Source organism: Pyrus communis, chromosome 3 (genome assembly GCF_963583255.1).
Source record: "Pyrus communis chromosome 3, drPyrComm1.1, whole genome shotgun sequence".
Taxonomy (NCBI): domain Eukaryota; kingdom Viridiplantae; phylum Streptophyta; class Magnoliopsida; order Rosales; family Rosaceae; genus Pyrus; species Pyrus communis.
Genome location: NC_084805.1, coordinates 11,172,326 through 11,316,132, shown reverse-complemented (window position 1 = coordinate 11,316,132; position 143,807 = coordinate 11,172,326). Strand labels below are relative to the sequence as shown.

General features: G+C 40.2%; 10 protein-coding genes and 2 pseudogenes across 10 annotated transcripts in view; 9 read left to right on the top strand and 3 right to left on the bottom strand.

Annotated features, from left to right (window-relative positions):
* Positions 1-15,941: 15,941 nt before the first annotated feature.
* LOC137729899 (cinnamyl alcohol dehydrogenase 1) lies at positions 15,942-17,931 on the top strand. The gene is made up of 5 exons (XM_068468950.1): positions 15,942-16,065; positions 16,260-16,373; positions 16,487-16,714; positions 16,993-17,432; positions 17,631-17,931. The coding sequence occupies exons 1-5, from the start codon at positions 15,977-15,979 to the stop codon at positions 17,828-17,830; spliced, it is 1,071 nt and encodes a 356-aa protein (XP_068325051.1). The 5' UTR covers positions 15,942-15,976; the 3' UTR covers positions 17,831-17,931.
* A 22,487-nt stretch (positions 17,932-40,418) lies between these two features.
* On the top strand, positions 40,419-44,438 carry LOC137729471 (probable cinnamyl alcohol dehydrogenase 1). Its single transcript, XM_068468432.1, has 5 exons — positions 40,419-40,562; positions 40,772-40,885; positions 41,079-41,306; positions 42,733-43,172; positions 43,564-44,438. Exons 1-5 carry the CDS (start codon positions 40,474-40,476, stop codon positions 43,758-43,760), a joined length of 1,068 nt encoding a protein of 355 aa, XP_068324533.1. The 5' UTR covers positions 40,419-40,473; the 3' UTR covers positions 43,761-44,438.
* A 70-nt stretch (positions 44,439-44,508) lies between these two features.
* Positions 44,509-65,365, top strand: LOC137728162 (probable cinnamyl alcohol dehydrogenase 1; annotated as a pseudogene).
* Positions 65,366-65,442: 77 nt separating this feature from the next.
* On the bottom strand, positions 65,443-70,209 carry LOC137728700 (uncharacterized). Its single transcript, XM_068467439.1, has 10 exons — positions 69,898-70,209; positions 68,588-68,655; positions 68,446-68,471; positions 68,154-68,244; positions 67,851-67,946; positions 67,157-67,225; positions 66,841-66,899; positions 66,633-66,755; positions 66,020-66,091; positions 65,443-65,939 (listed from the first exon to the last, which is right to left on the bottom strand). Exons 1-10 carry the CDS (start codon positions 69,985-69,987, stop codon positions 65,869-65,871), a joined length of 765 nt encoding a protein of 254 aa, XP_068323540.1. The 5' UTR covers positions 69,988-70,209; the 3' UTR covers positions 65,443-65,868.
* Positions 70,210-74,047: 3,838 nt separating this feature from the next.
* LOC137730110 (uncharacterized) lies at positions 74,048-78,444 on the top strand (annotated as a pseudogene).
* On the top strand, positions 75,329-76,671 carry LOC137727446 (uncharacterized). The gene is made up of 2 exons (XM_068466306.1): positions 75,329-75,883; positions 76,451-76,671. Exons 1-2 carry the CDS (start codon positions 75,400-75,402, stop codon positions 76,669-76,671), a joined length of 705 nt encoding a protein of 234 aa, XP_068322407.1. The 5' UTR covers positions 75,329-75,399.
* A 1,682-nt stretch (positions 78,445-80,126) lies between the features above and the next one.
* LOC137729385 (reticulon-like protein B11) lies at positions 80,127-84,346 on the top strand. Its single transcript, XM_068468331.1, has 6 exons — positions 80,127-80,300; positions 80,600-80,780; positions 81,081-81,222; positions 81,342-81,411; positions 81,515-81,684; positions 83,994-84,346. The coding sequence occupies exons 1-5, from the start codon at positions 80,240-80,242 to the stop codon at positions 81,682-81,684; spliced, it is 624 nt and encodes a 207-aa protein (XP_068324432.1). The 5' UTR covers positions 80,127-80,239; the 3' UTR covers positions 83,994-84,346.
* A 499-nt stretch (positions 84,347-84,845) lies between these two features.
* On the bottom strand, positions 84,846-86,966 carry LOC137729624 (protein TIC 21, chloroplastic-like). The gene is made up of 4 exons (XM_068468603.1): positions 86,622-86,966; positions 86,151-86,408; positions 85,373-85,573; positions 84,846-85,138 (listed from the first exon to the last, which is right to left on the bottom strand). The coding sequence occupies exons 1-4, from the start codon at positions 86,901-86,903 to the stop codon at positions 85,025-85,027; spliced, it is 855 nt and encodes a 284-aa protein (XP_068324704.1). The 5' UTR covers positions 86,904-86,966; the 3' UTR covers positions 84,846-85,024.
* Positions 86,967-98,945: 11,979 nt separating this feature from the next.
* Positions 98,946-102,810, top strand: LOC137729616 (receptor protein kinase-like protein At4g34220). The gene is made up of 3 exons (XM_068468595.1): positions 98,946-100,395; positions 101,138-101,596; positions 101,994-102,810. Exons 1-3 carry the CDS (start codon positions 99,225-99,227, stop codon positions 102,674-102,676), a joined length of 2,313 nt encoding a protein of 770 aa, XP_068324696.1. The 5' UTR covers positions 98,946-99,224; the 3' UTR covers positions 102,677-102,810.
* Positions 102,811-120,528: 17,718 nt separating this feature from the next.
* On the top strand, positions 120,529-122,466 carry LOC137729617 (probable carbohydrate esterase At4g34215). Its single transcript, XM_068468596.1, has 2 exons — positions 120,529-121,147; positions 121,850-122,466. Exons 1-2 carry the CDS (start codon positions 120,605-120,607, stop codon positions 122,072-122,074), a joined length of 768 nt encoding a protein of 255 aa, XP_068324697.1. The 5' UTR covers positions 120,529-120,604; the 3' UTR covers positions 122,075-122,466.
* Positions 122,467-136,473: 14,007 nt separating this feature from the next.
* LOC137727939 (D-3-phosphoglycerate dehydrogenase 1, chloroplastic-like) lies at positions 136,474-139,298 on the top strand. The gene is made up of 5 exons (XM_068466805.1): positions 136,474-137,185; positions 137,279-137,655; positions 137,749-137,859; positions 137,948-138,043; positions 138,306-139,298. The coding sequence occupies exons 1-5, from the start codon at positions 136,645-136,647 to the stop codon at positions 138,975-138,977; spliced, it is 1,797 nt and encodes a 598-aa protein (XP_068322906.1). The 5' UTR covers positions 136,474-136,644; the 3' UTR covers positions 138,978-139,298.
* LOC137727941 (sodium/proton antiporter 1-like) overlaps positions 139,135-143,807 on the bottom strand; it is a 4,997-nt gene continuing 324 nt past the window's right edge. The window contains exons 1-10 of the mRNA XM_068466806.1: positions 143,635-143,807; positions 142,998-143,174; positions 142,728-142,856; positions 142,457-142,633; positions 142,029-142,135; positions 141,119-141,239; positions 140,516-140,577; positions 140,107-140,409; positions 139,604-139,898; positions 139,135-139,498 (exon numbers count right to left, since the gene is read on the bottom strand). The exon at positions 143,635-143,807 is cut by the window's right edge and continues 324 nt beyond it. Of these exons, the coding sequence (XP_068322907.1) occupies positions 139,379-139,498; positions 139,604-139,898; positions 140,107-140,409; positions 140,516-140,577; positions 141,119-141,239; positions 142,029-142,135; positions 142,457-142,633; positions 142,728-142,856; positions 142,998-143,174; positions 143,635-143,807 (1,664 nt within the window). The 3' untranslated portion in view covers positions 139,135-139,378. The remainder of the gene's footprint in view (positions 139,499-139,603; positions 139,899-140,106; positions 140,410-140,515; positions 140,578-141,118; positions 141,240-142,028; positions 142,136-142,456; positions 142,634-142,727; positions 142,857-142,997; positions 143,175-143,634) is intronic.

Sequence of the window (143,807 nt, the reverse complement as noted above, 5' to 3'; positions counted from 1 at the left end):
TTCCCATTGATTTTCACCCTAATCACCCAAACAATCCATCTCAGCCGCACCTAATATTCACCCTAGCACTCTCTTTTCTGAGTCACTTCTCATTCTATCATTCATCAGCCGTAGCCACCATTTTCTCCTATATTCTCCCATAAGCCGCACCTTATTCTCTATTCTCCCATTCATTCTTTTCAGCCTTCACACACAAAACCTAGCAGCCGCAAGAATCCATCCCATTCACTCTAAGCCGCAGCCACCATACCCAAAAATCCATCCAACCCGTGCATTCCCCCTCCATTCCAGCCACTTCCCACCATTGCCGCAGCCACCACATCAATTCCAGCCACCTTCCACACCTCCATACACCTTCCACCACCCTTGCCGCACCACCAAACTTCCCTAAATCCATCCCCAACCCAAAATAACATCCAAAACACCCTTAGACCATCTATGCCGTAGCAAGGAGAAGAAGAAAGAGGAGCTTGGACGCGCAGAAATTCAAGTGGATTCGTTGTGCGTTCTAGGTGTAATCAATCTTTTGTTCGTTATGTTTAAATTCAATTTTATTTCTTTTTCTGTGAACATGAAACACTTAGAAACACTTGGGAAATAAATTGAATCAAAACATAACGAACAAAAGATTTATTACACCTAGAACGCACAACGAATCCACTTGAATTTCTGCGCGTCCAAGCTCCTCTTTCTTCTTCTCCTTGTTGCGGCAGAGATGGTCTAAGGGTGTTTTGGATGTTATTTTGGGTTGGGGATGGATTTAGGGAAGTTTGGTGGTGCGGCAAGGGTGGTGGAAGGTGTATGGAGGTGTGGAAGGTGGTTGGAATTGATGTGGTGGCTGCGGCAATGGTGTGAAGTGGCTGGAATGGAGGGGGAATGCACGGGTTGGATGGAGTTTTGGGTATGGTGGCTGCGGCTTAGAGTGAATGGGATGGATTCTTGCGGCTGCTAGGTTTTGTGTGTGAAGGCTGAAAAGAATGAATGGGAGAATAGAGAATAAGGTGCGGCTTATGGGAGAATATAGGAGAAAATGGTGGCTACGGCTGATGAATGATAGAATGAGAAGTGACTCAGAAAAGAGAGTGTTAGGGTGAATATTAGGTGCGGCTGAGATGGATTGTTTGGCTGATTAGGGTGAAAATCAATGGGAACTTGCGGCTGAGATAGATTTATAGTGAATAATATGTTTTGTGGTGGCTGAATGAATACTAAGAATGAATGAGAGAGAGCTAGGGTTAGAATAGGTGAGACGGCTCAGATTAGAACTAGGGTTAAGGTGGCTGAATGATTAAAATGAATAAAAGGTGCGGCTAAGTGGTGGACAACCTAGGGTTTCAGAAATTCAAACCCTAGTTTATTTTTATTAACTAAAATTAAGTTAAAGGCTGCTAGAATTAGGGAATTAAATCAGAAATTAAAGGGGATGGCTGCAAGGTGCGGCTAGGGTTAGGTTAGGAGAGGGAATTAGGGTTTAAGTGAATGGCATTGGACCTAAATAGCCCCCCCTTGCACGGCAAGGGAAGGAAAGAAAGGGATTGGGCACAGGCAAAGGGTTTTAAGGGCCCTAAGGCCTTCGTTTTGTGTCCTAAAATGCCTACAAGGCCTTCAAAGTGGCTAGAAAATACGGACATTTAAGATTAGGAAAGGTTACCAAAACGGGAAACTTAGGGTTAACTTTCCTACTTCAAGTAGGAATCCTTGTTTGAGTAGGAATCCTTGTTTTCGTAGGAATTCATCGTTTCTTCAAGTCTTCAACTCATTCATTCCTTTTTTGCTCCAAAAAGCTCTAATTTGCATCTTCTTGCACACTTTGGCCTTATAATCTGAAAATACATAAAAGTGGCCTTAAACACTAAAATAACTAAGTAAACACAACATAAATGCACGAGAACAAGCTAATTAAGTCGCATGAATATGCTCCTATCAAATTCCCCCACACTTAACTTTTGCTAGTCCTCGAGCAAAACAAAACAACTAAAGTAAACAAGACGAAACAAAACAAACAAAACATAACCTAAACCTTCCAACGTTTGCCTCAGGGATTTCCAATGAAACATGACATGTCAAAGATCATTACTCACATAGTTTTTAGTCTTCCTTCCCCTCGAGCACATACTTAATCATAGTCACCATTCACTAGTTCGCATTTTAATCAATTAAAACACATTTTGAACGTAGTAACATGCCTTAAAGAATTCCCTCAATTCCTCACTAGTTATGCACTCAATTTTCACTCAGATTTTCTGACTACACACCCTACAGTAGTTATATGTGAGAAGATTGATGTAAACATGAAAAACTAGTACTCACATACATTATAACAAAGAACGCAATTTCTGGAGTAATTAAACGTGTTTAGATCTGATCTCATGAATGGAATACTACTACTTAAATGCGAGAACCAGTGACACCATATGCTCATACCAAATTCAAACTCCACAATTGAAATGCACAACACTCAAGATAGAAGTCAAGGGTTGTAACGAGGCTTGGGGTATTGGCTAACAAGGAAAGATAGGAGTAAACAAAAGTTCTTTAAGCAATAGTAGCAAAGTAATGAAATTAAGACTTAGAATTCACTTAGAATGCAGAAATCAACTTTTAGACACATAGGTAGGATTCAAGCAACTCTTAGGGCCTAATTCATTGTTTTGGGCCCTTACTTCAACCAACCATACTTTGGAACTCTTTTTCACCTCTTTTCTTTTTTTTTTTCTTTTCTTTTCTCTTTTTTTTTTCTTTTTTTTTCTTTCCGTGCCTATGGCACATAACTCACATCAATAATCCTTCCCCCACACTTATTTTCTGCAACACATTAATCAAAAGGAATTCATTCATACTTACTATGCTTCAAGAACAAGGGTACAGATGCTCCTAATCTAGGCTAGGTGAGGATGATATGGGTTAACAAAGAACATGGGCTAACACGGCTCAATGGGGTTAAACTTAAACACGAAATGAGTGAAGGGCACACGGCTATTTGGTTTTTATGGTGGTCACTACACAACTTTCATCTTGAATATGTGTTATGCAATTCAATAACATGCTTTGAATGAAATGGGCATGAGTTCTAGCATTTGGAACTAAGTGATGAAACGCCTTCTAAGTAGTAACCAAGCAAAGAATAATGAGATCATGCAACGACTTTAGAAAACAATAATGCACAGATTTTAACTCTCCAAATAACGTTTAGGCACAAGTCTCACAGGGATGTAGCGTTAGTTTGAGTTCATTCCTTCAAGCATGTTACAAAAACTTATTTTATCCTTTGTGATTACATGTGAATTCGTAAACTATAACTACAAACAAGCATAAACCAAAGAGTATATCAAACGTCCATCCATGTTTGTAACTTTCTTTAACCATCATGCAATTAAAAACCAAATCCTCATCATTGTGTTGGAAGGTACCCTACGACACAAACAAACACACAAAAACAACTCTTTTTGGGTTTTTTGAAAACAATTTTTCAAATTTTTAGGGGATTTTTAAGTTGACATGTGTGGAGAAGAACCCTCTAGCTAGCATTCCATCCATATTTTCATCACATTCATCTTTACTATCTGTTTTAAATTAGAATATGTGCATTTTAGTTAATTTCGTCAAAAACTCAATCCCCCTTTACATTAGTGTCTAATTTAGTTAGAAAGTGTCTTCGTTTGTGTTTCTAAGTGTTTTGATTCAATTTATTTCCCAAATTCGTCCAAAGTAGTCAAAGTGCTTAAAACTGCCCAGAAAGTGTTTTTAAGGCAGTTTTGAGTGTTTTGGGGCTGTTTTGAGTCTTTTGATTTGTTTTAGTGTTTTATTGTTTAGTTTTGCATTCTTTGAGTCTAGTTTAGTGTTTTAACCTTTGTTTTACGTTTTTGAGTCAGTTTCCAAGTGATTTTGCAATCCCTTCTAATCCCCGGTTAAGAACGATCCCTACTTATTCATATACTACAATTGTCAAAAGAGGGTTTTAATTTGTGTGCTTATTTAGTTCGCATCAAACACTCATTATATGTTTGCATGCAAGCTTACCCTCCATTATCTTCTATTCATAAGCTTGGTAGATGGGTTGTTGTGCCTATCTTATCTTATTGTTTGGACTCAAATTTTACATTAGGCGTATTCAAGGCGCAATTCTTTTATTTTTATTTTTTCCAACTAAAAGCACAGATAGATATTTACTATGAAAGGAACGAACAGTGCGCGTGTCCAAAGATTTCATAATAGGTACTTTACACATGCAGTTGTGGACCGAACAACCCTCTTTCACACTGAATAAAGTTAACTCGGTCGGTTTGTACATAAGAAAATTACTTGCTGATGGCATTTTGGTAGTTTTGGGAGGATAAAAATTCTAGTTGCAATGTAAATTCTTATCTTCCACCAGCATTTAGATCAACGATTGGGAATATAAAGGATTAATTTGAGAGGTAAGCTTAAACCGGAAGAAAGGCCTATTTTCTAAAAGGCAGAAGATAAAGACACTTGACTCACAATTCAAAAAGATTAAAGATCTGCAGCCTACCTTTTCCAAATTCCTTTTTGTAATTCGACACCTTTGCAATTGCATTTATATTTAAAGCTCTGCTACATTGCCTATACTATCAATTTTTGTATTAAAACTTCATTTCAAAGCACTTCAGTTACTAGCAAGAACTTGCCCGACTATCAATAAGACTTGTCCGAATAAGTTTAAAGTTTACACGATTGCTTATATTTCTCATTTCTTTCAGGTTATTACTTTGTTGTTGAATATTTGATAAGTGTTAACGTCATTCCTTTATGTCTTTTCGTTTTTTTTAAGTTTGGCATACATTCTGTGGTTGTGTTTATATGAGATTTGCAAATTGAGTTGAACCAAAATCCAATCAATTTGTGGTCATCACTTGGCATACACAAAGAAATACTTGGTGTCCTTTACTTAACAAGGCATACAAAAGAACTTAACATAGATTTTAACTCTTCTACGGCACAGTCTCATAATTAAGCTCAATTTACTTGGTGTCCAATATCAAATAGCTCATTTAAAAGAGTCTGATGCCTACTTAAGGCTTCCAAAGGCATTTTTAAACTAACAAAGAGTACCAATGCTCACAAGGAAAATTGTGGTGCTAACATTTATTGCCCGTTGCACTTACGGTCAATTTGGGATTGTTGTGTTTTTTAGCTGTGCTTGAAGAATAATCATCTATAAAATAATGTAATTGGGCGTTTGATAAACTGTATTTTTAAAAGTGTTTGAGGAGGAAAAACGGTGTAAAAGCGTTTAGCAAATTTCAACGTAAAAGTGATACAATTGTATGTAATGACAAATATAGACATAGGGTGGTGGCAATGACAACAGTGTCGAGGGTAGTAGCGGTGATGACAATAACAATGGTGTGGGTATGGTGGTGGTGCCAATAATAGGGTGTGCTTATTGGGGTGTAAAGGTAGCAGTGATGGCAGGGGTAGTGGTGACGATTGCGCATTGTTGGCGGTGGCAATTGTGTCATGTCGATGGTTGCAGTCGTATGTGGTAGCGACAACAATGGTGGCGGTGGCAATGACAGTAGCAATGGCGATGGTGATGGTGATGGAAGCAACAATTGTAAGGGTATGATGGTGGTGCCAATAGTGGAGTGTGGTGGTTGGGGTGCAGAGGTTATAATGATGGTAGAGGCAATGGCAGCAGCATTGATGGTTGTGGTGGTAGTGATGGCGGCAATAGTGATTGCAATTATGACGACAATAACAACGACGATGGTGGTGGTAATGGTAGTTGTGATTGTAGTGCTAGTGGTGGCGGCTGTGATTGTGGTTTTGGTGGTGGTAGTGTGGTGGCAACAATTGTGATGTAATGGCAGTGGTGATATAAGGTTAGTCATTATAGTGGTATGTGGTTACTTTCTTCTCTATGGGTAAAATGTACATACAAGGATAAATAATGTTGTTTTTAAAAATTAATGAGAGTATAACATGAATTAAAAATATTTATTAAAAGCTTAACTCTGCTTTTTATAAAAGCAACTTACAGACTATTTTCAAAAGTTGTTGTTTGGAGGCTATTGTTTTAAAAATAAGCATACTATTTTATTTTTACCAAACACTATTTATTACTTAACTTCAAAGTGAAGCAGTTTTTGGTGTTCACAACGTCATTTGCAATTTTGCAAATATGGCAAGTTTTATAAATCTAGGAAAATTGGATTATTCTTCTAAATTGACAAGTGATTGGTTGCGCATGGCCTCAGATTGAAACCCTATTCTTCACGAATTGTCAAAATCAAGTGGGAAATTAAACTGAAAGAATCTTGGAAGCAAAACCAATAGACAGAAGACATGATGTACTTTCCTGTAACTTAAAATTAAAAGATGGTGGCACTAATTATCGCAAAGCCTATCTGATTGATTGAACTTTTTGTACAATCATATATTCTGCTCTACAAAGACGAATATTTAGTTTAATAGTAATTAATTAGGTGTCAAACTCACTTGTTAGGTGACTTGAATCCGAATTATGCCACTTATAATATAGAAAAGTATCATTAATTTACAATATCATGTTTGCACGATATAACATTCAGGAGGCTTGGCATCACTAAAATATGAACTCAGTCTTCTTCTCTAAGGAGGAAGCTATAAGTAATGCAATTATGAATGTCATGGAGAGTTCAATCTTGGCTTAGAATGAATGTTGGTGGCATTGCTTAATACATGCAGAAGAGAATGCTTTGAATGTGTTAATTGTATTCTTCTCATTCTGAGGTATATATAATCATGTACAATCCTACTACAATAAGGAAAGAATAATTACAATCAATTCACAACCTAAACTAGGAAACCCAATATTATAGGAATCCCAGAATTAACTAGAAATATCACACAAGTCAACATTCCCAATCAAATTGGTGCATGTATGTCACACATACCCAACTTCTCCAAGATGCTTGAGAACTTATCACTCGAACCAGCCTTTGTGAGTATATCAACCACTTGATCCTCGGTCCTAATCGGGGGCAATTCAATTTTTTTTCTCCAATTTCTCTTTAATGAAGAATTTCCACATGCTTTGTCCTATCATGTTGTATCGGATTATAAGCGATATCCCTAGCATCTTTGTTGTCACAAAATAACTTCATCAACAAACTATGGTTGACCCTCAAATCTCGTAATAGAAACTTAAGCCATAAGAGTTAACAAATGCCAAGGGCCATACCTATATATTCCGCTTATGCACTTGAACGAGCTTCTACATTCTGCTTTTTACTTCTCCATGTTACTAGATTACCACCAACAAAAGTGAAATATCCTGACGTTGAGCGTCAATCATCTACCGAACCCACCCAATCGGCATCGGTATACCCTTCGATTCTGAAATGCTCATTTTTCTTAAACAGAATTCCTTTACCTGGACTTCCCTTCAAGTAACACACTATGATCATCACCGTACTCATATGTTGTTCTCCCAGATTATGCATACACTAACTGACTACACTCTAGGCATGAGCAAAATGAGGTCTTGTGTGTGCCAAATACATCAATCTCCCAACTAACCTTTGATATCTTCCTTTGTCTACCGGCACTTGATTCTTGTCGAGGCTTAAATTCGTTCCTTTAGCCAACGGAGTTACTACAGGTTTACAGGCTGACATCCTGGTCTCCTTTAACAAATCAATGATATACTTTCTTTGGGACAAGAATATCCCAGACTTACCTCTTGATACCTCAATCCCAAGAAAGTATTTCAGAGATCCAAGATCTTCCCTTTCGAACTTCGTAGACAAATACTTCTTTAGAGCCGATTGTTCCACTGTGTCATTCCCGATAATCACTATGTCATCCACATATACAATGAGTGTTGTAATCTTTTTATTCTTTCGTTTCAAGAACAAGGTGTGATCCCAATTGCTCTGGCTATACTTGAAGGCCTTCATTGATTTAGTGAACCTGCCGAACCATCCCCTTGGTGATTGCTTTAATCCATATAATGACTTCTTTAGCTTACATACCTTACTCTTGCTTAAGTCTATTCTAGCACATCCCAGTGGAAGCTCCATATAAATTTCTTCAGTTAAATCTCCATGTAGGAATGCATTTTTGACATCGAACTGTTGAAGTGGCCAGTCTAGGTTCGCTACCATGGACAAAAGAACTCGGACAGTATTGATCTTGGCTACTGACACAAAGGTGTATGTGTAATATATGCCATACTTCTTAGTGTAACCCTTTGTTACTAGTCTTGCTTTAAATCGATCAACCATTCCATCTGCTTTGTATTTCATTGTATAAACCCATTTACATCCCATAGGTTTCTTGCCCATTGGCAAGTCCGATAGTTCCCAGGTAGCATTCTTCTTCAGCAACCTTAGTTCCTCATTTATTACTTCTTTCCATCTAGGATCAGCTAAGGTTTCCTGCACACTGTTAGGAATATATATAGTAGACAATTGATTCACAAACGACTTATTTGATTCAAACAGGGGACATGTGGACACATAGTTGTTTAATGGGTACCTCACTCTTGAGTTATGGGTTAGTTCGCTCACTGAATACTTAGTTTTACAATTAGGGTTTGCCTCATAAGTGGGTTTAGGAATACCTTGATTAATTATTTCCGTAAGACTATGGAGCAGTGGTCTATCTGACATACAAGACGATCGGTTATGAGAATCACTGAGAGACGAATCAGCATGTATTGTTTCTTCTACAACCCGTGTTCCACCTGCAAATGGGCCGAGAGGGCCATGTCTCATACTATCTTGGACTCTGCTTTGAACTTGGCTGTCATGCAGTTAACACAAGTTCGGTGGTAGGCTACTACGCTGTGGCTTACTGCTCGGTGGCTGGCTGATGCACTATAGCTTGCTGTAAGGTGGCAGGCTGCTGTGGAGTGGTATGTCGTTCAGTGGTGGGTGGATGCACAATAACTTGCTACTCGATTCCATAGTCAAACATACAAACTTCATCGCCTTGAAACTCCCCCTGAAGTGAGGACCCAGAGGAACCAAAATACATCTCTGTTTCATGAAAAATGACATCGGTAGTAACAAACATTTTCTAGCGGGAGGGTAATAGCACTGGTAGCCCTTCTGAGTGGTAGCATACCCCATAAACACACATCGAAGAGCTCGAGGTTCAAGTTTGTTTTGCCGTTGTAAATGATGCATGTGGATAAAAGCCACGCAACCGAGAACTCAAGGGGAAAGGTTAGGGACTGGCAAGCAGTTGAGTAGAGACATAAGTGTCTAAAATGGTGTCTGAAACTCAAGGGTACGAGAGGGAAGCCAATTAATAAGGTAAGAAGCAGATGTAAGGGCCTCACCCCAATAATACAAGGGGAGACGTGCCTCAATAAGAAAAGCATGAACCATTTCTAACAAGTGTCGATTCTTCCATTCAGCCACCCTATTCTGCTGAGGAGTATACAGACATGTGGTCTGATGAACAATACCATGAGCATCAAAGAAAGAACGGAGTTCAGTATTAACATACTCGTCTCCATTATCACTTCAAACCACCTAAATGTTTATATTGTATTATATCGAAACCATTTTGTAAAATTTTTGAAAGCCATACTCACATCGCTTTTTAGTTTAGCAAAGTAACCCAAGTCATTCTCGTACAATCATCAATAAATGTGACAAACCAATAAGTTCTACCAAGAGAGGCAATTTTGGAAAGGCCCTAAACATCCGAGTGCACAATCATAAAAGGAACGAAACTCTTATATAAACTTAGAGGAAAATAAGTTTGATGGCCCTTAGCCATTTCACACACATCATACTTAAACTAAGAAACATCGTTTTTCACAAACAAACTAGGAAATAACTTAAGCAAATAACCAAACGAAGCATGGTCAAGACGACGGTGCCACATCCACACATCGCACCCTTTATTATTCTCGGCTGGAGTCCCATTCACTGACAGTGCTCAAGTAAGCAATCCCGAGCTACTGGAGTTTAACTCGAGGTATTACAGCTGCCCTCATCTAATACCATAACCAATCGTCTTCCACGTCCAGATGTCCTTAAATAAACAAAAATAAGGCCAAAACACCACCAAACAATGTAAGGCAAGGGTTATTTGGGCAACTGATAATAAATTATAATTCGATGAGGGAACCACAAGAACAGTATCAAGTTTCATGGTATCAAAAAGAGAAACCGTACCTTTCCCAAGAATTGGGGCGGCATCACCATTAGCCATATTAACCTCTATGTGAGTAAAGTTTTTTAGTGAGGAAACCTGTCTAGAATCACAAGTCATATGTTCAGTAGCTCCAGAATCAATTATCCATGTATTATTCATAACAGAAGTAGAGACATTAAGTGTCTTACCATCGGTACCTGTCGTGACAATCAGAGCTGATGCTTTGCTTGCTACATCCTCTTAATCATCCTTGGTTTCTGCAATAGAAGCTCGAGGTTTGTTGAAGCGAGGGTCACGTGTATTATCCCAATTCTCGGGATACTTAATTAGCTTGAAGCACCGGCTTTTGGAATGTCCCGTCATACCACAATGGGGACATTTACCCTGAGGACGATCATGACTGGGTTAGCCGGTTCTTGACTATCCACTTTTATTCTCGGATCCACCTTAGTTGGTACGGTTGGAGGGGTCGCTGGCCTTGGCTGCCATTGCAGCTGGCTTTGATCTTTGGCCCTCCATCTTCATAGCTTCCTTGCGATCTGCTTCACGACGAACATACGTATAAACAACCTGAAGTCCAAATGGTGGGTATTTACGCAGTATTTCTCCACAAACCTAATCAAACCCATCATCAAGCCCACCAAGAAACAAATACAACCTTTGTCACTCGGTTGTCTTCTGGAAAATCAAAACATCTTTTTCACATGCCATGGCCACTTTGTTAAAGTGGTCTAATTCCTGGAAAATCTCTATTAATTCTCCAAAGTAACAAGCCAAATGCCACCCATTTTGTCTAAGACGTGAAGCTTTCTAATCTAATGAATAAATTCTAGCCTCATCATTCTCATCAAAATAAGCAGTCTTAAAAGCATCCCAAATCTGTTTAGAAGTTGCCAATCGAATATAACCTTTCATGATCTCCGGCTTCATTGCCGACAAGAGCCAACTCTTAATTCTCTGATCTTCAGATAACCAATCATCATATTTGGGATCATCCTTTCCAAATGCCTTAATGGACCCACAAAGATATCTCATCTTCTTTATTCCAGTAATATGAATTTGAATAAGAGGAGCCCATAAATCATAGTTCTTGTCATCCAAAAACATCCCAATGTTGAAGCTTGAGTTATCCAGCTGAATCATGATCGGAGCAGCACCAGAAACTATTTGGTTGTTCTCGACAAACATCCTTCATGAAGAACACGAAACCTATGCAGCGGAAAAGGTACTTGGGGCAGCAACAACGCATGTTGCTCACCGGAATTCGGGGCAAAAGATTGAGACACAGCAACAACTTCACGTGGCTCGCTGTTCGTCAGAGGCACCACGATTGTGACATCTCACATAACCGAGGGGAGTGATCCTTATATGTATATTCCCATCCCTACCTAGCACGAGGCCTTTTGGGAGCTCAGTGGCTTCGAGTTCCATGAGAACTCCGAAGTTAAGCGAGTAGCGCACGAGAGCACTCCTAGGATGGGTGACCCATTGGGAAGTTCTCGTGAGTTCCCAAAAACAAAACCGTAAGGGCGTGGTTGGGGCCCAAAGCGGACAATATCGTGCTACGGTGGTGAAGCGGGCCTAGGAAGTGGTCCTCCCCGGGTCGGGATGTGACAATTTGGTATCAAAGCCTAACCCTGGCCGCATGTGTGCCGACAAGGAAGTCGGGCCCCTAAAGGGGGTGGATTGTGACATCCCACATTGCCCAGGGGAGTGATCCTTATATGTATATTCGTATCTCTACTTAGCACGAGGCCTTTTGGGAGCTCACTGGCTTCGGGTTTCATGGGAACTCCGAAGTTAAGCGAGAAGGGGGCTAGAGCAATCCCATGATGGGTAACCCACTGGGAAGTTGCTCATGAGTTCCCAAAAACAAAACCATGAGGGAATGGTAAGCCCAAAGCGAACAATATCGTGTTACGATGGTGGAGCGGGCCCGAGATGTGGTGGGGGCGGCGCCGGGATGTACATATATATATATATATATAAATCATGCTCAGAAAAATGCCATGCCAAATGCCTCGAAATAAAATGCAAGTACTCAGGTAATGCCAAACAATGCCATGTAATTTGTCAGCCGGAATCACCTAACGTGACCTGTACGACTGAATCTAGAGCTCAAATCTCCAACTCACTAATCTACACCTGCACACGAGTCGAAACCACCTAAAGTGGTCTATACGACAAGACCGGGTGTAAAATAAGTACGCTCAAGTGCTACGATCACGTGAAGACTGGGCGAATAATCGCGGGTCACCTATTAGTCAGAACCACCTAAAGTGGTATGTACGACAGGATTGTGCACCTAACTTGGATCCAAGATGAGCGTATGGCGCGGGAGGTGAACATCACGTGAAGGACTGTGCCCAACTCTGGGCGGGAGCACTAACACTGGGGGTGCAGGTTATGAGCTCTCTATGCATCTCGAATCACTACTAAACATAAACATAAACCATAACTTACCTGGCACTTACCTGTACGTCCGCATCACCAAACATATATATCTATGCAACAAATAATGCATAATCAAACGACAAACACAAGTATATAGATATATACGGAAAACCAAAAGCCCACTCACACTTTCTGTTTTGCGCCCTTCCAGGTTCTAGTTTTTCTAGCGCTTTTGGTGGCTCCCCCAAGGATTTCCCGGCTTTTCTGACAGATTATCACCAATGTCGGACCACCTTTGGGTGTGTTTATTTAGTGTTGTTTCTCCCGGACTGCACTAGGTCTTCCGTGCTCTGAACTTTGTATTTCACACTTATGCTGTGTATAGCTGGATTTTTATTTATTCGTACTTTATTATTATTTCTTAGCTTCCACACTATGCACATGGTTCCGTCACTTCCACGTGACGGCCAGCATGCCCTGATCTCAGTCGGGGTGTGTCAGTTTGATTGTGACATCCCACGTCGCCCAGGGAAGTGATCCTTATATGTATATTCCCATCCTTACCTAGCACGAGGCCTTTTGGGAGCTCAGTGGCTTCGGGTTCCATGGGAACTCCGAAGTTAAGCGAGTAGCGCACGAGAGCACTCCCAAGATGGGTGACCCATTGGGAAGTTCTCGTGTGAGTTCCCAAAAACAAAACCGTGAGGGTGTGCTGGGGGCTCAAAGCGGACAATATCGTGCTACGGTGGAGTCGGGCCCGGGAAATGGTCCCGCCCGGGTCGGGATGTGACAATTTGGTATCAGAGCCTAACCCTGGTCGCGAGTGTGCCGACGAGAACGTCGGGTCCCTAAGGGGGGTGGATTGTGACATCCCACATCGCCCAGGGGAGTGATCCTTATATGTATATTCTCATCCCTACCTAGCACGAGGCCTTTTGGGAGCTCAGTGGCTTCGGGTTCCATGGGAACTCCGAAGTTAAGCGCGTAACGTATGAGAGCACTCCTAGGATGAGTGACCCATTGGGAAGTTCTCGTGTGAGTTCCCAAAAACAAAACCGTGAGGGTGTGCTGGGGGGCCTAAAATGGACAATATCGTGCTACGGTGGAGTCGGGTCTGGGAAGTGGTCCAGCCCGGGTCGGGATGTGACAACGGTGGTGCTAGGTACGGCACGGCAACAAACCCTATTAGGGTTCAAAACTTTCTTTCCTTTTTTTACGACTTGGCTCTGGTGCCAAGAAGAGAATGCTTTGAATGTGTTAAGTGTATTCTTCTCATTCTGAGGTATATATGATCATGTACAATCCTACTACAATAAGGAAAGAATAATTACAATCAATTTACAACCTAAACTAGGAATCCCAGAATTAACGAGAAATATCACACAAGTCAATACATGCAAGTCGGACGGGGCAGTCATTCCATCAAATAACTTTCTATTTTTTTCCGAATAAGCATAAGCATTGACCGAGAAAAACTCATTATAGGTTATATCAAACAAGCTCAATGAAAACTGGAGATAGTCAAAACCCATCAAGTAGCAAGATAAAACAACCAAAAAAAAAAAAAAAAAAAAAACCTAGTCTATATCCCACAAAGGCAAAACACATATGCCAGTACCACCACATTAGCAACCACAAAGGTAGCGTCCCAAGAAAACCAACTCCATGTTGAATTCGGCGAATGTATGGTAGCTAAAAAAATATCAACCCATAACACAAAACCATCTCCAACCAAATTTCGCCAATAAAACCACCACACTAAGGAGAGTCACCAGTTCTGAACCACTAACAAAGTGCTATAGAGTTAATATCAACTAACAAAATTGTAAGATATTTCACCCTTTTTTCAGTGGTCCAATAATGTAGCTCAATCAAAACTAAAAAGTTCAGCTCCCCTAATAAAAAGGTGTACGATACTCTGAATTTTATAATATTTCAATTTATTTTAATTATTTTTTTGTTTCTAACTAATCATTTTACCGTAAAAAACCCTATAGCATCTGATACTCTTTAGTCTTTAGAGTTTCATAAAAAGTCATCTCGTCTAGTTCACCAACTCCGCCATAATTGGTTCTGGATTGTGACGTACAAATGACGCAACAAATGATTACAAAATATTCTTTCACCAAAAATATAGGTCACAAGCATTTCAACACCGTCCAAATTTAGGAGGGTGTCAATGATCGAGAAATTTTTCTGGGTACCAAGTACACCAATTGAGTTGGTGTTAGCCAAACACCTAATTACCTAGTTTTTTAATTAAGAAAATGTCAACTAGTATACTTTTTTGTCAATCAGAACTCCTAATTTACCCTTAAGTGAAACAAAAATTGAAAAATAATCGCCCTCTCTCACAGCATAACCCACCCTGCGCCGCCAAGAACTCACCCAACCACCGCGCACCTCCATCGAAGCAAATATTTTCATCGGAGAAAACCCATCAAATTCTCTCACTTCCTACTTTTTCCTTTCTCCTCTTCCATTCTTAGCTTTACATGGTACCCAGATTGACAACAACTCCGACCTTTAGATCTAAGTCACCGATCTCCGATCGAAGTGTAAGGGTGTCGTTGGCAATTTCTAAGATCCTTCTCCGGCGTAAGGGAGGATTAGAATTAAAAATAGGAAGAGGAAGGGAAAAAGAGAGACAGGTGAGGGAGAGATGGGTGGGGTGGGGTGGAGGTTGAAGAGCCAGAATGAGAATCTGGGTTCTTTGTTTTATTTAACTTTTTCTGTTTTTTTTATTATTATTTTCTGAAAAGTTGAGTATTAGGGACTAAATAGTAAGATGCAACTCAAGTGCCAACATATGCAATATAAAAAGAAGAAACTCAGGTGTCATGTGCCTATTCGTAAGGAGCACCAGCTATCTCGTGTATCCGGTACCTCGAAAAATTTCTCCCCCCTCCAACTCCATGATACATGAATGCAATCGTGGGACCCACTAGCTCTATTGCTAGTGAGTCTTCCTTTTCCACCTCAGGGTGGGAGGTTCATCGAATGAGATGATATTCTCCAGATTCTCTTTGAAAAGATCTTAGGATCAATTCATGGTAGTCGTTTATCGTACATCATACGTTCAACTTTCGTTAGGTACTATTTGAATTCAATTTTAAATAAAAAATTCAAAGTAATTTCTGACCATAGGATAACTAATAAACGAATAGGATGAATTGATTTTTAGAACCCTGACGAAGAGGATAGGATCCTATACCAGGTTCACCTACTACATACCGGTGATGTGTCAAGCTTCTGAGTTGGCCTTTGTTTTTCCTTGTGTATAAATATATGCTTTATTTGCGTTTCTGATTTCCCAAAGCCAAAACCCACTTACCCAATACTCTCACCAACTCATCCTCTCCCTTCCTCCCACACCACCCACCCCCCCCCCCCCCCCCCCCCTTCTTCTTCTTTTCTCCTCCCTCCCTCTCTCCGTCTCCCCAAAACACATTCAGAAGGAAAAATGGGCAGCCTTGAAGTAGAGAGAAAGACTACAGGATGGGCTGCAAGAGATTCATCTGGAATACTCTCACCCTACACCTACAATATTAGGTAAACCAAAACATTATATCTCAAATCCGCTAAATTTATTCACCAAATAACGCATCTCAATACGCACGTATTAACACGAAAAAACATTGTTCATTTGATAAATAAATTTGCCGAGTGGATCAGTGTTTATATTATATGTAGTTATCCTTTTGTCTACTGATTTTTAATCCTAACACAAAAAATAAAAATTGCAGGAACACAGGGCCAGAGGACGTTTACGTCAAGGTTCTATGCTGTGGAGTTTGCCACTCGGATCTTCACCAGATCAAAAATGACCTTGGCATGTCAAACTATCCCATGGTTCCCGGGTACGATTAATATATAAGATTTTCCATACCTAATCCCACGAATTATTTTCTTAATGTCATTTCCTTATATATGTTTGTAATAATTGTTTACAAAATCTTCGAATATTAACCAGGCATGAGGTGGTTGGTGAGGTGGTGGAGGTGGGATCAGATGTGACAAAGTTCAGAGCAGGAGACGTGGTTGGAGTTGGCCTCCTTGTTGGTTGCTGCAGAAACTGCAGCCCATGCAAAACGGACAACGAGCAGTACTGCAACAAGAAAATCTGGTCTTACAACGACACTTACACCGACGGCAAAACCACCCAAGGCGGCTTTGCCGGTGCCCTGGTCGCTGATCAAAAGTAATGATCACCAAACCCTAAATAACTTTTCTCACATAGAATTCACGAGCACAAAAATTTGTACATTTTCTGGCCAACTCTTAATAATTGCAAGTTTCGGATCATTTGCGAATGCTTTTTTATTCAATAACTTTGATTCATGAGATTTGAATTCAGAACTTACATCTGACAAACTGAAGACTAGCTATCACCATATATATACTGATTTGTTGATTTTAGATTACCTAGTAATTAAACCAGTCCTGTTTTTTACTGATTTGTTGATTTGTTTGGTTAAGGTTTGTGGTGAAGATACCGGAGGGAATGGTGCCGGAACAGGCGGCGCCGCTGCTGTGCGCCGGGGTGACAGTATACAGCCCGCTGAGGCACTTCGGCCTGAATGTGAGTGGGTTAACAGGAGGAATATTAGGGCTTGGAGGTGTGGGACACATGGGGGTGAAGATAGCCAAGGCCATGGGACACCATGTGACTGTGATAAGCTCATCAGATAAGAAAAGAGAGGAGGCTTTGGAACATGTCGGGGCTGATGCTTTCTTGGTCAGCTCAGATGCCACAAAAATGCAGGAGGCTGCGGATTCATTGGATTACATCATTGACACAGTGCCTGTTGGTCACCCACTTGAGCCTTACCTCTCTTTGTTGAAGCTTGATGGGAAATTGATCTTGATGGGTGTTATTAACACCCCATTACAATTTGTCTCCCCAATGGTCATGCTTGGTAAGCCCACTCCACTCACTTCCATCACTATCTAATCTCTCCTTGTGAAGTGGGGAGTGATTTCTGCGTTCTCCTTTTCATCTCTTGTTCGTTGATTCTCCTTTAAGTTGTTCATTTTACTGGATTAGTTAGAAATTATGGCTTCAAAAACTTGGATTGTTGTTTCTGATCATATTGGGTACGTAATTTTGTATGTAGGGAGGAAGAAAATCACCGGGAGCTTTGTGGGAAGCATGAAGGAAACTGAGGAGATGCTTGAATTTTGCAAAGAGAAAGGATTAACATCAATGACTGAAGTGGTTAAGATGGATTACGTCAACACAGCGTTTGAGAGGTTGGAGAAGAACGATGTTAGGTACAGGTTCGTCGTCGATGTGGCCGGCAGCAATCTTATTTAATAAAGAAGAAAGGAGAAAAAAACACAGAATCATGACTTTGTGAGAGTTAGCTGTTTTGTATTATAACAAATAATGAAATACGATATAGTATTTTCATATTATTGGATGTTTGTTTCGTCTTTAAGTTTACTTTTAATCGAGATGTTTTAGTGCATTGTGATTGAGGTGATGGGGCTTATTTTATTTGGTGTGGATGATGACTGTGAAAGGTACCAAACCTAGGCGAGAGAGATGTTATATCTACACACATACACACACACATACACACATACACACACATATATACCAAAACACATGTGGTTGGTCAACTGTTTTGGCTAATCATGATTTCACTAATATGGATGGCCTTGTGAGAATGTGTGTCACCAAATTGAAAAATGATAACGTTTGTAGTTTGTTTACTAATTCGTAATTAGAATGAGAGTTATTGAATTAAGGAGGAATTGAAATGGGGTGAAATCAAAACCAGATTCTCATTGAAACTGTTTACTAACATTTTGAGGAATCAGAGTAGAAATAGTACTAAACCATATAAATATGAATAAAAGTCAATGTGATTAATTACTAAAATGCCCTATTCTAGTAATTAATCTATTTTATAAGTGGTGACATAAATTCTAACACTGTAAATCCTTGGTTGATTTAGTTTACACTTTATTTCTCTTTCCTCATCATTTACTATTAGGGGGTGTAATCAATTTGGATTTCATAGGATTTTACTAAAAAAAAGTTTAAGTGACAGATTTCGATGGATTTTAATACTCTTCAATTTTATATGGATTTTGACAAATTTATATGAATTTCTATTGTAGATTTCAATGGATTTGTGTGGATTTTTTTTATGAATTTCTAAGCATCACCAAACCAATACCAACATGACCAAATCAACATAGAATGAATTTCTTTGAGATATTTAATCGAACCAAATATACAGATACTTCGCGAAATAAATGAAATCTTTTGTCCTGCTTTACAAATGTTTTGATCTAAGAATATTTGGATGTTTAATTATTTTCATGTCTGCTATATATTTGAACATGTATCAAACAAATTCTACTCCATATTCTCTGTCCCAGCTTGTTGCGTTGTGAACTTGGCAAGTAGGGAAGGCAATTAAGCATCACTCAAAAATCTTCAAGTCAAGTGATTTCAGTTCTACATAAATTTTGGCAGGGAATCAAAATAGTTTTTGTGTAAAAAGATGAAAATTACAAAAGAGAGAGAATCGGGAATTATAAAAAATAAAAAAATAAAAAAAATTGGGAATGTCATTGAGGACAAGATTATCTGTCTCACGAGCAATAAGAATATTCATATGAGGTAGGATACTGATGGTCAAACAAGAGTTGTTAGACCTGCTCTCCGTTTTAAAAATCGTAAGAATGCTTATGGTCAAATTGAAGACCCGGCCCTAAACTCTTTGAGGTAAGGACCTTGAAAAGCCCTGAATGTGTACATGGCCAATAAGACAACATTCAAGTGCCTCTTCTTATCTAATTCCATGTCATCATGTTGTTCTTCTGGATTCAGGATTTCCTTCTCCTTCCCTTTATCTTCCATCTTATTCTCATCCTCTACTTCCGGCTTTGCTTCGTATGGATTAACAACCCATTATCTTACGTGGAATCAAGTCGTAACAATCGGACATCCTCCTTGATATACATGGATGACGAGAGTTTTGTGAGATTTTGTAGCAACCAACCCGCTAGGAAGAGAAGCAAGCTAGTGAGGAAGGAAGGGAGTGATAAAATGTGAACATGAGCTGGATTTGAAATCCTATGAGTTGAGGTGGGATTCTTTTTTCTCTTGGCTATATGTATTTATACTCATAAATCCAATAAAATCAACAACTTAATGCAATACTGCCAAATCCTTGATTTTTTTTAAGTACACCTTGATTTATAATCACTCTAAAAATATCCGTTAAAATCTCAATTGACTACCCATGGATTTGATGTACTTTTTAAAATCCTCTTAAATCCTAATTTGACTACAATATGATTCCTCTTTTAAAAACCTAACTAACTATACTCTGATTTTAAATTCTATTAAAATCCTATCAAATTCTATTAAATCCTAATTTGACTAAACCCCACAAGCAAAGGGAAATACACATCCCTGAAGTTCCTCAATTCTCTTTCTCTCTACTTTACCTCACCACTCAAAGAAAATAGGCCACAACATGTCAGCACGCTCTTGTCGCTACGTTAAGAAACTTAAGGTTTTTCTACTACAAACCGGTTCACAAGATTCATCATCGCAATCCATGTTTTTCTAAACACGGTCTTAATTGTCGATAGTTTTTCAGCTTGATTGCATGAAACATTCATCGTTGATCATGAACCCTCATTTTCGATTGCCGAATTATATATTCTACCCAAATTATTGTTCGCAATTATATTATATTACTGCTACTATAATTCTGGTGAATTGATTCTGTGTGAATAAGCTAAAAAAAAAAAAAATAGGAAGAAAAAACCCTAAAAAAAATCCTCTTGTTTTTTTCAGAAACTATACTGGTTGGGATCATGGTGGTTTGGAGTGGCGATTTGGTCAGAATTGATAGTGGTGGTGCGGGTGGTTGGCTCTCATTGGAAAGTGAGAGGTAGAGAGGTGCAAAGGTGAGAAAGGGGTGTTGGAGAGGAAATGAGGATGAAGAGAGCGTGAGGTTGACATCCCATCTTGAATTTAATATTATTTTATTCTCTAACTTTGAGAAATTACCATTTTGCCTCTTATTGGGAAACGTGCATAAATTATCCGATTTAGAACACATGCACCTAGAAATATGTGCAACGAAAATGCCCTTGACAGGTGGAAATCCTTCGTGGACATTCTAGTCCTTATCACTCCTTGTTCCTTTGCACATATTTCTAGGTGGCACGTTTCCTTACAAACACATGAGCACGAACGAGGCATAAATCTGACGATTTATGCACGTTTTCCAATGAGGGGCCAAATGGTAATTTACACTCTTGGGAATTTTTTACTTATTTATCGAGACAGAAGTGAGTTATTGGTATTGTGGGTTAAGGACTGTAATATCGATGATTTATTTGTTGGGTTCGTTACGCAAGTAGGCTAGTCTACGTTAGTATTTTAATAATTAGGCCTCATGCCTAATTAATTATTATTTGGGCATGACCCAATGACACACACACATATATTACCGTAGTACTTGGCGATACGAACGCGTGGGTGCAAGCAGAACCAAAAATAGAGTTACAATGAAGATTTAACGAAATACGGAACATTTAGGGTAATTTGGTAATTTTACGTTGCGCAGGAGATATTTTGGGTTTTCTTTTTGTGGCTTTGTTTTGTGAGCCAGTGGGGCCCACACCCCACTCTTTCCCTCTCTCTCATGTCCCCTCAGTGATTTCCTCACTTTGTCTCAAGCTCTCTAACTCTCTTGGTATCCCTCTGACTTATCTCCTTCTCTTCTCTTTCTGCCCATTTTCTCGACCTCTTTCTCCACACTTCCTTTCTCACTCAAACTCTGCACTGTCTCCCTCTAAAATCTATTTTTCTCTGTGAATCATAGAGAAGCTAAGATGAGCTCCCTCACTTCACACTCTCCCGTCCCTCTTCTTTGTGCATGTAGGCACTAGAGCGGCGGAGCAGCCGTTTCGTCGTTGATCTCAGACCACTCAGATCACCACCATGTTTCACACGTCCTTCCCAGAGCCCAATAACGATCACCAGCACCATGTTTTCGGGAAAATTCGCAATAACTCCACCATGGTGAGCCTCGAGACCCTTCAACCTCAAATCCTCCTTGTTTTGAACTCCTAATAATGTTTTTAACCTTAAAAGTGTGATTGGGTTTGAATTAGTGCAGAAAAAAACCTTGGGCGAGATTTCCTAGAAAACTGGTGAGGAAAACCATGGCCACCAAGCCATTTTTTTTATCATTTTTTCGCCCAACGCCGACCATAACCCGGCCTCACTTTGCTATAGATCTATTCCCTACATTTCTAACTTCATTTAGGTTTTTGAGTCGTTGATTTTGGTTGAGAAATGAGTCGGTTGGAGCTCTAAAAGTTGAACCTGCAACCTAAAATCCGCAGACCTTCGTGAAGATGGCGAGTACGATTGCACTCACGGCGTGTGAGGTGCGCGTGGGAAGCCAAAGCAGCGCATGGTTGCCTGTGCAGCCATCTTGTGGTGATACATGCGGCAGCACATAGAGGGACCCAAGGTCCCTCCTTATGTTTCTCAAAGTGCCAAACCCGAATCCGCCTTCTGTTTTTCAAAATTCGATTGTTTTAAAATAGTTTTTTTTATTAGCCATATTTTGTACGAAAACGCGTAGTTACGTTAATATGTTATATATCCATGTTAATGGTTTCGTTTCTAGGTGAAACACATCGTAAGGATCTTCGATGCTTGCAAGGCAAGTTCGTTCTAACGAACATGACTGTGAGTGGATCTTTACTTTTAAATATTATATATTTATTTAGTTTCCATCCATATATATATATATATATATATATATATATTTTAATAAATATTTAGAATAATGTTTATAAGAATTAGCGTATTGATGGAATTTATGAAATTATTCTAAGTCCTAGGGGATGCACAAGTATGTGTAATATTATGGTACACCTTAATTATATTTACGGTCATGAATAGTATTTTATTGACTAGAATTGTCGAATTACCATTGTATGATCATATTTATGTTAACTGTTCATCGTGTGCTACACCGGTGTTAGTACTCGCCCAGGCCAAAACCAGCCTTCTTATGTATGTTCACATCGCACCAATACGCTCACTTTGGATCTATTGTAGGTGTCAGTCATGTCCTAGATTGTTATAGGCAATTAGAACTCGTGTGTGACGCGCATAGCACCAGTCTTCATGTGATTGTAGTACTATAGCGTAAATCATTATTACACCCAATCATGTTCATGTCAAAATATCTTTGCATGAGCTTGTGTGTCAGCATCTGTCGATGAGCACTGGATATGATATGTTTGTTTATGCAAGATATTATAATTACCGAATGCTATATGTTTTATGTGTGAAATATTGTGATTTATCGTATTTCTGAAATATTACTGATTACGGTAAGTATTTCATACTATATATGTTGTATATATATTTGAAAACTATACTTTTTTTACAGTGAGGGATTATACGTTTTCAAAAAGGTTCTAAAAAACTTTATTTTCAGGCCCACTCACCCTTGTTTTTTGTCCCTCCAGGTGTTAGTGGCAAAGCTCTTATGTTGACGAGGATTTTTGGCAAAAGTTGATATAGGAGATTACTTATGATGGTTTAATTCTTATTCCAATTTTACTGTACTTTACTTATGCCCTAGCATTACGGTTCAATCCCACTCACATGCGCACTATTGTATTTAGTCACTTTTAGGTTTAAATTTATGCACATTTTCCAGATCACTACACATTATTGGCTTCGTCACCTTTCCGGTGTCGCCCAACACAACTCGATTAGAAGTCCAGGTGGACCTTCTAGATAGGGGTGTGTCACCGCATGCGGTCTTAAACCACTCAAATTTTTTTTTCCACGTGAATTTACTATTTTGCCCATCTTTAACCAAGAACAAAACTTTGTCTTTGAATTTTCATAAGTCCGCTTTTTAATATGTTTTCACCCATGCATTTGTGGGTATGAAAACTAATTGAAAAAAAAAATAGAAAACACGAGAAAAACGAATTTAAACTCAATTGTCCATAATTATTCAATACAAGTCTCATCAGAGCATTTTAGTCATTTCACACTTTTAGTAATTAAATATAATTATTTAAGGTACAGGTCATAATAACAGGTGCTAAATATTATTGGACCAAACCAAAAGGTGAGTATTCACTGATGAGTACCAAATATTATCATTTTGCAAATACCTGATAAGTCTGCAATTAAAAAATAATTGAGAGTTTAATCGGATGTCCCCGAAGAAACGAAAAAAATATTTGGAAGTTCTTGATATTATTAAATAGGCAGCATCGAATATAAATGAACTTATGTAGAAAAATTCGAAAAAGTCATATGATTGGAATTCTAAAGTATTAAATGACACATCGGACAGCTCAGTATATATTTTGAATCGAGGAAAGACATCCATGGTTTATGAGTTAATATGAAATGACTATTCTAACTCGCAATCTGTTGTGCAACCTCAGTTTAATTGGCTGGGTCGAAAGTATTTATGGCACGTATGCTTTGTTTTTTTCTTCACCAGTGTTTTTCTCAGATGATTTTTTTTTTTTTTTTTTTTTTTTTTTTTTTTTTTGTGGGGAGGTGTTGAAATTCTCATACGATTTTACACGAATAAGATTTTTTTTCTGAAATCCATTTCCCTTTGTGTGCCCCAGGTTTTTATTGAGCAACTCCAACGTTGGAGCCCTCCCCCCAGGCAATGCACTATTCAATCCACCTAATGAACAGTAACTGCCCTTAATGAACAGTAAATAGCCCTGGCAATTGCATTTGCATCTCCACCGTTACACTTCAATAGCTCTGGCAATAGGCAATAAAATATTAGTATTTTTTTTATTTATAAAATAATACAAAATAATTTTAATTGTAATATCGGATAAGATTTTTAATCGTTCTCGTTGCGCCACGTGTCATTATCCGAAGTATTATTAAATAATACAAAATAATTTTATTTGTAATTTTGGATAAGATTTTTAATCGTTGTCGTTACGCCACTTGTCATAAAATCCGAAAAGACAATTATTGGGGATGGATTTCCAATAAATTTTTTAATCGTACTCGTTATGCCACGTGTCATTATCCGAAAATACAATTATTGGTGATGGATTTCTGATAAGATTATTAACCAATTACGTCACGTCACGTGTCATAATCTGTTCACAATCTTTGAGTCCATCAGATTTTTAACGAATGACGACATGCCACGTATCATAATCTGTTCACAATCTTTGAGGATAGATTTCCATCAAATTTTTAACGAATGACAGCATGCCACGTGGCATTATGTACAACCTAATCCTTTCTGAATCTTCTATATAATCCATCATCCATCCTCACAAATCTCACACCAATTTTCTCAAGATCTCTATCATTATTCATAGTTTCTGCTTCCTTCTTCACAAAAATATGTATCATTATTCATAGATTCTGCTTCTTTCTTACAATGTCTTATTCTTCCTCAAGGATGATGTGGGAATTCGATCAGGAAGAGGAATAATTGTTTAACCAATCAGAAGCAATGTTCAATCAATAGGGGGCAAACAATGAGAGAGAAGAGGATGAGGAGCGTATAAGGAGAGATTACGAAGTAAGAATGGGCAGAACCTCACATTCCCGTCGAGTCATCCAAGCTGCGGCTCAGATCTGCAGGCCCAACCGTTCCGGAAACCTTGATAGAAGCAGGCAACGACGAGGTATGGAACTCTTGGATGATTATTTTGTTCCTAATAGTGCAATCCCTGATACGTATTTTAGACGTCGTTTTAGAATGGAACGACATTTGTTCAACAAAATCATGATTGATGTTTGCAACCATGATTCTTATTTTGTGCAAAAGAAATATGCTTTTGGTGCTATAGGTCTACTGCCTGAGCAAAAAATTACTGTTGCCTTGCAGATGCTTGCATATGGAGCATCTACAGACCAAGTGGATGAGATAACGAGGATGGGGAAATCAACAATTCTTGAGTCCCTGATGAGGTTTTGCGGAGCAATCAAATCTATCTACACCGCTGAGTACCTCCGCAAACCTACACACATGGACTTGGAGCGGCTGTTGAAGAAGGCGGAGATGCGTGCCTTTCCTGGGATGATTGGAAGCATTGATTGTATGCACTGGACGTGGAAAAACTATCCAAGTGCATGGCAAGGCGCTTACGGGGACAGAAAATGAGCAAAAAGTATAATTCTGGAGGCGGTGGCATCTTTTGATACATGGATTTGGCACGCCTTTTTCGGGGTCCCGGGAGCTCAAAATCACATCAACGTCCTTGCCCAATCCCCAGTGTTCAACGATGTCCTGCAAGGAAAGGCACCAAAAGTTACGTATGAGGTCAACGGACGTATGTACGACGGGCCATACTACCTAGCTGACGGCATTTACCCACGATGGTCAACATTTGTCAAAACAGTGCCACGTCCGCGGAGTGCAAAGGAAAAACACTTTGCAAGCTGTCAAGAGGGGTGCAGGAAGGATGTAGAGCGTTGTTTCGGTATCCTCCAAGCTCGCTGGGCGATCATCAGGGGTGCTGCCAGATTTTTTGATGCAGAGTCGCTTCGATCCATCATGATGACGTGCATCATTCTTCACAACATGATTGTGGAAGATGAGTACGATTATTAAGCTGTTGATGAATATGAGCCAGACCCGATGAACAATTCAAGAACACGTATATATTGTGCTCATGACGCCACCGATGAGCCCGTGCAACATGAGCCATTACAAAGGGATGGACGTTACAATGAAAGGCTCATTCAACGATATACTGCATTTCAAATGCCAGACATGCACAATGCCCGACAAATTGACTTGATAGAGCACCAGCGGGCATTGAAACAAGCTGAAGATAATTAAGTTCATTTAGTGTGTTTTTTTGAATTTGGTATATTTATGTTATTTTATTTGGTGTGTTTTATTATTTGGTATGTTTATGTAATTTTTTTTAGTGAGTTTTTAATTATTTCGTATGCTTATGTAATTTTATTTGGTGTGTTTTTGTCATTTCAATAAATATTCTCTTAGTATAAATAACTTACCAAATTAATTTGAATAAATATTCAATAAATTGGAAACAACATAAATAATACAAACAATAAATAATAAATTACAACCCAAAGTGATTGGAAAATTATGGGCTCCGATTATAAAAAGTACTTTATTCATCATCACTTAACCAATTTGTGGTGCTAGGATGATCTTCTCTTGCGGTGCTAGAACCACCTTGTCTTGCTATCGTTTCTCTTGCACGCCTCCTTCGCACCACGTCCGCTTTCTCTGACTTCCAAAAACATTTAGAATTTGGAGACTTCCCTTCTAAAGACATGTTCATAATCTCACAATCTTGTTGAGCCCGTCTTTCTTCTCTAACATGTTCCCTTTCTTGCCTAAGTAGCTCTCTTTCTCTCTCATTAGCATGAAATTCTCTCTCAACAGCTGCTGCTTTTGCTTCCTCTCTAGCCTTATCAGCCTCATCTTTCGCCAATTCCCTCGCCAAAGTCAATTCACCTTGGCGAGTAAGTTCTTCCATGAACTTTGCATAATCATTCTTGGAAGCACTCCCTTTTCTCTTTGAAGCCTTCTTACCCTGAGGCCTAATTGGATAACGGGTCGAACTCGACGCTTGTTCAGGGAGGGGCGTTTCGGGCACTTCTTCTGCATCATCTTCATAAACATCATCGGGTGTAGAGTGTAGAGGGGTGCTGTCACATCCGAACCCGCCGTTACCAAGATATTGTCCGCTTTGGCATTCCCTGGCCCGAAGGCAGGGCTACCGCACGGTTTTGTTCCTGTGGACCGGTACTCAGCCGAAGCCAGCGCCTGCCACCCCTCCGGGTCTGTCCACAAAACGCGTCTTGGTAACCAACAAGGTTGCGAATGGATATATAAGGCCAGGACTCGACCCTCGTGTGGCCGATGTGGGATAGGTTTACCAAGCCTATCCACCCCCCTTAGGGAGCCCGACGTCCCCGTCGGCACACCACCAGCACGAGTCCGGCTCTGATACCAAACTGTCACATCCGAACCCGCCGTTACCAAGATATTGTCCGCTTTGGCATTCCCTGGCCCGAAGGCAGGGCTACCGCACGGTTTTGTTCCTGTGGACCGGTACTCAGCCGAAGCCAGCGCCTGCCACCCCTCCGGGTCTGTCCACAAAACGCGTCTTGGTAACCAACAAGGTTGCGAATGGATATATAAGGCCAGGACTCGACCCTCGTGTGGCCGATGTGGGATAGGTTTACCAAGACGCGTGCTGGTGGTGTGCCGACGGGGACGTCGGGCTCCCTAAGGGGGGTGGATAGGCTTGGTAAACCTATCCCACATCGGCCACACGAGGGTCGAGTCCTGGCCTTATATATCCATTCGCAACCTTGTTGGTTACCAAGACGCGTTTTGTGGACAAACCCGGAGGGGTGGCAGGCGCTGGCTTCGGCTGAGTACCGGTCCACAGGAACAAAACCGTGTGGTAGCCCTGCCTTCGGGCCAGGGAATGCCAAAGCGGACAATATCTTGGTAACGGCGGGTTCGGATGTGACAGTTTGGTATCAGAGCCGGACTCGTGCTGGTGGTGTGCCGACGGGGACGTCGGGCTCCCTAAGGGGGGTGGATAGGCTTGGTAAACCTATCCCACATCGGCCACACGAGGGTCGAGTCCTGGCCTTATATATCCATTCGCAACCTTGTTGGTTACCAAGACGCGTTTTGTGGACAGACCCGGAGGGGTGGCAGGCGCTGGCTTCGGCTGAGTACCGGTCCACAGGAACAAAACCATGCGGTAGCCCTGCCTTCGGGCCAGGGAATGCCAAAGCGGACAATATCTTGGTAACGGCGGGTTCGGATGTGACAGGTGCTGTTCATGTGCACTTCTGGACCGACTGACACAACTCTAAATTTAGGACAATCTTTGACAATATTCCAACATTCCCACCGGTTGAATGATTTATTTTTGCTTTTGGTTTTGGCAGCGTACCAAGCTTGTGCTTGAAGTTCCTACACAATAAAAATAAGTAACAAATAAATAATACAAATAAATAATTATAATGAAAATAAGTAACAAATAAATAATACAAACAACATAATTATAATGTAAGTAGGTAACAAATAAATAATACAAATAATAAATAATAAATAACAAATAAATAATACAAACAATAAATAATAAATTTTGTACGTAACAAATAAATAATACAAACAATAAATAATAAATTATGTAGGTAACAAATAAATAATACAAACAAATAATTATAATGTAAATTTGGGTATCAAATAAATAATATATTGTTACCTGATCCGAGTAATTTTCCCCACTTCGAATATTACTACTAGCTTGTGCCAAGGCGTCTCTCCACGTACTAAACGATTGGCTAAGTAATTTCGAACGACTGGACATCGATTCTTTGGTTCTTTTCCCACCAATTTTCTGAAGAAAATTGATATGAATAAGACTCCACATCTCTCGCAACTGCATCTCATTACCCGTAAGCGAACTATGAGTAACTTCAACCCAGCTAGTACACAACGCCACATCTTCAATAAGCGACCAATTCGTACCTGCACCAGTGGTCATTTTGTTGAAAAAAAATAGATTCAAACTTTGAAACAAAGAAAGGAATGTGATTGAAAGTAGTTGAGAAAATATGAAATTGGTGTGTAAGGTAGATGATAATGAGAAGGTATTTATAGAAAAGTAAAAACAATTTTTTTTACAATTTTTTTCAGATTTTTCAGATTTTTTTTTTATTTTTTTTTATTTTTTACAATTTTTTTTAAATTTTTATTCAATTAATTAATCTCTGCCGTTGGATATAAAAAAATTTGAATTCCAACACTCCAAATTGTGCCACGTGTCACAACGGTAACTTTTCTTAATTTTAAAACTATTTTTTCTTTTATTTTTTTATTTATAAAGCATTTTAATATCCACCGTTGATCTCAGATCGAACGGTGGATATTAAATCTGACTTTTTTATTTTTTTTTACCGTTGAGATCGAACGGTCCAAATTAAGTAACCGTTGAGATCTAACGGACCGTGGGAAGCCAGGTGGCTTCCCAACGGTAACTGACAAACTTTTTTTTTTCTTTTCTGATTTTGTGTCGGCGACGCGCCCCCACGCGCGAGTGGGGTGCACGCGCCTGACAAAAAAAAGAATTAATATTGCCTGACGCCAGGCTGACGTCAGCGCTGACGTCACATGGCCCTCAGGCTCTCGAGCTGGCAATACCCCACGGGCCTGGAGCTCGAGCCTCCACCTTCGGTCGGGCTAGCCCACGCTGGAGCCCTCCCACCGGCCCTCGGGCCCTTGTTTTCTCCACTGTCCCCCGAGCACCAGCCAACGCTGGGCTTGCTCTTACAAATGAATATAACTAAAAAAATATATATAATGCGGTCTTTCTCTTAAAAAAAAAAAATTAGTCGGTATATTTTTACTCAATCATTGTCATGAGTTTAGGTAGGGGTCACTTGTCCCACTTCATCTCCATAACAATCTAGTTTGAAAATTTCTAAAATCGTGTCCGCCCAACGAGGACTTTTTGGCTTCTGGTTGGTGGAACTCTCAAAACTCAAAAGGAAGAAAATTAAGAGCCCGTTTAATATTCTATTTGAGTTCAAGGTTTTTAACTAAAAAATTGTTTCTCAATTCATAACTTAAAAACTTATTTGGTAAGTTTGTTTTGCGAAACTTGAACTTGAAAACAACTTAAAAACTAGCCAAAAATCTCATAACAAAAGTCTATTTTTACTTTTTTTTCTTCTTTGCAACACCTGCATGGCCTTGGCGTCGAGGCCAATGACACCAAACATCAACTGAGAGTAATTGACGGTGATGAGAGATGTTTCTGACAACTAAAATAGATGTTCTGATGACTGTGACATGGACCTTTCCAGCAACTGAGATGTTTTCTTCCCACTATCCTCGACCCACCGTCCTCTCACCCTAATCACCCACAAGCCCCAACCTCACCTCTCCGCCATTACCAAAGCTTAATTTCAACCTCAATTTGCTCAATTTCAATGGCAACATTTAAAATTAGCAACTCACCACCATATATGTGAACAAAACTCATCTGAAGACAACATGATTTCATACCAAACAAGTTTTTGGGTTGTAAAAAAAAAATTGTTCTTGAGAGAAGTTCATCCAGGTTGTTTTTAAGAATTATAAACTTTTTTGAGTTAGATACCTAACAGGTCCTAAAGTTTCACTATAAAATTAATTGACAATATGAAGAGTAATCTAATTTCTTGTAAGTACTTATATAATTTGGTTTTTCACGAATGCTGGACTTAATCCTCACATTCTGACACTTAAGTCTAATCCACTCCATGACCATGATGCTTTCCATGCATTTAAATAAGTCACTGAAGTAGTTATTTGTCAATTCTGCTCAACAACCACGGTTTGAAATTGGGTTAGTTCAAGAAAATCGAATTTCATCGCAAGCATCTAGAATGAGCTTGTAGTGAAAACAGAAAAGATTGTATAATAAGAAAGGTTTAATTGTAGCAATAGTCCTAAATTTTACCTTTAGTTTACTTTTAGTCATTCAACTCTTATATTAGTTTCTTTAATCTTCGAACTAAAGAATGTGTTGTACAATTGGTCATTTCACTAACGATGTCTAATGTTTCGTTAAATTTGGAGCTATATTAGAAATTTCATCCTACATCACTAAATATGAATTTAAAAAATGAAAAATGAAAAAGAAAAAAAAACCCTTAAAAAAAAAGATTTTATTTTGGTTGAAAGGTAAATTAAATATATTACCAACAAAAAAAATGTACATGAGTATAGGCCCAATTACAATTCAAACACAAAGCAAACAAATAAATGGAGCTTAATAGGTGACAAACCATAGCCCAGCACAAACAAAAGACAGAACAAGAAAACCCAGAAACTTGCAGCCCCTGCTGTCGCCGGAAAACCCGAGAGCCACAACACAATCCAGCCTGCAATCCAATCAATCAAAGCCCTAGGGATGAAGAAAACCAGTGCTCCATCTTCCTGCAAACAACACCACAAAAACTACACCCATAAAACCAAGAAACCAATGGGAAAACACGTCCCACCAGCAACAGAGCCATTAAAGGCAGACAAGAGGAAGGTGGTGGTGTGAAGGCCCGAGCCAGAGCTCTAAACACCTTCCTATAAATCTGAGACAAAATGCACTTAAGAAATGTGGTTGCAGATCGTGGAATCGTGAAATGATAGAGCAAATTGTCGGAGGAATCAAAGTGGTAAGAAGGGATGGAGGACAGGAGGAATCGAAGTGGTCGGAGATGAATATAGAGGAATCAAAGTGGTGGGAAACGAAGACGAAGGAATCGAAGTGGAACTGGAGATTGGGGCTAGATCGACCGGTAAAAAAGACAGGAAGAAGGGATGGAGGACAAGAGATGGGGGATGGAAAGTAGGGGAAAGCGCAAGTAGAAGAAAAGGAAAGAAAAGAAGGGGGTTGCCACCGACCCTAGCCACTACCATAGCCTTTTTTTTTTTCTTTTTTTTTCTTTTTTTTCTTTTTTATGTGTAACAAAATTGAATACATAGGAGTTTTTTTTCTCGTTTTTCAATATGTGTAATTTGTTAGTTGTTTAAGTCCAGCCATAGTTCGATCTCTTAAAAGTTTTGAAATCGCACTGCCTAATATTTATAAGTTGCTAAAATCTAACCATTTTCAATTTGTATTTTTATAGTTCAAATTTCATTTTGCTTTAAGTTTTAGATCTTAATTTGTAAATTTTCATTTGTTTTTTAGCTTCTTCTATTGTCTTCGAAGTTTTAAGTTGAAGTTCCTAATATATCCTTGAATTTAATGGAAGAAAGACAGTGTTATAAAAACGATCAATGGTGCAACATATAGTTAAGTTCAAGGACTAAGGAAACTAATTTGAGATGGACCAACATTAAACTAGAGGTAAAGTTAAAGAATCATTTCTATAATTAGGCCTAACAAGAAATTCTAAAGATTCAAGGGTTTAGCATAATTTACAATCAACCCTGCACGATGCGTAAATAGTAAACCAGTAGACCTTGCTAATGATTCTTTAGTTGGTTGAAACACAGTTTTAATTTTGAGATGTGGTTCTATGTAATCAATTACAATCATCATCTCAGTCAAATGATGATTATAATGATTGTATTAAATACATATATTCATATAAATTATAGTTGACCATCAAATAATAATTTTTATAATTGAAATAGATCTATAAAGTTCTGAACTGATATCTTATGGATGACAATGGCTATTACATTAAAATATGAGTGTTGTTATTCCCACCCCAATATGTTATTTTCCTACCTACCTTTTAATGAATTTTTTAATCACAAATTTGTCCATTTGTAAAATGACTAACAAGTTTGGGCATGATAACTCTCACAATCTGTTTAGACGATTTGTCTCCTTTAAACCCTAATGCATCATCCCATCTCCTTTCATTCAGAGAAAGCAACGAGAATGAACTTAGTTTTGGCGTGATAACTCTCACCCTGTAATACCCTGGAAAATTTAAATATATGAATTGGATATTCATAATTATGAATATGTGAAAAGAATTGAGAATTTATATTAATTCATTTGAGTTTAGTTTTTAAATTAAACTAGTTAAGAAGTTTGAAGTTTGGAAATTAATTATCTAAAATCAATAGACTATTCAAGGTCACAATTTATATTTTTGAATAGAGCTCGATCTCACAAACGCGTAGGCACAAACCGTTCATGAAACAGAGTTATGACGAAGAAGTTATTAACGTTTAAAATCAGGGATATTTTGGTAATTTTATTTATATTTAGAAGGCTCCAGAAATCTGGAGCCATGAGTTGTGCCACATCTGCGGCTGTGATTGAAGAGAAAAATAAATGATGGATGGTTGTGATTAAAAGAAAAGAATAGAAATTAGGAAAAAGGGGGAAGCGATTGGGCCCCCCGGGGGGGTTGGGTTTGACCAATGGGGAGAGAGAACCGGGAGGAGAAATGAGAGAAAAGAGAAACGGAGGATCGGGACCCGGGTCTTGGTGATCCGACTTGATCGGCATCCATACCTATTTCCGACGGGTTTTCACCCCTTTTTCCGGTGAATTACATCAAACAACCACTTAGGAACCTCTTCACGACCTTCCCTCTTCCTATTACATCCCAAAAATATAGGGATTTGGACTTTAAATCAGGAGTAACCACACGGTGGGGTGCGGCGGGTGTGGGTTCGAATTGACTAAATCTAAATCAAAATACATCCATCTCCACCACCATTAGACTTCACTTGAGGTCTAGAACAAAGCTCAAACAATGGTAGGGGCGGCGGAGCACCGGAGGTGAGGTTTTGAGGCCACCCATATGGGGTTTTCTGGCGGGTTTGAGGCAAATTGGAGCCTTTCCAGGCCAAATTGGACTTGGCCACAGGTATAAATTTTGCTCTACTCTTTGATATCTTCCTTTCTGTAATTTTTGAGAATTTTTAGAAATAATGGAGTTTTCCGGCGAGCCCAGGCAGCCAACCGCCACCTGTGGCAGCGGTGCACGGCCAAGGAGCCGACATTGTGTTTTTATGCAAATTTTCGTTATTCTAATTATCCTTTTGAGATCTCATTGTTGTGGGTTGAATGTTAATACGATTGTGGTGTATGTTGGATTAAATGAATATATTCGGGTTTGGTTTGAATTTTGGAATTGTGAACTACGAATGGCTTGATCCCTGTTTAGGGTACGTAGGCAGTCTAACAAGACATTAGATGCAACCATAAAATAAGTGAGATTAAATGATAGAGAATTAATATTTAGATGGAATTTTGACCTAAGAGAAGAAAATGGTTCTAAATTGGAAGTGAAATTGTAGGTTTTGGTAAATGAATAATGTTTATGATTTACACTTGGGAGGAAGGAAATTATTTGGAGAATGATGACTAATGTTAGTGAAATTCAATTGTCATTTTAAAGATATGTTTTGATATTTAAGAAAATAAATTGACTATGATCTTAATTTGGGCCTATTACAAAAATAATCCCCTAAAATAAATATTTCGGGATCGGGGCGTGACACACCCTCTGTTAGACAATTTTTTTATATATATATTATTTGTTTATATTCTTTTTTTTTTGTTTAACAAACAATATTATTTATACTAAAGGGAGAGATTGGGTTTAGCCTCACAATGGCTAGTAATAATGTGGTTCAAAATCGTCCTTGGCAAGAATCGAACCTAAGACCTCTCACTTACAAGTTAATAGGAATACCACTAGACCGTAGCATTAAGTGACTTATATTCTTTTTGGGTAAAGTACAAAAAACTACCTCAACTATTGGTGTCACGACACTTTCATACCTCATCTTTTAAAATTGACAATGTCATACCTCATCTTTAGAATTTGGTCCAATGTTATACCTTCCGTTACTTAGCAATTCACTTTTCAGTTAAATGCTAACGTGGCTTAATTCGGAACCCACTTTCTATTAAAATATTATTAAAAATATATATAAAATATTTAATATTTTTTAAATATTAAAATAATAATAATAAAAAATTAAAAAAAACCCTCAGTTCATCCCTCCCCTCCCCCTCCCCCCCCCCCCCTCATCTCTCTCTTCTCCCCATCTTCATCTTCTTCTCATCACCTGCAAATCCCAAATAAATAAATAAATAAATAAAATTTTGAAAACCCGTCAACCCCCCTGCAGAGGAAGAAGAAGAAGAAGAGGAAAAAAAAGGAGAAGGAGGAAGAAAAAAGAAAAAAAAAATTTGAAAACCATCAACCCCTCTGCGGAAGAAGAAGGAGAAGGAGAAGGAGAAGGAGGAAGAAGAAGAAGAAGAGGAAAAAAAGGAGGAAGAAAAAAAAAAATTTGAAAACCCATCAAACCCCAAATCCACCACTCTCATCCATTCTCCACATCCTCTTCCGCACCCATCCTCCACCTTCTCTGCGTACCCATCTTCCCGCCGATAGTATCTGGGTTTTTTTTTTTTTTTTTTTTTTTTTTTTTTTTTTTTTTATGGGTTGTAGGAGGGAGAAGAGGGGGTGGGGAGGGGGGAAACTGAGTGTGGGTGTGGAGGAAGACAAATTGGAATTTTTTATTTTTTTATTTTTTTATTTTTTTATTTTTTTGGGGTTTGCAGGTGGAGGAAGAAGATGAAGATGGGGAGAAGAGAGAGGAGGGGGAGGGGGAGGGGACGGACGAAATGAGGGTTTTTTTTTAAAAAAAAAAAACTTTTTTTATTATTTTTATATTTAAAAAATATTAAATAATTTTTTTTTAGTTTTTAATAATATTTTAATGATTTTTTAATAGAAAGTGGGCTCCAAATCAAGCCACGTCAGCATTTAACTGAAAAGTAAACGGTCAAGTAATGGAAGGTATAACATTGGACCAAATTCTAAAGATAGGATATGACATTGTCAATTTTAAAAGATAAGGTATGAAAGTATCGTGACATTAATAATTAAGATAGCTTTTTGTACTTTACCCATTCTTTTTTTAAGAGACAAGTTTATAATTTTATATATAAGGATTATTTTAAAAATAATAATGGGTGAAGAAATAACATTTTAATTTTTTTAACTTTTTATAATAAATGTAAATATGACGTGAGTGAAAAAATAAGACAATTGAGTGAGTTTAGCTGTTCTCTAAAATATTAAGACATGCCCCGTTTGCCAATGGTCCTCCCAAGATGGTTGCTTTTCTGAAACGGTGAAACCCCCTCAAGTCTTCACCCCCACCTGCTCTTCTTTTGACTGTATTGGCCTCCTGTAACAGAGAGCACAATATGTACGTCAGGGGCCTCCTTCTGTGGAATTTTTCATTTTTTCTTAGCTTTGGCAACTTGTGGAGGATTCCTTTTTTCTTAGCTTTGGTAACTTGTGGAGGATTAATTGGTGGACACCAGTGAGATGGGATAATTGGTGGACACCAATGAGATGGGATTATATGTTTCTAAAGTCTAAATCTATCCATTCTCTCTCCGTCTTGCGCATATACTTCTACACCATTGACTTATTTTTCCGTTGGGCAATTTTATTCTTATTATCTTACCTGTTGCGGTTTTAGAGCATCTTTAATCATGTTCTTTATCTTGTAACAAAATTTCAACTAAAACTGACACACCCCGACCGAGATCGGAGCGTGTTGGCCGTCACACAAAGGTGACGTAGCCATGTGCACGTGCGGAAGCTAATAAAGTAGTAATATAAAAGTATGAGTAATTAAAAACTAGCATACAAGGTACTAAAACAAGTGCTAGTAAGTGAGATACAATTTCAGAGCAGGTCTATAGCAGCCCAAACGAAAAAGATAACAGTAGTACGCCCGAAGGCGACCCTACAATGGGGAGTGTCTGTCAGAATCGCCGGAAAGCCCTCAGGGGAAACCACCGCAACGGCTAAGCAACTAGAACCTGGAGGGGCGCAAAACAAAAGCGTGAGTGGGCAAAAACAAAGCTCTTTGAAAACCATTTAGCAAAATACATTCTAACCCCTCGCCGTAAAACCTGTAGACTTCCCAGAAATAAACATATATACGTATGTATAGATATGCCAAATATGCACAAGGGTATGCCAATCATGCTCAAGATATGCCATGTCGAAACCTCATAATGAATGTAAGTGCCCAGGTATAAATCATATCAACATCATAACATTTGGCAGCCGGAGTCACCTAACGTGACCTGTACGGCTGCATCTAGAGCTCAAATCTCAACTCTACAACTGAACCTGCCCACGAGTCGGAACCACTCTAGGTGGTCTGTACGACAGGCCTGGGTGTGACATATATATACGCTCTAGTGCTACGATCACGTGAAGGCTGTGCGAATAATCGCGAGTCACCTACGAGTCGGAATCACCTAATGTGGTCTGTACGACAGGCCTATGCACCTAACTTGGATCCAAGCTGAGCGTGTGGTGCGGGAGGTGAACATCACGTGAAGGACTGTGCCCTACACTGGGCGGGAGCACTAACACCGGGGGTGCAGGTTATGAGCTCTCTAAGTCTCTCAAACTACTGCTGAAAGTAAATATGAATACCACTTACCTGGCACTTACCTGTGCGTCCACAGCACCCAATATGCATATATATGTATGCCACTACTAAAGCGTGCAATGATGCATAAACGATAATAATAACATGCATGGCATAAGGCAAATAACCCTTTTTAAATCAATTTCTGGGAATATAAATGTATATAGGTATATACGGAAAACAAAAGCCCACTCACTGGTATGTAGAAGGGTCGTAGTCCCCCTGCCTCGCGTGTGCACGCTCGTCCTCAGGGTACGTGTCACCTAGATGCGAAACAACTATAAAAACGTTAACTTTAAAGCACATAACCAACTTCTCGTAATAACTTCTCATACATTGCTCAAAATGGACAAATGAATATACCAACGTGCTCTACACAACCTCAGGATCACACCCATATTTTTAGAATAATTTTCCTCCGCCGCACGCGCCCCCACGCGCGGCCACGTGCCATGCACACTGACGGTGTCAACAGACGCCGTCAGGAATATTCCGTTAAAACCCCGGAATATTCCGTTAAAACTAACAGGTTCCGTTAACGGCGTCAGGAATATTCCGTCAGAATTGACGAAATATTCTGTCGCCTTCTTTATTCAATCGCCGGCGACGTCGCCGGCGCCGGAAACTGGGAAAACCTGCAATTTGGGTTTTCTCGCTCGTTTCTCAACCGTTTTTCGTGATTCTTGGACCAAATGAAAGCCCTAGACTAGAAGAACATGTCCCAACAAGTTTTAAGGGCTAAAACTTACGCGATCTTACCTGTGCAAACAACCAAAACCGGCCAACTTCGAGCAGGACGATCCCGACGTCCAAATTCGTCCAATGAAGTACTCCGAGGCTCCTTGGGACACCACCAAGCTACCTACGAGCTTAGAAATCCCAAAAACTCAATAAATAAACTTTGCATGAATAGTACTCAAATCGGCCATTGACAAAACGACGTGAAAACGTTAGAGTTCCTACCTGAAAATGGTATGGTTGTGCTCGCCTCGACCACACGAGTTCAATGGTATCCTTAGTTTCTTCGATCTGTGAGGATTTGGTGGGTTGTGGGTTTGTCCGTACGTATTAAGGTGAACGGGAAGGGTGAGAGAGACGAGAGGCAGAGACAGAGAAAGGGTAGAGAGAGACAGTGAATGTGCAGGTGTGTGTGTGGCCCAACCCATGCCACAACACACAAAACAACCAATAAACGTGACGAAAACGAACTAGGGGCAATTATGTAATTTCACACGTGCGTTCTAATAATCCCGGGACGGGATGTCACAAAAACTATCAAAATGTTATTTTAGAAGCTCTCTAAAATAAAATAAAACATACTCCTTACTTTTTACTTTTTAATTTTGTTATAAGATAAAGAACATGATTAAAGATGCTCTAAAACCGTACATACTCCTTACTTCTTGACAAAACAAAAAAAAAAAAAAAAAAAAAAAAAAAAAAAAACATACTCCCTACTTTAAATATGACTATGAGCCCCTGATTAGCCAATATGAATTAATTATTTGTTTAGAATAATATTAAAAGAGTTAGTATTAATTATAGAGTCACTAGGAGCTTACGAGAAGGATGATTGAAGTTGAAATTTTTTTTTTTTTCCCAATTCTTCTTAAATTCTAAAACTCACTTGGAGAGCTTACTGGAGCTTATTGACTGCCAGAGTTCCACACAACCCATCCAATTCCTCTTCCAGAGCCGAGCATTGTCTCTTTAATAGCAATATCCAATCCCGATATGCTTCCCGAGCACATCCATAAAATAAGAATAGTCGGCAACTAAACGAGAGAAGTCAACTACTTCAATAGCCAGATAACAAACAAACAAAGAACACTCTTTGCATATGGGTCTGAATTCCGAACAAAAAATTATCATGTTACTTGAAAATTTTCATATCGATTGTACACACTGGAGACTAGTCATGTTGTTGATTGAAGTCTGCTAGCTGTTCTACATTAGTGATTATTCACCTCACCTTCCACGTCATGTGATATGGTGTACTACTGCCATACTGGTTGAATCCAAAAGAAACACTCAAGTTGGGCAAGCTTCCAAAAGATAGTGAAAGAAATCCAACAGTGCCTCCCGCGGAAGGGAGCATGAGATCGCATCAGAGAAGCATGATACATGTGCCAAAGGCCCCTCCTAAAAGCAAGAACTAATAGCCCGTGAGTTGATCGTTACAAAAACGTGGATTTTATGATATGGCAGGAAAGTATTGAAGTCGAGCTTTTCATTTGTGTCAAGTGTCACTATTTTTCCTCGTTTCTTCTTTTTTTTTTTTTTTTTTTACTTTTGTTGGTGTTGGTGTATTCATGGGTGATGCTACGAACATTCTTAGTCGGACCTTCTCGTTCTGCCATCTCAGTTCCACCTCTAATTGTGCAATGTTGCACATAATCAGAACTATAATCTTTTTTTACAGTTCATCTTATGAAGATCAACTTTGTTAAAAATCGACCAAATCAAGAATCTTACAACTTTTCAGTTAACGTTATCAAAATTTGAACGTATAATTTAATAACATGGTTCACCATTTATTCAATTTCATATTTTGACCAAAAACAAAAGACAATTTCATGTTGGGTTTTGTTTGGAGAATTGAACCAAAATCTAAATGGTACTATTTCTACTTGCCGGTTGGATGAAAACGATGAGGATGAAATGCACGAGTCAAAAGTATAGACGTCAAAAATGTCCCGATGTCAAAGAAACCAATTTTTTCTTCTCTTAATTTCAGTAGACAAAGCATAGGTGTCCAACTTCTTAACCTAACTTTGGCTTTCCTTCTCTATTTAATACCTTACTTTGCTCCTTTTAATACCCAAAAACTTGGCCTCTCTTCTCTCAAAGACTCACCAACCAACCCATCCTCTCTCTCTCTCTCTCTCTCTCTCTCTCTCTCTCTCTCTCTCTCTCTCTCTCTCTCTCTCCAAAACAAATTCAAATGGGCAACCTAGAAGTGGAGCGAACAACCACAGGATGGGCTGCAAGAGACGCATCTGGCATTCTCTCACCCTATACCTACACTATTAGGTAATAAAATCTTATGTCCCTCCCTTTCTGTATGACATACAGATTCGCTAAATTTGTTGACTAAATGATTTTCTTAGTTCTCTCTCGTATTTGAAACTGAAGTAGTACGACATGTTCGTTTATCTACTAAATTTGGTAAATAAAGATAGTGGGGAGTAGTGATCGATTTTATGTGGCAGCTGAATCTTTTTTATTAAAACCATATGCAGAAACACAGGCCCAGAAGATGTTTACATCAAAGTCCTATTCTGTGGAGTTTGCCACACTGATACGCACCAGGCAAAAAATCAACTTGGCATGTCACACTATCCCCTGGTTCCTGGGTATGATAAATCATTCTTCCTTTTCTTTATGTTTCTATCACGCGAAGTGCTAAAACCAGACGTTCACACCTGATTCTGGCGGCTCCTGTTTTGTGAGGTCTACATTCACGCATATGAAGAATGGTCGGAATCAGCTTGCGTACACGTGCAGGTTATGATTTTATTAATTATAATGTGTGTTGCTCATGAACAGGCATGAAGTGGTTGGTAAGGTGGTGGAGGCTGGATCAGATGTGACCAAGTTCAGAGTAGGAGATGTGGTAGGAGTTGGCCTCGTTGTTGGTTGCTGCAGAAACTGCAACCCTTGCAACACAGACAATGGGCAATACTGCAACAAGAAAATCTGGACATACGCTGACGTTTACACCGATGGCAAACCCACCCAAGGCGGCTTTTCCGGTGCCATGGTGGTTGACCAAAAGTAAGAACCAAAGCATAATATGCCTAATAAAAGTAGGATAATATTTGCAGTCTCCCTTAATTTTATGGGATGAGCTTATTCTCTCACATACAAATAACGTATATTCACCATAGAAATTTATCATTTAGTCATTCAATATATTAAATAAATCAAACGGTGTAGCTACAAAGTAGCATATTCATGATGGACCGTTGATTTATTTCATTCATTTAAATGACTAACCGATCTGATTCAAATGATTATTTTTGTAGATATGATTTTCAAATGAAGATTAGAAGATAGAACAGTCCCGATTATGAAAATTTTATGGTAAAAATTGTTATAACTAAGTGGAGAAATGAGCTTATCCTTAGACCTACTCCAATTCTTGGAGTAAAAATCAAATTTTAGGTTTTAAACTCACCCTAAATTGTTGCAACCCTTGGGCCAAAAATGAGTTTTAACCGAAAAACTCAAGTTTGGGGCAAATTTCGTTTGGATTTAACACTGGGTTAGTACGTTAGCCCAACTATGCACATGGACACGCCCAGCACAAACATACATGCATAGCTCAGACGCGCCCAACATAACCAATGTGTGAGGCACTAACAACACAAGGGCCCACGCACGTGGGTGTGTCGACCACCATTATGAGCCCATAAATCAAAATTCACCCAAAAAATATATAAATACCTATTTATCAGAATCTAAATATTTTTTAAGTTAAAATGTTCATAAAATTAAATTATGATAGTCTACATTTTTTTTAAAGTTACTTTAAAAAAATATTAACCTAAATTCATTCTTTAATAATTTTAGGCTAAAAATTTTAAGTTTTGATCCAAGGGTTAGATACGATCTTAAGACCAAACCTAATCCTGGGCTAAATGCTATTTTTTAGGTTTTATTCCTCCCCCCCCCCCCCCCCCAAACCCAACCCAATTCATGCTAAATGTATGGGCTAAAAGCTGAAAGCCAAATAAAAGTCAAATTCCCCCCAGGATTTAGCCCATAAAATGGTGTGGGCACCACCAGCAGACCCACATGGGCATGTCTTCCAAAATTTATTAAATTCAACGACTGAGATTGAATATAATCAAATTTAACGGTAAAAAAAAAAAAAAAATCTAACAGCCCAAATTTAAATCCAATGGCTAAAATAATTTTTAAAAATGATTTAACTCAAAATTCACCCAAATTTTGTGATTTTTCAATATTTATCAGAATTTAAATATTTTTAGGTTAAAATGTTCATAAAATTAAATTATGATAGTGTACATAATTTTTTTTTAAAATTACTTTAAAAGAAAAAATTAGCCTAAATTTATTTTTTAATAATCTCAAACTAAAAAATTTAGGCCAAAGTTATTTTTTGGCTAAAACCTAAATTGTCCTTGTTATCCTAGCTAATTTTATTTATTTATTTATTTATATTTTTTTTGTTAAGGTTTGTGGTGAAGGTACCGGAGGGCATGGTGCCAGAACAGGTGGCGCCGCTGCTTTGCGCGGGGGTGACGGTGTACAGCCCGCTGAGGCACTTTGCCCTGAATGTGGGTGGGTTAAAAGGAGGAATACTTGGACTAGGGGGTGTAGGACACATGGGAGTGAAGATAGCCAAAGCCATGGGGCACCATGTGACTGTGATAAGCTCTTCAGAAAAGAAGAGAGAGGAGGCTTTGGAGCATATTGGGGCCGACGAGTATTTGATCAGCTCAGATTCCACAAAAATGCAGGAGGCTGCTGACTCCTTGGACTACATCATTGACACAGTGCCCGTCGGCCACCCACTCGAGCCGTACCTCTCTTTGTTGAAGCTTGATGGCAAATTGATCTTGATGGGTGCTATTAACACCCCATTACAATTTCTTTCCCCAATGGTCATGCTTGGTGAGTCCGATCTTCTGTCACCGCCTTCAACCGGCAGCAGTTTAATCAAATTTTCGATCGGAAAATGATATTTGCACACCTTTTCTTCACTTGCTGCAGCACTCTTATTTATGACCCTTGTTAAAATGTGTGCAAAAATTGTCTCTCTTTTTAATCCCTTTCTCAGGAGAGCTGCTTATTTTTAAGGTGCAGATTTAGCTTTGAAGTCGAGATTTTTGGTCTTTTAGAACTCAGAAGTGGTATACTTAGAATCTAAGCAATAAACATGAAGAACTCATATATATATATATATATGTATGTATATTGTTATATTATTCCCTAACTGCTTAAGGTTTCTAAGACTATTAACTGACCTATTGTTTTACTTTCTCTGCTTCGCAATTATGCATAGGGAGGAAGACGATCACAGGGAGCTTTGTTGGGAGCATGAAGGAAACAGAGGAGGTGCTTCAGTTCTGCAAAGAGAGAGGATTGACAACTATGATCGAAGTGGTTAAGATGGACTACATAAACACAGCTTTCGAGAGGTTGGAGAAAAACGACGTTAGGTACAGGTTCGTCGTCGATGTGGCCGGTAGCAATCTTTGATCAATAAAATGAAGAAACACGTTCATGTAAGACGGAATTTTCTTTGATTTACGCTTGTCAAGTTGCTCCATGAATGTCTCTACTAGCCATTCTACATTGATGATTATCCAACTCACCTGCCACGTCATATGATATGAAATTGGAGCATAATTAGATGGTAAGGATATTATTTGTAAACCAACCACCCATTAATTCATCACATGGATTATTTGAGCTATATGCCATTGTAAAAATTACTCTGCGAAAAATTCCATTTAAATTTGAGCGTACTCGCTCGAGACCTGAATTATTTATAACAAGAAGCTACCGACGGTGTATAACTGCCATACTGGTTTAATCCAAAAGAAACACTCAATTTGGGCAAGCTTCCAAAAGATAGTGGAAGAAATCCAACAGTGCCGCCTGAGGAAGGGAGCATGAGATCGCATCAGAGAAGCATGATACGTGTGCCAAGGGTCCCTCCTCAAAGCAAGAACTAATAGCCTGTGAGTTGATCGTTCCAAAAACGTGGATTTTATAAACGATATGGCTGGAAAATATTGAAGTCGAGCTTTTCATTTGTGTTTAAGTGTCACTATTTTTCCTCGTTTCTTCTTTTTTACTTTTGTTGGTGTTGACATATTCATGGGTGATGCTACGAACATTCTCAGTCGGACCTTCTCGTTCTACCATCTCAATTCCTCCTCTAATTGTGCAATGTTGCATATGAACATAACTATGATCTTTTTTTACCGTTCACCTTATGAATATCAATTTTGTAAAAAATTGACCAAATCAAGGATCTTTCAACCTTTCAATTAACGTCATCAAAATTTGAGTGTATAATTTAATATTATGGTTCACCATTTATTCAATTTCATAATTTGACCCAAAAAAAAAATTTCATATTTGGTTTTGTTTGAAGAATTGTACCAAAATCTAGGTGTTACTATTTCTATTTGCCAGTTGGATGAAAGCGTGGAGAATGCAATGCACGTGTCAAAAGTATATACCTCAAAAATGTCCCCATATCAAAGAAAACCAACTTTTCTTCTCATCATTTCAGTAGACAAGCATAGGTGTCCATCTTCTTAACCTAACTTTGGCTTTCCTTCTCCATTTAATACCTCACTTTGTACTTCTTTTAATACCCAAAAACTTGGCCTCTCTTCTCTCAAAGACTCACCAACCCATCCTCTCTCTCTCTCTCTCTCTCAAACAAATTCAAATGGGCAACCTAGAAGTGGAGAGAACAACCACAGCATGGGCTGCAAGAGACGCATCTGGCATTCTCTCACCCTACACCTGCACTCTTAGGTAATAAAACCTTATGTCCCTCCCTTTCTGTATGACATATGATAGGTGCATTATTTACCATATTTTCATATTAATTATCCCCAAGTTTTATTAAGGAATTGGTCTTAGAAGAGCCTTATTACTTTCCTTTTCTCAGTTTCAACCAATTTGCGCACTTAGGACGTTTTTGATGATAATTCGACTTTCTGGAGGAGTTTTGATGCAAGGCCAATTGAAAAAGGAAGCTCAAAGGCTGAAGATCATTGTGTCCAAATTTCATAATTTTCCATTGAGCCATTCATTCCAGTTTCACAAATCAATCCCGCATAAGTTGTTTTCCCGTCAGAATTGCGCAGCTGTAGGAGAATGGGAGAATGAAGATTTGAAGACTTTCCGATTTTTCCTAGTGGCATGCGATATATGCTTAGAAAGATAAGAGATAAAACTACATTTCCCATATTTTTATAGAATTTTCCGGAAGAAAGATCGACCCCAAAAATGGCGTGCAAGATAGATGACGTGTTTCCCAATCCAAGAAGGATTCTTTCCTAGTTTGTGTCATTAATTGTTTAGGAGTTTGTTTTGTTTTAGGAGAGTTTCTCCTAGACCTTTTAGGGTTTTTCTAGTATAAATAAGGTCCCTAATCTCTCTCTAAGAACCCATCAACCCCCGCATAACTCATACCACCATACCATACACCATTCACCATCTCCATAATTTGTGAAGAAGAGCTTAGGGACGTGCTTTGCCATGGATTCCGGGTTCTATCTTTCTTTTATTTTTATTTATATGTGTTTGGGCCCAAAATATCTTGGGCAGGCCGAGCAGTCATATGTGCTCGGCCCAAGGTAATAACAGATGCTATGGGCCGGATAATAAAACCCGGGCCAGCTGGCAGGGTCAGCCGAATCCTATCTCAAGAGGTCCAGATAAATAGGAAGGATTGAGGAAATCCTGGTGCGACCAGGATTCTCGACCAGCAAGAAATAAAGCCTCAAAGGGAGGAAGATTCAGAATCCCAGTGGGAGTAGGTTTGTTCGAACCAGAATCGAAATGGGACAAGGACTCCCAATCCAAATCAGAGGAGGTTTCAAGGAATGGGGTACTATAAATACACGAGATCATGCAACATTCAGGGGACCTTCAACTCAGCATACAATTGCCCTGCGCAAAACCTCTCAATCACCTTGAGATTTTTCCTTTTCTTTTTCCTGCCGACACACCTTCAGTTTGGATAAACAGCACTGTGGAAGCAACCGGCGAGCACCTTCAGTTTGGATAAACAGCACTGCTGCCGCAGAATCAGCCGACCAAGAAGCATCTTCAGTTTGGATAAACAGCACTGCGTCGAGGTCGACCGATTATCTATCCAAGTCTCGGTCGAGGAAGGTTTTCGAACCTTTGTTGGCAGAGGTCACCTTACTAAGCTTTCTCGGCATAGTTAGGTGTTACGAATTACATTGCTCGGCGTACTGGTCGCCGAGTGGTTTTATGATTGGATACTCACAGGTGAGTTTCAGGGTTCAGCATTCCGACGGCCGAACTACGTTTACCATCAAGACATATATCACGTTCGAGTACCTGTGCCCATACACCTTGGTCTCGATTCGACGTGCTTATACTCTCACGAATATAATCACAGTGACCGAATCGGGCTCGGACGATTTGTGAACTCCGCAGAATTAGCAGCCTTGTCTTCAGGCTATAGAACCCAGAGACCGAGAGTGTTCCTTCCTCGGTCGCAATCGCAAGTTAAAGAAGTCAGCAACGCGCTCAAAGCTACATCAACAGATTTTACTCCTCGGCCAGGCTCGGCCGACGAGTTGGCACGCCCCGCATTCGACCGAATGACGTAGTTAGCTTATTAGTTACTCGGCCTGCGCGCCACGTAGGTTTTGTAATTTTTAGGATCAACATTTTGGCACGCCCAGTGGGACCATTGTGCTAAACCTTCGGAGTTCATGACCATTGAGACACGGTCTACGAAGCAGAAAACAACCATGGGAAAGTCAACAACTGACTTGCCAGTGCAAGGCCTTGGGCAGGATTTGCATTCTACAAAAAATCCGATCATAATTGCGCCGCCCGAGGCCACTAGTATAACACGCCGGGAGAGTGAAGTCTGTCTCGGCGGACAACCTTACAACCCCACAGTCCCGAATCAAACAGCTGGAATGTTCATGGAAGGGATTGTAGAAGATTGTGATGACGATGGTGGAGAAGGTTCCGATCCACCAACTAGGACATTCCTTCGGAGACGACTGGATGAACAATATCGTCAGGTCGAGCAGTCGATTGGTCAGAAGATGAATGATTTGCTAGACGCAATACGTAGTAATAGCGATACACAGACCAGAATGCTTGAACTACTAGTCAGTAAAGCTTTCGAAGATGGCCAGGTCGGCCAACCGCGGCAGCTCCCGACGAATGTGCCCATACCAGCCGAGAGAGGGTCCGCTCGGCCACAACCAGTCCCCTTAGAAAGAAGAGGACCAGGGAATAGAGCCGAGGGACCAAGCCAGGGAGAAGAAGTCGCCTCCATAAACGTGACCGAAGTCCAGAGAATGATTGATTCGGCCCTAAAAAAAGGGCCGAAGTTTCCAAAATTCATCCACCCGTACCCGGCTTATGTGGAAAGGTTTGAATACCCACGAGGATTTAAGATCCCCGATTTCAGCCTCTTCGCCGGGGAATCATCATTATCCTCACTAGAACATGTGGCTCGGTTCACAGCGCAGTGTGGGGACGTCAATAGTGATTTTTACAAACTACGACTGTTTAACTTTTCACTGACAGGCTCAGCTTTCGCCTGGTACATTAATCTTCCACCCAACTCCGTGCAGAGTTGGGAAGAGTTGGTCGAAAAGTTCCATGAACAATTTTATCGGCCAGGGATGGAGATGTCCGTATCCTCCTTGGCCAGGATGGCTCAAGCATCTGATGAATCTCCAATGGAATACCTAACAAGGTTTAAATCGGCCAGGAATTGGTGCCGAGTGCCACTCCCCGAAGTAGAATTCGTCAGGATCGCCCTCAACGGATTAGACGTGGAATACAAAAAGAAGTTTCTGGGGGCAAATATTCGAGATATGTACGAACTTGCTCAACACGTCGAACAATATGAGTATCTGCTCCGAGAAGAGAAGATATCAAAGTCACCATCCCGGGGGACGTTGTATAAGAACCCCACGGTGAGCTATGCATCGGCCGAAAGTGAAGACCCTCAGTACGCTAGCGTGGATGCAGCCGAGATAATAATAGACAAACCCTATGTTTGCAAGGCTTTGGCACAAGTAAATACCAAAGACGCCAAAACACGTTTGACCGCCGAGGAAACGGCTAAGTCATCAAAAGTATACACTTTTGATATCACCAAAGCTGACGCAATTTTCGATCAATTATTGGCAGCAAAAATCATCAAGCTTCGGCCGGGGCATACTATCCCTAAGGCCGATGAATTAAAAGGAAAGATATACTGCAAATATCATAATTCTAATAAGCATGCAACCAATAATTGTGTTGTGTTCCGGGACACAATTCAAAGCTGGATTGAAAAAGGAAAGTTGAAATTTCTGGAAAAGATGGCGGTCGACGTTAATCCTTTCCCTTCAACAACGATTGGTATGGTGGATGCTCACCTTCCCAAAAACAAAGGGAAGGCCGAATATGTCCCGGTGCAGCATATCCGTCGACCAAATGGTCAAACAAGACTAAAGCTTGATATCTTTTCAAATGCACCACCAACGGAACAATCGGCGCAACCCGCCGATGAGCCGATGACAAGGTCAAAATCCGACGGAACTTGTGGATCGAAGGTGTTATGTGACCATTGTAAAACACCAGTGGAGCCTGGAAGGAAGATATCTTCAACACCACCTGCGGCCCCTACAACATCGTCGACAGGGTTAAGTCCACGACATCAAGTGTTTGATCGACTCGGCCCACAAGTACGGCCGAAAGACCAGACCTCGGTCAGGCGGCGTCTGGATTTCGACGCACCTTTCTACAATGAGGATTATTACTCGCGCAATGCTAATAGTTCGGCCTCACCGGCCAATCGCAAAACTTTCAAACCACCAAGGACATCGGATCAACGCTGGTACAGTTACAATTCTCCGACTGGTTTGTATACGGCACTGTCCAAATCCCAAAAACGTCGTCGTCAACGGATAGATTGCATGGCTCGGCGACGAGGAGCGCAGGCCAGCCCGGCCAATCAATGGCAACCAAAACAGGCCGTGGAAGATAGTAGCGAACGGCCAACCCCGACTATCATGACCGAGTTAGCCGAAGGGAAGAAAGTAGCGGAGGCTGATTTCGAAACCACCATTGAGGAGGCTGAGAAACGTATTAAGATCCTTCTCCGGCCTGGGGAAACGAGAGCTCGTCTAGAGTACTTTACAAAAGAGGCCGAAAGGAAACTTTCTCCGTTACCACCGCGCGAGCCGCTTATCAAAATACGGCGCAACTTACACCCTCCGTTCCTCGGTGCATCCATGGAATACATGCGAGAATTTCATAAGAAGTACTCCGCAAATGACTTGTACGGACTCCCCAAGGCATGTCAGGAAGCCCTCGACTTGGCGCTAACTTGCCCTGATGCCGAGCAAATTATCCAGAAAACTTCTGATCCAGCCATTAAAGCTAGGTTTCAACATATCCGGGAGGCTCGGGTCCTTGGTTTTGAGGTCGATCCTTATACAGATATCGACGCCGCCGAATTACCCTTTTCGCTCGAAGACCTTCAGCACTTACGATATCATTTCGAAGTCTTCTCGGCTGTATCGCTCTTCGGCCTCACGGCCGACGAGGAAAAACGGATAGCACGATTGGATACCTATTTAGACACAAGAAACGCCCGTATTGCATATGAAGAACGAGCCCGTGTAACAAAGGACCAACGAAAATCTTCGGCAGTACACATCGCCGAAGGAAATGGCTCACCCGCACTCGATTTGGTTCCCACGTCTCGGATACCGGCTTTTACCGAGGAACTCAAAAGTTTGATCGAAGATTTTCCGACGACTGCTACAGAGGATAGTTCTCCGGAAGACGACGACCATGACCCCATGGGCCCCTCGGTCCTCGAACATATGGAGATCAGTATGGTCCACGTCCTACCGGCTGAATTCCAACCGAGTACCCACCAGTCAAGTTTCTTGGACGGGGACGTAGTTGCCGAGGAAGCAACACAAGTAGACTTCGTCGCAAACGACGACGATAGAGAAAACCAGAGCGGGGACAACCTTAAAGCCGTTTTGGCCGAGCTATTTCCCCGCTCCCCCTCGGTTAATCTCCAACACCTGAAGCCGTTGTACGTCACGGCTCACATCGAAGGATTTCCCATTTCTAAAGTGTTTGTCGACTGTGGAGCCACAGTCAACATTATGCCGATATCCGTCATGAAGGCCTTACGTCGTTCTGATAATGAACTCATTCCATCAGGAATCACTATGAGCAGCTTTGTTGGTGACAAATCTCAGACCAAAGGGGTGCTCCCGTTGGAAGTTAGCATTGCCGGCCGTCAACACATGACGGCATTCTTTATCATTGATTCCAAGACCGATTATAACGCATTACTTGGCCGCGACTGGATCCACCAAACCAGTTGCATTCCTTCCTCACTATACCAAGTCCTCATCTTTTGGGATGGCAAATCGGTCGTAGTCCACCCAGCCGATAACCAACCATTTGAAACCAACATGATTCAGGCTCGCTATTATGATGATCACGTCGGCTACATCACCCTCCAAGGCCTTAACGAGGATGGGCGGCCGACGAGAATTTCGGTACAAAAAGTGATTGAGGTCGGCGCCGAGACTGTCCAACAGGATTCGGCGAGACTTGGCTTGGCGAACTTGGTCATCAGTGCCGATGATTGAGCACACCACGCAAGAACGGCGTCAGGCCGCGGTTTCATCTACAATGGAACGTCTGCTGGCCCATTGGTACGCCATTACCAAGCAACCACATTCTGGCATCAATTTGATCGAATTTCTGGCCGAAGCAGATAACGGCCCCGTTCTATCGTTCGATAAAGTTCAGGCTGCGCCGGCCGAACTCGAAGACCATCGACCTCAAGTCAAGGACCCGTTAGAGGAAGTTAACGTAGGCACGGCCGAGGATCCTCGAACATTATTTATTAGTGCGTTACTCCCACCGTCCATGAAGGTCGAACTCCGTAAGCTACTCCATGAGTTTAAAGATTTCTTTGCGTGGAGTTATCATGAAATGCCTGGCCTCGACCGAAACCTTGTAGAACATGAGCTACGCATCAAGGAGGGGTGTAAGCCTTTTCGACAACCTCCTCGCCGATTTTCAAACGAAGTACAACTCGGCATTAAGGAAGAATTAGTTCGGCTTCTGAAAGCCGGGTTTATTAGGACCGCTCGGTATGTCGAATAGTTGGCCAATATCGTCCCCGTTTTAAAGAAAAACGGTGCCCTTCGCATTTGCATCGATTTCCGTAATCTAAATCTGGCTACTCCCAAGGATGAATATACGATGCCGATTTCAGATTTATTAATTGATGCCGCAGCTAATCATGAACTGCTATCTTTTATGGACGGTCATGCGGGTTACAACCAGATTTTCATCGCCGAAGCTGACGTCCACAAGACGGCTTTCCGTTGCCCGGGGGCACTTGGTACTTACGAATGGGTAGTCATGCCTTTCGGCCTCAAGAATGCCGGCGCCACATACCAACGAGCCATGAATATGATCTTCCACGACTTAATCGGTACAATCGTCGAAGTTTATATCGATGATGTGGTCGTAAAATCCAAACGTCGTCAAACACACCTGGACGACCTAAGGCAAGCGTTCCTTCGCATGCGCAAAAACAACCTCAAGATGAACCCGGCCAAGTGTGCTTTCGGTGTTTCGGCCGGTAATTTCCTAGGATTTTTGGTACACCATCGTGGCATCGAGGTCGATGAAAATAAAGCCCGCGCCATCATCAGCGCCCCACCTCCGACGACAAAGAAACAGCTCCAGTCGTTACTCGGGCAGATAAATTTCCTCCGGCGTTTCATCGCCAATTCGGCCGGTAAAATGAAGGCATTCTCTACGCTCCTTAAACTGAAGGAGACCGACCGATTTGAATGGCGCGAAGAGCATCAAACTGCGTTTACGCAGATCAAGGTGGCCCTTTCCACTCCACCAGTGCTCGTTCCACCTTGTCGCAACAAACCCCTTAAGTTATACATTTCGGCAGCCGACGAATCCATTGGTTGCCTCCTCGCGCAAGATAATAATGTCGGGCGTGAACAAGCTATCTTTTACCTTAGCCGAAACCTGAATTCCCCAGAGATTAATTATGCACCTGTCGAAAAACTTTGCTTAGCGCTGTTTTTTGCCGCATCCAAACTTCGGCATTACATGCTCCCCACAGTTACGCAGGTCATCGCCCAAACCGACGTAATTCGTTACATGCTGACTCGGCCTATGGTCAAAGGCCGAATCGGGAAATGGACACTCGCCTTATCCGAGTTCAGCCTTCAGTATGTACCACAAAAGGCCGTCAAGGGACAAGCCCTCGCCGACTTCCTGGCACAACACCCATCCCCTTATGGTTTTGAGGGGGGCGACGTCGACATCGGTTTCGTCACCACACGCGATAACCATTGGACTATGCATTTTGATGGTTCCAGTACTTCGACCTCGGCCGGGGTCGGTATCGCAATTCAGTCGCCGGACCACTGCCGATGGTATTTTTCTCTCAAGTTAGATTTCAGCTGCACCAATAATCAGGCCGAGTATGAAGCCCTCATTATCGGCCTCCATGTTTTACACGATCTGCGGGCCCCCCGCATTCTCGTCCTTAGTGATTCTGAACTTGTGATTAACCAGCTGAACGGCGTGTTTCGCTGCATGAGTTGTACTTTAGCTCCCTATCACATGGTCGCCACCTACCTGGCCGAGTCATTCGAACGAATCACATTTGAACACATTTCACGTATTCACAATACTGACGCCGACGAACTCGCCCAGATCGCCTCCGGAGCACAACTCATGGGGGGCAAACTAGGTCGAATTGTGGGAATTGCGACCACGGGTCAACGATCGTACCCCGCCTTGATCAATCAGCAAACTCTCCAACGCGCGCACGTAATACGTACAAGGGTAATGTCGCTCCCATCCCTACTAGAACGAGGAGATCCCATGGAAGTATGTGCCGTCGAAGTAGAACCAGATGATTGGAGAAAGATGATGTTACGGTACCTCGATAACCCCAATGGGAAACACGACCGAAGAACGAAGGTGCTCGCCACGAATTATGTGTCGTATCAAAATGAATTATATCGCAAGGGCGAGGATGGTTTACTACTATTGTGCCTCGGCCCACACGAGGCTGCCCAAGTAATGGCCGAGGTACATGAAGGAATTTGCGGAGCACACCAATCTGGACGAAAGATGCGCTGGTTGCTCCGACGACACGGTTATTTTTGGCCCAATATATTAAAGGATTGCATCGAATATGCACGGAGATGCGTATCATGCCAAATTCATGGACCCGTGCAAAGAGCCCCGGCCGTATTGCTACACTCGGTTACTAAACCATGGCCGTTCAGGGGTTGGGCAATGGATGTAATTGGCAAAATCACGCCGTCATCAGGGGCAGCGAAGCACGCATGGATAATTGTAGCAACCGACTATTTCACTAAGTGGGTCGAGGCAAGGTCATACGCCGAATTAACTGCTAAAGAGGTATGCAACTTCGTAGAGGAGAATATTGTGACCAGATTCGGCGTGCCAGAAACAATCATAACTGATAATGGCACTATATTCACGGCCGATAGATTTAGGGAATACGCGGCAAGTTTGAATATCCGACTCGAGCAATCTACGCCGTACTACCCACAGGCAAACGGACAGGCCGAGGCAAGCAACAAAGTGTTGATCGGCATCCTTGAAAAAATGGTAAAAGAGAAACCTGGTTTGTGGCATTTAAAGTTATATGAAGCATTATGGGCATACCGAACTTCACCCCGGTCGGCCACTGGAACCACTCCTTATGCGTTAACTTATGGACACGATGCTATGTTACCGGTCGAGTTGAGTATAAGCTCGTTGCGAGTAATCAAGCAGAATGATTTGTGCAGTATTGAATACAGTCAAGCGATGCGACAAGAGTTGGAAGACTTAGAAGAAAGTCGAATCGACGCAGGTAACTTGTTGATTGCGCAAAAGAAAATTGCCGAACGAGCATATAACCAGCGTGTAAGACAAAAAACGTTCGGCGAAGGAGAATTGGTTTGGCAAACTGTGTTGCCTATTGGAATCAAAGACCCCAGGTTTGGTAAGTGGTCGCCAAATTGGGAAGGGCCATTCATCGTTCACAAAGTCCTCGGCAAGGGGGCATATCATTTACGAGATCGGACGGGTTCAGTTCACAAATTGCCGATTAATGGAAAGTTTTTAAAGAAGTACTACCCAATTACATGGGAAATGCAAGAGTAAGTCCATTATACTGACAGCAAAACGACCATTGTATTAATGGCAAAATAACCATTGTATTGATAACAAAAGATTCATTACAAGAGAACAAATACAATGATTAAATTCCTAAGGGGTCGAAGGGAGGAAGGTCTCGAGGGCAGCTTTTAGCTCCAGCCACTTGGCTTCGCTCAAAATTATCTCAGCCTGCCGGGTCTTCTTGTTGCATTGCAGTTGCTGGATACGCCGTGCACCGGCAGCGAAGGCCGTTAGCCGAGTCTTGTTGGCCTCAAAGTCCTTCTCAAGCTCAGAGGCAGCGGCCGACCTTTGCCGTTGAAGGTCAGAAATCTGACGTTGGAGGTCAGAGATCTGGCGATCGAACTCGGACAGCTTGGCTTTCTTCGCCTTGAGTGCCTCCATCTCCACTCGGCCGGCCTCATGCGCGACCTTGGCCACCTTCAAGTCGTCCTCGGCCTGCAAGGCTCGCTCGAAGACAAGAAAGTGTTGCCGAGTTCGTTCCAAGAGGTCGGTAAGGAAAGAGATACCCTCCGGGCTCAGATGACCACCGCTGGCGAGGTCATTGAGACACTCTCCAACAGAGTCGAGGCCTTTGCACCGGAGAGCTTGAGAAGCAGTCAGAGACAAGACTTCGTGCAGCTTCACGAAGACTTCGGCGGGCGTGGCTCCCACCGATTCGGCCGGAGCAGCAGAAGAGCCGGCCTCACCGGTCGTGCTCTGGAGTAAAGCGTCAAGCTCCATTTCCCAGGACGGCTGCACATAAGAGGAAAATTTGGTGAAGAACATTAAAGACGTGATGTAGTGCATAAAGGAAAAAGGAGAATGTTTGAGACCTGCCGAGAAGAGACTTCGGCCATGCCCTCTGGGTCATTGCTCGAACCCAGGGAACTTAATGGCCGAGCCCAGTGCCTCAGACCGCTACGCAATTCACGCGGCCGATGGAGGTCATCTACATTTGATGGCCACGATGGCGGCCAGGAAATATAAACAACGCCCCTCGGCGCATAAAATTGCCGGTGAAATGAAAGTTCGGGCACCTGACATGTAATGGTCTTAAAAACATGTATCAAAAGAGAATCAACACAAAAGAAGAAAGACTTACAAAGGCCGAAGAGACTTCTTGCGGAGGAATGGGGAGATCTGCATCCTGCGGATGAATCGGCGACTCGGCCGTGGCCTCAGGGTCGACCATGGGTCTCTTGCCACGATCCGCCACTGGAGGAGTCGGTCGAGTGGCCGCCTCCACAACCGGAGAAGGACAGACGGGAGGAGAACTGACTGGTCGGCGACGGCGTTCCAGGGGGACCTCTTCGCTCTCGCTCTCGACATCCTGGACAAAAAGAGATTATTTTACGACCAAGAAACCTGAAGGAACAAGAGTAGAAGCAGAATTATACCTCCAAAACGACCGTTGGAGTCGGGGGTGTTTCGGCAGGAGCAGCCGATTTCCCCATTTTGGGCGCCACGACCGGCTCTGAAGTATGAGCAGATGCGGGTGCGACGATTAGGTCGGCCTGAGAGACGGCTGGAGGATTCGAGGTTGGAGGTGCCTGGGCAGCCGGCACAGATGGAGAGCCGGCAGGAGCGGGCGTCCCAGTAGTGTCACTGGGGACGACATGAATCTCCCGGTCGCCTTTCTTCGCCAATTTCTTGACGCGCTTAGAAGGACGAGGGGCCTCTTCCGCCGGCTCGGCCCCTTGGTGGGGGCGTTTGGCAGGGATCGACCGCTCGGTGACAAGGGTCCTCTTCATAGGCGCTTTCTTCGCCTTTGCCACCGCGGCGACCACCTCCACCGTCATCGGCACGCGAACCCCTGAAAAGCGAAGTAATTAGCAACGAGGATCAAGTTGTAAAACAAAGGAGGAAAGAAGAACGAAAAGACTACCTTGGGTCGACTCCTTAGGCTGTGTCGAGGATGTTGACCTAGGGCGGTCGCCGAAGATCTTCATCGCCAGCTCTTCGGCCGGGGCGCCGAAGAAGTTGCCGGTGTACTCCTCCCACCAGTCCCCGAAGGTATCAGTTCCCAGAGATTCAGGGACCGCCGGCCGAATCCTGAATTTCCTGCACTTCTCTTGGAACTCCTGGTCGGACGTCTTGCACTCCCTCTCAGAGGAACCGGTAAGACGCCCCCGACTTAGGAGTGACCGAGAAGCGAGCAGGGGGACGGGGCTGCCTTGAATATAGCCGAGCTGCCGGGCGACAAAATGGGGGTGGTAGACCTCCCAGCCAGCTCGGCGGGCATCGCAACCCAGTGGAAGGTCGCGAGCCAAAACAAACGACCCCCAGCGCTGACGAATGTCCGCATCCTCGGACGCGGCCCACGCGGCCGTAGGAAGCTTGAGTGAGGAAGGGTACTCCTGGCGCCGGCACACCAGGAACTCGTCATCCGAGAGGACATCTAGGCCGAGGAAGTGTTTGAAAACCTCGTCGGCCCGGTGAGGTGGTGCCGGTCGAGATGCCAGTTGAAGACCGAGGGCGGCCGTTCGCTGGAAGGCAGGGACCTCCGGTCGAAGAGTAGAGAAGTAAACCTGCAACCAGAGTTGGAACACCCAGAGGGGTCCGTTCTGATGCGGGTCGATCTTGCCAATGGTCGCCTCGGCCAGGCAACGGTAGAGATTGGCGAGTATGGCTGGACTGAGCGCCAGCAAGCGACCATTAGCGGGCCACCGGCATGTTCTCCACCAGGCATTTGTTCGACCGAGTACAACAAATGAATTTGTTGTACCAGTAGAAGAGGAAGGCCTCGTGCTCTCCCTTCCTAAGGCTTTCCTCGCCTCGGCCGGCGAAATGAAGAATGAGAGTGTTATAGTTGAAGAAGTTCTTGTGGAGCTTTTGAACTTCTTCCCTTGAGGGCTCCCGATCACCCCGGCTTAGCGTCTCGACAGCCCTTTCGTCGAATAGTGCCTTCAGGTCGAGAGGAGAAGGGTATCCGGAAAGGGCGGCGTCAATAGGAAGGCCGATCGAGGAAGTCCCAAGGATGGCCGAGACGTCGATGATGGTGGGGCCGAGAGGGCCGAAAGGCAGGACCATGGTGTTGGTGGCCGAACACCATAAACTCAGGGCCGCCATGAGCAGCTCCTTATCCATGGCAATCTCCATGGTTGACAGAATAATGGCATCGTAGATGCCGAGAGCCTTCCACTCCTTGGAGAAGAAGGAGCTCATTCGGTCGACCCAGGCGGCCCAGGCCGTGGTGGTCGAGGGCCAAGCTCTTTGAGGACGAGCCAAGCACCATTTCGACCAGTCAAACCCTTGAAGAAGGGGGGTTAGACATTGCTCCTTGAGCAAGTTGGTGACAGACGACGGCACTGCGTCTTTGAAGAGGGGACCCAGAATCTGGTGGGTGGTGGCCATATCCTCTTGAAATCGCAGCGTCTTGACGGCACTGCGATCGATGAATGACTTGCACTTATTGATCTCATCGGAAAGCTTCGAAATAAAGGAGGCCATTTGCAGAAGGAAGAACTAAAAAATTGCAGAAGGTCTGGAAGGTTTGATTTGAGCAAACAAAGATGAGAAATTAGAGATTCTGGAGTTTCTGAGGGCGTAAGAGGCGAATGGCAGAAATGTGGGTATTTATAGGCTTTTCAGAATGAATATCAAACGTCTGGAATTCAAAAGCGCTGGTTCAGATTGGGGGGAAATGTAACCGGGAAAGTCTGCAATCATTTCGGATATTTTGGGAACCTGCGAAAATGGGATCGAGGAGTCGAAAATCCAGGACGCACGATGGCGTGTGGCGACAGGTTCAATGCATTTAATAAGGATGAGACGGTTCAATTAGTTCACGGTTTCGAGGCCCATGAGTGAAGCTTTTAAGAACGGCGGAGAATCGACACGTGGCCACGCGTTGGGGGCGACGAGGAAAGTGCAATCATGTCTCATAAATATGCAGGAATAATGATCATTAAGGGAGTAAAGTTCAAAAAAGCAATAAATGTCTTCGCTTCTTCAAGGTCGAGGCCCGACCAAGAGGTGACAGTCGGCGACCTCAGAAGCGAGGGGGCAATGTTTGGGCCCAAAATATCTTGGGCAGGCCGAGCAGTCATATGTGCTCGGCCCAAGGTAATAACAGATGCTATGGGCCGGATAATAAAACCCGGGCCAGCTGGCAGGGTCAGCCGAATCCTATCTCAAGAGGTCCAGATAAATAGGAAGGATTGAGGAAATCCTGGTGCGACCAGGATTCTCGACCAGCAAGAAATAAAGCCTCAAAGGGAGGAAGATTCAGAATCCCAGTGGGAGTAGGTTTGTTCGAACCAGAATCGAAATGGGACAAGGACTCCCAATCCAAATCAGAGGAGGTTTCAAGGAATGGGGTACTATAAATACACGAGATCATGCAACATTCAGGGGACCTTCAACTCAGCATACAATTGCCCTGCGCAAAACCTCTCAATCACCTTGAGATTTTTCCTTTTCTTTTTCCTGCCGACACACCTTCAGTTTGGATAAACAGCACTGTGGAAGCAACCGGCGAGCACCTTCAGTTTGGATAAACAGCACTGCTGCCGCAGAATCAGCCGACCAAGAAGCATCTTCAGTTTGGATAAACAGCACTGCGTCGAGGTCGACCGATTATCTATCCAAGTCTCGGTCGAGGAAGGTTTTCGAACCTTTGTTGGCAGAGGTCACCTTACTAAGCTTTCTCGGCATAGTTAGGTGTTACGAATTACATTGCTCGGCGTACTGGTCGCCGAGTGGTTTTATGATTGGATACTCACAGGTGAGTTTCAGGGTTCGGCATTCCGACGGCCGAACTACGTTTACCATCAAGACATATATCACGTTCGAGTACCTGTGCCCATACACCTTGGTCTCGATTCGACGTGCTTATACTCTCACGAATATAATCACAGTGACCGAATCGGGCTCGGACGATTTGTGAACTCCGCAGAATTAGCAGCCTTGTCTTCAGGCTATAGAACCCAGAGACCGAGAGTGTTCCTTCCTCGGTCGCAATCGCAAGTTAAAGAAGTCAGCAACGCGCTCAAAGCTACATCAACAGATTTTACTCCTCGGCCAGGCTCGGCCGACGAGTTGGCACGCCCCGCATTCGACCGAATGACGTAGTTAGCTTATTAGTTACTCGGCCTGCGCGCCACGTAGGTTTTGTAATTTTTAGGATCAACAATATGTGTAACTAAGTTATTTTCTAAGGTTTATGATGAAGTCATGGCATGAATATTTGCGAAGTACTTTGTTAATTATTATCCGATTATATGTCATGTTATATTCTTAATCTTTATGAGTATTTTATTCTAGATTCGGGTTTATAATGACTGATCACCTTTAGCAATTTTGCATCTAGATATTTAGATAAATCTGTAAGGATGACCAATCAATTAGGTTTATTAGAACTAAGATTAAGAAGAGTAGACAAACTAGTGAGGATGACCAATATCAAGCTAGTCCTACTTGGTTGACATGATTCTTCTACACTTAATGGGTTTTTATGTGTTTAATTGTATGTCTAACCAATAAGATATAACTATCATGTAGAGATACAAGAGTTGATGCCTGACCACGGATTAATTCATACCTTAGAAAGAACAAACTTTAACATTGGCATGGTAATTGGATAGTAGTTGGCTCTAGGAAAAGTAAATAGGATTGTTGTTGGTGGATTCATAACCTTAGACTTCCATTGTTTCTTAATTTCTTCTTGTGTCGTGTGTTTGTTTTAATTAATTGTCTTTTATTTTCTTGTTAATTTTAGTCTTAATCAATTATTCAATTCAATCTATCATTTGTTTGTTTAATTAATTTTAGCGTGATTAATCGGTTAAATTTGTGTTAAAGCAATCCATGTCACCTACATGTTCGCTAAATTTGTTTACTAAATGATTTTCTCAGTTCTCTCTCGTATTTGGAACTGAAGTATTACGACATGTTCGTTTATTTAGTAAATTTGGTAAATAAAGATAGTGAGTAGTAGTGATCTATTTTATGTGGTAGCTGTATCTTTTTTATTAAAACCATATGCAGAAACACAGGCCCAGAAGATGTTTACATCAAAGTCCTATTCTGTGGGGTTTGCCACACCGATACGCACCAGGCAAAAAATCAACTTGGCATGTCACACTATCCCCCGGTTCCTGGGTATGATAAATCATTCTTCCTTTTCTATATGTTTCTATCATGAGAAATGCTAAAATCAGCCGCACACGATCGATTCTGACCATTCCTATTTTGTGAGGTCCACAATCATGCATGAAGAATGGTCAAAATCAGCTCGCCTACACGTGCGACTGATGATTTTAGTAATTATAATGTGTTGCTCGTGAACAGGCATGAAGTGGTTGGTAAGGTGGTGGAGGCTGGATCAGATGTGACCAAGTTCAGAGTAGGAGATGTGGTAGGAGTTGGTCTCGTTGGTTGCTGCAGAAACTGCAACCCTTGCAACACAGATAATGAGCAATACTGCAACAAGAAAATCTGGACGTACGCTGACGTTTACACCTATGGCAAACCTACCCAAGGCGGCTTTTCCGGTGCCATGGTGGTTGACCAAAAGTAATACATGCATTCTCCCTTAATTTTATGGGATCAGCTTATCCTCACTTACAAATAATGTATATTCACCATAGAAATTTATAATCATAACCGTTTAATCTCTTAATCTTCATTTGAAGATCATTCCTAGGAAAAATCATTCAAATCTAATATTGTTTAATCATTCAACATATCAAATAAATCAAAGATGTAGGTGCTAAGAAATATATTCATGATGAACCATTGATTTATTTCATTCATTTAGATTACTACCCATATCTAATTCTTCTTCTTTTTTTTTTCTTTTTTTTTTTTTCTAGAGATTCATTATAACTAAGTGGACAAATGAGCTTATTCTGACCTACTCCAACCGTTGGATAAAACTCAAATTTTAGATTTCAAACTCAACTCAAGTTGCTTCAAGTCTTAGGCCAAAAATAAGTTTTAACCCAAAACTCAATTTTGGAGAATATTCGGTCCAGGATTCAACACTAGGTTAGTCGGCCTGGCTCACTTGTGTGCATGGACACGCCCTACACAAACACACACATAGCGCAAACACGCCCAATGCCACCAACGCGGGAGGCGCTTAGGCCATTACCAACCGAAGGGTCTAGAGAGCTGAAAATAGCCCAAAAACTGTCTCCAACCAAGGGCTAGGCCAAAGAGCTCTTGGAATCTAAGAGGGCCCCACGGAATCTGAAAGTGTCAAAGGGTTGGAAGGCTAGCTGCATGCAGCCAGCCCGAGGCTGGCCAAAAAATACATTAATCATGTCGGTTATAACCGACAAGAATGCTTAAGCTTCAAATGCAACGGCTAGCTGATGTCAGCTAGCCGTTGCATTTGAATTTTTTTTTTTTTTTTTTTTACAGTTTTATTATTATTTTTTATTTACAAAATTTTTCCTATAACTTCTATTTTTCATATATATTTTTTTTTAAATTCTATTTTTTTCCTATAACTTTTATTTTTTTAAATTCCATTTTTTCCTATAACTTCTATTTCACAAAATTTGTTTCATATTTTTTTTAAATTCCATTTTTTCCTATAACTTCTATTTCACAAAATTTGTTTCATATTTTTTTTAAATTATATTTTTTTCCTATAACTTCCTAAGCCATTATACAACATTAAATTAAATTAAGTAACATAAAACAACATTAAACAATATGAAACAACATTAAATAACATTAAATAACACTAACCAACATACAAATTATACAACATAAAAAAAACATTTAACAACATTTTTAAAAACATTTAACAACATAAAACTTAAACGCCTACTTCATGCTTCTTTTGGACCAAAGATGTGCAACAAGATCCTGTTGTAGGTACTTATTTGTGGCATGAGAACGTATCATTCTATAGTGCCTCATGTACTCATTTATAGAGAAACTACCAGTTCTTGGATTGAAAGGCAAATTAGGCCCATCATATATTTTTGCACGAGCCCTTCTTGACCTATTTGGATCTTCTTGGTCATCATCGGACTCTCCATCAGTATACCCATCTCGCTCATCCTCCACTATCATATTGTGTAATATGATGCAGGACATCATAATGGAGTCCAAATTTTCTCGACTCCACCCTATTACCGGTTCGCTGATGATCTTCCACCATGCTTGTAGAATACCGAAAGCTCTCTCAACATCTTTTCGGTATGCCTCTTGGTGTAAGGTAAACAACTTTTCTGGGTCATTCTTAGGGTTTGGAATTGCTTGGACAAGTGTCACCCATTTTGGGTAGATGCCATCTGCTAAGTAATACCCCATATTATATTGACGGCTATTGATGTAGTAGTCAAGTTGAGGTGCTTTACCTTCCATCAAGTTATTGAAAAGGGGTGAACACCCAAGAACTGTAATGTCATTTTGGGATCCAGGGACTCCAAAGAAAGCATGTTAGATTCATGTGTCATATGAGGCAACCGCCTCTAACACAACAGTTGGCTTTCTCGACCTTCTGCTAAAGCCTCTTTGCCATCCGGTGGGACAGTTCTTCTAATCCCAATGCATGCAGTCTAATAACCCTATCATGCCTGGAAACCTACGGTCTTCAGCTTTGCGAAGAAGCCGATTCAGATCTTCTTGATGTAGCTCGCAGAGGTACTCGTCTTTGTAAACCTGAACAATTGTGTCACAGAATTGTTCACGAGTATGAAGGCATGTAGACTCAGACATATCATGGGTTTCATCCATCGAATCAGCTGGGGAGCCATAGGCCATCATTCGGAGTGCAACAGTAACCTTCTAATGAGGTGAGAAACCAGGGCGGCCTGCTCTATCCCACTTCTATTGAAAGTATGGATTGACCTGCTGGACATCACGAGGTAAACACTCAAAGACATGACGCCTCATCCAGAAGCGACGTCTGAAATTCTCTTTTGTGTACACCGAGTTGGAGTTGAAGTAGTTGTTCATCAGATTGGCATGCGCCATCACTCTGTTTCGTGGTTTGTAAGAGGGACCAGCAACATAGCCACGCCATTGAGGTTGTTCCTCAGTTGGCTGACACACCATGGCCACAGCCATAGCTGCTGCTCTGTTTTGTTTATTGCGCCTTACTTGAACTTCTTCATCATACTCTTCATCTTCTCATCTCATTTGCGCCCATTTTGCTTCCAATTTGGAATTGGATGAGGACCCCCAGTTGGAATCCGAAGAGGATCCAAAGTTGGAATTCATTGCAAACTTGAATTGAAAAAGATTGAATTGAAATAGATTGAATTCAATGTTGTGTGAATTATAGCCCAATATCCACCATATTTATAGCAAAAAAAAATAAAAATTCAAATCCAACGGCTAGCTAACATCACTTAGCCATTAGATTTGAATTTCAGCTGTAGTTTTTAAATAATAAATTATGTTTGGCCCTCGGTTGGAGAAGGAGGCAAATATGGTCATGTCCTGTTCATTAAAGTATTAATATCTTGGAGGGCCAGATGGCTAAAACGAGCCCTCTGGCCAGCCCTCGGTTAGAGATGGCCTTACAGCGCAAGGCTCATGCACGTGGAGGTGCATGCCACCATTATGAGCCAAACGGGTTTTTCGTACATCCGACGGTGCTGGATCATTGGACTGTTGGTTCATCCCACAGTGTAGATTCAAATATATATATATATATATATATATATATATATTTTATATTTGTAAATTTATTGAATTTAACGACTGAGATTTAATATAATCAAATCTAACAGTAATTAAAAAAAAAGATCAAAATTGTATTCTGGGTTAAAATCTAAATTTTTTAGGTTAAAAAGTTTAGATTTTAACCTAAGAGTTGAAGATGGTCTTCAAGGGTAATGCAAGCATTATCCATTAAAATAACGTTGTCTTGCCCTCGCCATATATTTGACGTCACACCGTTAACCAGAATCTGCACGTTTAAACAAATATTACCTTGTTAACTAATTTTTGTCTGATTGTAATTCTCTTCCTTTGAAAGAGATTCCAAAGTTTGAATCTCTGTCCTTGTTATCTTAGCTGATTTGTATTTATTTATTTATTTTGGTTAAGGTTTGCGGTGAAGATACCTGAGGGCATGGTGCCAGAACAGGCGGCGCCGCTGCTTTGCGCGGGGGTGACGGTGTACAGCCCGCTGAGGCACTTGGGCGTCAATGTGGGTGGATTAAAAGGAGGAATACTGGGACTTGGAGGTGTAGGACATATGGGAGTGAAGATAGCCCAAGGACATGGGGCACCATGCGACTGTGATAAGCTCTTCAGAAAAGAAGAGAGAGGAGGCTTTGGAGCATATTGAGGCCGACGAGTACTTGATCAGCTCAGATGCCACAAAAATGCGGGAGGCTGCTGAATCCTTGGATAACATCATTGACACAGTGCCTGTTGGCCACCCACTCGAGCCGTACATCTCCTTGTTGAAGCTTGATGGGTGCTATTAACGCCCCATTACGATTCGTCTCCCCAGTGGTCATGCTTGGTGAGTTCGATCTTCTGTCACCGCCTTCAACCAGCAGCGGTTTAATCAAATTTTCAGTTGGGAAATGATATTTGCACACCTTTTTTCACTTTGTGCATCACCCTTATTTATGGGACGCCCTTGTTAAACAGTGTGCGAAAAGCGTCTCTTTAATCCCTCTCAGTAGGGTTGCTTATTTTTAAGGTGTATAATTATCTTAAGAGTTTAGATTTTAGGTTTCAAGTCGAGACTAGTAACTGATGTATTGTTATACCCTCTGTGCTGTGCAATTATGCGTAGGGAGCTTCAGTTCTGCGAAGAGAAAGGATCGACAACCATGATCCAAGTGGTTAAGATCGACTACATCAACACAGCTTTCGAGAGGTTGGAGAAAAACAACGTTAGGTACAGGTTCGTCGATGTGGCCGGTAGCAAGCTTCGAACAATAAAATGAAGAAACACTGTCCATGTTTATTGAGGAATCTGTTTTATAGTGTATGCAGAACAAAAAATAATTAAGGAATAAATGGCTCAACTCTCTTCAGTTGCTAATTCACCATACATGTACGCTGAACCGTACCTATTCTATTCAATTGACTCCAAAACATCTTTTGGTACAACGGGAACAGAATCTTCAAAACAAGTCGACTATAATTTTTCAAAAATTTATGTAAATGAAAAGCATAGATTTGCAGACAAATCGTAGCATTCGATACATCTCTGGGATCAATGTTCATCTCTAAAAACACACTTGATGCCCTATCTTTGTTGGTCCAATCTTCGTTCACAGTGGTAAAATGACTACAAAGGAAGCCACACAAGCTTTTTCCTATGTGACCTGCTGCTGATAATCATATCATGCATAAGCATTCAATAATCCGCTGATGCCTTCTCGAGTTGTGGCCTCTCAATTAGTAACCCAAGCATGACATGTGCTGTCTTAAATGTTTGCCTCAATTAAATCCGTACTCGTTGACTAAAGTACATGTTCATAAAGTATCTTGAAGGACTGAAGCCACTCAAAATCACTGCAGACGGGAAACAAGCAATTTTGACACTAGGTGTACGGGAAAGCAAGCTCAAAAGAGAGAGTTCATGCAACACTTACAGATAGGAGAGAGGACAATGACAACACTGATTGGATATAGGAAGAAAGTGGTCCTCTCCAGAAAGGGCAGTACTGCAAAACATAGGGCATGCAATCAGTATGACGCACAAAGGCAAACTAACTCAAGTTCCTAACAAAGAAGTATATCATTGACAAGTATGTTTCATAGAGTTCTTATCGTATATGGAAATGAAAAAAACTCAACAAGTTGCATTTGAATCTAAAGTCATTGTGTTACATTACAAGCTGATGAGCCTACTTAATTGGAAGAGAACTCCAAAAAGAAAAACAGAACTTGAAGAGAATTCAATATTACTGACTATAGAGGAGAATGCTAGAATTGAAATGTAAAAATCTATAATGCTGGCCACCTCTCATTTCCACCGCAAGTGGTGGAAAGCTCTACATATTAATGCATAGGTGAACCATTTAGACGGTTACTACTCACTAGTCTTTGTTTGACAAATCAATTGCACATTTCCCTTAGAAATATGATTGAATTCATTAATCTTGGCCTTTAAGCAACATTACTTTGTATCCACATCCAAAACACCGAATGAACCTAAACATTTCAATGAAAATTTTCAAGCACAGAACAGAATCATTAACTTACCATCATAACCTAAAAAGTTGAGATAATGATAGTATGACGTGGCCACCATGAATATCAAATTTGATAGCAATACAGGAAGGAAGCCATGAGCTACCAAAATTGGTGATAGAAAATAATGGATCACTGCAGAACCAAGACACCAAAAGCATTAGTTCACACATTTCAGTATAAAAATATGATAAGGAAAACATATTTTTGTATTAACTACCATAAAGCAGAACAAACATCGGGAAGAAAGAGTTGCACTGCACATCAAACGCGTACAGCCTTCAATTGACCAAAATCACAACAAAATAATTGATCAGAAGGTAATCAAACAAGAATCGAAATAAAAGTTAGAAATACACTTATATAATTTAAATTACTAGTTCTGGGAGATTCAATCAATCTAAAATCATATTCACATACATAACATGCACATGAACGTACATGCTGATGATATAGGATCAGGAGAAAGACTAAGTTGAATTGTTCAGTAACAATCATATTGCCAATAAAGTGGAAATAAAGGATAATGGACTCGCCATTCAACACGCTGCTCAACAACATGGCTATTCGGAGCCTCTTCACGGAGGTAAGAATTAGTCAAAAACCTGCATGAACATTGAGAAGTGGACTTTGCCATTAGACGAGCAATACTTCACACTGAGGTGTTAAGTATGAATGAAGATTGAGAACTCTATACAGAAGGAGACAGAGAACTGAAACAGTTATAAAAGAGACTCGGAACTAAAATGTTTACACTTAAAAGTTCTCCAAATATTAGTTTCCTTCTTGGACTTTTGAGAAATTAATAACGTGTTGTTACCAGCAACTAGCTATTTATAAAAGACCCAGATTCAAGTTTACACCAAAACATATGAAATCATCAAACATTTCACTCTCTAACATGATCTTTGCCTTTAGATAGATTATTTCATACTCACTATTAGCTTATATAGAAGCCTTTTACTGAATGATTAAATGACTAGGAAACTCAAGGTGGCTTGGCATCGACAGGTGATATCAAACAAATATGTTTTCCTACTTCTATGGAAAATAGCTTTGTTTATCTAAAAAATTGAGTAAGAAAACACAAGAAATTTGGTTCCACAAAACTTATCTGTTCCTTAAATTTTTTCATGAAACAATTGGGCCTGAATAAGAATTAAGAACTAACATATTTCAGGGATAGGACAATACGAGTTCACATTAGTGTTAGAGAGCACTAGTTCTTACCAGCAAAATGTAGCCAGAAGCATCCCGATGAACAAAAAATGAAAAAGCAAAACGGAAATAACTACAAAAACAGCATGTGCAGCACTATGGTCGTACCTGAAATAATAAAAATAATATATAAATCAACAAAGGATTCCTCACAGAACTCTTAGACCAGTCTAAAGCTATAAAAATAAATAAATAATATAAACAGCAATTAGGCTAGAACTTTTGAGGCAAAGCAATATCAAATTCAGATGAACAACTAAATCCAAAATGCAACTATTACATGTAGAGTGTAGGATTAGTGAACGGTAAACTTACGCAGCACAATAAGCCAGAGTTGCAACTGCAAGTAGAACGCTGCAGATTACAACAAAAGCAGGATCATCGCGTGCCCATTGATTCTTAGTTTCTGAGACCAAAAGGAAATTAAACCAATTTTCAATTGCGTCAGATGTAGCAGAAATATTTCACAATTTTGACATGTAATCACTTCAAAGGCACACAAATAAATCAAAAAATTTGGAGAAGCCAACCTTATGAATATTTTCCAAAAGAAAAGGAAAAGGAAAGAAATTATCTGCTTCTTATTTTTCATGGAAAAGGGACTTACGCTTGTGATATTTAGTGTGCTGATAGCTGCATCAGTCGCACAGTTCCACATGCAAGATACAAAACTCATTATTAAGGAAATCATGAGCAACAAAACACAACAGTAATGAGGATACTGATGATCTGGAAAGGTGAATACTTACACAACTTTCGGTGAGGTGCATAGGTGAAGCATTTGCCAAAAAGTATATTCAACATCCATTTGTTGCCACTAAAAAACCAACAAAAATCAAAAGAAACATCATTGGTACATGCCTACAAAATCAAAATTATAACAAACTGGATGTAGCATACTAACTTGTTACTGATGAAAATGTTCTAGCTTCCAGAACCAAAGTTAAAAGAGATTTCAAAGAGACAACAAAACAGACATAGACGTGCTGAAAAAAACTCCAGATTTCAGACCTATACCCAACACCTGGTTATGCAATAGATAGGACTAGAATTCCAAATAACATGATTATACATCGACTCATGTTCAATTTGCTTCACATCCAAGAAAACTTCTTGGTTGCAAAAATTGATATTTAGTTTGTAATTTGCACAGTACACAGCCTTTATTTAGCAGATCTGGATGCCCTAACAAAATGCAGACTAATATACATGTAGCAGGGTGTCAATTAATGTGCAGGCACTGTAAAACCAGGATTCCAAATGAGCCTAAAAACTTACATCAAGTTGTGTGGGTTACATCAAATGAAAGGCTCAAAGTATGATTGAATTAGATATATAGACGCGATCTCCAACCCCCTCCCAGTAATAACATATAAAATCATTTATTTGGTCTATCAGCCGCTTTATCCAAAATGCTAAGTTACTGGATCTCTATATTGTTGCTCTGAACCCATCATGGTGGAAAGTTCCTCTGTTCTCTTACTTTCTTAAGCCATTTCGCAACATCAGTGTAAACTTTAGTTTTGCCATTTTGTATGTTTCAGAACCGAAGCATCACACCGACTTCACTCCGATATCTCTTTTAAAAAAGAATACCAAAGTCACACTGTTTTAACCTAGGGCAACTTCTCCACGTGAAACTAGCTCAAATGCACCACATTCCCCTAAAATACCTTCCCCATCTAAAAATGTGATGTTCTCCACATTCAACTGAACAAAGAACTCTCAAAGTCTTCCGAGACCGATGTCGACAAACCTTACCAGCCGCTCAAACAACTGATTACAAATGAGGATTAAATCCATAAAAGCACCTACCTAACAACCTCTAAGCAACCAACAACCCGAACCCACTTGAAAACCAAAAAAGAACCCAAAATTCGGCCGCACATCCAGATTCCAGAGCAATCAAAGGCACTAATTCTTCCAGAATTCAGAGTTTTTACAACATTATTCGTCGAATTAGATCCAACCCACAAATTATGAAATGCTTAAGCAGCAAATTAGTACGCAGATCAGATCTAAAAGTATAAGCCCAGACAATTAAAGACGAAGAAAGCACCTTGATTATTCGCCGAAGGTACTGAATGGGCATGGGGTTCGTCCGAGATGAAGAGGACGACGACCGCCCTCTCGACGTTGTCGGCAACATCTTCCTCTCTCTCTCTCTCTCCCCCCCTATCTCTCTCTCCTGATTCCTCTGTGCTTCTTCGCTTGGAATTCTATGCACCTCCTCTTTGCGGATCTACAAAATCTCTGTACTTACCACCAGCTCTCTCTCTCTCTCCCACTTCTCTTCGAAAGAGTTCAGAATTTTCAGATGGCAGGAAGCGAACGTAGAAACAACGACTACTTGAGTTTCCTTTGCGCTTACGACCCAAGTTTCGATCAATTCTCGCATTGGGCCGGACCTGCATTTTGAATTGTGAGTTTGGATTGTAATTTCTCTGTACTAAGATTCTCGGAGCAATAGGCAACTCAATCTCTTTAAATAAATAGTAACTGTTTGTAATGAATAATAATTGTCCAAGTACATCTCCAGTCTTAAACTGAATAATCCAAGCAATTTGTATTAAAATATTAGCATTTTTTGCTTTATAAAATAATAAAAGATAACTTTATTTTTAATTTCAGATAATAATAAAATATTGGTTTAAATATTTGAATATATTGAAATATAGTGTAAAGTGGAAGAACACATTTAGGTGTTTATAGAAAAAAAATTATAATTTTTAATAATTTTTAATATTTTTTATTGTTTTTTAATATTTTTTTAATAATTTAAATTATGGCTGAAATCATGATAACGTCAGTCTTGCGTCACACAGACAGGACGCTAGGCAAGGTGATTATTGCCCAACTTCTCCATCGGGCTCTCCTTGAACCCAATTGCTCGAAGGGGCTGGAGTGTTTTGGGGAGGGGGGAGTGGATTGGGTTGCCTTATCCCCCTAGGCAATAAGCAACAATGGTGTTGCTCTAAAGGGATTTGTTGGACGAGCAAACTAAAAGTGACTTTGATAAAAGAAAAAGGCTTATTTTTTGCTACGCTCCTTGGAACTCTAGTTTGATCTCATTTTGTCCCATATAACTCAAAAATCATCACTTTACCGTTTACTCCCTAAACTCAAAAATTTATTCCACTTTGACTTGTGTACTATCTCTTCTCCCTAGAACTTATAGGTCGTCTCCTAAAACATATGTAGGACTCAACACCTAATAAGATTATGTCACACGTGCAATAAAGTTTGTTATAAAACTTCATTATGCATTAACATTCAATAATCAAAGAACATTAAGTTTAAAATAAATTGAAGAGATGCAAAAAAAAAAAAAAACAAAAAACAAAAAACAAAAAAAAAACAAAAAAAAAAAAAGAGAAAAAAAGAAAAATGATTAGCCTAACGCACCCAAATTAATATATCCAAGGCAATGGGGGTCGAACTGAACGAGATTACCAACCCCGACAAACTCCTTACCACCCCCAGACTCAGATTCGAGCTTTGAATGCTTGAATATGTGGCGGATGAGAAGGAAACCAATCAGGCCATGGTTTTTCGACCATTTTCCAGTCACCTCTGGCTAGTTTATGACCTCAAATTAGGCATATTCGTGATCAACTCCATAGCTTCATTTCCATATATTTTAGGGTTGTGGTTTTCACACATCCTTAACTACTTTTTCCACATCCTTCTCTATTTTTTAATACTTAATTGATATCTTACTATTTAATCTTCCATGTATACCCTTCCTACTTTTTTATGGTAATTAATGAAAGATTAAATAGGAAGCGGCATATATGGAAGATTAAATAGTAGGATACTAATTAAGTATTAAAAAATATGGAAGGGTGTGGGAAAAGTAGTTAAGGGTGTGTGAAAATCACAACCCTATATTTTATGTGAACTTTGGTTGAAAAATGGCTCTGATATACTTCTGTGATTTTTCCAGGCAAAAAATTTAAATTTGGCGAGATTCCCTCCGGTGCACAGCAGCCTCAACAATTAGACTCACCAGAGAAGAAGGCAAAATATTTCATCAATCTTGACAAAATGTTCCTAATGACATTAACAACGTCAACATATACCACCAAACCAATGTAAATTCCGTTAACTATAACCCTTCACGTCACAATTAACGTTATTGTTACTGTGATGGAATATTGCGCCTGGCGGTGAAATATTACTCGATGAGGAAATATTTACTCCAGTGACAAAATATTACATCTCGGGTGCATGTTTGCACACTCGCCTGACTTTGACCTACACATAGCAGCGCGTGGCGGCTCCGATCGCCGCATGGTGACACGTCTTGTCACGTGACATCATGCCAATCACGTTCCAACCACTTTTAATTCCCAAAACATGCAAACAGAGGGAAAAAGTTAGGTTCTTTGCATTACTATTAAAGTATTAATCAGTACGGTAATTTCTCATTTAAGAGAAACTTATGCCAAGGGTAAGCTAGGCAAGGCAACTATGACCCCACAATGTAACTGTGAGTGGATCTTTTCTTCAAAAGTATTTTTATTATTATTATATTAGTTTTTGTACTTGTGCTTGTGTTTATTTGTGTGACATGTCATGTTTAACTTAGAAAATAATAATTACCTACACTTGGTTATTTTATTATTATTTTGTGAGTATAAACTATCGCATGTATACACTTCTCATTTATCTACTCATTTTAAAATGTATGCATGGTGTCACTTTTAGTTGTACTGTGTAGGCCAGGACTAGCTTCATGTGTATGTTCACATGCACCGTTTACATTCACTTTGGATCTAGAGTAGGTGTTAGCCTGCCTCTAGTTTTGCATTAGGCAACTAAGACTTGTATGTGAGCGTTTAGCGCCAGCTTCACGTGATTATAGTATTAGAATGTAAATTATACACCCAGCCTATTTGTGTAGTAACTTTATGCATGATTTGTGTGCTTACATGACCTGATGTGCAATGATAATATGTTATCACTATTGCTTTTAATGTTTCGTACCCGTATTCTTTTATTACTGCATCTATTGGGTACTATACAATATACTTTTGAATAATAAGTTAGTTTGGGAAACTATACTTGTTTTTCAACGAAGGGTTACAACTTTTACGAAAACAACGATTTTTACCAAACTTCACTTTTCGGTCCACTCACCTTTGTTTTCGCCTCTCCACAACTTAGTGATGGTACTCTTGCGGCGACGAGGATTATTGGCAACAATGACATTCACTGATGTTAACATAGGAAGTGTTTTCTTCATGTACAAACATTCCTCACTTTACTGTTTGACTACTTATGCTTTGACATCACATGTATAATAAGGGTTCCTCCTGCTATTGCCGACTCACTATTAGTTAAATTAATTCTAGACCTTTAGGTTTTAATTTATTCGCACTTTTTCTTATCACATTCACTTATGCCTTCATTACTTTTCAAGTGTTGACCAACACACATTGATTTGGATGTCCAGGTGGACTTTTCGAATCAGAGTGTGTTAGTTTAGTATCAAAACATAGGTTTAGGCAGTCTTGCAATCATCACACACGTGATATTATGCGCTAGTCATTCTTGGTGTCAAATGTAGAACTATGCCACCTTGCTGAGCATGTACCATGCTAGCTTTTCTTGATTTGGGCAACTCGGAGCGGCTATCGCCAACGCCGTCCAAACGGCTTTCTGCCATTCTCGGAAGAATGCTTTGGATATCACCACTGGTCTTCAAGCGAGAATACTTCTATGACATGGAGATCATGAACTAGCTGAAGCTTGGTTCGAACATGTCGAGAAGACGTTTTGTGCGATGTAGAGGTAGCGAAACTTCTCGATTGATCAATAAATCGCGACGACAGTATGATTCCTACAAAGATTAGTAAAGTCATGGTGAAAGTATAAGAATGAACAAATCTTGAAAGACGAAAAAGAAAACTGGATATATTCAAGTGGCAGTCTGTATGGAGTTCTTGCTTCCGAAGTACAAGACCCTGAAGAAAGACAAATTCGTGGACCTAAAGTAAGACAAATATCGATAGTTAAGTACCAACGGAAGTTCATTGTCTTGTCTCGTTACTATATCACCATCACTACTAACCCATTCGAGATACCCTATAAGTCTAAGAAAGGGCCCCGCAAGTGGCTTTGATTCACACCATGTACCTAAATTTGTATACTCTTAAAAAATATTTAAAAATTTTAATTAACTACACATAAATTTGGATCATTCTTTGAAATCTTTTTCAATTCCATTTTGACCATGCCACAATTTCAAAATGAGAAATGCTAAGCTTTCACTTAATCTTGATTAATTTTATTTAAATTTAAAAAGTAACATTTAATGTGAAAATTAACTAAATGACAAGTCGCAAAATGATTAAGTGCAGAAAATTAACTAAATGCCACAATTTCATATGTCGTGAAGAAAAATCCTCCCTAAATTAAACCCCAAAATTACGACACTGTTTCCGCCATTAGGGTTCTTCTAGTCTCGAATCCCCCAAATTCCTATACTAAACTCCACACCTCCGAATCCTGAAGTAGGGCTTCTCTTGCACGACATGTTGTTGGGCAGACCCAAAGACGGGGACATGCAACTGGTGGCGGGGCCGGAGAGGAAACAAGCCCAGGGGCCTGACAGGAAACTAATGCTACCGTCTAGGCCACCGAGTGCAGCTGGTTCGACGACGCTTGTGGAGTATACGCCGCCTGTGTTCAAGGAGGAGGAAGATGACCTCAAGATCAAGCTCCGGAGGATTCTCGAAAATTTCCCGGTTCGCGTCAGTAACACCTCCGGTAGCTCCGCCGATTCGGCTCTGGAGACTTCCATCAGGTATGATACGCGGATGCATTATTACAATGGTGACCTTGATTTTCCTTGTGATTGTAATTATTGGATATTGATGCTTATTTGAGTAAATTACTGTATAAATTGGAGTAGATTGAGAGAGGATATAGGGCTTGTGTTCGGTTGTCTGTAGAAGTTAGGGTATTATGAACTTAGATAGCTGGAGCTAGAACTAGGGGTAGGCACGGATTGGGCCGGGTCCAAATTTGGAGGAACCGGACTGGAACTGTATGAAAATAAAACGGGCCGGGGCAGGACGGATTGTCATATTTTCGAAATTGGAACCGGACCTAACCCGGCCCGTTTCTTACAGATCCTACTAGGGCTGGGCAAACGTCGCCTGGACCCGCGGGTAGGGGCGGGTCCGAGCGATTCGGGGCGGGTACGGGGCGGATCCTGTTTTTAAAATCCTGAAACGGGGCGGGGCGGGGCGGGTCCATGTCATTTGCGGGGCGGGACGGGTCTTAATTGCTGAGGAAACGGGTCCCCGACCCGAACCGTTTCCACCTTCCAAAAATTTGAGATTTAATCTGATCCGTTGGTTTAATCTGATCGCACTCAAGTAAGAGTCTCAGACTCTGCCTGCCAGACTCCCACAGTCGACACCTCACTCCCCAAATCTCCTCTCCTCTCTCGTCTCAGACCTCGCTCGAGCTCCCCATCTTCCCCCTCCCCCTCGTCCTCTTCCCCGGCGCCATCCTCCCCCTCCAGATCTTCGAGTTCCGCTACCGTATCATGATGCACTCCCTCCTCCAGACCGATCTCCGATTCGGGGTTATCTACAATGATGCCGTCTCCGGCACCGCCGACGTTGGCTGCGTCGGTGAGGTCGTCAAGCACGAGCGCCTCGTCGATGACCGGTTCTTCCTCATCTGCAAAGGCCAGGAGCGGTTCCGGGTCACTGACCTCGTCCGTACCAAACCTTACCTGGTGGCGGAGGTCCAATGGCTAAAAGACCGGCCGTCGAACGACGGCGAGGAGGACCTGGAGGCGTTGGCCAGCGAGGTCGAGTCGTATATGAAGGATGTGATTCGGTTGTCAAATCGGTTGGGCGGGAAGCCGGAGAAGGATGTGCAGGACCTGCGACGGAACCTGTTTCCGACGCCGTTTTCGTTTTTCGTTGGGAGCACTTTCGAAGGGGCACCGAGAGAGCAGCAGGCGCTGCTGGAACTGGAGGACACGGCGGTGCGGTTGAAGAGAGAGAAGGACCCGTGGACCCGTACAATTTTTTTTTTTTTTTCAAACAACCAAATAAAAAAAAATAAAGGACCCGTGGACCCGGCTCGAACCGGCCTGTTTCAACCAGGCCCGGTAATGTCTGGTTCTTATATTAGAAAATGTAATCCCCGGCCCGGCCCGCCCCGTTCTCTTTGAACCTAGGTCCGGTCCGGTCCCTTCAAAATTGGGCCCGGCCCGGCCCGTGCCCAGCCCTAGATCCTACGGCTCCCCGTGTAAAGCTTTTCTGCAATTCGATAAGGTATATACATATGCACACAATCTGCTTCCCAAAAAAAATCCAGCATTTAGCATTTCTCATGCCCCAACCAAAATCCCCAAATAGAACAAATTAATAAAAAAAAATATTCAAATACAATTTCGAATTCATCAAAAAATAAAATAAAACTGAATCCCTAATTAAGCTAAATCCCCAACATTTGATGAATTTTTCAAGCAAATTAACTGAATCCCTAATTCCTAAATCCCAAAATTCGAATTCAAGATTAAACTGAAATTAGATACCGAGAAGAAGAGAAGTAGGAGCCTGGACTACTGAAATTTGAAGCAGCAGAAAGAGGAGAAGAAGAAGGCGGCAGCGGAGGACTTACAGGAGGAGAAGAAGAGGCAACCGCCTACGGATGCGCGAAGCAACAAATTGCGAGATCTGAGCGACTTCAGCGAGAGCTCAAGGGCGGTGCAGTTGCAAGTGCGTTCGTCTTCGGAGAGAACCTGTGGAAGTTAGAGGATAATATAGAAACAAGGATGCTGAATGCACTAATGGAATTATAGAAAGGGGAAACGGTCCGGGTCGGGGAACCTCTTTTCAGAGATTTGGGATTCGCCCCGCCCTGCCGATTATATAGACCTGTCCCGCCCGCCCCATTTTGAGTTTACAAAATTTGTACCCGTCCCGAACCGGCTGAACCCACCCCGCCCCGTGGGTCCTAGACGCCTGTTTGCCCACCCCTAGCTAGGACATGAGTGGTACAGTAATTAGAGGCTGCTGCCTTCTGTTTGATTCTTCACAAAATTATGAATAATCAAATTTGAATTGACTTGTTGGGCTTATATGCCCATGGCAAGAGTTTGGTCACTTACCATTAGCAGAAAAACAAAATTGGAATTCAATTTCGATAGCGTGGTATATGAGCTTATTGGGTATTAGGGATTTTCAATTTTGGGATTGAGCAAGCCTTTCTTTATGATAGTCAGACTCAATGCTAGATTGTTAGTATGTTGAGGGGGTTATATTGCATGAGCTTCGTCGAATTGTGTATGCGTACACTAGAGCCAACTTTGTACCATAAAAGTAGAAGAATGTGTTGATAAGAGTCATGCACGGTAACTGTGTTGTGGCCGTCTTTTTAGTTTGAGTTTTGAAGAGATTTTGCCAAGAAGTAAAGCAATTTTTCCTCTTTAGTGTTATATTGGAGTTGGTGGGAACACCGAACACAGAATGGATATGGAGTATGGTGGCTCTCTTATACGTGGTATGTATGTTGGCGGTAGGCATGAATGATTGTTTGTCATTTTTGCATGTGGACCGCAATACGACTTCTAATCCTTCAGTTAGCAGAATTGTTTTTCTTATGGATGAATGAATCTCTGCCCTTTTCTCTGCATTGAATTAGTGTTTCTGCTTGAACTTGGGGATCATTTATGACTAAACAATGTAGTATTCTTTGAAAGGCTGTAGCTTGTTATTATACGCGTAGGGATAGAGAAACCTTCGATCTTGAGCAATGCATTAGAATGCAGTGTTGTCTACTTTCAAGTTTAAACTTTGGGACAAGAGATGCCCGGGATTGTCTTGTTTGTCTTGCTGCAATGAAATAGCGTCTTTCTCAACGAGAAAGAAAGTGCCCGGATTTGTACGCACTGCAATAGAATGAAGCCAGGTGCAAGCGGAAACTGCTTTCTTCTCTATGATTTTGAGTTCGAGTTTGATGTTGAATCAGTGATACCGATTAGATAAGTATCTGAAGTTCGGAAAAAATTAATTTTCTTTTCATACACCTGCTTTCGTGACATTGGAATATTTGATTGGTTATGATTTGTTGGACTCATTAAGCTGGCAGCTAAATTTCATGTAAACTTATTTCTCACCCCAAGTTGTACGTCCACAGTATCAGCAAATGAGACGGAAAGAGCAAGACAGGATTGCTAGGATGGACGCGGACTATCAGAGAAGGAAAGAAGAGGCCGAATTCAGTATGAGAAGGGAGGAAAGACCGGGAGAGGCTGAAGAAAAGACAGCAAAAAGGCGTTTGAAACGCCAAAAGAAAAACCAGAGAAAAAAGGAGAAGAAGATGAAAACAAATTCAGGTGGGGAAGAGAAACAGAAAGAAGAGTCTTCGGATGATGAGGGGAATTCTGATGATCAAACTGAACAAGCTTGTACGAAGTTTTAATTCTTGATGCATCGGCTCAAAGCTTGGTATCCGTGTGCATTGCAAAGTAAAGGAGCAAAGCATGCACCAACGTAATTGGGATTTCATTTTTCTCAAGTCTAGAATTGCCATGTTTGCCGCCTAAATTCGATTGTATGTATTCCAAGATGTAACATCCCAAGGGATTAGAACAAATTAAATTTTGATTTAGTTTAACTATTTTCTTGATATAAAAATGCAATGTTGAACAAAAACGATGTGGTTTATGCAATGTTTAAATTTTCTTTGATACGGTCGATATTTTCATGGAAATATTCGAAAAACCAGAGAAAGATATGGAAATTGAGGATGAAGTCTAAAACGTCACCTTATATCGGAGAAACTCTTAGTTTAGGCTAAAATCGACATATATCGTTAATATCTCTAACACATCTGTTAAATATTGGAGAAACTCTTATATTTCATTCAAACCAATGTTTGATAATCCCTAAGGTTTCATTTCAATATCCATCATTCTACCGAAAACAACCGATATCGATATCAATATTTGATATATCCGTCGATATTTCCACAAATTTGCATATCGATATTTTCACTGATACCGATATTTTAAACACCGGGTCTACATCTTGGTCAAGTGCTCTATTCTCTTCCAGAATGGCATGTAGCATTTGTTTGCTTGCTTGCAATTGCATCATGCGTGTTAAATTTGGCAGTTGATCGACATCAACCTAACCCGGTGAAGTTTCAAGTTTCAACTAATGCACTACAAGGCGATAGATCTAGGAAGGAAACATAAACCACAAGGTTCTATCCTCAACTAATTTTTTTATAAAGTCCTTAATCATTTCGTTTTTAATTTTAATTTTTGTAGTTAAATATATGGGGAAAATGAGCAATAAATTATGGGATCGTAGGGTGTAAAAAATGGCGTCGGAATGATAGCCAAAGAGATGCGCAAAAAATGCATATAACATGGTGAATGAAACGAAAAACTAAAACAACATACAATTTCAAATCGTTGTTTCTCAAGTTTTTGTTTCATATATTCTCCTTCATTCTTCACTAGTTCATTCACCTTTCCTTATTCGTCATTCTGCCCGTATACCTTCATTCTATCTTTTAGCCAAAATCCTCAGAGCTAAAACCGTTAAGAATTTGTATTTTATATATATATCTATATTAACAAATTAATATTTTAAACTACTATAATCAAATAAATTACAAATATAGAAGATCATACTTAAATACAAAGAAAAAAGTATACTGTCTCGACCAACTAACATGATCCACAACGTACTTTAAACCTATCAAGCGTATTTAGAATACCCTCTTTTACGATACGTAGGTGATATTAGTGTTGAGAGTTAGAACACACGTTGCCCTCAACAAAATTGGTTAGGAGGAGGATATTTATTTACTTAAGATTTAATTTGTAAAGGACAATTAAATTAGAGTGTATTATTTTTAGCGAAAATTAATGAAAAATGTCTGAAAACCTTGAGTTTTAACGATAAGGACAAAATAAATAGTAAAGTAAATAGTATCGTGATTGATTTTTTAATGTAAAAATAAAGTTTTTCGTTAAAGTTTCATTTTTTTTATGGGAAGACAGGTAATAAAACACCCAGATTAGCAATTTTGGGCTTTTATCTTGTATTAGGGACAGATTCCAAGTTCGTATTTCACATAATACATTTTGAGTTTAATTCTTATCAAAAATAAAATGCACGATGATAATCAAAAGATGCTAAAATGGAATCTTTCGGGCCCTTGAAATGGTAAACTACCGTATCAAAGCCAGGTCCCCTTTTTATTTAAAAACAAAAAACAAAAAAAGTAAATGAAGTCATTGCCATTTCTTCTTCTTCTTAAACCATTTCCATTCATTTTTGTAATTTCCATCTCCCTCCCTATCAAGTACCTCTCTCCTTCCATCTCTCTCCTCTCTGAAACCCTAAATCTCCATGGGAGAATCTATGCCTCCTCGTCGCATTTCCGTTCACCAAACTCTCGGAGGTGGCCCTGGTACTCTCTCTCTCTCTCTCTCTCTCTACACATATCCGTGTGTGTGTGTGTGTACGCACACACATAATTGCACGGATGCTGTTGATTTGTAAATCCATAGAATTATATTCGCGATTCCGATTTGGTATGAATCGATTCTACTTCCATTGGCGATGACTAACCATAATCTTGTTTAAACATTCCGTAGATTTGGATTATGGAATAATCATTACATTGTTCTTGATCTTAATACAACCTAATCGACTTTGTGGGTTGATGTAACTTGTGATTAATATTGTTAATTTTGGGGTTTTTGGTAGTTGCCGATGTCCTGCTGTGGAAGAAATGGAGTGGAGGAGTTTTACTGCTGACCTCTACGACGGCGTCGTGGTTGCTGTTTGAGCGAGCTGGTTACAATCTCTTGTCATTTGTGGCCAATGTTCTACTGCTTCTTGTGGTCATCCTTTTCCTCTGGGCCAAATCTGCTTCTCTTCTCAACAGGTAACCCTCTAATTTTTGGCCATTTTTCGCTGCGTTTCTTGTATACTTTTTATCGATCTTGTTATCCCACTGAGAATTTCCGGGTTCATTTAGCTTAGATCAGACGTGTATTTATTAGGAGTATGTTATTTTGGATTATTGAACTAGTTTTTCCTGAATACGTCATGGAGAAAGTAACCAAGAACGCAAGATCAGTTGAATTAATTTTTTTTGGGAACGATGGATGGTGATTTATACTGTTCTGAGGATTGATTTTAGTTTGAGGCGATTTTAATGAAAAACGGGGTTGCTGTCTTTCAGACCTTTGCCTCCTCTCCCTGATATGGAAATCTCTGAGGCCAATGTTGTGAAGGCTGCTGATGCACTGCATGCTGGGATTAATCGTGTACTGTCTATTGCACGAGACATTGCTATTGGGAGAAATTGGAAGCTCTTTCTTCAGGTTAGGCGTAGTTTATTTTTCCCCTTTGGTTTATGGTTTCAAGTAGGTGGTTTTTATGGATTACATAGAACAGAACATTATGAATTTTACTGATTGGAAATTTTGGTTTGCTTCTCTAGGTTGCTTTCTGCTTGTGGCTAGCTTCTTATGTCGGAAGTTTCTTCAACTTCCTAACGCTTTTCTACATTGGTAAGCTCTTTACTGCACATTGTATCTTTATATGTTTAGTTTAGGTGCATGCTTGAAAGATTTGCAATATTTATTTACGGACATTTCTTTAACTATTATCCAGGGGTTCTTCTAAGTCTTTCAGTGCCCATGTTGTATGATAAGTATCAGGACCACATTGATGATAAGCTGCATGTAGCAAACAGAGTAATACAAACACAGTACAGGAAAATTGATGATAGCATCCTAAAGAAAATTCCATTGGGTTCAAACAAGGAGAAGAAGCTACAGTAGGTAAGTGTGATCTCTTTCTCTACCGAGATACTCTTATAAATATCTATTCATATTATTTCTTCTTCCCCATTGTTGGCAGTTTGCGTATCAAGGCATTAGAGGACTTAATTCAGGCTATTTTTGTTATGCTGAATCTATGTGGTTTGAAAAATTTGCTAGGTTTTGTTTTTTATGATGGACATGTTGAAGCATGTGATCAGTGTATTTAGTTAAAGCATCTTGTGAACTATTCAAGTGTGTGAAATCTCTTGCATCATTATGCTTTACGATGTTCATTATTTGTACTGAGAATGAAGCTGTAATTTTGCAAACCGAGTTTTAATTTATGGTATATGGTAGGAATTTTTAAGCGAAACATACTAGTAATGAAACAGAGTCATGTAGTGGTGTGCTACCTTTCACTTTCCGGATGTTACTCCCAAACTTCCAAATCTGGGGAAACAGAAAAGGAAGGCCAGAACTTTGAATGGCTAGAGAGGAATGGAGGACCATCTTTAGAATGGTTGGCACAAGTAGGTATAACTGATTTCTGGGTATGGGTCTGTGGTGTCTTACGGATTATGATGGGATGATTGAGCAATCTCTACAGCTTCTTTTCACAGACAAAGGAAAAGCTTGAAGTCCTTCCTATGTTCTGTGTCTGTTTCGAGAAACTGTCCTGTCTTTACTGCAATTTTTTTATGTTATGAAAGTCTGTAAGACAAAAGGGCAGTGTTTACACTAACCCTGGTGCAATTAAATTCCTTAAAGGAACAAATAAATGTAATAAAAAAAAAAAAGAAGGGAAAAGAAGCTGCAAGGATTGCGATGTAAACATCGCAATTAATAAATTCATTTGCACCTGACATTTAACCTGGTAACTCCCACTAAAATTAGCCCTTTCTTCCAGTGAAAAATAAACAGTATTTCCATTTCAGTCAATCTAATTTTCAGCTTTCGTACAACAATAACAACAAAGCCTTTTCCCACTAAGTGGGGTTGGTTATATGAATACTAGAACGCCATTGTGCTTGGTTTTGTGTCACGTCTTCCATTAGATCCAAGTACTCTTAAGTCTTTTCTTAGAGTCTCTTCCAAAGTCTTCATCTACCCCTTCGGCCCTGGACCTCTATCCCACAATCGCATCTTCTAATCGAAGCGTCAATAGGCCTTCGTTTCACATGTCCAAACCAATGTAATTGATTTTATTTGATCTTTCCTTCAATTTTGGCTACTCCTTCTTTACCTTGGATATCCTCATTTCTAATCTTATCCTTTCTTATGTGCCCACACATTGAATGGAGCATTCTCATCTTTGCTACACCCATTTTATGTATGTGTTGATGCTTCACCGCCCAACATTCCGTACCATAAAGCATTGCCAGCCTTATTGTTGTCCTATAAAATCTTCCCTTGAGATATAGTGGCATACGGCAGTCACACAACACGCCTGATGCCCTCTTCCACTTCATCCATTCAGCTTGTGTTCTATGGTTGAGGTCTCCATCCAACTCTCCATTCTTTTGCAAGATAGATCCTAGGTAGCGAAAGCGGTCGCTCTTTGGTACTTCCTGATCTCAAATCCTCACCCTTAACTCATTTGAGCCTCCGTTTGCACTGAACTTGCACTCCATGTACTCTGTCTTGGCTTAGGAGAAGACCTTTAGATTCCAACACTTCTCTTCAAACGCCTACCTGTCATTGTCATTCTAGCTCTGAAGAAGAAAACTCACTTGGATTAGTTTAGTGTACTGTACTAATTTTCCAGACTATAACTGTTTTCTGTTTTCACTTTGATGAGTAAAGCGAAACTCATTTTGAAGTATGAACTCTGTTCAAAAGAATACGATGTTCTTACAGATCGTATTGATTTTATGACAGGCATTTGCATATGAAATAATTTAACAATGACTTTTCTTTGATAATTCTCAGTGGATACATAAAATTGAACAAGTTTTGGCGTCTTCGAGTTCTAATTTTGATGTACTTTGCTTGCTATTTTGTCTCTCAAAGTATTCATATGATATTGCCTTTAAGGTATTTGGGGCCAACAAAATCAGTTTCATTTAAATCTTCATGAATATAATTTCTTACATATTGCATTAAACCATTATTCATAATGTACACCAGGATATATGAAATTCTCCAATTTGTCTAATTTCATATGACATTGGCCCTCTGAAGTTTCTTTTTTTGTTGATTTTCTTTGAATGGACTACTCATTTGATTTCTTGCACCGTCTCTGTGTGTACACTGGTATCATTTTTTTGTTGATTCTGTTGATTTAGTTGCTGCTGATTTTCTCTAAAACATATCTACATATGGTGCAGGGTATTATGGAGCTCCGGAAAGTGTGATAACAACCTTATACAAGGCTTTCAACGTACGAAGTAGTGTACTTTGGTTATCTTTTTATTGGCATGCTGCGGCTATACATATTGACAGTGAAACAGCATCATTGACAAGACTTGGGTGGATCCCGTTAGTGTCCTGCATTTGAGTTTCAGCGTTACATTGTTTTTGGCTTTGGATCGTATAATCTTGTTAGGTTTTTGGTGAATAGTTATTGGATCATTGGATCTTGGTGGTTAAAACTTTGTGTTCATCTCCATGGGATGAAAGAGAGAAACTTAATCCTTATAATGAAATATAGAGTGTTTTGGTTTGCCATCCTTCTATGTTTCATCGTTTTATGTTGTAATTTTCCTCTTAATTCTGTCAGTTTGTTAGCCTAGAAACTTTACGTGCATTATTTTTTGTTGGGTGCTACTTACACCAACAAAGTCTCATCCCACTAAATGAGGTTGGCTGTACGAATCTTAGAACGTCATTACACTTGTTTTGTGTCAAGTTTTCGGTTAGTTCCAAATACTCTATATTTTTTCTTGAAAGTCTTTTTTCAAGTCTTTCTAGGTTTTTTTTCTACCCATTTTGTCCTAACTTTATGTCTCACAATCGCATTTTCTAACTAAAGTATCTATAGATCTTTGTTTTACATGTCCAAACCATTTTAATCGATTTTCTCATCTTCAATTACGCCCACCCCTCCTACTTTACATCTAATATCCTTGTTCTTAATCTAGTCATTGCTCGTGTCCCCACACATCTAACGAAGTATTCTCATATCTACTATACTCATTTTTTGATCATGGTGATGCTTGATCGCCCAACATTCCATGTCATATTGGATAGAGCAAATCTCATTTTTGTGTTAGAAGTTCCAAGTATAATACACTTGGAAAGAGGCAGCAAAGCCTACGAATGTAATACAGAAACGCATTTGTCTTATAACATCGTAAAGAAGCAAAAACACTTAAAAAGAATCACGGCTTCAATGCTTTGAAAAAAGGTAGGGCAGTATTTATGCAAATCTGGGAATGGGAATGCCTTCAGAAGGTGGCAACGTTACTGAGCGCAACAGCTCTAGGGAGAAGAGAAGTCCCAGGAAGTGAGAAAGGATAGTGTTTGCCGATGCCTGCAACGAAAACGCGAAACAAATGAATAGAAATGTCAGCCTTCTCCCAATTGCAAATTCCTTTTTCGAAATCATGCCCAAAAACTAAAAGGTAACTATACTCTACAGAGTTTGAGGCATACTGATGACCCGTTAGAACAAGGAAACTGAAAGTATACTCTGCAAGACTACGGGTATTATCTAACCTAATGTTTCAGAACAGAACGAAAAGTAAAGTGAGATATATGAATCTACCTGCACCAAGAATACATCCAAGGCAAGAACAGGACTGTAACCTGGAGTGAGACCCTGATATGGATTTGCAGAGGAAGTAAGAGCCTTAGCAACCAACAGTCCTACCGTTGCTTGCATGCCAAGAACAGCAGCACCCATACCCAAAATGTTCAGAACAATGCCATTCTTTAAGCTTTTTATAACATCAGCGCGTGGAGGAGCCTGTATATTATAAACAGTGAAACACAGATGTAATAGGTAAAAGGTGCCATTGGAGAACAAAGTCAGATAGTTATCGGTTATGAAAACATCTTTCAAATGTGGGTAGAATTTGAGCCAATTTCAACAAGAAACCCAATAACGGGATGATAATGATGGACGAAAATAAAGAAGAATGAAAGCAGATGAAGTGCTCACAGGCAATTATAGTTACAAGGATTTAAATTCATTGAAGTGCGACCGTAAGTACAATTTATTTGGGTGACAGTGACAGACGGACAACTCCATTGTTATCTTATTCTGTTATTGAAGAGTAAATCAATAGATTTTATACTTTCAGCCTATTCAAGGTGGCAACTGATATTTCAGTTCAATCGGGATAATGGGCATCGGTTGAACATATCATTATCAGCATGCCACGGATGATGGAACTTCACAATTCACATCATGCACAAAGTCCATGCAACTTAACATTTGTCCGAAAACAGTATTACCGCCCTTATGTAACAAATTTCACAAAGCACATACAATTCAATCACAAACACAAATAGCTTTCCCAAAATTGACAATTCCACAATACCTTTGCAGGGTCACTTGCAGTTCTTCGAAGCTTATCCGAGAGGCGAATGTACCCAAATGACCAAAACACAGAGATGAATCCCGCCACAATCCCACCGGCAGTGGCATAAAAAGTAGGTGGTGACGAAACCTTGCCGGTTATAACAACTGAAAACGAAAGAATCACGGCCGCCACAACAGTGCTGACCAGCTGCCCCCAAAACCCTAAACTACCCAACCTCTTGAAATACCTTGCTGTGCTCTCTAACCTTTTGGCTACCTACACACCACAAACCACCTAAAGCACTTCACTTTTCAATCAAATCATCAACAATGCAATGCAAATGTTGAAATTGAAAAATCTATCGTTTCGAAATTGGGTCAATTCAGTAAAAATATCAGTAATTTCACTTCATGGTCTTACATTTTCCCACATTTTCTCGTAAACCAAACAGAAAATAGAATAAATTAGGCAAAGTAGAAGAAGGAGAACCTGAAGGAGCTTGGCCTTTTCAGTTTCGTCGTTTGGGGAGGTGAAGTTCTGAGAAATTGGAGGGGAAGATGCCCTGATGGTGCTGATGGAGAGCCTTGGTCCTCTGTGGGTGGGAGCACCATACGAAGAAGAAAACGAAGAAGAGAGAGTGAGGCTGGGCACGTGGCGGTCGGAGATTGATCGAAGAGGAACGTGATACGCTAAGGGCCGAGTCGTGACAGCTGTAGGTGGCGCCGCCGTGAAGTAGGCGGCGCGTGTCACCGGCGATAGTAGAGTTTGCATAATAAAACGGTTAGCAGAAGGAGAGAGAGGGGGAGGGAGAGTGTGTGGGAACTGTTTTTTTGCTGTCGTACTGAGTTTGGGGAGCTGATGAGGGCATGTTTTTGGGCCCCTAAACATTTGACATCCTATGAAATTTCGGTCATAAGCCCAAAAGGTGAGAAATATGGAACCGGGACGAATTTTGGGTCATCAACCAAGACTAGATAGAGCTGGTTGGATACTGTCTGGATTGGATCGGTTCGGACCTCAAACAACACATTTGAAGCATGAGTTTGAATTCCGTCGGTGGCCAATCTAAAAAAACGATGAAGTGGAACAGTTCACATTAGACCCTAGACCGCTGATTGGTTTGGTTCGGGCAGTTTGATTGGTATGGCAACAAGAAAATTAGTTCAAGAGGAGTTGAAGATGTGCTATGTTTATTTGGGTTAAATAATATCATTTAGAGCTTGGTTAACCAATTTGAGAAAGCTTCATATGGTGATTTTCCACCCTAAAGCAATCGATCTTATCAAATATAGATAGAATCGAAGTCGAAGAAATTTGAGTTAAAACAAAGTTTTCTACAAAAGGCAACTTTGGTTTTGTGTTCTAACAAACTTCACTACACGAAAACTGGTCATAAGACATGAAGGCAAAAACGTCCCTGTTGCTAAAATATAACGTTAGATTTGTAATGATCGTTTTCAACTATGTATGTTGTGAACTAGGAAACATGAGCATAATATTAAGATTTAAGAAGCCTGGTTGGGCATGGCTTTCTAGCAATGATGTATTGGTACTATATCTACGAGGACGAGGAGTGAGATAAAGACGTAGGAATATGGTCACGTCAAAATTTGCATGTCGCAAGTAGAATATGCGTTAGGAAAACCTAACCTTCAAAGTTTGCAGATGTTAACTTGTAAGTGATTGGTAGAACTACGTAGTATTATTAATGATCACGGCTAAACCCTAGTGTTTTTCACCTTTGATTTTCTAAAACGTTTGTTTTGATTATTCTCTTTCATTTAATTTCTCACCAATTTCATTACTTTTAATTTCTTGCAATCTTTTATTTATTTTTTTATCTCAACTTTCTATATTTTGTATTGCATAGTTGATTACGAATTGGTTTTAAATATAACTTATTCATATCAATCCCTATGGAGGATGATTTGCTCAAGCTATCTATACTACAATAACCTTGTTCTCTGTAATTTAGGTGATAAAAATCCTATCAGTTAACAATGATTAATTTGGTTTAGCGAGACATTATTATCCACAGCATAAATTGTGCTAGCAAAAATTTGTCATCTTTGGTCTTAACGAATTAGGATTAGGGATTTGCCCTACACATGGCGACATCCTATTGACCAAGGTGTGTCATCCGTTGGATGAATGAGTAAAGAATATTCGCAAGATATTAATAGGAGATATATCTTGGGATGATAATGGAAGCATCCATAACTGATTGTGATAGAGATTCCTTACTTGATGGAGTTGATCTTCAATTGAGAATCTATTAAAGATAGGATTTAGTAATTAATCCTACCATTAATGCTTTGACTTTTCCATGCCACGAGCAGGGGAGCTATGAGCAGTCTCAGTTAGTTGCTTGGACCTCCAAGGATGCTGTGTTGCACGTGAGAGTATTTGAGAGCTCTGCCCATTTAGTGAGGATATTCTTGTTTTTCTTGAGGAAAAATCCACGTATCTTCTTCTGGATTTTTGAGATTATATTTTGCTCAACATAAATAATGAGGGGGAGGACTCCATTAATCAAAGCAACCACACCTAATCACTTGTCTTCTCCTGTAAAGAAATATGGTGCCCTCCAAATCCTATGTTCTAATTAACATGTTCAATTAACCTCTCTAGTCCCCACACACCCAGAACTGTAGTGGTTAATACTTATGCGCATGGTTGAAAGGGATTGAATGGCTTATAAAACACATATACATTCTCTATGCAGCTTTTCTGAGTAGAACTTAGTTCTATATGTAATTTTTTTGAAATCTATGATAATCTTGAAATCTAATCTACCAAAGAACAAGTTTAGCTCAGCAACCATATCTTGAGAAGGAGACAAAACCTTGAGTAAGGCAAGGGCGGAGCTAGAATTTTTTCCTTGGGTGGGCTAATTGAAAATAGTACTATAAAATCATATGTTTATATTTTGCTTATATAAACTTATGTAATAATCAATATAAAAGAACAAAAATATAATATAAACTATTCTCAAAATCATAACCCTAACCGATAAATTCATGGACCGTATAAATAATTAACCTACTAATTAAATCAAGAATAAGTAAATATAGAGATTAAGAAAGTACCAAGGGTGACATTTATTGGAAAATCGCAACGGAAATTAAGGAATTGCTGAGATAAGGATTTAATTGTGGATTTAAAGAAATTATTTTTCTTTTCTTGAGTAAGAAGCACAGAGGCTAAATTGCATAGGGTAAATGGTCTTTTTCTTTAAAGAATATGATAAAAAGGGACTGGAGATAGAACTAATTTATAATTTTTAGCATAAAATGTATTATTTATTACCTATCCTCTATAAAATATACATTAAATAATAATCTCTATTGAAATTGAGTAAGCTATAAACATGATTTTACAAAAGAATAGTTCTATTTACAAACCCATTTTTACTTCCAACGCAGTCTTATTAATTTTCTGTCAGTGATCATCTCCAACTCATTCGATTCGAACAACCGAAAATTGAGAGGGGTGTGTGAGAAGTAAAAATGAGTGCACAGATAACACTACTCTTACAGAAACCTCCCTGGGCTACAGCCCACCTTAGCCTTGTGGGTGGCTACGCCATTGGAGTAAGGATGTCCGATCATGTCATTTGTAAGATCTTACAAAAATATTTGACTTTATGTATTTTGGTCTTACCTAACTTCATGCTTATTCCAAAGTCGCCTCTGTGCAGAAAATATATTAGTTTCTTGCACAAAATTATATATGTGTCCTTACATGTATAATACACGTGAAAAGATCGGGTGTGGGATTAAGGATGTCAACTTTTTTCTTACTACAAATAATCCTACTCGAAGGCACATGATCATGGGGTTATGGTAAGATTAATACCAAACATGAAACTGGATTAAGCTGAACTAGGTAATTAGCTTGATGGCCAGCTTCTGCTGTCAATCGCCAAAACTTTCAAAATAATCTTTTTTTTTTTTTTTTTTTAATTTATCAGACACCTTAAACATCAGAAATTATACAATTATATATATATATTTTTTTTTTTTTTTTTTAAATCACAACAATCTCAAACTAGTGCCGAGAATGGATGACTTAATCTTATAAGAACTCAAGGAGTCACCTTTCTTTCTTAATTTTGCAAGGTCTTAAAAGTTATATTTCCACACTTGTTGGTATGATAAATAGACAAGAACAGAAATGGCTAACAACCAGATTTAAAAGACTACCAAATTGTTACTCAGTACTACGGTTTGGTGGTATTCCTCTTCACTTATAAGTGAGAGGTCTTAGGTTCGATTCTCGTGAATGGCGAATTCGATACCAAATTAAGTGCTCATAGTGTAGCTTAGGCCGAACTTTCCATTCCTTTAATGTAAAATATTTCGTTGTACTAAAAAACATAAAAGTTGGTGTCCCCACCTAAGAGTATTTGCAATAGCCTCCTATTCTTGTCTACTTTTCTTTTGAGTTTGGTCAATCAATTTCCAGTAGTCCAAGTGATTTTTGTACAGCACATATGATGTATTGACGTCAATGTTATATGCAGGACAACTGCTTCTGAGTCGTCCGGTGAGTACTACAAGTTTAGGGCTAGAAAAGCTTAGAAAGTCTATCATCTCACACAAGTTTTAAAAAACGCTAGACGGTAGTTGGGCGACAGGCAGGGGGTTTAGCGCCTAAGCTGCTAGGCGGGCACCTAGGTGGCCTAGACGGATTTATGTAAATTTATTATATATCTTGTAAATAAATGCCTATTTACACTTAAAAAAAAACTATACTTGTATGGATAATAATAGAATGATAAAATGCAAAAATAGAAGTACAAGAATACACAAAGTACATCCATCCAACAAGTTCAATATTTAAAAAAAGTGAGCATATAATCATAACGAGGAGTATTCTTGGATCATAAACTAAATTCTTCTTGTTCATGATTGTAATACCCTGAAAATTTCAAATATATAAATATGTGGAGAAAATCGAAAAATAAATCTATTTATGGGTATGGAAAATTTAATTGAGAACTTTTATAGTTTGTTCCGGAAATTATTATAAATTATGTTGTAAAATTTATTGATAAGTGGAAAAGGACGAAAATGCCCCTATTTGGTTTAACGTAATTATACGAGAACATATTTTATCCTCATATATTTTGTCATATTTCTTGACATATTTGAGTAGAGGACGATTCCACGAGTGTGTAGAAGAAAATCGTTCGTGAAACGGAATATAATGAATAAAATAAAAACGAACGAAAGTAAGGGCAAATTTGTCGTTTTGTCATGAATCTGGAAGGCTCCAGATTCTGTTTTGGGTGGAATTAGGCCACGTGAAGAGAAAAAAAAGGGGGGGGTGGAAAAAGAGAGATGAAAGGGGAAGAGGGGAGGAAAATGAGGGTGACCAATGGGGAGAGCAGGAAATGAGGGAAATGAGAGAGAAAGAGAGGTAGCCAACCAGGTCTCTCTACCCGTTTCCCCTTTTCGTGACCCGACTGACGGAAACCATGGTTTCCGTTGCATTTTCCGACCGAATCCAAACGGTTTACTCCAAATTATCACGTGAGAATAGGTCCCCGACCTTCCCTCTCTTATTTACAACAAAAAATTGGTGGAAATTGGCTTTGAATTTAGGTAAACTCCCCCGAAGGGTGTCGTTAAGGGTGTGGCGGAAATCGGCAAAATCTGCAAGGCCCGCTGTCGAGTACCACCATCATTCAACTCATTTTGGTCCCAGGAACAAACCCCAAACATGTTTTGGGGCGATGGAACACCAAAATGATCGAATTGAAATGGACCCATTTCTAGGGTTCCGGCGGATTGAGGGAGATTTGAGGTGTTTTCCGGCCGAGTTGGACTTTGGTCCAAGTATAAAAGTTGTTCCTCTTGATTTGATCTACATTTCTGTAAAATTTGAGAATTTTTAGAAATAGTAAAATTTTCCGGCGATTTGAGGCGGTCGACTGCCACACACGGCGGCGCCTGGCCAGTGAGTTAAGAATGCGCTTTTAGTTGGTAATTTGATTTAAGAGAAGAAAATGGCAATTAATTGTAAATGTAACTGTATGATTTAAAAGAGAAATATGGTTATAGATCATATGTGGAATGAAGAAATTTACATAAAGAATAGTGATTAATGTTAGTGAGTTAAACAAGAATTATGATTTGGGCCTATCATCAGAATTATTTTCCAAAAATAAATATTTCGGGGGCAGGGCGTTACAATGATCCTTGCATTGGATTGGACATAGACTAAATTATTTAACGTTGCTGTATCTAGTTTTTATTTTTATTTTTTTATATGTATTGTAACATCCCGTCCCGAAACTAACGAAACGTACATTTGAAATTACAATTTTACCCCCTAGTTCGTTACTTTACGTGTAGTTTTGTGTTGTGTGGTGTTGTAGGACCACACACACACTCATACACTCTATCACTCTCCCGGGATTCCCTCCCTCTTTCCCTCACTCTCTGCCTTTCCTGTCTCTCGCTCTCTCTCTCTCTCCCCGAGTTCTTCTTCCTTCAACACACGGACCAACATCAAACTCACCCAATACTTCACCAATCAAGAAACCAATTACACCATTGAACTCGTGAGGTTGTGAGGAGCACAACCATACCAATTCCAGGTAAGGATTCGAACGTTTTCACGTCGTTTCGACAATGGCCGAATTATGTACTGTTCATGCAACCCTTAAACTAGCTTGTTTTTGCAATTTTGATGCTTGTAGTTGTGTTTGTGAGGTCCCAAGGAGCCTCGGAGTGTATCGTTGGACGAGTTTGGACGTCGGGATCGTCCTGTTCAAAGTTGGCCGAGTTTTGAGCTTGAAGACAGGTATGATCGTGTGATTTTTAGGCCTTAAAACTAGTCTAACGTTGTTCTACTAGTCCTAAGCTTCATTTTGGTTCAAAAATCATGGAAATTGGTTGAGAAACGAGTGAGAAAACAAAGTTTGAAAATTTTCCAGTTTTCCGGCGCCGTCGCCGGCGCCGGAGGCTCGCCGGAGAAGAAAGGGGAATATTCCGTTAAGTTTAACGGAATATTCCTAACGGCAGTTGACGGCGTCAGTTAAGGTTAACGGAATATTCCGTCAGTTTAACGGAATATTCCTGACGGCGTCAGTTGACGCCGTCAGTGTGCATGGCACGTGGCCGCGCGTGGGGGGCGCGTAGGTCCGTGCCTAGGACGGCGCGTGGGGGCGCGTGCGTGGTCCAAAAATTATTTTAAAAATATGGGTGTGATCCTGAGGTTGTGTAGAGCACGTTGGTATATTCAATTGTCCATTTTGAGCAATGTATGAGAAGTTATTACGAGAAGTTGGTTATGTGCTTTTAAATTAACGTTTTCGTAGCTTTTTCGCGTATAGGTGATTCGTATTCCGAGGACGAGCGTACACACTCGAGGCAGGGGGGCTACGACCCTTCTAATTATCAGTGAGTGGGCTTTTGTTTTCCGTATATACCTATATACATATTAATTCCCAGAAATTAAATAGAAAAGGTTATTTGTTTTATGCCATGCATCATATGAATGTTGTTTACGCATCATCGCATGTATTAGTAGTGGCATACATATATATATATATATATGTATTTGGTGATGTGGACGCACAGGTAAGTGCCAGGTAAGCGGTATTCATGTTGTTATGCAATAGTAGTTTGAGATGTTTAGAGAGCTCATAATCTGCACCCCCGGTGTTAGTGCTCCCGCCCGAGGCCAGGGCACAGCCTTCACGTGTATGTTCACCAGCACCGCATGCTCGCCTTGGATCCAAGTTAGGTGCAAGCCTGTCGTACAGACCACATTAGGTGGTTCCGACTTGTAGGTGACCCGCGATTTATCGCCCAGCTTCACGTGATCGTAGCACTAGAGCATACATATATATATTACACCCAGCCTGTCGTACAGACCACGTTAGGTGGTTCCGACTTGTGTGCAGATTCAGTTATTGAGTTGAGATTGGAGCTCTATATGCAGCCGTACAGGTCACGTTAGGTGACTCCCGGCTGTCAGATTGTATGCTATTGATGTGATTTACGCTTGAGCATTTACATGTGATTATGAGTTTCCGTTGTGGCATATTCTCGAGCATGAATGGCATATCATGGAGCATGATTGACATATCTATACATACGTATATATGTTCATTTTCTGGGAAGTATACAGGTTTTACGGCGAGGGGTTAGAATGTATTTTGCTAAAGAGTTTTCAAAGAACTTTGTTTTTGCCCACTCACGCTTTTGTTTTTGCGCCCCTCCAGGTTCTAGTGGTCTAGCAGGTTCGGTGGTTTATCCCAGAGGGCGTCCCGACATTTCTGACAGACACTCACCATTGTAGGGTCACCTTCGGGTGTATATACGTCGCATTTTTCCTTCTTGACTGCTGTAGACTTGCTCTGAAATTGTGTCTCACATACACTAGTACTTTGTATGCTAGTAGGTTTTTAATTATTCGTACTTTTATATTACCTTCTTATTAGCTTCCGCACGCGCACATGGCTACGTCACCTTCGTGTGACGGCCAGCACGCCCTGATCTCGGTCGGGGTGTGTCATGTATCCCCTCAAAAGTTCTCCAATTTATTTCACAATTAGATGAACTTGTAGTTAATACATCATTTGTGAATTAGGTACACCATTTCCATAAGTATAGCACCATGAAACTAAAAAAATAAAAAAGCACACAACTAATTAAAAAAAAAAATCAAATCAAATCCGCCTAGCCTGCCTAGCTCCAGATTGATTTTTTGAAACGATTTACCCTAAATCGGGGCGGGTCTTCACTGCCTAGGCCAATTTTTAGAACACTGATCTCACAACCCTATCAAGAATTTCGTATTACCATCAAACACGATGTGGTCTAGTGGGAAAGGTGCTCGTTGTCCTAGCTCTAATGCGTTTTTTTTTTTGGGACAAAAGCTTTAATGCGTTTAGTGCTTCTAAATCTGGGAAGTGCTTTTACAGTTATGAGAGTATTTGTTTTTTCGTTATGTCGATAGAGTGTGCTCTTTAAATCGCTTCAACAGCCGTTTTGTGTTAAGAAAGCTCTCAATGCTCCTTGGTGGGTCTGCAGGGTGCATCCTGGGCTTGCCCATAGTTTTTTTATTAAAAAAAAAATTAAAAAAAGAAAAACAATTAAAACTATATTGAATTTGACTAAGGTTCATGAAAAGAGCAAGCCAAGCTCGCACATTTGTATGTTCAACTTGTGAGCAACTCGTATTTTTCACGAGAAAGCCTTAACTGGCTTAGATTTGGCCGTTTGATATGAAAAATCGTGTATTGCTTCTGGAGAATTATATTTACTTTTTTTTTTTGTTCGTTCGTTTTGCAATCCGATATTGAACTTTGTGCATCATGTTAAGCATATATTCTACTAACTGTCAAAATTAATTTTGGATTGGATGCTCTATTTCTATCGCATGCCATCACATTGTTTTTTGTTTAAGAAATTAAATACTTCCTAATAGCTTGCAGGAATCACCTTCTGACCGTTTTTTTAACTCGATGAATGCTAGGTAAATTAAATTTGTAAACTAAATTTTAAACTAAGAGAAGTATTATTGGTACTTCAAAAATCTCATTCTACACCCTTCCTCACAAATATATTTTTCTTTCCTAATATAGAAAGTTTGGAGTGTAGAATGAGATTTTTGGAGTGCTAATAACAATTCCCTAAACTAAATGATGTGTAATTAATAAAATATAAACGCGTTAATCAACACTTAAGTAATAGTCAAATTATTAATTTCCATGTGACCAGTAACTACTCCCTCTTAAGCAACACCCAAGAGACCAGAGAAACTCTTTACTTAATTACATTGAGTATCTCTTGTGCCTTTTCATCTTTTTTTTTTTGAACAAATGATATTATCTATACTAAGGGGGAGGGAGTGGGCTTCGCCTTACAATTTATTAGCAATAATATGGTTCAAATTTGTCTTTGATGGAAATCAAACATAAAATTTCTTACTTATAAATAAAGAATAATACTTTTAAATTGTAGTACTAAGTCGCTTATATCTTTCTATTTTTATATTTCCTTGCTAAAGGAATTTTAAGAATTTCCCATAATTTATTTAGTATAGGCACATCAAAAAAGCATATGAGCGGAGCATAAGTTGGAGGTCATATGACCCAACAAGGCAACAGACCAGAGCAATTTCACCCGAAGTACCCAAAACCTAGAGTCCAGATCTGCTACGCCTACTTTTTCTCTGCCCAACCTGTTACTTGTGGCTTTTGTTGACATTTGTCCCTCATTTAACCCACAATCAAACCGCGTCAACTATAATAAAAATTTACAAATTAATTAAAATAAAAGGTAACACTGTTTTGGAGTGGGTCCAGTTATAATCAGTTTGGTTTTTTTTATCAAAATCGAAAATTAAACCAAAGTTACTGTTCTATTCGGTTCAATTTTTTTTTCGGTTTGATTTCCGTTTGGTTTGGTTTTTCCATACATGAAAATTGTTTTTTTTTTTTTATAATTGTCTTTCATTCTATTTGGATTTTGAAGAACACCAAGTAATATATTCAGTTTGGTTCGGTTTGGTTTCCAAACCATTGAAATAGAAACTAAACCAAAAGGTTTCGGTTCTCGATATTTTCAATTCGGGTCGAATTTTTTTATATTTTGGTTTGATGTTTGGTTCGGTTTTTAAATCCATCCTGGTAGAGTGTGGGTTAAATGAGAGACAGGTGTGAACAAATGCTTCAAGTAACAGGCTGGGCAGAGAAAAAGTGGGCACAGCAGAGCTGGACTCCAAAAGCTACCCTTTTTCCAATAACAGTATGATTAGAATAATGGGGAACGATCAAGTGACACTATTATTAAAAGGGGAGAATGAGGAGCAGATTAGTCAAAAAGTGAAAAGTTAGGGAGTGGAGGATTAGCTATTGGGATTGGGATGCTACATTTGATGTTAGAACAAAGGCTTGTTGCAGTGGCTCAAGGGCAAGTAGACCAACTCTCATCTTTTGACAGTATCGAACGTCACACGTTGTTTTATGCACGTTCGTTGTGTTTGTTCTTGAGTTTATCTCTTCCGTTACTTGATAAAACTCATGAGTATATACTCCTGATGATACAACAGATTTTCTCCCGCTTTACAGTGGACCTCAATTGTACAATTTATAATTCATTGATATGTCATCTGTCATATTAAACTTGTGCCCTGCAGTCCCCATGGACTATCTTAATATAACCATAAAAGTTATGTACTATGCATAAATTGTGCAACAAGCTTTTATTCAGGGCACCGGACAAACAAGAAAGGGTTATGAAAGAGAAAATAAATGAAATCCCAATAAGATTAAAATAACTCTTATCAATAACCATTGTTCTAAAAATTCCTGCCTAATTGCTAGGCGGCTGGCTACCATCCCGATTAATGCTTAGGTGTTTGAAAGTTAATAAAAGGTGCCTAGACCTATTGAGGCACCCGCCTAGGTCATAACTCACTTAGACAGAAAATAGATAACTTTCATTTTGGATTTTATATTTTTTCAATAAATTATAAGAGACTTGTTGCATACTTAAATGAACACACATTATATCCTTGTTCCTCATGTTTTCATCATGTTTCAATACTTCATAATATATACGTCATTCTATTTTGTAGTTTATGATGAAATTATATATATTTTAAGTATAAGAAAACACTTATTTACACAAAATATAATAAATTTACTTAAATCCGCCTAGACGCCTAGGCGCTAGGCTCTAGCCCGCCGCCCAACTAGCGCCTAATGTCTTTTAGAACCTTGCCAATAACATGATACTACTGTCACTTGGTACTACGTTCTAGTAGTAGTCCTCTTCACTTTTAAGTGAAAGGTCTTAGGTTTGATTATCGCCAAAGAACAATTTGAACCATATTATTGCTAGCCCATTGTGAGACTAAGCCCACCCCTTCCCCTTAGTGTGGATAATATCGTTTGTTAAAAAAAAAACACGATACTACTACGTGGTTTATATTCTCCAAAGAAAATTGTCTGCTTAATTTGGAGTATTGTCCCCTTTAACAGGAAATGTATCCTCTCTGGATCCCTTCCACCAAATTCACTAAGTCAAGGGAGCCGGACCCATGAAATTTGATTCAACGGTTAAAAACAGGGGGCCCATTTAAAAGTTATAACAACTTTAGCCATTTGATCAAATTTCAAGGGCCTAGATCCCTTGACTTGGTGGATTTGGTGGAAGGGATCCGGAGAGGATCCCTTTCCCCTTTGACATTCTCATTTTATACAAGTCATTCCCGGTTTTTTTTTTCCATTTTCTTTTCTTTTTTTTTTTTCAAAAAAGGGACCAGCTGGCAATTTCACCATGGCAGTCCACCCTTTCAGGGCCCGGGAGGACTCGTAGATGCATTTTTGCCTTCCTTGGCCACCATTGTGTGATTCACTAGTGTTAGGAATCGAACCCAAAACTTGTTGTATGAAATACGGACCTAGTTTTTGTTCCCAACTAGTGGACAATCTGTGGTGGATAAAAGTGCAAAGGCAGTTTAGTTAGATCAAATTTCCATGTGAATACCCAAACAGGATGGTAGAATTTAAGAGCTCGTTTGGATGTGCTTTTAAAATAACTGAAAGCACTTTTGGTGAAAATGTTTTTTTGAAACCAATCTTTAGTAAAAATGCAAGTAAATCCTGAAAAAAAAACACTTAAAGTACTTCCGGTAAGAAGCACATAATTGGTGCTTCTTGTAGAAAACACTTGCATTTGGTACCCAAAAACATTTTATCTAAAAACGCTTTCAACTATTTTAAAAATACATCCAAACGAGCCCTAACTCATCTGTAAAATATATTATGGGCTCCATGTCACTTGCTTTTCTTCCGCCCTACATGAAACAAGATTCCCTCTCAGCTTTCCTCTCCTACTAAACTCTCCCTCAGGGTTGGCAGAAAGAGAGAGAGACAGAATCAAAACCATCTTTTCTCTTTTTCTCTAAACCCCAAGCTTCTCAGTTTCCTTAATCCCTTTTAGATTTGTTGACCAAAACAACAACCTGCGGTTGGCCACCATCTCTCTCTCTCTCAGCCCTTTCTCTACCTCCATAAACCATTAAACCCAGCATGCTCATCTTCACCCAGCTCAAGAAACAATCATGATCTGGTGGAGGGTTGCTTCCATTTTTCTTCCTCTTCCTCTTCTTCTTCTTCTTCTTCCCTCAGCATTTGCTCTCAACTCAGATGGGATTCTGCTGCTTTCCTTCAAGTACTCAATCATCAGCGACCCGCTCTCAGTCCTCGACAACTGGAACTACGAAGACGAAACCCCATGTTCCTGGATTGGCGTCACGTGCACCCAGCTGGGAAACCCAGGTACCCCAGACATGTTCAGAGTCACCAGCTTAGTCCTCCCCAACAGCCACCTGGTGGGTTCAATCTCACCCGAGCTGGGTTCACTCCAACACATCCAGAGACTCGATCTTTCCAAGAATTTCTTCAATGGGTCTCTGCCTGTCACCCTCTTCAATGCCTCAGAGCTTAAGGTCCTCTCCCTCTCCAACAATTTCATCTCTGGCGACCTGCCGGAGGAGCTCGTCTCGGGCCTCAAAAGCCTCCAGTTTCTCAACGTCTCCGGCAATGACTTGGCCGGAGACATCCCAGAAAATCTCACCTCTTTACAAAACCTCACCGTAATTTCTCTGAGGAGTAATTACTTTACCGGAAATCTCCCAGCTGGGTTTAATTCCGTTGAGGTTTTAGATCTCTCCTCCAACCTCCTCAACGGGACTCTGCCTCTCGACTTCGGCGGCGAAAACCTGCGCTACTTGAACCTCTCCTACAACAAAATCTCTGGAAAAATTCCTGTTGGTTTCGTGAAAAGGGTTTCGGAGAACTCCAACATTGATCTCTCCTTCAACAATTTGACCGGACCGATTCCCGACTCGCCGGCTCTGCTCAGTCAGAAAACAGAGCAGTTTGCAGGAAACAGTGAGCTTTGTGGGAAGCCATTGAAGACCCTCTGTCCCATTCCTTCTACTCTGTCCACACCGCCGAATATGGCAACTAATACCAGTTCTTCTTCTCCGGCGATTGCTGCCATTCCCAGAACATTTGATAATGGCCCAGAAACGAACACTTCTGGGGGAGCAAATGGGACTCGGAATCAATCGCAGACCGGGCTGAAACCCGGCACGATCGCCGGCATTGTGGTCGGGGACTTGGCTGGAATAGCTGTACTTGGATTGGTCATTCTCTATGTCTACCACGTCAGGAAGAGAAAAAGTCTCAACTCAAGAGTTGTCACAAAACAAGACCCAGATCCAAAAGGTATGCACTAAGTTTTGGAATTGATTGCAAGTGGCACTTTACCGCATTAGTGCCCTTATATGATAACATGAGTTTAAATCTTATCGGTAATTAGTCTAATCTTTAATCTAATAAAATTTATTCTTAACCAAAAAAAAAAAAGGTTTTGAAATTGATATTAGATTACAATTTAATTTAGTACATTTTATTATTTCTCTCAATATTGATATCTTGTCTATTTTCGTTAAGCGTAATTCTCCTTTCATTTATGAAGGTTAAGCCTAGGAAAACAAAAACATGAGTAGAAAAAGCACTGCAAAAATCCCTTTCCTTCCCATCACATCAATGTTTACGATATTAGCTCGATCCGATTTAGTGCATTAATTTCATTCAAAGTTTTTATATTAGAGAGATGCTATCTACACATTCCATTTTACTTCTTACATATTCTTTGATAATTTCTATCCGTTGATATTTTTCAATTCATCCGATTCGACGGCCGAAAATAAAAAAAAGTATATGAGAAGTAAAATAGGGTATGTGGATATCATACCCTTTATATTATTCTCTTGATATCAATTTTTTGCACATTTTTGTATTTTCAGACTCGCGATATTTCTGTTCACATCGAAACATGCGATATTTAGATACAGTTACACAAAATAAAATTTTTCTCCAAATCAAATATTGTGTGTAGTTCTGTATTTTCATACTCTCGATATTTCTGTGGACACCGATAATTAATACCTTTGACACAATGCAGCAAAATCCGCAGCATGGTCATGCATAACAATAAAAGGGGAAGAGAAATCAGAGGCAACAAGCTCAGACAGTGACCATGATGACAAAAATGGACCACTAGGTGGTCTGCACAATCCAAACGGGGAGGCTCAGAAAAGCAGCGTCTTGGTGACGGTAGAAGGTGGGGACCAACCGGAGCTTGAGCTCGAGACACTGCTGAAAGCATCAGCTTATATATTGGGAGCCAGTGGCCCAAGCATTGTGTACAAGGCAGTGCTGGAGGACAAGACTGAGCTTGCTGTGAGGAGGATAGGAGAGTGTAGGGTTTTGAAGATGAGGGATTTCGAGAGCCAAGTGCGGGCCATTGCAAAGGTGAGGCATCCGAATCTGGTTAGGGTTCGTGGGTTTTACTGGGGAGACGATGAGAAGCTTGTTATCTATGACTATGTCTCCAATGGCAGCCTTGCCACCACCAACACCAGTAAGCTCTCTTTCCTCTCCCTTTTTGGCGTATGTTAGTTAAATTATGTGTGCTTAATAACTGCATGTGAACCATGGAAAATTGGAAAATCATTTTCCTGCTAGAAAAAGTTGAAACAGTAGAGCCCACAGAATCCGTGTCCACATTGGTACTTGACATTGACAAGCCCTACTCCTCTGCGTCTACTAGTCTGGCTTCTTCCCCCAAAATAGTAAAACTAGAGCGGCAATTACTCGCGTGTTACATTCACATTGAAATGTCTTTCGTATTTGTAGTCAATAGTACAATTGTTCTATGTTTTCGGTGCGGAACTTTTGGTTAATTAGTGTGTTCCTTATCCTCATGAATTTCTTGTACTAGTGTGGTAGATCTCAAACATGTTTGAATTGTTTTGTAGGAAGAGCAGGGTCGTCGCCGTGTCATCTACCTCTCGAAACTCGGATGAAGATAGCAAGAGGGGTTGCGAGCGGGCTGGCGTACATCCATGAGAAGAAACATGTGCATGGAAATATCAAACCTAGCAACATTCTTTTAAATTCTGATATGGAACCTATAATTAGCGATTTCGGCCTTGATAAGCTGGTGTTAGGTAACACGATTGGTCAAAAAGCTAGTGGTTCAGCCCGGGGGTACTTTGGAAGCCTAAAATCCACGGCCACTCGCGAAGGTACGCATGATGTGCTCCCAATTGGTGGCAGCCCCGCCGCAATGCCATCCGCGGGAGCGGGAAGCACATCTTCGCCGTATCAAGCACCGGAGTCCCTAAAGAACTTGAAGCCAAACCCCAAGTGGGATGTGTATTCTTTTGGTATAGTCTTGCTTGAGCTTCTCACCGGAAGGATACCTTCGGAACGAGAATTGGTTGCCCAATGGACACCGGGTTCGCTGACGGAGGAGAAAATTCGAATTTTAATAATGGTTGACGTGGCGATTAGGGCTGAGGTGGAGGGCAGGGAAGATGCTTTGCTGGCTTGTTTGAAATTAGGGTTTAGTTGTGCTAGTTTTAGCCCACAAAAAAGACCAACCATGAAAGAAGCCTTCCAAATCCTAGACAAAAGTGGTTCCACTTCTTCGAACTAATGTATGTTGAGGTCCCACAAAAGTGGCTTTGTTTATGTTAAAGCATGCATTTGCTTTTATTTTATTTTTATTTTGTTGAGTTGAACGTTGCATAAAAGCCATAAGAAATGTTCATATAGCTTAATAATTTATGTTATTTAGTATTACGGTCTAATAGTATTATTCTTCATTTGTAAGTAAAATATCTTTGATTTGATTCTCGCTAAAAGCAAATTTGAACCACATTATTACTAGACATTTTGAGGTTTAGTCTACTCTCCGTCTCCAATCCTTAATGTAGATAATATTGTTTGTTAAAAAAAAAATCACAATTAGGTTAGTCAAGAAGCTACAAGTTCGCATAATTGTAACAGCGTAGCTTGTGTTTATGTGCTGATAAGTGTTAGGTTTCCATTGAAATATTGGTTTGTGTTGTAATCAAAACAGTTGAGTGAGTAGGATTTTAAACTGCTGAATGGGAGAACTGTTAAAATAACTTTTAGTTATTGTTGAGGGATGAGATTATGACTTTTTAATCGTAATATTATCTCTTAATAATGTATTAAATTACCTTGACTTTTTCTTATGCGAGATGAGATAAATGGAACGCAAACTATATCTCTGCTATGGAAGCGGTACAATTCATTTGGGATATTTGCATGCGAGCGTGTGGATTGGATATGGCGTCTGACCGGAGTGGCTTTATCATGTGATAAGGATATGGCAAATGATTGGATGAGATAATATCATGCAATTTATGCAAAGGATAACATTAAGAAGAATAAATTTGATTTAGAAATTTAGTATTTCGCATTAGCCTTATGCAAATGTAAATGGAGATAAAGATGAGATTACATTGTGATAGTCCGTCCCGAATTATTTGTAAATTGGAGGTTAATTGGCATTGTAAAGTGTTGTTTGTTTTGTTTTGGTTGGTGGGCTGCCATTTGGACCACACACACCCATCCTTTTCTCCCGTGACTCTCTCTCTCTTCTCTCTCTCTCGGATTTTTCTTCCATTTCCTTTGCAAGTGTACGGACAAACTTCGAAGCCAACTTTCCACACACAGATCGAAGGTTTGAAGGTTGGTTTTGGACTCCTAGCAAGCCTAGGAACTCATCTAGACCAATTTTAGGACGTGAGACCTTCGAAAACCCAAGAACCCGAGAACCCAGTTTTCATGCACTGTTCATGCACTTGTGATCGCAGAGGTTTCATCGAGTTTTGAGGTTATAGGGAGCTTTAGAACCTTCTCACGAAGCTCGGGGAACAAGTTTGAAGGATTTTGGACGTTGGGATAGCGAGTTCTAAGGTTGGCCGGATTTTGTGGAATTTCTCCGGCAAGATTCCGGCGTTTTTGGTGCTTCAAAGTGGTATAAACTTCTTTTCCTTGTCTTAAGCTTCATTTTGACATAAATTTTGTGAAGTTTGGTTGAGAATTGAGTGAGAAAAGCTAGTTTAAAGTTTTTCCAGAATCCGGCGACGCAGCGGCGACCGGCGCTGGATTCTGGCGACCTGAGGTAGGGGACAATGGAATATTCTGTCAAAGTTGACGGAATATTCCTGACGGAGACTAACGGCGTCAGGTTAAAGTTAAAGGAATATTCTGGTAAATTGACAGAATATTCCCTAACGGTGTTAGGGATTCCGTCCATACGCCATGCATATGCCTGCGCGTGGGAGGCGCGTGTGGTCGTGATTTTCCTTTGTGCTACTCTTGAACTGGGCAGCAGGATTCTTTTGGTCTCCCCCGAAGGTCTGAGCTTCCTCCTTTTATCTGTTTCTTTGTTCAATCTTTCCAATTCGTATTGAAGAGGGTTAGAGGATAGCTCAGCATATGCAGTTGTTGCTTGTCTCCACATGCTTCAATGTATCATTTTCACTTGCCTTACTTGCTCCGTTGAAGATGACTACTCGAGAGCAACGCTAGGTAAGCAACCAGGAATAGATTCCAGGCAGTTGGCTCCAGATCGAAAGACTGACTCCAAGTGCCGGCTGATTGCTTCTTTCACTTTGCCATGCGAGTAAGAACAAGGACAAAGAAAAAGACAGGGAAAAAGCATGATATGAGATACTTTTGCTTTTGACCTTGATGATATGAGATACCTTTGCTTTTGAAGAAGCGATGAATGAATCAGCACATACTTCAATCTGCCGTTTCCTCCTGGGTCATATGTACTCCAGGCATCTGGTATCATCTTTGGGGAAGAAGAAAAAAAATGAGTAATTTGAAAGGCTTTGCTGGGAGTGCGCCCTCAGAGGTGAGGAAGAGTTGGGCAATTTCTTCAGGGCTGCCTTGCCATAAAAGATGAAGGTCGACATATATAGAGATAATAGCAAGTGGTGGTACTGTTTTTTTTTACCCTTGTCGACAAACGTTTTGATCCCGCAAATCCGGCTTTTTGAAATAGTGGCGCCTCTTCGATTTCTGAACGACGCCTCTTCGATTTCTGAGCAGGCGCCCCTTCGATTTCTGAACGACGCCCCTTCAATTTCTGAACGACACGTAGTAGTGCGGATGCGGCTCCTTTTGACAAAGCTGCATGCGTTTTCTGAAAAGTAGAGAAAGCGTCGTCGAACTTTGCGCTTGTCGGCTAAAGATGTGTAGTTGCGATGATGGCCTCCACGCGTATTCGACTTTGTCAGATATCTTTTGACAAAGTTGAACGCGTTTTTTGAAAAGCCGAGGGAGCGTCGCCGTAATTTACGCAGGAAATTCCGTCTTTTTGAATCGGTGGTCGCGACGCCTTGGCTTTTTATAGAGGTATCGATCACCCCAACATACACACTCTGAAGATTGCCCATTCTTGAAAATCGACTCCGGCCCTTTGAGAATTAACTTCATCCACCCATTCTCTTTGAACACCTTTGAAAAATGATTAACTCATCGAACCTTTGCTTAGATTTGAGTCTCAGCAGCGATCCGGTTGCGCCCCGTCAAGGTAATGTATGGCGCCCTTCTTTCTTATCTTCTAACGGTCGTCTTACAGGTGAAGACTCCATGATGACGGATGCAACAACAGCTACGATAGTAGCAAGGAACCTCCTCACTCCTAAAGATAGTAGGCTGCTTTCAGGACGGTCCGATGAGTTGGCCGTTCAAGAGTCCCTCGCTCTCAGTGTTCAATGTGCAGGCTCTGTGTCCAACATGGGCCAACGTCTACTTGCTCGCTCCCGTTAGGTTGAATCGTTGATGGCAGAGGTGGAAAGTCTTAAGCAGGAGATCAAACAGCTTAAGCACGAGAATAGAAGTTTGCACGTGCTTGCCAACAATTATTCAACGGGCATGAAGAGGAAGCTTGATGAGCTGCAAGAATCTGAAGGTCGGATTCAAAGTGACCGTCAAAGGTTTGCGGCTTATCTCCAGAGGCACCTTTTTCCTAGGTCATCCAGCGTTCCACCAAGTATTGTGGCCTCTTCTTTGATGCCTCCCGCTTCGATGCCTCCCGCTCCGATGCCTCCTGCTCTGATGCCTCTTGCTCCGATGCCTCCTGCTTCGATGCCTCCTGCTCCGAGAGTTTTGCCAAGTAGTGGGGCTTCAAGCAAACAACCTTTGTGAAAGTTACATTCTTTTATTTTTCTTTTTTTCTTTTTTTTTTTTTTTTTTTTTTTTAAATCAAATCAAACGGCATGGAATTGGTCCTTGAATGGAAGGTGATACTTGAAGTGAACCGGCATTGGTTTGAATTCTAGTGTAGGTGCCTGATTCATAAAAAACAGCAAGTTAGTATAAAATGTAATGGAATTTGGAAAAGATGACTTACTTGTTTTGTCCGACAAGAACTGAATGACAAACACCACTCCTTTGAAAGTTTTAGGGATATTGGACTTGGCCAGATTGCATGTGATGGTTATGACTTGTCCAATGTCATCAAATTCAACTTCTTTGGGTTTTGTGGTTTCAAGAACGTCCTCTTTGATGAATTCATGACATTCCCTACTTTTCACCTTTGGAAGGGCTTCCAAGATGTCTTTTTCACCTTCTTCTTCTGTGGAAGTCATGAATCTGCAAGGAATAGGGATACTTGTTGGAACGGGGTTAAAAATAATGAAATTTGGAACAACCATACCTGAATTAGATGGCATAAGAGCAATAGGTGCCTTCGGTAAAGATGTTTCCACCCTTGCCGTGGGTTGGGTGTATTCCTCTTCCTTGTGATTTGATTTTGATGGTTGAGGGTCCGTTCCAACCTCCTTGTCACTTCTCAACATGATTTCCTTGGCAGTTTCAAATTCTCCCTTCGGATTTGCAATGGTTGAACTAGGGAGTTCGCCTTGGTCTCAAAACTGTCCTACGAACTCCGCGATCTGCCCAATTTGCTTTTCCAAGTGGTCCAACCTTTTGTCTTGATTTTGGCCCTCCTTGACTTGATTTTGTGAGCCCTGCACCAAACAAATTAATTCATTAAGCTTTTGATTATAATCTATTGACGAACTTGAGTTTGGTTGGGCATATTGAATATGAGGTGGCTGCCAATATCCTTCTTGTTGAACATTTTGAGGTTCCCACCACATAAAAGTTGAATGATCACTCCAATCCGAATTGTAAGTATTGGAAAACACATTATTCCTTGATTGAAGATCAAATGTACCAACGTTTTGCATTTGGGACCTTTCCATGAGCTGTGACAAAAGAGAAGCATTATCAAGTGCCATGTTGTGCTTCTCTAGTACTTAAAATCAACAAACAAAACACAAATCAAAAACTAAAACTAAAATACATAACAGAAACGAACAATCCAAGAGATTAGCAAATTTGCTAATCCCCGGCAACGGCGCCAAAATTTGATGCGAGATTTATACGCACACAAATTAAACCCTCTTTTTGTCAATTGTAGTATAAGTATATAAGTAGGGATCGTTCTGGACCGGGGATTAGGAGGGATTGTTAATCACTTGGATTTGACTCAAAAACGTAAAAACACAATATAAAACACTATACTAGACTCAAAGAATGCAAAACTAAACTTTAAAACACTCAAACAAACTAAAAGACTCAAAACAGCACAAACACACTCAAATCTGCCTAAAAACCACTTTCTGGGCAGTTTTGAGCATAAACACAAATTTGGACGAAATTAAGTTGTAACTTGACTCAATACTCTTAAAAACACAAACTAAATTGATTTCTAACAAAATTGAACAATAAAGTAAATGGGGATTGAGTTTTGGACGAATTTAAATTAAATGAACAAATTGCAATTAAAACAGAATGTAAATATGAATATGATGAAAGTATGGATGAATGCTAGCTAAGGGGTTCATCTCCACACATGTTACACTTGCATAATAAAATGATTTCCAATTGCATTTCAATAAACCATGAATTCTCAATGCTCCAAGTTAATTAGGTCCGCTTAAATTAACTTTCAAATCTTCCTAACGTTATTGAATTGGATGATTGCATACGACAACCCAAAACATTCCCCACAAGTCCCCTACATGATTGCATAATAGAGATACAAGCAAGAATCATTACGTTCTATGAAAATTATAAGTGTTGATGAGGCATTCGTTACTATGGAATACGCATAAAACTTATGCCAAAAATTCGTTTAACGCGATTGTTTATAAGCAACCTCCATTACTTGTGAATATAAGTTCGTAACTATTAGGTGAAACTTACTTATATTCTAGCGTCATATTCATGCATGAAAATTAAGCGTGCACTCGCAATAAACATACATAAATAAGTTATCAATCAAACAGTTAAACAAATTGAATCCACAACTTATGAAACGCAATTAGAAGTAATCAAATCAAAATGCAAGCATAAACATATATTTCGAATCCCCTCCCTAGCCAAGGGGGGGTTTAGTTCTTCATAACTTTGAAATCAAAGAAACACCTAAACATTCCAACAACTCAAACTTGAATTGTATGAACGTTTAGGCACTCTTCTCTTCCATTCCTCATACGTACAAAACAAAGAGAATTGAATTTAAACATTGAAATCAAAGAAACACCTAAACATTCCAACAACTCAAACTTGAATTGTATGAACGTTTAGGCACTCTTCTCTTCCTCTTCGTTGTAGCACAAGGTCTAAGGTGAGTTTTGGGGATTATGGATGAATGGATATGTGATGGAGTGAAGTGTTGGAAGTGATGGTGTTTGGATTGGTAGGGAGACTCACGGCACAAAGGGCTCTCTTTTGTGAATTTCTGAAAATGGAAGAATGAATGAGAATTTCTGAATATGGGAATGAGTTTTGTGGCTGCAATGGATGCTTATTTATAGGTGGAGAAAGGGGTGAATGTGCATGTGGCTGATTTGTGGTGCAATGATGAAAGGAAAAGTGCATGTGGCTGATTTGTGATGCAATGATGAAAGGCAAAATGCATGTGGCTGATTTATGGTGAGTGGGAATGCAATCTGAAATGGGAGAGCATGTGGATTAAAGGGGGAATGCATGTGGCTGCAATGGATGTTTATTTATAGGTGAAAAGAGGGAATATGACAGCTAGGAGGTTGGTGGAAAGCTGGAAATGCATGTGGAGTGGCTGCAAGGTGTGAATGATTATGAATGCATGTGCAATGTTTTGGGAGAAAATGGGAGTGCATGTCAATGATGGTGTTTGGTGCTGAAAATGAATGTGTTTGCATGTGAATTAAAGCTAGGGTGAATGATGATGAATGCATGTGGATTAAAGAGTGAATGGTGGCTGCAAAGTGAATGAATAATGAAATGGGAAAGCATGTGCAAGGTTTTGGTGTGAATGATTGAATGTGCAAGTGGCTGCAATGGATTAGGAATCCTTCAATTTCGTCCATCCTCTTGGCTCCAAGCATATGATATCCATTCCAATCTCTAATTTGCTCCAAAAGGCTCCAAAAGGCATCCTTTTGTATACTTTGCCCTTAGAACCTGAAAACACACAAAAGAAGCATAAAGGACTAAAATAACTAAAGAAACATAACGTAAATGCACGAGAACAAGCCATTTAAGTCGCATGAATATGCTCCTATCAATTGGTATCTTTCCAGAAATTACGTTTTAATGATTTTATAATCGAAATGGTTTATAATTGAAATGCCATGTCAAATATTGTCGTTATTATTATTGTGATTGTGTTGGTTATGCTTTGGTGCCATGGATGCTCAGGTAAGTCAGGTGAGTATGTTGTTAGTGATAGATGTGGTGTTGATGAGATTGAGTTATAGCTTATATTCTTGCACCTCGGTGATTGTGCTTCGCCAGAGTAGGGCCTAGCTTTCACGTGATCGTTCATCTCCTACACCGTATGCTCACCTTGGATCTAAGGCAGGTGCCAGCCTGTCATACAGACCACTTTAGGTGGTTTCGACTCGTAGGTGACTTGCGATATATCGCACAGCCTTCACGTGATCGTAGCACTGAGCGTATTTATATACACCAACTTGTCGTACAGACCACTATAGGTGGTTCTGACTCGTGTGCAGGATAGTGGTTGAGGAGCTATAGATTCAGTCGTATAGGTCACTTTAGGTGACTCCGGCTGACGTACTGATATTATCGGCATATTATGATTTGTTTTATCTCACTTGCTTGACGCTTATACTATTTGATTGAATTTTCTGACGCGGCATATTCTGGTGCGGCATATTCTGGCATGGCATATTTGAGTTTTATCGTTTTAGCATGATTTGATATACGAGTACGTATAATATTTTCTGGAAAATATACGAGTTTTAAGAGAGGGTTTATTACTTGATATTGAAATGGATTGAAAAAACAAACTTTGTTTTTGCCCACTCATGTTTTCTGTTTTGCGCCCCTCCAGGTTTTAGGTAGCGAGGACGTGGGTGACGAACGAGGCATCGAGGCAGTTTTGACAGAGCACCCTCTATGTAGGATTTTCTAGTTATCACTTGTGTAGTGTTTGTTTATTCTGGACGGCACCTAGGATACTTGAACTTCTACTTTGCATTTTTCCTTCTATGTTGTCACTAGTACTCACTGATCTTTTTATTGTAAATTATCTTGTTGACTTTATTTCATCGTATTTTCACTATTTTACTTCCGCATTACGCACTTGGCTACGCCACCCTCGCGTGACGACCAGTATGCTCCAAATTTTGATCGGGGTGGTCAACATAGTTAAAATAAAAAATTATTTTTAATTTTTTATTTAAAATTAAACACAAACAATATTTAACTAAAATTGATCAGACGATGTACGTTAAACGGATATGATGTGAGGATCCTCACAAAGAGGACCATCCTCATTGTGTTTTCTTAAACTAATCAAGTTGTTTTTAGTGGATTTGGATTCCATCCGGATCTAAATTGTGGAGAACCTAGAGATTCTCACATCTTAATCGTTCATCGTACATCATGTGACTAGAAATCATTTTGAATTTTAAATATAAAATTAAACACAAATAGTATCTAACGAAAACTGACCGCACGATATACGATGAATGGCTAGGATGTGAAGATCCTTAGAATCCTCACAAAGAGGATTCGAAGAGGATCCTCATCCGTTTGAGTCTCTACTGTTACTACACACTTTGTTTAATTACAAATTCCAAATAATAATTATTTTCTGGTCGTTCGCAAGTTCCTCGAAAGGAAGGGTAGTGGTGCTCTGTAGGTCACATGTGGTTTGACTCCCTCTCTGGCTGTCTGAGATCTGTTGGTCCCGGTACACCATCGTGGTCCTTAAAAATGGGGTTTTCTAGGTGCTCTCTGCACGGTGCTCGCGGGTAGTTTAGATCGGCTGTGAAGGTAGGCATTTGGTGCTTATCAATGTGTGGGCCTACCGTTTTGCTGCGAAGTTTTAGATCGGCTGAGGCTAGGGGGTCACCTTGGGTTTCTCACTGGGAATGGGGGATTTGAGAGTAGATCTAGCGCTGCTGTGACAGGCGAACTTACGGGAGGTTTCAAGGGGGCGATGAGACTCTCGATTGAAGTGGGTTCTCTGTTCTGCCATGGTGGTGGATAGCGAAAGGAAAGAAATGGAGGATTTGGGTTCACGATTTGGTTTTAACCTAAGACTGTATGAGAAAGAGCGGGGGTTATCAGCATCAACAGGAAGGATGTTGAAAGAGCCTTATTGGGGTTCTAGTACACCATGATTGCAAAAGTGCTCACTTCTAAGGATGTGAATGGAGAAGTGTTTGTCGACTACTTTATGTCGCTCTGGCAGGGATAAGAAGGGGTCTCTATCAGGGACATTGGAGAGCGTAGGTTCTTAGCACACTTTCCGGGACGACGCGATTTGCAAAGGGTGGTAGACGCGGGCCAACCTTAGACCTTCAAAAACGATCTTGTGCTGGTGGCGAATAGAATGGAAAACAGGCTGAACATATGGGTACCATTTTCCTTAGGTATTTTTTGGGTCTAACTGCATAACGTTCCAGTGCTCAGCATAACTCAGGTGGTTGCCGAATCCATTGGAGGTTTGATGGGCACTATTCGAATGGGGGACAAGTCGAGAAGCCATGACTGCATTAGCAGTTTTCTCTGAGTGAAAATCAGATTCAATGTCCGAGAACCCCTTATGAGAAGGACGTTTGTGAACTTCCCTGATGATGGCAAGGTCTGGGTTGACTTTAAGTATGAATCGTTACCAAAATACTGCCTAATTTATAGGCTATTAGGACATCCAACAAGAGTTTGCAAAGACCTCCAGGTCGATGGAATGAGAGATGATGAGAGCTCCAGGGATATAGAAGAGGCATTTGCGTTCTGAGGATTCGATGCAGTGGCGGACTTGCAAGGTAACCCTGGGGTCAATTGGGGGGCGGATGAGCTCAGAGTGATGGAAGGAGGAGCAGAGTGATGAACTAGATGAGGGAAAATGATATAGTCACTGCTCGACTGCTTCAGGTATGGGGAGCCACACACAGTACGGGGGTTGTAGATCTAAGAGCGGGAGTGAGTGTATAACTAAGGTGGAAGTTGAAGTTATCGACACTGCTACCTCGCCGAGTAAGCCTCGTTGTTCTTCGAGCAAAAGTGGGTATAGGGACACTAAGCTTGCTGACAAAGTCCATCGCCAATGATTGGAAGAGCAAGATGCTAGAAGGGTTAGAGAAATGGCATTTGACGCAGGGTTAATTGGACCGGGGGGCGTGGTTGCTGTTGGAGCTGAGCATGTTGTCTTTCATGAAATTCCTGAGTAGGAAGAAATGGCGAATGTGGCTAATGTGTCTTTGGAAACCGGCCAAAGATTTGATTTAGACCTTGTGCCACTTGCTTTAGATGGTATAAATAAGGAGATGATTCAAATGTTTAGTAGAATGAAGTGGCATATGTAGAGGGAGACAAGGCTATGGATGATGATCCGTTCGAATTGGCACCTATTATCGAGGTTGTGATGAATGAGCACAAAGGGAAAAAGCTATCGTATCAAGAGGTAGAGTATACTTTGCCAATTCAATGTGTGGAACCTAAAAGTAACCGACCAAGGAATAGCTTATTTTTAGAGGCGGAGGAGACCAGCCATGAGAGGTTTCCCAAGTCCCCATGAAGCTCATCGTAAGGAACTATCAGGGTATCGAGGGTGACCTGACAGTTGACAATTTGTTGGAACAGAATGACTCCACACCCCTAACATAATGATCCTGCTAGAAACAAAGAGCAAAAGCAGTCGCTATGGGTATCTTAAAAGAAGGTTGGGAATGAAGCATATGCACGCAGTGGAACCAAGAGGAATTGGTGGCAAGCTGTGCGTGTTTTGGAGAGACGACTCACAGGTGATTTTGGTGAAGTCTGAGGACTTTGTGATTGAAGTAAGACTATGAGATGAAAATAAAAAATGTCATTAGCGCTTGGTTGCCATTTATGCCAGTACTGATGAGAAAAAGCGGAGAGACCAATGGTGGTGCTTGAGCAAGCGGATAGAAAAAGATAGGGACATAAGTCTTCTCATCATGGACTTTAATGATATCCTGTGTAATGAATAAAAGAAGGTGGCAACTATAGAATGACGTCTAGTTTGTGTGACTTTAAAGAGTTCGTGGGTTGAAATGAGCTCATGGACTTGGGTTATGAAGGTTATCCCTTTACTTGGTGGAATAATAGAGAAGCTATGCCAATTCAACAACAACTCGATCGAGGGTTGGCAACCATGGGGTGGCATGATCTTTACCCCGATACCAAAATCAGGCATATGGTGTTGGAAGGGTTCGACCATGCACTGCTCTTTCTGTCCACGGAGAAGGTGAAGGCGTGGAGGGGAAGAAAATTCACTTATGATGCGTGCTAAAGTAAGATGGAGGAGTGTCGTGACTTGGTGGTAGGGGACTGGAGGGATAATTTTGGAGGTTCACATGCCTTTCGATTGTATGAAAAAATGAAAACTCTCAGGAAAAGCTTAAAGGCGTGGTATAGAGGGAGAGGTAGAAACTCTAAGAAAGTCATTGAGCATCTGAAAGAAGAGATCAAAGTAACTTATAAATCAAGCGGATTTTCCACAGAGGAGGTTAAAGTAAAAGAGGTGGAGTTCGGGGTCGCCCACAAGAATGAAGAGTCATACTGGAGAGTGAAGTCAATGATCTAATGGCTTAAAGAGAGATAAGAATACGAAGTTCTTCCATGCGCAAAAGCTGAAAAGGCGTAGATTCAACCAGATTCGGGGATTGGAGGACTCGAATAGGGTATGGCATGAAAGTGATACCAGGATAAGTTCTACTACAACTTCCTATTTTTCTGAGTTATTCCAGACTAGTAGGCTAGTCAAATTGATGAGATTGGGACCTATTTGGAGGCCCGGGTGACATTTGAGGATAACCTCGCATTGACAACACCCGTGACAGATGGTGAAATTAAGGTGGTAACCTTTCAAATCCCACCTACACATGCCCCGGGTCCTAATGGGTTCTTTGGTTGTTTTTACCAGGATCATTGGGAGACTGTGGGAAAGGATGTGGCGAAGATAGTCAAAGCCTTCTGGCACTCGAGCATGTTCTTGCGGAAACTAAACCATACCAACTTGGTGCTCATTCCAAAGGTGAAATGCTTGAAGAACATGACGCAATACCGGCCTATTGCGCTATGTAATGTAATCTATAGGATCCTTGCCAAGGTACTTACAAATAGATTAAAGAAGGTGATGCCGAAACTAGTGACAATCAATCTGCCTTTGTCGCTGGGAAGCAAATTCAGGACAACATACTAGTGGTGCATGAAATTCTGCATTCCTTGCTTCACCAAAAAAAAAAAGAGGATTAGGCAGGCATGGAAATAAATTTGGACATAGCTAAGGCTTACGATCGCGTGGAATAGGAATTCCTCCTAACTATGATGACAAAAATGGGTTTTGCGCCGCTGCGTTGTAGATGGATTAAGGAATGCATCTCCATTGTTTCCTTCAATATTCTATTCAACGGAACCCCCGATCGGGTACATATTGCCGAAGAGGGGGCTAAGGTAGGGAGACCCCATCATCTCCCTACTTATTCCTCCTTTGCACCGAAGGGTTTTCCATGCTGATCAGGAATGGTTTGGAGCGTGGTGTTCTTAATGGTTTTAGGGTGTCGCCAAACGGGGTATCGATAACACACATGTTTTTTGCGGACAATTCCGTGTTGTTTAGTAATGCTACGGTGGAGGAGGCGCAAAAAGTAGTGGATGTGCTGAAGATTTATGCACGGGAATCTGGCCAGGAAATCAATATGTCTTAAAGTTCGAGCTTCTTTGGCTCGAAGACTACAAACTAAACCAAGGAGAAAATTGGGAGAATTATGGGCATTTAATGTAAGGCGGGATTTGGGAAGTACTTAAGGCTGTAAGCAGATTTGGCCACTCCAAAAAAGTTGTCTTTGAGGAGGTCCGGGAGAAGATTGAGACTCGCATGTTAGGTTGGGCCGAGTAGTTCCTGGCCCAAGCAGGGAAGGAAGTCCTTGTCAAGGCGGTGGCCATGGTTATGTCAAATTACGCCATAAGTTGCTTTAAGTTACCAAATGGGGTGTGCAGGGATATAGAGAAAGCTATTCGAAACTACTGGTGGAGAAGCAATGAGCAGTGGAAGAGAGTCCACTGGATCTCTCGGGATCGATTAATGAAGCAAAAACGGTATGAAGGCTTGGGCTTCAGAGATATCTAATGTTTCAATCTGGCTTTCTTGGCCAAGATTGGGTGGTGCTTGACCCAAAATCCATTGTCTCTTCTAGCAACAGTTTTGAGGGACAAATACTTTCCAGGGAAAACTTTTAAGGATGCTTGTGAGGGGAGGAATACGTCCTGGGGTTGGAATGGCATTTTCAAAGCACGTAAGGTGCTACAGCAAGGCTTAAGGTGGAGGGTTGGAGACGTGACCAGTATCAATATTAGGGAGGACCCATGGTTCCCTAAACCTTCCACATTCAAAGTTAGACCACGGGTGAGCTTGCAATGAACTATGGTGAGTGATTGACTTGACCTCAAAATCTTGGAATACTGATATGATTTCGCCGGGCTTTAACCGGGATGATGTGGCTTCGATCTTAAGTATCCATTTAAGTAGAAGTGGTTGTCGTGATAAACTGGTATGGCACCACACTATGAACGGGGACTACTCGGTTAGGTTTGGATACGGGGTGGTTGTGTGTCTCATGGAAAACGGAGCCTTGGGGAAGAAAGGACGAGGCTCGTCTAGCGAAAAGCAAGAAGAACAACCAGGTGTGGAATTTGATTTGGAGTTTGAAGGTCCCTAACAAATTTAAACTTTTCATTTGGCGGTGTTGTAACAATGCATTGGCGGTCCGACATAGTTTGCAGATATGACACATGAGGGTTGATAATGTTTGTGGGGTGTGTAACTCGGTGGATGAGTCGGAAAACCATCTATTTTTCCATTGCGATCTCAGTAACCTGTTTTGGTTATGTTCTCCGCTCCAACTGAACTCCCATGACTTGGTTGGTGCTGACTTTTTAGCAAGTTGGGAAAATTTCTGTAATAGGGTCAAGGGAAGGGATAGAGCTGATGAGATTATGCAAGAGTTTGCCTTCAGCTTATGGAGGCTCTGGAATAACAAAAACAAGGTGGTGTTCAACGGAGTGCACCGACAGCCCTTAGAGGTTTTGGAGGTTTGGAGGAGGAATATCTCTGATTTTAGAGATGCTACGTCCCAGGGGACTGCGAGTGAGTGTCCAAAAAAAGGGATGATGACATTAGCTATGTCTTGTGTGGAAGTACATTGGAAGAAGCCAGAGTATAGGTTTATCAAGGTCAATACTGATGCGGCTTGGTGTAAGAACACTCTGCGCATGGGTGTGGGCTGGGTTAGGCGCGACTTTGCAGACCTGCTTCAAACTGTGGGAGGCTTGGGCATTAGATTTTATCACACTGCAGCAGCTGCTCAAGCGTGTGTGATTAGTGATGCCGTGCTGCTCACTCAGTCGCTAAGTTCGTATTTAAGGAAGGCCAAGCTTTTGTCTGGGATTGTATTGGCCCGAAATTTTTGTTTAACATATTAGCTCAGGATGTAAACATTTCTATTCATCTCTAATATATCTCGATCTTCGGGACAAAAAAAAAAACTACAAATTCCAAATCAGTGAGCTTAATAAACTTCATGTGAACCATTGAAAATTGGAAAATCTTTTTACTGCTTGAAAAAGTTGAAACAGTAGAGCCCAGAGAATCTGTATACTTGGAGAAAATTTTCATTGTGAAAATATTATGAGTGATATACCACGTGTTATTATATAAGTAGTGGAAAGTTTTGAATACATCAATATTTTTATACTAAGGAGAATGGGAGTTTGGCTGAGCCTTTAAGCCTTTAAGTTATTAATTTTTTAACATGCATATTCTATCATTTTGTATAATAAAAACGTGATTTACTATCTTGATCAAATTCGTAATTTACTATCTTGATCAAATTCGTGTACTTGACATTGACAAGCCATACTCCTTTGCCTTTGCTGGCTAGTCTGGCTTATAGCAAGATGGTGATGCTTCTTCCCCAAAAAAAATAAAACTAGAGGGACCACATTATCTAGATAATGCGCCAATTACGCGCATATATTACATTCACACCAAAAAGATTTTCGTATTTGTAGTACAATTGTTATATATTTTCGGTGCGGAACTTTTGCTTAATTAGTGTGGGGGTTTGAGTATTAGGTGATATCCACATGGAAGTGTAGATGATGATGCATTCTGGAATTTAATTGGTGCATGAAAATTTGTACTACGAAGGTCCACGTGGACTTTTGTTTAGGCATTTAAAGATTAGGGACAATATTTGGAATAGATTGGTGCTACAAAAATCAGAAAAGGGTACGACACTGGGCCAACAAATTTTGACTTTGGCACCAAGAGGATTTTTATTACAGAGTAGGATTCTCGTTCCTCATATTTTCATTCTTTTTCCTTCTCTCCTCTCACAAATTGTTTTTGGTCTTCTTCTGGCTATTAAAAAATTAACACAAAACTTTGACGTGACTTAATCGTAACCATTTAAATAAGAGGGGAGGGAAGGGAAGGGAATGGGAGAAAATCCTACTTCTTTTATCACGTTATAGTGGAATTGGGATACTTTATTTCATGGTTGAGCAATTTGAGTTCTCTAAATGCAAGACGCTAATGTGAAAAAGACCTTCAACTCCACACACAAACGCCACTTTACACAAACCTCTCTCTCATACTTTCATAAATAAACAGTATTGGAGCTGTATAATCAGGAGCAGCATCCTTAGTCTGGAGTAACAACACTGCTTCAAATTCAGCACAACACCAGTTCAAATTTGGCTATCCAAGTCTCATCAACTGAAGAGTCCTTGGTCATCTCATTAAAAGAGGTCATCTCATCAACCTTCTTAGCGAAATGGGGTGTTACTAGATTACTTGAGTGTTTGACACATTGAAAGTTGAACCTTATGTGAACTTCACAGTGACTAGCAACGTTGTCTTCATGGTCTAGAACCTAAGGCCAAGGCAGACGTGTTCCTTATCACTCAAATATAAGAGTCAGAAGCGCGTTCTACACCACCACCACATTAATTCTGCCAAAAATTGGCACGCCTGCATTCACTAGAAGAACGTAATTAGTTCTTAGTTACTCATGCCCCACGTAATCTTGGTAGGTTTTAGAGTCAACAAATTCACAATGCAATTTGTAAACGTAGTACAAATAACTTTTCATATATTGCTCATTCTAAATGAACGAATTCGACGGATTCCTGGTTTTATTTTTTTATTTTTTAAATTTAACTAGTATATGCCCACACACAAAGTGTGTATAAAATTTTTTATTTTTGTTTTTAAAATTGCAGAAGAGAGAGGAAGAGAGTGAGAGAGAATGTGAGAGTGGGGAGAGAGGGAGAGAGGTTTAATTTATTTATTATTTTTTAAATTTTTTAAAATTAGTAAACAATAAAATTTTGTTTTGTAAAATTACGTTACAGCCCCTTTTTTTTTTTTTTGTTGTGATAGAAGACTAAATAGTATTTTTCACTGTTTTTTAATTGACAAACAAAGTTCTATTAAGGGTTTTTATCACCAATGGCCCCTGAGATTGACCAAACTCATCATTTTTGTCCATCACTTTCAAAATCAATCAATGTCATCCCTAACATTCACTACCGCACATCAATTTGGTCATTCCATTTAGATTTCGTCAATTATTCTATTAGTTTGTATGTGGGACCCATAAATCCAATAAAATTGTGACATGTGAATTACAGAAAAGAATGATTTTTATCACAAATGATCCATAACATTGATCAAACTCCTCATTTTGGTTCCTGAGTTTCAAAAATCAATAAATTTGGTCCTTGGCTTTCACTACCGCACATCAATTTAGTCATTCTGTTAAAATTTCGTCAATGTTTTACGTAAGCATGATAATATGGTCCCATTAATTCAATCATATGGCGCTACATGGATTAACTATAATTTTTTTTAAAGATTTAAAACTAAAAGTAAAATAAGAAATTAAAAACTAAAAAAAAAAAGAAAAAAAAAAAAGACATCATCGTCTTCATCCATGTATGCTCAAAAAGAAAAGGAAGGCATCATGACATCACTAAAGCTCTTGACCTCCCAAAATCCTCATTCTCTTTAGTTAGTTATAATCCTATCAAATTTGAATTAAATTTGGATTCGATTATATCGAATTTAGATTGAATTTTATTTCCCAATTGGAATTGTGGGATGCAAGAGAAATGCCAGCGTGGAATATGTCACTCTAAAAAAATAGTTTCTTATAATTAATCCACTTAATGCCATATGATTGGATTGGTGAGACCACATCAGCATACTAACAAAAAATATTGACGAAATTTTAATGGAATGACTCAATTGATGTGTGATAGTGAAAGTCAAGAACCAAATTTATCAATTTTTGAAACTCAAGGACCAGAATGAGGAGTTTGATCAATGTCGGTGATCATATGTGATAAAAATCATTCTTTTGTGTAATCCACGTGTCACCATTTTATTGGATTTGTTTGTCCCACATACAAAACTAACAGAATAATTGACAGAATCTAAATGGAATGACCAAATTGATGTGTGATAGTGAATGTTAGGGACAACATTGATTGGTTTTGAAAGTAAAAGACCAAAATGATGAGTTTGATCAATCTTAAGAACCATTTGTGATAAAAACCCTTCTATTAATACGTAATATGTAGTTTAAATACTTGTACAATGTTCCTGCTTGTCGAAACTACCAAGTATTCAATTCAATAGATGTTTTCTTTTGTGTTTTTTTTAAGAGAGTTTTAACGAAAAATCTGCGATACTGTTCACTTTAACGAAAAACTACATTTTTACACTAAAAAGTCAATCATGGTACTATTCATTTTACTTTTTATTTTGTCCTTATCGTTAAAACTAAAAGTTTTCAAGTATTTTTCATTAATTTTTCTATTTCCAAGTCTTTTTTATTATTTTTTATTTATTTATTTATTTATTTTAATTCATAGATAAACCCCTTTGATTACTGCCTTGACATTTTGGACCAACGCCAAGACAAGTACGGCTCATCTGCCCTCAGATTACAACGAACCAAACACCGACCCAGCCAGGATGGACTCCCTAACCCCCGACGCCAAACAGATCTTCATCTTATCCGGCCAGAGCAACATGGCCGGCCGCGGCGGCGTCTTCACGGACCACCACCACCACAATCGCCAGCAATGGGACGGCGTCGTTCCGTCGGAGTGCCAGCCCCACCCTTCCATCCACCGCCTCGACGCACATCTCCGGTGGGTGCCCGCGCGTGAGCCGCTACACGCCGACATTGACGCCAAGAAGGTTTGCGGCGTGGGCCCGGGGATGGCGTTCGCGAACAAGGTGAGGGAGTGTGCGGGGGAGGTGGGGCTCGTGCCGTGCGCGGTGGGCGGGACGGCGATCAAGGAGTGGGCGCGTGGGGAGCACTTGTACGAGAGTATGGTGAAGCGGGCGAGGGAGAGCGTGAAAGGCGGGGGTGAGATGAAGGGGTTGTTGTGGTACCAAGGGGAGAGTGACACGTCGACGCAGCATGATGCGGATGCGTACCAGGGGAACATGGTGAAGCTAATTGAGAATGTGCGCCAGGATCTTGATTTGCCTTGGCTTCCAATTATCCAGGTTGGTGAGCTTGTAAATTATTCTTCAGTCTTTGCATTCATGGCCATTTTATAAGCATATAATTTAGTTACTAACCATTGCAATTCAAACGCAATAGTTTTGATTTTGTCCATAATTACAACGAAATTAGCACATGAGCATCTTCAACCGATGCTTCAAATTGTCAAGTGGACGCGTAACCGTGAAAAATGGCATCTGGGAGATCATCAAATTGAAATTTAACATGATGTTAAACTGCCACGGAGATCATCCAATTGAAATTTGGTGTTCATCATTTGACGTCTCATTTGAATATGCTACAAACTCACATGGTAATTTTGTTGTAATTAAGCTATTTTCCTTGAATTGGAACAAGTAGTCAATTACATCTCTGAAATTGCGAAAACTGAAACCTCAAAACATAATTTGATCAATTACATTTTTTTTTTGAACAATTATCATTATCTACACTAAGGGGAGGGGTTGGGTTTAGCCTCACAATGGGTTAGCAATAATGCGGTTCAAATTCGCCTTTGGCGGCGAGAATCGAACCTAAGACTTCTCCCTAACCAGTGAAGAGGAATACCACTAGACCGTAACACTAAGTGGCATAATTTGATCAAATTTAAAATTTCTTCTCTTTTAAATTGCTATTGATACGTTTTTGATTTTTTAGAATCTCGATTGTTTCGGTTAAAAATGCTATTAATACTTTGTGTACAGGTAGCTATTGTGTCCGGGGACAACAAGTATATAGAGAAAGTGAGGGAGGCCCAATTGGGAATGGAAATCCCAAACGTCGTGTGCGTGGATGCCAAGGGATTGGAGCTCAAAGATGATCATCTGCACCTCACCACCAAATCCCAGGTTCAGTTGGGTCACATGTTGGCTGATGCATACCTCCAGCATTTTGGACCCTCAGAACCCAATTCTCATGCTGCCCCTTGAAGTACACTATCTAATTTCACGGCGTTACTTCTTTTAAGGTGCGTTTGGACCAAGAACTTTAAACCTAATTATTGATACGGTGTTTGTTGGTGTATGACTAATGACTACGACTTTGGTGGGATTGTGTTTTCATTTGGTCGTATGGTTTGGGGACGAGGCCTTACAATGAACTGAATGCAGCTTTTGGGATTTGATCCAATGGGCCTAACATGCCTTGCACTAATGCACCAGATCTTTGTGTTGATGAAAAAATAAACCCTAATCACGGTTTCGATGTATTGACTTTTTATCTCTCTTTTTCACGTGATTGAAACCGAGGTACGGTAATCTCTAATTAACTGATGACAGGTTTATGGACTCTGTTAATTTGATTGAAACCTTTTATATGTTGATTCCGTTTATTAAGTTAATTTTATTGTCGCTGACTTTAAAGTTTGGTCCCCCTCATGAAGTATACATAGAAAATTATATATTATGATTCAGACAGACTATTTGAGTATATTATGTTAAGTTGCTAACTTGCTAATCATATATGATTTTTACCTCTTCATTTTATAATTAGACAACATAGGGTTAGGTTACACCGTACTATAGCAGATTTTCGTGTTTTACCATCTTATAAATAGAGTAATCTCCGATTTTCATGCAATGTAATAACGCTATTTATATATGATTTGTAAGCAAAAGAAGTAACAAATGGATTGAGCAAGGGCTGGTTGGTATTGTTGTGCTTTGAAAAAAAAAAAAATACTTCTGCTATGTTGTAAGAATAAGCCGCTGTAAAATAAAGCGGCAGAGTGTTTGGTAAACTTTTTTGTAAAAGTGATTTTGGAAAAAAAAAAGAGCAGTATTATAGTGTTTGGTAAATTTTTATGTAAAACAGCTGTGACTGTGTGAAATGATCAAAAAGGGTTTGGTCTTATTTAGCATGCCTTGGGGGGCCCACTCCTTTTATTTGGTCTCCCTCTTCTTCTCTCTTTCTTCCCTTTTTCCCTTGAGACTCTCCTTTCTCTCTAACTCTCTCTCTATGATACTCTCACTCTCTAATTACTGAGAGAATCACCCACGCCAACACCAATTTTCGAGTGAAATCCATACCAATATTCCTTGTTTTAGGTGTAGTTTGACCTATGGATTTGAATGGTGGCGTTGCATGTGAAGATCAAGTACTCAAAAATGAAGAAAGCCAACCCTTCCCTCTTGATGAAAAACTCTTTGACGAGTTGACCTGAGGCTCGACGAAATTGGGGTGCTTCAAACTCAATTCAACCTTTATTTAATTTCAGGTACAACTTCTGTATCCTGCATATTGAATTTTCGCATGAAATTCGGGATTTAACCCCAAATGCCCTCTATGTGTTCATGCCCAGAAATCTGGTGACCTTCTTGGTCATTTTTCCAGCGAACTTGAGACTGAATCTTCATCAATCGCCAAATCTCAACTCTGGGTAACTCTGAATCTACACTAAGCCGGAGAAACCTGGGAGAATGAGAGAGATATGGGATTGAAGTTTTCTTGTTCAAGTTTTGTGAGAGCTGAAAGTGTGAGGAAATGAGGGCAATTTTGGGTTATTGAAAAATTCATTAAAGATTACTGTTCACTTGTGTTTTTTAAAATAAGCTGGGTTTTGGAAGCTGCTATTTGCAGCTTCAGGTTTTGGGCTTATTTTCATCCAAAACTTTGAAATAAAGTTGATTTTGAGAGTTTACCACACACCAAAAACCTTCCCAACTTTCTTTCATACCCATTTTTTTTAAAATCACCTCAATGCCAAACCAGGGCTAAAAGGACCTAAGATATAGTTTGAATGAAGTCATTCGTGCAATAGATGTTGAGCTAGGATTTGGATCCCATCCGAATCTTCTTAGGGATATTTCGTACGGTTAGAAATCATTTTGAATTTTTTTATTAAAATTAAATAGAAACAGTACCTAACGAAAGTTGGCCGCACAATGTACAGTGAACGGATAGGATGTGAGGATTCTTAGGATCCTCACAAAGAAGATTCGGAGAGGATCCTCCGTTGAGCTATTACTGTCATCCGCGTTAACGCTCAAAATTTGCAGGTTAACAAATTAAAATATTGAACCCTTGGTGGGTTTTGGGTATGGGCTGAAATGAAATGAACACAAAAGTGTAAGTGGTTCACCGCTTAAAATTGGGCTACTTCCACTCTTTTACTTGGATTTAATTGATTACAAGACTAAAATAGCGCTAGGCTAATACATGAACTCTTTTTTTCTTTTTTTTCATCAGACCTCTATACAGATGGTCCTCACCCTTTTATATAGGCCGTCAATGAACCTCCAAGCCTTAGGTCTCCCTAACTTGGCATTTAATGTGTCACCTGTATAGACTAGGCTGCTGACACCCTTTGACCTATCAAGCCAACATTCGGCAATGAAATGACATGTGTAAAGCCAAAATGGTGCATTATGTCAAAATAATGCATGTCGAGCGTCCCGCTCGCCCTTGGTTATCCAACCCTGCCTGTATGAGTGTCGTTCCGACTATCTTTACATTTCATCTTAGGTCTCTGCCCCAAGTTGGAAAAGTTTCCAATACAGCTGTCAGTCTACTCATGTGCCTCCTGCCGGTCGGAAACTCTTCATATGTCCTGGTCGAGTTGAGCTTACAGGAAATCGGCTTCAGAACTCGGGAGCGCTCCCCTTAGGCTTTGGGCTTCTTGATCTTTTTAGGGCTTCTCGTGACTTCTTTTTAGGTCTGTACAGTTAAATGGGCCTAAAAGTGCCTAACATTAACAACCCGTCCCATAGGCCGTTTAACTTACTACAATCAGTATATTAGTGACCATTTGAATGGTTGTGTTAGGCACATGTTTAATTTAGAGGGTTGCAAACTAGGACGTTGATCTCGCATCCGAGAAAGTGCGGAAAAGTAGTTCAAGAACTTGGATATAATAATAAAATCCGAAAGGGGCTAAATTTTTACTCATTTGGTGCATCCAGTCATCCTTTTTCTTCAATCTAATATACCAACGCTGGCATGCCTTACCAAATTTCTGAACTAATTATATGCTGCTGTTTCTTTTGTTTTCATTAAATCATACATTGCTTCAAGTTTTGGAGGCAAGGATGACTATCCCATTTGAAATTATTAAATTCATTTGGCCGGTTCGTTTAGAGATTACAATGTAGAAAGCGAAGGGCTGAAAAGCGTGGAGGAAATCTATCGATGGAACCACATTAATCAAACGTACGATGATTTTGTGAAGAAGATGAGGATGAACGTCCGATCGAGAACTTGTTGCAAACAGCTGAATTCATGACCTTGAAAAAGTGCTTCTTCTTTCGAAATTTGGAGGACTTACCCAACGAGATGTCGTCGGAGACACCGCCTCTAGGTTGTGCTTTTGATGACGGCTTGTTCATCATCCGCTAACACTTGTTTTATCTGTTATTGTTTGGATCCGATTTTACACTATTAGTCCGTTGTATTGAAGCCGTTGGATGACTCCGGAGATGAAGGAAACTTTGTTGTAAATTGTAATTACTGTTATAGTAATTACCTTAGAAATATCTTTGACGTTTACAGAGTTGACTTGTGCATGGGATTCTATTAAAATTAATTATTAGTCGATCCAATTGGTATGGGATAAAGGAGGATATGGACTGAATTCGTATTCCATCGCCGAAAACCATGCATGCAGGTTGTATTTTGGATAATAGAGGGATTTGTTGATCATCATCAGAATGGGATAAAGCTACAAGTGGGATTTGATAAACAAAGTAATCCTGATGCTGCACACATTCCAAGTGGTGCACGTGGGTTTGGAGATAAAAGGACTGGATTCATGCATGTACGTAGGGAATTAGGAGACCATTTTCCATCCAATTCATGCATGTAGAATCGTAGATGATCTGGTGAATGGGTTATAAGATATGGCGCGTGGTGCTAGGAATTTGAAGTTGGCAACAATTCTAAATATGAGCCCTATCAGGAGACTAGTGTATCTGGTCTGGATGCAAGGAAAATGCAGTTGCCAACTATTCTAGGATATCAAGATGATGACAAAGGCTTCTGTGATAGCTATCTCAGATGAGTGATCTGCTTTGGGTCGGAATTGCACGGGTTAGCTAGTAAATACTTCACTACTATAAATATGAGGTGCTGTGCAACGTGCAAGAGCCCCTCCAAACTAACACACAATTGCGCTGTGCAAACAACTTCTCAAAGACCTTGAGATTCTTATTTTTTTTTCTTTTTCCCGCCCACACACTTTCAGTTTGGATAAATAGCACCGTGGAGGCAACCGAAAACATCTTCATCATCAGTTTGGATAAATAGCACTACAACCGTAGAACCAGCCGAGGAGGAGCACCTTCAGTTTGGATAAACATCACTGCTTTGAGATCGACTGGTTATTTATCCAAGTCTCGATCAACAAGGATTTCCAAGTCCTTATTGGAAGAGGTCATCTCATTAGCCTTCTCGGCGAAGTGAGGTGTTACCAGGTTACTACACTGAAAGCCGAATTTGATATTGAACTTCGCAGAACTAGCAGTTTTATCTTTAGGCGTCTAGAACCCAAAGGCCGAGACGTGTTCCTTCCTCGGCCGTAGCCGCGAGATCAAGAAGTCAGCAGCGTGCCTAATGCCACATCAACATTCATTTTACTCCCCGGCCAAGCTCGACCGACAAGTTGGCAGGCCCTGCATTCAACTGAAAGATGTAGTTAGCTTATTAATTACTCCGCCTGCACGCCACATAGGTTAGGTAGTTTTTAGGATCAACAGTTACATAAGGCAGGCACATTACATATAAAGACTTCATGAACAAGGAAATGAAGAGAATCTCAAGTGGATTCAAATATTCAACAAATATGACGTGTACTACAAGGGAGCCCTACATTGATTTCTTTTAAGTTTTAATTGAAGAAAAAATGAATTTTTATTCAAACACTTACTCTTTCACTCACCAAGACAACAACATACCAACCTAAGAATCATGTAACATGCACCATATGTCCCCACCCATGCACACTTTGATTTTTTGTTATAAAAGCAGTGTGAATGCCCACTGAAAAGGTAGTATGGATGAAGATTTTGGAAGATAATTAATGTTTACTATTCACTTGATGGCTTTGGTTCCCATTAATATATTAAAATAACTCATGTGATACGTTTGTTAAGTCTTGACTTTTGCTTATAAAAGATTGAAGAATACAAGAAAGTAGTGAGGTGAGAAACATACGGAGGAAAGGAAGAGAGAAAAGAAGGAAGAGATACAAAAAAGGGAAAGAAAGAAGAGAGATGCAACAGAAAATACCAGTGAGCCAGGCTAGAGAGGAGAGAAACTAGTGAGAGTTGTTTATGTTCTAGTACTACATCACCTGAAGTTGGCGCTAAGCGCATCACATACGAGTCTAAACATCTAACCTTGGGACAAGCTGGCAACTCTGGATCCAAAGCGAACACAAAAAGTGCATGTGAAGCTGGTCCTTGGCCAGGACAATACAAATAACTAAGAGACATTGTGTAAATATGTAATAATGAGCAGATAATATGCAAGGATGTCAAGCCACAAGTTTAATACTCACAAATAATATTATAAACATAAAATGTACAAAATGTCTATTTGTAAAGCTAAACATGGCATGTCACATCATAGTACGTTAAATCAGTCATCGGGGAAAACCACATATACATATATATACATAAAAATGAAAACAACCACTCACAGTTAATTGCGAGGTCGTAGCCGTTCTATCTAGAAAAGGCAGGGTCGCCAATAGTAATCTCAACTAAACATAATATATACTCATTAGTAAAACTCAATTAAAACATTTGAATTTAGAAAAACGGAATGCGAAAATGGAACTAGTATGTCGGAATACCTTAGAAAGGGTTTGGGGAAATTTTCGAAAGAAAAATCAACACCAGACAACTTTGACAATCAAGGGTTAAAGTTAACAGAATATTACATAAGCAACAAAAACAAATGCACCATTAAAAGGTCATAACCACCAAGAAGGACTAAGCAAGAACTAAACGAAGTGAACAATTCAAATAGAAAATGGGGGTGGACATGCCACCCGCGAGAAAACACTCCCATAATTCAAGAAAATAAGGCGATGTGCACTTTGAACGCCACTTGTGTGGCGATCAGTCGAGTCGGTGCATAACCTCTTTGACTCGTCTGGTATTTTAATTCAATTTGATAGGCAGGAACTTAGACTTTCCTCCATATCAATGTTCACAATGTCTCGTTACCGTGATAGCTTTAGAGATATCCAATCATCAACTGTAAAGACTCGATTAGTAGGGTGTTCGTTAAAGTATTGAAGAACTGCAGATCTTAGCATCTTATGTATTTGGTCAGTTTTCTCAAATTGTATGTCCACCTAAGAATGACACACGATGATGCAGGGTAAACGGGCACCCAAGGTTGACAGGAATGCCTTCCAATACTTAGAAATGTAATTGGGATCACGGTCAGAATTGATGCTTACCGGGATATTGGAGAATCTGACAAACTCTAAAATGAGGGATTCTACCAAGTGGTCTAGAGGGAAGTCTTCGTGGAATGGCAGAAGATGCGCTGACTTAGTGAGTCAGTTGACAATCACTAAAACATCATTATAGTATTCACATGTACAAGGTGTCTCATACAAAAAGTGATTGCAAGAACTCGAACAATTTCTTTCTTTCTGCTTTGACCTGTTGAAATATCAGATTTTTACTTAGTGACTCCATTTTCATCTCAAGTAAAAAATATACAGGTTGAACTTGGAAATTAGCTAAGGAGGTATCTTGATGATTTGTAAGTAATGTCACATCAGTACTCATGAGTTCTAACTGAAATGGGATATAATAGGTTAAAGGGTATTTAGTTATCTAAAAGGTTCTTCTAGCGAAGGTGTCAGCTACTAAGTTTGTACGACCGGGTTAGAAACATATTCACATTCAGCGTCTCAAACTAAATTGACTCTCCTTGGTCAACTTGTGAGGAAAAACACCATAGCCAAAAAATCGTTAACAACCCACCAAAAGTAATTGAAAAGACCAAGGACATCTTGTATTTCACAACACTTTGTGAAAATTTTCAATTTTCTACAATTGCAATCTTTTAGGGAATAACAAGAACGACATCTGTTAAGATTATGTGTCTCAAGAGAAACTTAATCTAAACAGAAATGGCACTTGTTAAATTCATTGTAAAGTTGATTCTCTCTGAAATCGATCATGTCTGATTGTTAATGTTTAGAAAGTTTGACTTTGTTGTTGGAGTAAACAAGGATGTCGTCGATAAGCCTATCACAAATCTGTTGAGATATGGGTGGAATGCCCTTCGTCATGTTTATGAACGATATTGGAGCGTTCGTCAACCCTCATGACATCACAAATAATTCATAATGTCCATGTTGAGTCTTGAGTCTTGGAAACATCGTCGTTTCTGATCTTCAACTGGTCGTAATCAGACTTCAGATCAAACTCGAAGAAAGCTCGGGCTCTACAAAGTTGGTCGGAGAGACCATCAATTCGAGACATGGACCAACGATTTTTAGTTGTCATAAATTGAATTACTTGTAAACAGTGTGCAATCTTAAGGTTCGGTCTTTCATCTTCATGAATGGGATAAGGGGTCTCTCTGGTGAAGGTTCAAGGAAAAGAAGTGTTATACCTGGAAGTACATCGAAAGAGTACTCCACCTTTCAATTTGGTGGTATCCTAGGTAGATCTTGGAAACTGACGTCAAGAATGTACGTCCTCAAATCGTACCATACTGCCTTGTTTCTCAATAACACGTGCTAATAGGCCTCACAACTTTTCTCAACATCTGTTTCGCCTTTACGGTGGTGATTAACTCATGCTTTAGTTTCTAATATTTGATATTGAAAGTGACCATAGGGATAACTGGTCATCTGAAAATGACAACTTCCAGTAGGTACTCCACCTGGGTATGTTTGTGATGCAGTCAATACATTCGTCAAATCATGTGAAGTCCATGATATCTAACAAAGTAAGATTAACTAGTGTCATTGGATTGGTAATGAGAATGGTGCATTCACTGCATTAGGGATCAACTAGCATCATTGGATTGGTAAAGAGAATGATGTATTCACTACATTAGGGCTGGATGTAACAAACTTTGTATAATGACATTGGGATTCTCAAGTCGTACCCAACCGGGGCAATATGTGATTGAGTCATCTAAGTAAACAAGAGTGATATGACTAAATGGTGGTGCTCAGATCAATCAAGACCCTAGCGAAAGTGTCCTAATAATGTACTCATGATTAGGTTAGGATCATTTTGGTCATCTAGGAAGGTGATATGGTTAACACTACCACGGGTTTACTATTCGCCTACATGGTTCGCTCCTAAGTTTCTAGATTTGATTCCTTTGGCCCTAATTGCCTCTATTAACGTTTTTTACGGTTTTGCCTTTACCTAACACTTCTCTAGTATTCTAGTATTGTTTGCCTCTATGGGACTGCGAACCAGTATCCTGGAAATGAGGTATGATACCCTAATAACATTGTGTTTTCAATATAAAGTAATCATACCGCTTGGATACTAGTTGACAATTCTCGGATACCGAACATTGCCATTCTGGTGGCAAATAGAGTAACCTAGGTTGGCTACTACCTAGGGCATGTTCGGATGAGTAAGTACGATTTCTAGGAAGGCTGCTCCTGTAAGATCATTTTGTCATTTCTAGGGACACTAACTATAACTTATAGTATTGCTAACCATAGGTATAACAACTTGTGCTCCCGTGCCCATACACATCGTAGTGACGGGTACTGCATCGGAAGTAATTCTGGAAACTATTGTTTATGAAGCTGCCCTAAGCTCAGGAATGGAAATTGTGTTAACCTACTTCAGCATGAGGTTTACTGGAATTCGATTTTCCTTTTGAAGGTCCAGGATTACAACTACTACGTTTGAAAGATTATTGTTGTCAAGGACCAAAAATGGCTATCCCCTAGATACTCTTATGTTGAGTGCTACCACTTCTAACACTAACATTGTCATTCCAGATATTTTCGGAAACTTCGAGGCGAAGTAAAATCTCAAGGAAATAACTAAGAGACACCTTGCAAACATGTACTAATAAGCAGATAAGATGCAAGGATGTCATGCCACAAATTTATGCTCACAAATAATATTATAAACATAAAGTGTATGAAAGGTATATTTGTAAAGTTAAACATGGCTTGTCACATCATAGTATATGAAAGTAGTGTCGAAGAAAACCACATATACATATAACGTGAAAACGAAAAGACCCACTCACAGTTACTTACGAGGTCGTAGCCGTTTGAACTAGGAAAGGCTGGGTGATAGGAGCATATTTAGGCGACTTACTTAGCTTGTTTTCGTGCATCTATGTTGTTAATTCATAGTTGTTATAGTAGTTTAAGCCATTTTCGTGTGTTTTTAGGTTCATATGGCTAAGGAAGCAAAAAGATGCATTTTGGAGCATTTTGGAGCAAAATTGGGCTTGGAATGGATAACATATGCTTGGAGCCAAAGTGTTGGACGAATTTGAAAGCTTTGTATGCACTTTGGACATAAAACAAAGGGCCTAGCCCAATCAAACAATCCTTTGAGCCATGCAAAACCTCTAGCCCAATCAACAACCCTTAGCCACATGCATTTCCACCTTCCTACTTCATCATTTCATCATTGCACCACCATTCACACACACATGCACTTACTCTTTCAGCATTGCACCACCAATTCAACACATGCATTTCCACCTTCCTACTTCATCATTTCATCATTGCACCACCATTCACACACACATGCACTTACTCTTTCATCATTGCACCACCATTCACACACACATGCACTTACTCTTTCATCATTGCATCACAAATTCAACACATGCATTCACACACCAACAACCTAGCTCTTTTTCCATCATTATTTCATCCACATGCACTCTCAATCATAACAACCACATTCACTCTTAAACAATCACCCACATATTCTCCCATTCCCCCTATAAAAACCCATGCATTCATACACAAAAATCACATCTCATTTTCATACACAAGACACCACAAACACATCCAATCTTCCCCTTTGCCGCAAGCTCCCATTCCATTTCTACACAATCTCTTCTCGGCTTCATTCCATTCCATACACTCTCCCATTTGCAGAAACCATTCAACCTTAGCCGCTCCACCTTCATTTACAACACACTTGGAGCACCAACACCGAAGGCAACTCTTAAGGGATTTCAACATCAGTTTTGCTTCAAGGGTTCTTTCTTCTTAATCCTATGTTCACTCATGTTATATATTTTTATGTCAAACCTTTTGTAAACATGAAGTGTAACTAATCTCTCTCTAGGGATTCGATGTAGCCTTGCAAGATTGCCATGTAGTTAATTCAGAATTCTCATTTAATTTATCTATTTCTTGTTTCATTCTCCGATTTAATTGTGACTTAGTGTGTTGATTTTAATGCTTGATCATCATTTGAATTAACCACAGGTTGTTTAGCCAAGATTAAAGCACACATCATGCATAATCTTGGTGGATATGTGAATGAATGAAGGGAATGTTTTGCAAACATCCTGCTGAGTGTTCCCTTTGGTTTTGTGAAAGTTTCTTGTGCACTACATATTCTTGATTAGGAACCAAAGTTGCACATCACAATTAGGCTCATGATTAGAGACATTTGATCAAATCCACACATCATATGGTTGATCATATCTAAGTGAAACAAACTCAAGAAATAGGTAGATGACTGAGTATAAACTGATTTAACAAACATGGCCTTGGGTTAGCAATGGTAAAATCGAATCCCTAGCTTCATCTCCATTGGTACTATCTCATTTTATTAGTTGTTGATTCATTTATTTGTGTTTACTTCATTTCCTTATGCTTTCAAGTTACAACAACAAATCTGCCTACATTGATTAGTTTTATTTCTCTAGTAAAAAGTTCTTGCAAAACAAGTGATTATATAGGTCCAATTAGTCCCTGTGGATTCGACACCCTTACTTGTGCCATTATACTAAACATATTCTAGCACGAAGAAGGAAAACCTCAATTACTGGGTAGCCAATAGTAATCGCATCTAAACATAATATAGAGACCCCTTAGTAAAATTCAATTAAATCGTTTGAATTTGAAAAAAAAAAAAAAAAAGTGTGTGGAAAAGGAACCAGTGCATCGAAATACCGTAGGAGGGTCTCGAGTGAATTTTGAAAAAAAGTCAACGCCGGTCAATTTTAACTGTCAAGGTTAAAGTTAACGGAATATTACTGAAGCAACAAAAATAGATGCACCATCACAAGGCCATAACCACCAAGAAGGACCAAGCAAGAACCAAACAAACTGAATAATTCAAACAGAAAATGGGGGTGGACATGCCACTTGCAAGAAAGCACTCCTATAATTCAAGCAAATAGTGTGATGTGCACTTTGAACGCCACCAAATACCGACGCATGTCACCAAAGACAAGCCATGAAGACATCCATTGTGTTCAGAACCAGAAGGCGGTTGTTGATGAATCATAATGAAAATCAGCTTTGGTTAGGTGGAGGACAACATAACAAAGTGGTGAGAGGGCATATGTAAGATTGAGAAATGGAGGAATAAATAGGATGTTGGTTAGAGGAAGGAAACGAGGGAAAAGTTGCAGATCTTAGGCTAAATAAGAGTGAAGAGATGGGACAAAAATGGAACAAAGTGAAGGAAGGGGCATGAAAGTGAAATATGAGATAAGCTTAGAGAAAAAATTGAGACAAAGCTCAAGGAAAACTGAGACAAAATAAGAAGAAAATTGAAATACGAGAGAGAAAAAAAAAGGAAAAAGAGAAAGACGGAAGGAGGAAAAAAAATTAAGGGTTGCCACCTGCACCACAGCCAAAGGCTAAGGCCAGCGTCTAGGACTATTTCTTGTGTTTGTGTTTGTGTTTGTAGAGAGAACTGCTCAAGAAAATAATATTTTTTTATCTTAAAAATGTGGAAATAAAATTTATGTCTCCAAAAACGCTAACGGACTCTCTCAAAGTGGGACTCTTCATGTACTCTCTTCCTTCATCTTATAGTTTAATGTCAATTCCCTTACTAATATTATAAAACATTACTCCAAAAATATGAGATGACAGAGAATCCATGAAAATTGAAAAATCTCATAGTTTCTTTACTATTTCTATTGAGAGATTTCCCTTAGCATTATCCCTTATCTTGTGTCCTTTTAAATAATAAATAAAGTTGTCAAGTCCTGCCAAGAAGGAATTGGATCCCATCCAATTTGTGGAGATTCTAGGGATCCACAATTTTAGCTAATTATCGTGTATCGTGCGGTCATAAATCATTTGACTTTTTTATTCAAAATTAAACACAAATAGTATCTGATGAAAACTGACCGCACGATGTACGTTGAACAGTTAGAAAGTGAGGACCCTAAGGCCATCTTCAACCGAAGGGTCCAAAGGGCCAGAGGGCTCGTTTTAGTCCTCTGGACCTCCAACAAATTAATATTTTAATGAACAGTGCAGGGCCATGTTTCTTACCATCTCTAACAGAGGGCCAAAGAGTCATAGGGCTCGTTTTAGCCCTGTGACAAAAAACCGTCTCCAACTGAGGGCCAAAGGGCCAAACATAATTTATTATTTAAATTTAAAAACTACAACAACTTAAATTTAAAAACTACAACTTATATTTAAAAACTACAACTAAAATTAAAAAAAAACTACAACTAAATTTTTTTTTGAAAAAAAAACTTAAATTTAAAAACTACAACAACTTAAATTAAAAAAAAAATACAACTTAAATTTAAAGTCCATAATCAACATCATCTTCATCATCCGCCATTGTAAGAATATAGTCGGAGGTAAATAACTGTCGCCAGGCCATAATTTCCCCTTTTTTGATCAAAATAGGCCTTACTCATTAGACTGTAATCCGAAGTGTTCCTTTGCATATTCCTATCATCCATCTCTTCTTGTATTTGTTTGGCCCGGTCTTCATGCCTTTCCGCGGCAAAGACATTTTGCTCCGCCATTAATTGCAATAAGGTCGCCACTTCCTGTTGAGCGGTGTAATCATCCTTTGCCTTGCCCTTTTCCTTCAACCTTCGAGCATTGTTTCATCCCATAGCCCTAGGTATGGAACCTTCACCCGAAGACGAATTTTCTGTCCTTGTTTCTTGAATGGTAGGAGATCCATCTTCATCCACATCTACAACTGAGGATGTAGTTTCGAACACCCGCGTAAGAGCAACTCTATGTTGAGGTAGATCTTCAAATAACACCCACCCTTTACAAATTTCCCAATAACCATGATGCTGAAAAGGTTTCGAGCTGCCCTCCATATACAATTCCTCCACTTGGCGTACCTATAAAATATAATTACACAAATTAAAGGAAATTAATTTATGAAATTAAATGTAATATAATTATTATAATTACAAAAAGTAAAGGAAAGTAATTTATGAAATTAAATGGAATATAATTAAATATTTAAAATAAATTGTGAAAACACTTACTTCGTCGTAGTAATTGACACCACTTTCATGTCTACTTGCGGCTGCCAACAGTGCTTGATGCCATTTATTCAAACTTGGATGAAGAAGTATCTTCCATCTTGAAGAACAACTCTCGTGGCTTCGGGTATTTGATGGAGTGGTGCCTTCATAGAACTCATAGTATTTTTTGGACACAAGAGTCCAAATACGTTCACTTGTTTGAGAACTCCCTCTCACACTATCTTTCGAGACCCATCTATATGCCTTGCAAAGAGCTTCATCTTCTTTTCGGGTCCAAGCCCTACCTTTCATTACAGATGAGGTCATTTGAAAATTATTGAAAAAATTGAAGGAAAGATTGTTGGAAGAAGTAAGAAATTATGAGAATTGAAATGGTGAAAATTACGTGAGAAATGATGTAGGAATGTGTTAGGTATTTATAGGAAAAAATGAGAATTTTTAAAAAAAATTTTGGTCAAAAAAGAAAAAAATCCAATGGTAATTGATGTCAACTAGCCGTTGTGTTTAAATGTTGGCCTGGCCCGGGCCCGGCTGGTTGGCTGGTTTGGGCTGATCGGTTGGCCCTTTGGCAACTTTTTTGTCCAATGGGGCCCATAAGCCTTTTGGTCTGGCCTTCGATTAAAGATGATTTTCAGGATATTTTCTACCTTCTAACCCTCTGAATCCTTCGGTTGAAGATGTTCTAATATCTCCACAAAATAGATCCGAAAAATATCCTCTTCCAACCAAGAAATTAAAATGTGGCCGGGGTTGGTATTTCACCAAAAACCAACCCTCCCGCACTCTCGCTTCCTACACGCTCTCCCACTCATCCCGACTTTCCCGCTCGACAAACTAGCGCGTGAAAGTCCCCGCCTGTCCGAAACGACAAAGCTCCGACACCCTGTGTCTGAGGGCTGACCCTTCTCTCTCTCTCTCTCTCTCTCTCTCTCTCTTTCTCTCTCTCCCCTCTCAATCTCACTCTCTCTCCTCCCCACCCTACTTGACACACACCTATACGTACGAAAACACCTCGACCAGAGAAAAACATACATTCAAACACTGCCGCCGCCGCCACCACCTGTAGCATCACCGCCAGCACCACCCAAATATGGCCACGTCAGCATCGCAAACCCTCCGCTCCCCATTTTTACGGAACCCCGCCCTCTCTCTTTCCTCCAAGCCCTCCCTCTCCGCTTTCTCAGTTATTCCCGCCTCGCGCCGCCGGGCCCCTCCGCGGCTGGTCGTGGTGCTGTCTGCTGCGAACCTCGACGCCAAGCCCACCGTCCTCGTCTCCGAGAAGCTCGGAGAGCCCGGAATCAACCTCCTCAAGCAGTTCGCCAATGTCGACTGCTCCTACAATCTCAGTCCCGAGGAGCTCTGCACCAAGATCTCGCTCTGCGACGCGTTGATCGTGCGGAGCGGGACCAAGGTCACCCGCGAGGTGTTCGAGTCCTCTGGCGGGAGGTTGAAGGTTGTGGGAAGAGCCGGCGTCGGCATCGACAACGTGGATCTAGCTGCGGCGACTGAGTTCGGGTGCTTGGTGGTGAACGCTCCCACGGCCAACACTGTTGCGGCTGCCGAGCACGGGATTGCTCTCTTGACCGCCATGGCTCGCAACGTTGCTCAGGCCGACGCGTCTGTGAAAGCTGGTGAGTTATTCTGTTAGTTGTAACCTTTCCTTTGCTTTGTGTTCATTGGGGCATTTCGTCGAACAGTTGTGATTCAATTTCGTTGTGTTGCAGGGAAATGGGAGAGGAACAAGTATGTGGGTGTTTCCCTTGTTGGGAAGACCTTAGCCGTGATGGGGTTCGGGAAAGTTGGATCTGAAGTGGCTCGGCGTGCCAAGGGGCTCGGTATGCACGTGATTGCCCACGACCCATATGCTCCGGCGGATCGTGCCCGTGCCATTGGTGTGGAGCTTGTGAGCTTCGATGAGGCTTTGGCTACCTCCGATTTCATATCTTTGCACATGCCTCTTACTCCCGCCACCGCGAAGGTTCTCAATGATGACACTTTTGCCAAGATGAAGAAGGGGGTACGAATTGTGAACGTCGCTCGTGGTGGTGTCATTGATGAGGATGCACTCGTCAGGGCGCTCGATACCGGAGTCGTTGCTCAGGTTAGGTTCTTACCCTTTACATATTCAAATGCCATATGCATTTTAGCATTGTGCATGAAAGTTGATAATGTCATTGATTTTTTTCGTCCGTAGGCTGCTCTCGATGTGTTCACGGTGGAGCCACCGCCACAGGGCAACAAGTTGGTGTTGCATGAGAGAGTTACCGCCACTCCTCACCTCGGTGCCAGTACCATGGAAGCACAGGTACCGTTTTGCTGGTTTGCGTCAATATCTTATTTCCTAGTTTTTGTTTTCACCTGGGTGTCTTATGATTTTTGAATTTGATGTACAGGAAGGCGTGGCCGTTGAAATTGCTGAAGCCGTCGTTGGAGCCTTGAAAGGAGAGCTTGCTGCTACCGCAGTCAATGCACCAATGGTTCCTGCTGAGGTATCATCGCAATTGGCCAATATACTCGTCTCTTTCATTTTCTATGAAGTCTCTGGATAGCTTGTTTATTGTCTGCTCTGGAAATGTTACAATTGAACTGGATCTGCAAAGCTACCTGTTATGTTTTGGAGTGTTACGAATTTTTCAAGTTTCACGTACCAAATCTAAAATGTTCATAACGCGTTAGTGTATATAATATCAAGATTAAATTCTTCAGGCGCTTGCGATAATTTACAATTTCTCTTGCCATTCTCGATTGTAGGTTTTGACAGAACTGAAGCCTTATGTTGTACTTGCTGAGAAGCTAGGGAGACTGGCAGTCCAGTTAGTGGCAGGAGGTAGTGGCGTGAAAACTGTCAAGGTCTCATATGCTTCAGCTAGGGCTCCTGATGACCTTGATACTAGGTTGCTCCGAGCCATGATTACGAAGGGCCTCATTGAGCCCATATCCAGCGTTTTCGTGAATCTGGTTAATGCAGATTTCACTGCCAAACAGAGAGGACTTAGGATAACAGAAGAGCGAACCATTCTTGATGGTTCGCCTGAGAATCCACTTGACTCAATCCAAGTTCAGATTGCCAACGTGGAATCCAAATTTGCCAGTGCGATCTCAGAGAGCGGAGAGATCAAGGTGGAGGGTAGGGTTAAGGATGGGGTTCCTCACTTGACGAAGGTTGGATCATTCGAAGTTGATGTGAGTTTGGAAGGTAGCATCATCCTCTGCAGACAGGTTGATCAGCCAGGTATGATAGGACAGGTCGGAAGCATTTTGGGAGAGGAGAATGTGAATGTCAGTTTCATGAGTGTTGGAAGGATTGCCCCGCGAAAGCAGGCTGTGATGGCAATCGGGGTGGATGACCAACCCAGCAAGCAATCTTTGAAAAGGATTGGGGATGTTCAAGCCGTTGAAGAGTTCGTTTTCCTCAAGTTGTAGACTGCCTTTTCCTTATGTTTTGCTTTTCGTTAGTTGGCGTGGCTACATCTTACCTGCCCGATTTTGGAAATCCGTATGATTTGTGTTAGATTTAGGTGAGAACGAAGAATAATTCAGTTTGCGATGATTATGTGTGTACCCTGTATTGCTTTCATACCGCATTTGAAGTTGGGATTGTTTATTTCTGTGCAAGGAAATAGTGTCTTCCCTAAAAGCTCTTACAAATCTCATTGAACTCATCGTCGCACGAATCTTATTTCCTCAAACCTATGAAATAATTTTTATAAAATGTAAGTGAGAGAATCATCGCTCTATTGCTCATTCACTGTCCACAATCACTAGCAATCTAAAGTGAATAACACTCATGTCGAAGTATGGACTGCATCATCAGAAGTTCCAATTCATGAACCAGAAATGAAAGGAACCTGAGCTACTGTAGTCGGCAGGGAGATGTGGAGGTTTTGAACTGCTAAATAGGCAGCGATACCAGCGGCATAACCGGCAAAAGCAAAACCACTTACCTGCAGAGGACGGACAATGAATTTTTTCGTCAACACCAAAAGGAGGATGAAACTTCAAGGATGTTATGTTTAAACAGTATTTGAAACCAGTTGACTCATTGATACCTTCCGCAAGTACCAGAAGAAGTCCACCTTTTCCATCCCCATAAAAGCAACCCCAGCTGCAGAACCAATAACTAACATGGAGCCACCAGTACCAGCACAATATGCAACCAGCTGCCAAAACTCAGAATCCTTGGGAAAGGAAGTGAGGTCGTACATCCCCATAGTTGCAGCGACCAGTGGAACATTGTCTATAATTGCCGATACTACTCCTATTGAACTTGCAATCAGTTCAATATTGGGAATGTGAGAATCCAGGTAATTCGCTAATTCCCGAAGAATTCCTGCTGCCTCCAGGCTAGAGTACAAGAGAAGTTAAAATGCAGAAAGTGAGATTTATGCCTTCTGTAGCCACTTTTGCATAGTCTGTCGAAAGCCAAGTGGTAGGATGCCAAGCCATGCGATATATATGATTGACTTGAAACTTTGTTACTGCTGCTAATTATATGATAATGATTTTTGCAATTGCAAGAAAAAGAAGTCGAGTACAGTTTCAGTGTATTCACCTGCTAACTGACAATAGGATGCCAAGGAAGAACAGGGCTCCTTGAGTGTCAATCCTTGACAAAGCCTGCGGCACTTTTAACTTCTGTCTTTCCGATTCACCATAATGTATAGCATCAGTCAGAATCCAAAGGACTCCGAGTCCCAGAAGCATACCCATGTAAGGAGGCAACCCAGTTAGGGCCTTGAACACTGGAACAAAAACCAAAGCTCCAATACCTACAGAGAAAACAAGCTGTCCCCGAGGTGCCATCTGTTCAGATGCCATGACAATGGACGTGTCTGGACCTTTCCCGCTTACTTCACTGAATGGAAGAAAAACTCATATCATTCATCTACGATTCACCAAGTTTAATACACACTTTCACATCTCAATTCCCTGTCTTTGGTTTGACAACACAAAAGAAGTACCTAGTCAGGGACATAAGCGCCAAAGGAACAGCAAGAGAAACGGCTGCAGGTATAAACAAGGTCTGAAGCAAGAAAAACGTATTCATTTTAGGTCAGAGTATTGATAAAATAATTACTTCAAGGATGATCATTCTACATAATCAAGTGCCAGATATCCAGACGGTAAAACTTACCACTCAGGAACAGAAACTCTAAATGGAAAAGTGGTTTACAAAACTTCTCCACATAAAATAGTATGCTTATACCCATTCTCATTACATGCCTCTAAAGAATTCAGGTGAACAAAATTTCATAACATTTCAATAACGAGATCAAGTATATATTGTCATACTGAAGATCAATGGAAGGCAAATAAAAAACCATTATAACTATCATCCTTGCAGTACAACCTTTCCAAATGTAAGATAGGACTAACATACAGGATAAGCTAAACCATGATTGGTTGCATAAAAGCTCCAGTTTTGCTTTGGAAAATACAATAACACGCATCAGGCATAAATCCCTAGTAAATAGATAATAGGACAACGTAAAAATAAAAAAATAAAAAATAAAACGAGAAGAAATTTGATATATGAATACTTATGTCAGAGTGAAGAGAAAGACCTTCATTGTCTCCAACGTGGATATCTGACCGTGTATCCACAGCATAGTAGTGGTAACATCACCAATGGGAGTCCACGCACCACCAGCATTTGCTGCTATGACAACAACAGCTCCTAAAAGCCTGTCAATAAAATACAATTCGGTGAATGAAGCAGAAATTAAGCATCTCTTTGGGCTCCATTATTGCACAGTGCACAGGAAATATAGTACAACTTTATACATGGCCAAATGAGGTAGGAAATATGAACATGCTAAAGTGGTGCTTAAAGAGACTATATTTGGAAACAAACACAGTTTTAGTTATTATCCTATTTCTAATTGACTTCCTAAGTAACATACACAGAAAGTGGTATAATAAGTTTCTTTTAAATGCTAATCACAAGTTGTCAAAGATATAATAGAAACTGATAGTTTTAGAATGAGTAGGATGATAGTAATTCTGGGCTGGAATAACAAGTGGCGAGATTGCAGGTAAGGGAATAAATAGGGCAATTATTTTCTATTAGTTTCCTTATGTATCTGTGCAAGAGATGTACTCCTTTGACAGGGTCAAGGTATAGCCTCTTGCAATGTGTATTACTAGTTATTTGCAGGATCTCATCTCCTTTATGTTGCTTCGGAAATCTGGGAAGCAATGTCTTCATTCAAAGAAACATTTCAAACAAAAACCTCAACAGATATATGATTCAGCTTAATATGATTTTCCTTGGACCGTACTCTAATGACCTAGAAACATTGACCATTCATATCTAGTATTCTCCAACACATCACCAGGAAAGATTAAATTCTAAAAGTTGGAACTATTAAAAGAAAAAAATGACATTTGCCTAAATGCCCAAAAACGTTGGATGATTTTAGCTGAAACAGTATTAAGAAATCTTCAAATAGATATTAGATGCTCAGAACATACTTGCGAAATTCTGACTGAGGAACTAGCTTTCGCAATAAAGAAACCATGACAATGGTGGACGTCAGGTTGTCAAGAATTGAACTAAGGAAAAAAGTCACAAAACCCACCTGAAAATTCAACATTTACTCATTATATGCAATTTGATTGACACATAAAGTAATGTAAACAGTAAAAGGACAACCCATTCACAAAAAGTGAAGTTTAATTTGGGATTTGGCCGTAGTTTCTATTGAACACTCTTCTCTGTTTGGATTTTAGCAGACATACAAATCTCTTATACCACAGCCAATCCAGCGAAATATGGTATGTTCCAAGAAGTTGTTGATTGAATAATCAAGAATGAGTCCGCTAGAGTAAGTCCAATATCTCAAATGTGCATTAGAAAATAATAATAGACATTCACATGACAGAAGAAGCAAAGAACTCACCACCCAAAGGAGCGTCCTTGGCTTTCGAGTGGTTATATTATCAGTAACCAGCTTAAATCCTTGATGCGAATCAACTATCTCCACAATCGTCATTGCACCAAGCAAGAAAAACACTATTTCACTGACTTCAGCAGATGCATGTTGTAATTCTGAGACAGCTATATCAGTTGAAGGAGCCTAATAAAGTATCAAAATTAGGTTTGGGAGAAGGAAATATGTACAAGATATTGCAAATGTGGTTGCACTTTCAAGTAGTAAATATAAATCTTACCCCAATACTTCTTACTACCCACAAGCTCACAGCCATTAACAAACCTACTCCACTTTTGTTGAAGGCCAGAGATTCTTCAAAAATGATGCCCACATATCCTATTCCAAACAGCAATGCCATGGCAACGTCCTGTATCACAAGTTCTGTCTTATCAACTTAGTGTTGTAATAAAGCATCCTTTTTAAATGTGTACAATTATATGCTGAAGAAGCACTTAGGAAATCATGGGAAAGGCACATTCAAACAATCACGCTGCAAATAAAATGTTACCTGATTAGCAGCAACCCAGGAATGGTTAATTGCCACTGCCCCTGTTCCAGCTGCGGCAAATACTGCAATAGCTTTCAGCAAATCAGTTTTTGGCCGGTAACTGGCTTCAAATTCTTGTGAGCTCGTTTCGTCAACCGAACATAAAGGATCACATGATCCAGAACTTGGGTTCAACTCCTGATAATATGCTAAAATGTGATTCAGAAATTGAGAAAACCAACACCAAACAAGAGCAAGATGCCATACTAGAGGCCTTCAAAACTTTCAAGTTTCGACAATTTAGTTTACAAAGCAGCAAGTAAATGGCAATCCAAGAGAAACCCGTCTTATCCTATTAGGCAATTCCATACCCATGAACTAATTATATGTGCGGGTGCCACTGATACATTTCAAATTCTAATCTCAAAGGGATTAATTAAACTATATGCAGTAAGGAGATTCAAAATATCAACAAATTATCAAAGGGGCTTTCAAAATTACTAATTTTCACAAATTTATCCGAGTATGCTGAACTTTTCACGAATTACCCAATTCAAATTTACACGTACTTTGCCAAAATGAACCAACCAAATTGCAAAACAAGCAAAACTAACAACTGGGTACTGTTAAAAAAGGAAGCTTTTCGCCAAAGAAGAACCTGCAACTCTCCGTCGGAGCTGGATTTAACTTTCTGCTGCTGAGCTGAAGGAGAAGAAGAAGACCTCGAATCTCGTGCTTTGTCCTCAGCTCTGGCCAGCACGCCATTGCCGAGCAATCTGGAACCTCGAATTCCACGCAGAGACGAGCCGAAGCAAGGCAGATAAGGAAATA

Coding starts and splice junctions, on each gene's coding strand:
- LOC137729617 (XM_068468596.1), top strand. CDS start 120,605: ATGGACTCCCTAACCCCCGACGCCAAACAGATCTTCATCTTATCCGGC. Junction 121,148..121,849: donor CTTGGCTTCCAATTATCCAG/GTTGGTGAGCTT, acceptor CTTTGTGTACAG/GTAGCTATTGTGTCCGGGGA.
- LOC137729624 (XM_068468603.1), bottom strand. CDS start 86,903: ATGCAAACTCTACTATCGCCGGTGACACGCGCCGCCTACTTCACGGCG. Junction 86,409..86,621: donor AAAAGGCCAAGCTCCTTCAG/GTTCTCCTTCTT, acceptor TGTGGTGTGTAG/GTAGCCAAAAGGTTAGAGAG. Junction 85,574..86,150: donor CTGCAAGTGACCCTGCAAAG/GTATTGTGGAAT, acceptor TATAATATACAG/GCTCCTCCACGCGCTGATGT.
- LOC137729616 (XM_068468595.1), top strand. CDS start 99,225: ATGATCTGGTGGAGGGTTGCTTCCATTTTTCTTCCTCTTCCTCTTCTT. Junction 100,396..101,137: donor ACAAGACCCAGATCCAAAAG/GTATGCACTAAG, acceptor GACACAATGCAG/CAAAATCCGCAGCATGGTCA. Junction 101,597..101,993: donor CCTTGCCACCACCAACACCA/GTAAGCTCTCTT, acceptor ATTGTTTTGTAG/GAAGAGCAGGGTCGTCGCCG.
- LOC137727939 (XM_068466805.1), top strand. CDS start 136,645: ATGGCCACGTCAGCATCGCAAACCCTCCGCTCCCCATTTTTACGGAAC. Junction 137,656..137,748: donor ATACCGGAGTCGTTGCTCAG/GTTAGGTTCTTA, acceptor TTTCGTCCGTAG/GCTGCTCTCGATGTGTTCAC. Junction 138,044..138,305: donor CACCAATGGTTCCTGCTGAG/GTATCATCGCAA, acceptor TCTCGATTGTAG/GTTTTGACAGAACTGAAGCC.
- LOC137729385 (XM_068468331.1), top strand. CDS start 80,240: ATGGGAGAATCTATGCCTCCTCGTCGCATTTCCGTTCACCAAACTCTC. Junction 80,301..80,599: donor AACTCTCGGAGGTGGCCCTG/GTACTCTCTCTC, acceptor GGTTTTTGGTAG/TTGCCGATGTCCTGCTGTGG. Junction 81,223..81,341: donor ATTGGAAGCTCTTTCTTCAG/GTTAGGCGTAGT, acceptor TTGCTTCTCTAG/GTTGCTTTCTGCTTGTGGCT.
- LOC137729471 (XM_068468432.1), top strand. CDS start 40,474: ATGGGCAACCTAGAAGTGGAGCGAACAACCACAGGATGGGCTGCAAGA. Junction 41,307..42,732: donor GCCATGGTGGTTGACCAAAA/GTAAGAACCAAA, acceptor TTTTTTGTTAAG/GTTTGTGGTGAAGGTACCGG. Junction 43,173..43,563: donor TTCCCCAATGGTCATGCTTG/GTGAGTCCGATC, acceptor AATTATGCATAG/GGAGGAAGACGATCACAGGG.
- LOC137727446 (XM_068466306.1), top strand. CDS start 75,400: ATGATGCACTCCCTCCTCCAGACCGATCTCCGATTCGGGGTTATCTAC. Junction 75,884..76,450: donor AGAGAAGGACCCGTGGACCC/GTACAATTTTTT, acceptor AATTTGAAGCAG/CAGAAAGAGGAGAAGAAGAA.
- LOC137729899 (XM_068468950.1), top strand. CDS start 15,977: ATGGGCAGCCTTGAAGTAGAGAGAAAGACTACAGGATGGGCTGCAAGA. Junction 16,066..16,259: donor CCCTACACCTACAATATTAG/GTAAACCAAAAC, acceptor TAAAAATTGCAG/GAACACAGGGCCAGAGGACG. Junction 16,374..16,486: donor AACTATCCCATGGTTCCCGG/GTACGATTAATA, acceptor AATATTAACCAG/GCATGAGGTGGTTGGTGAGG.
- LOC137728700 (XM_068467439.1), bottom strand. CDS start 69,987: ATGTTGCCGACAACGTCGAGAGGGCGGTCGTCGTCCTCTTCATCTCGG. Junction 68,472..68,587: donor TGCACCTCACCGAAAGTTGT/GTAAGTATTCAC, acceptor CGACTGATGCAG/CTATCAGCACACTAAATATC. Junction 67,947..68,153: donor ACTCTGGCTTATTGTGCTGC/GTAAGTTTACCG, acceptor TTATTATTTCAG/GTACGACCATAGTGCTGCAC.